Source organism: Leptosomus discolor, chromosome 9, assembly GCF_034619465.1.
Source record: "Leptosomus discolor isolate bLepDis1 chromosome 9, bLepDis1.hap2, whole genome shotgun sequence".
NCBI classification, from domain to species: domain Eukaryota; kingdom Metazoa; phylum Chordata; class Aves; order Leptosomiformes; family Leptosomidae; genus Leptosomus; species Leptosomus discolor.
The window spans coordinates 48,227,275-48,365,490 of record NC_141399.1 but is presented as its reverse complement, the minus strand read 5'-3'; the positions used below and the strand labels follow the sequence as shown (position 1 = coordinate 48,365,490).

General features: G+C 54.4%; 5 protein-coding genes across 5 annotated transcripts; 2 read left to right on the top strand and 3 right to left on the bottom strand.

Annotated features, from left to right (window-relative positions):
• Positions 1-24,913: 24,913 nt before the first annotated feature.
• Positions 24,914-31,733, top strand: LOC104350515 (endothelin receptor type B). The gene is made up of 7 exons (XM_009956371.2): positions 24,914-25,411; positions 27,507-27,619; positions 28,083-28,287; positions 28,969-29,118; positions 29,890-30,023; positions 30,676-30,784; positions 31,584-31,733. The coding sequence occupies exons 1-7, from the start codon at positions 24,962-24,964 to the stop codon at positions 31,731-31,733; spliced, it is 1,311 nt and encodes a 436-aa protein (XP_009954673.2). The 5' UTR covers positions 24,914-24,961.
• Positions 31,734-38,305: 6,572 nt separating this feature from the next.
• Positions 38,306-46,065, bottom strand: LOC104352467 (DNA-directed RNA polymerases I and III subunit RPAC2). Its single transcript, XM_086470108.1, has 5 exons — positions 46,027-46,065; positions 41,703-41,800; positions 39,958-40,034; positions 38,849-38,931; positions 38,306-38,509 (listed from the first exon to the last, which is right to left on the bottom strand). The coding sequence occupies exons 1-5, from the start codon at positions 46,063-46,065 to the stop codon at positions 38,462-38,464; spliced, it is 345 nt and encodes a 114-aa protein (XP_086326234.1). The 3' UTR covers positions 38,306-38,461.
• Positions 46,066-46,259: 194 nt separating this feature from the next.
• VAMP7 (vesicle associated membrane protein 7) lies at positions 46,260-67,367 on the top strand. Its single transcript, XM_086469952.1, has 8 exons — positions 46,260-46,292; positions 53,396-53,554; positions 57,047-57,104; positions 57,707-57,844; positions 60,588-60,678; positions 61,136-61,203; positions 66,530-66,622; positions 67,267-67,367. Exons 2-8 carry the CDS (start codon positions 53,409-53,411, stop codon positions 67,333-67,335), a joined length of 663 nt encoding a protein of 220 aa, XP_086326078.1. The 5' UTR covers positions 46,260-46,292; positions 53,396-53,408; the 3' UTR covers positions 67,336-67,367.
• A 5,020-nt stretch (positions 67,368-72,387) lies between these two features.
• Positions 72,388-96,631, bottom strand: LOC104341887 (SLAIN motif-containing protein-like). The gene is made up of 8 exons (XM_086470367.1): positions 95,922-96,631; positions 85,488-85,624; positions 82,686-82,835; positions 78,949-79,089; positions 76,703-77,020; positions 75,593-75,730; positions 74,030-74,336; positions 72,388-72,445 (listed from the first exon to the last, which is right to left on the bottom strand). Exons 1-8 carry the CDS (start codon positions 96,629-96,631, stop codon positions 72,388-72,390), a joined length of 1,959 nt encoding a protein of 652 aa, XP_086326493.1.
• Positions 96,632-103,504: 6,873 nt separating this feature from the next.
• ZNF185 (zinc finger protein 185 with LIM domain) lies at positions 103,505-133,574 on the bottom strand. The gene is made up of 30 exons (XM_086470370.1): positions 133,550-133,574; positions 130,930-131,068; positions 130,287-130,346; positions 128,430-128,468; positions 127,737-127,811; positions 126,828-126,902; positions 126,105-126,185; positions 124,951-125,034; positions 123,740-123,778; positions 123,020-123,103; positions 121,308-121,382; positions 120,586-120,666; positions 120,076-120,144; positions 118,499-118,582; positions 116,891-116,935; positions 116,395-116,481; positions 115,445-115,528; positions 114,838-114,936; positions 114,303-114,401; positions 113,538-113,651; positions 111,751-111,831; positions 111,448-111,549; positions 110,853-111,002; positions 109,430-109,543; positions 109,056-109,151; positions 107,752-107,853; positions 106,286-106,354; positions 104,641-104,715; positions 104,174-104,276; positions 103,505-103,603 (listed from the first exon to the last, which is right to left on the bottom strand). The coding sequence occupies exons 1-30, from the start codon at positions 133,572-133,574 to the stop codon at positions 103,505-103,507; spliced, it is 2,529 nt and encodes an 842-aa protein (XP_086326496.1).
• Between the last annotated feature and the right edge of the window lie 4,642 nt (positions 133,575-138,216).

Genomic DNA, 138,216 nt, shown 5'->3' with positions numbered 1-138,216 from the left:
GGATCTCCTCTCCTACTCGGACCAGACCTTTTGCCCTCGTGGGTCAGCTGTGCTGAGCATCCGCCATCCCCGGAGAAGCCTCTCGGTGCCTCCATCTCAGCCCACCCCTGACCCCATCCCTGGGGCACGCTCCGGTCCCGCGGGGACGCGAGGAAGATTTTCCTTGAGCCTTGGGGTTTAAGTCTGCGTCTGTGCAACCGATACGGGGGAGCTGAAACATTTCTGGATCATGAGAAACTCCTGTCCTCTCCCTCTATCCAGGGCTCTCTCCTTCCCTTCCCCACTAGCTTTCAATTATTTAATTTTCCCTCCCCACCCCCAGCATCTGAAAGCCAAGCGTCTTAAATACAAATCACCTCCAAATCATTACGTGCAGGACCTTTCAGCCCTCTTCAGAGCAATGGGCCGTGAGTAATGAGCTCTGCTGAGAGTTTGCTGGATTTCACATACAACGGATGTAAAAGATGGGGCTGGAGAAGGGGGAGGAAAGGGGGGAGCAAGGCAGATCCGGCTGGGGAGACGAAGTAGTTGCCACTCACCTTTTCCTTCATCTGCAGCAGGCGGAGGAGGTTCAGGTCCTCCTGTGATCTGGCTCCTGAGCTGGGACCGGGCAGACGAACGGGCAGGGCGCAGCTTCACATTTAAGCCCTGAGCCCTCCAGACGCTCGAGCATCCCGGCTGCATCCGTGCCACCCTTGCCACGCGCTTCGCGGGCGGGCGTTACTCCGTGCAGCACGTGTGCTACCACCCACAGCACCCCACAAACTCAGGGGGCAGGACGCCACGTGGCTCAGGGTCACCAAGGCCAAAAGAGACCTTGCACCCAGGCGTAGGGTGCTACAGGCTCAGGCCCTGAAGATATCAAATGGTGCATGGGGGCGGTTTCACCTCCATGCACCAGCACCCAGCTACCAGGACCACACAGGACAGCCAACGTGGACCCCCCTACCATGAAAGCAGCTGCCTCTGCACGGTGCCCTTCAGCTCCTGGGGGCTCTCAGCACACCAGCAGGACCAGAAGGGGTCCTGCTGTCCCCGTGGAGGTGGAGGAGTGCAGCTCTGCTGCCATCCCAGTCCCTCCACTGCCCCTTTTCCTCTCGGCACCCACACCCAGAGCACACGGTTTGCTCCCGCCCAGGGCTCTCCTGGTCCCTGCCACCAGCAACCACAGCTTTCCTCCTGCTCCAGCAGCACCAAGCACCAGCAAGATCACACACATGGAGCAGAACACCCTCCGTCTCAAGCAAGACTCCAGCTCCTGGCACCGGGAGAATCAGACCTGGCCAGGGCTCATCCTCTCCTTCCTGCCTGGGAAAAGGCAGGGATGGAGGGGATTGGGGGGGGGAAGGAGAAAACAAGAGCAAACCCCTTTCACCGCAGACTTCAAAGTCATCGTCAGCAGGAGCCTTCGGAACAGTTTAAGTACAAAATGAATTGTTTTAATATTTAATCAGTCTATAATAGGCCCAGGGATCCCAGTGGAGACAGTTTGCAGTTGAAAGGATGTCCAAACTCAGTATCCCCCCCCTCCAGAAGGGACAATGGTCCTGTAGGAGCCCCTGCCCCCGAGATACATGGAAGGAACATCTCTTCTCCACCAGCTCCCCCTGATGCAGAGCAGCACCCGGGACCAGCTCCCACCCACTCACCTGACACGTGCTGTGGCCTTTGAGAGCCATAACCATAAATCCTCATCCTGGAGGATAACGATTTAATCCTCTGATGAGCTCAGAATAAATTCCAGCCTGCTCCCCTCCCACCCCGTAACACCCTTCCAGAAGGGTCAGACCCCCTTCGCTCGCTGCGCTGCCTCTTCCCCGGGGGTTTGTGGGTGCACCCAGACTTTCGAAGGGCAGAGCCCCAACCGCTGGCATTGCTCAGGCCGGGAAGGAGCCCTTTGCCCTTCTGTGAACTGGGGTTCTCGGATGTGCAGGGAATAGAAACCAGATTTGATCCAGCTCAGCCTTTCACCTCCAGGATCAAGCCGTGGCCACCGCAGCAAGTCCAGATCACATAACTGGGGCTCAGCTCTGGTCCTGCTGCACGACTCCCAGTAGCCTCACCCGAAGGGAGGGATGCCAAGGGGCAGGCAACACTGGGAAGGTCCTTTCACTGCCAGCACAAGCACCCAGGCCGTGTACCGGTCCTCCTCTCCCTTGCTGGAGCTAGAGCAACACCTTCTGGCCCTAGAGATCAGAGCTCACCGTGCGTGGGATTGTGTTATCGCATGCAAAGCCTTTTGGGTGGTCCAGGAACAGAGCATCACTGCTCTGTTTTGCAGAGCTGGAGGCACAGAGCCCCAGAGCAACCTCTCCGAGGCCCTTCGGCAGATCTGAGCCCTGGTCCCAAGCACAGCCCTTCCTCGGTGATGTGCACAGAGGTCCCCAGGACACCGGGTGCTTCTACCACTTCAGCCGCCTCCTTTTTCCTTTGGGAAAGGGAAAAGTTCCTGTACCCACCAGGAGGCAGAAGGAACTCGCTCAGTGCCAAGTCCCTGACCCACCATCACACGCACAGATCGAGGCTCCTTCATTCCTGGTTAGCGTTTGAGCGTGATCCTAAAGCAGCTTCCTCCTGGCAGTGGGATTCAGCCACACGCTCCAGCAAACTGAAAGTCTCACACCTAACTTCCTGAAAAATCTCTTTTTTAAACTGCTCCAGCTTGGCAGAGCTGGAATAAGAGACCCAGCAGAGAAATCAGCTCCCGTGCAGCAGCTCTCAACACGCAGCAAGCTCTGCTTTTGACAGGGGCTGCTAGCTGGTCGTGTAAATACCACCAGCAGGCTAAGGATGTGACAGAGCAGCACGGTGCTCAGACTAAAGCTGAGCTCTGCTCATTGCTATGAATCTGTTTGGATCTCGCAAGGACTTTGGCAGCGAGAAACACGTCCCTTCTACAGCAGGGTTAAGGGCTGCGGGCTGGTGGCTGGCGGGGAAGTGCAGGAAAGACGCTGTTCTCAACCCAAGCCACTTTCAGGAGCCTCTCTCCCAACATCACCAGTATCATAGCGCAGTCCCTGCAGCCCTGCTGCCCCGCTGCTCGAGGCCATAGGGGGCTGCCACCACGTCAGGCTCCCGGCAAGCCCACGTAGGTGCATAGACGGGAGGAGGAAAGGAGCGTGCGCTGTGCCAGCCGGTGGCTTTACTGCCTCTTAACTTGGCAGAGGGGCAGGTGATCCCCCACAGCAGGGGCTGGGATCCCTGCAGGCACTGCTGGGAGAACTGGAGAGCAGCCACAGCACGAGCAGCAGCAACGGGAGGGACCCGGGACGCCAGGGCGGCTCCGCAGCCCGTTTGCGGAGGCGATTTGCCCCCAGAAGGGCAGTGCAGCACAGGCAGGCCCAAAGCTGCAGCTGAAAGAAACAATTCCTGCATTTTCACAGCCTTGTCCAGAGGGACACCTCCACCTCGAAAGAGACCTTCCCCAGGGTGGGGACCCTCCACACCCCTTGCTGCTTTTATTGCGGGGGGGAAATCCCCAGAGTTACCCCACTCTGGGGCAGCCTGGCTTGTCCCAACCATTCAGGAGGATGTTACGAGAAGGAACCTGGGGATAAATAAATAAGCCTAAAACCATTATCAATCAGGGTTATACTTCCATTAGTTGGCCAGAGAATCCTCTGCCCAGAAGCAGCCTTCGCCTCACAGGTTTCGAGTTCCTGCAGTTCGGCTCTCAGTAACCTGCTGGATGTAATAAATGACTCCGTGGACCCTGCGTGGTAGATCTGGGACCATTAAACATGCTGAGTTATTTTTGCAGTGTTTCTTATAGGAAGGAGAAGTGGGGAGGGAAAAAAAAAATTATAAATAAATCTAAACTCTCCTCTACTGGCAGAAGTGGAGTGGAGCAAGGTCCTTAATCACTTTCCTACCAGCACCATCTTCTGGCCAACACCAGCCCCTTGCCCTGAGGCTGGAGTGCAGGCAGCAGCCCACGGCCCTGCCAGACGCAGGCAGCTGAAGGCTCAGGCTGGAAGAGCTGCGTTGGCTCCCGGTGGTTTGGTAGCACAAAGGATCGCAGAGCTTCGCACTTCTGGGCTGGGGACCTGGGGCAGACAAAAGGGCAGATCACTGGAGGGGGGGAAATTCACCCACCACTCGAGGTGACTCTATTCTTTGAGGAGCAGCAGAGGCTGGAGATGAGCTGCCACCAGCCAGACTCCACACAAGGGCAGCATTCTCCACCACAGAGGGACCCTGGTCTGAAAGGTCAGTTATAAGACCAGGACAGAAAAGACCCTGGCCACACCAGCGCTGATGTGGAGCTTGGTGGGCTCTGCCCATTCAGATGTGGCTCCATATGCTTGGGGTTGTACATGTGACAAGCGTGGGCAGGAGGGCAAGAGCCAAGGAAGAGGCCGGTGGCAAAAATGAAGCTGCCTGACCTAATTTTTCCTCTCAAGAAATCCCACCGTGATGAGATAGACCTTTCCTCACCCCTCTACACCAGCAGGCTCTGGGGTTTCACCCTTCATCACACCCCTTTAAGCCCTGGTGCCACCCCAAGTAGATGAGCATCGCTTGAGGGCACCAGGAAGGCAACTAGCCCCTTCCTGAGCAAGCCCGAGGGCCAAGGCTTCAAGGGAGCCCCAGAAGGCCAAGTCCAGCCCATTTTCCCCAACCAAGGGACTGCAGTGGTCACCAGCAAGTGGGACTGCTCTCCTGCTGCCCTAATGCTTCACAGGGCAAGGACACCCTCTCTCCACCTCCTCCTGCCCATGTTCCCGGTCACCATGGCCCTGGGAAAAGCCAAGAAGCACCCAGCAATCTTTCTTGGGGCTCAGGAACACAAAGCCAAGTCTCCTTTTCCTCCTACATCATTTTTCCCTTCAGGAAGTCCATTCCTGGCAAGACCAAAAATAACTACCTGAGCGAGGTGACGACCAGAGCAGTCCAGTCAGGGCCAAAACAAGCAGCAGTTGTCTCAAATTAGCTCTGGCAGCACCCCGCTTCCTGAGGGGGAGGGAAGGGCTCCTCGTACAGCCATCACTCCAGTTCCCACCATGGCAATCTCAGAGCAGCTCTTCCAGCTTCATGGGAAAGGGAGAGGAGGAGTCTTCCCATGTGTTCCACTTTGGCTTGGTGCTTGACACTCCTGGCACAGCAGCTGGTCCCTCAGGGACCCCATGACACACCTCACACCCTCCAGACCTACTGTCCTTCAGCTTGAGACTGGGTCTAGAAGGCACCACCTTCAGCCCTGCGTCTTGGCATCGCTGTCCTGCCAAGGACACAGGTACAAAGGGTCTTTGCCAGCTCCTTGGTGGCCCCTCAGTGGAGGTGCCCAAGGTGGTGCCGCTGCCCAGACAACACCAGGGAAGAGCAGCAAACCTGTCTCGTCCTCTCACCATGCCCACACAGGGGACAACACGCCTGAACCAAGCGGCTCTGTCACTTCGGAGCAGCAGCCACTGCCTCATCCAGAGAGCACCTGAAGATGCCCTCACCCCTAGTCCCGGCTGCCACAAGCGATCGCAAAGTCTACAGGCACACGCAGCAACAGGCTGGTGCCAGGGGCTTTTTTCCCCAGCCCTGAGAAGTGGCATGGCCTGACCGATACAGCTAGACCACCTCCACAGCAAGGTCCGTACCTAAGCTGCATATTGAGAGCCTCCCCCCCTGGATCCCCACCAGCTCACAAAGCTCATCTGGTGATTGTTTGGATGCTGCTACTTGACCCAGGCTGAAACCAGGCCAAGGACCATTTCACCAACATAACAGGCCAAACGGTTGCCTTCTAGCACCTAAATATATCCATTAGTACCACGATTTGGTAGTATGGACTCCAGATTAGAAGTTCCGGAGCACAGAAAAGACCCTGGAGTCATCCCAGCATCTGAAGGATCTCTAAATTTTGAGTGGTCCAATAGCAAAGGGAGTTTGCACTCAGCAGTTTCAGTTTAGCTTTGTTTCTCCTGGAAACACAAACGCTGCAGCCCATCAGTTTGTTCATGGCAGGGGACAGGGCTGGGACTGGCTCTTCTCTTTGGAGACCCTGGCCAGCACCTGCTCTGGTTTTGGTGTAAAACCTGCAATATTTCTTTCCCCGCAGCCCTCTGGTCGTGCCTGGTCCTGGTTTGGAGTCTGAGGAACTCTGCACTCCAACAGAAACGAATGGAGTTCCACCTCCCTGAAAGACAAAGGCAGATGGCTGTTAGAAGCTCCTGCAGCCTCCTTGCTTGGCTAACACATACTGGTTTCAGAGGACAGACAAGCAGCTTTTGAGCCATATAAAGGCTACGGTTAGCCTTTGCAAAGCAGCTTTGAGAGGCGCCAGAGCTAAAGGATTTCAGCCCAGCATGGTGTCCACCAATAAGCCCTTACCAGGAGCCTCCAACCATCAGGTGGATGGGGTCCTCCATCCCCTCAAAGGCAGTCGTGGTAGGCAGCCCTCCGGTGAACCATCAGTTGCAGAGCTGAGAACAGGACTCCACCCTTTCCAGAGGATGTCCAGGCACAAAGGGCCACCCTGAGAACAGAGCAGTTCTTTACTGCTGTCACACCCCATTGCACCTGACACCGACTGGCACTCCCAGTACAGCACCTCCTGATGCTGTGGTAGCACATCCAGTAGTTAGAGACACACAAGCATGGGGGGAAAGGCCAAGCTGACTGGACAGGAAAGACAGCTTAAGCCATGTCAGGACACCAAAAAAGCATCATCAGAAACCATGCTGTCCTGCACACTCCTGCCAGTGCCCTCTCCTGCCACCAGAGTACACAGGAAGGAAGCAGGGGGTTATTTGGGGCTGGGACCCCACTAGCTCATGATCAGCACAGCGTGCTGGGACCCCTTTAGTGGGTTGCTCTCACCACCATCCCCCCACCCCAAGCAGTTGGCCCTGGGAGTCATTTTCTCACTGTTCAGCGACAATAGTCTCCAGGAAGGGAGAGAGAAGAAAGGCACGAGGAGTTGTTGCACCACCCTTCTCACGCACCCTGCGTGCGGGCTCTGTCCCAGTCCAACGGACACACGCACATGGACATACCATACCGACACCGGGATTTACAGCAGTCTGGGTCAGTCTAAGCCAATGACCCCGTATCTCTCCATACCAGACAGGCAGGATATGAGCAAACCGGCGGGTTGGAAAGACGTTAAACTCTGGGTAAGCATTCTAGGGAATTAATTCCAAAAAGTCCTTTCTTCTCTGCAGTTCATTGACACATCAAAAGAAGAGACTCATGTACTGCCAATAAAGCAGAGATAAGCCTTGCAGACCATTGCACTTTCCAGGAGGGCTTGGGGTGACATTATCTTACTGGAGTTCTGGCTTTTGCATTTTTCTCCCATCACATGGCTGTGGCTCACTGAGATGCTTCTGCTCCTGCTCATTCTCTCTCCATTGCCCACATTGTGCCCCAAAATTTCTGTGGTTGCCCAGCTGCTCCTAAAAGGAGAGTTAGTGTGAACAAAGGTGTTCAAGAGCCCTGCTGGAGACTACGGTCGCAGTGTTGTGTGCTCTCTGTCCATACTCAGCCCTCATTGACTTGTCCCAGGCTGGAACACCAAGAAAAAAACCCCATAATTCCTGTAACAAAAGCCAAAAAGACACAGACTGGTCTCAAGTTGTATTAATGGCCCATAAATTTCTGATTACAGGCTGGATGCTATTTGTGGGCACAGCTAATATCGTGCTACTGTCTGAAGAACTGACTGACAGTGATTCATTCTATGGAGCCTGCGAATTAGCTGAATTATACCCAAAACTGTTGTGGCTATAGGTTTGATGCCCAAAGGCATGAGCTGGATGAGAACCTGACAAACTGACGCTTGCAAACCCAGTGCCCAGCAGCAGGCATCAAGGAGGTGAAACCAAGGAGGCAGCCCTTGATTTTACCTGCAAGCAACGTTTGAGGTGAGAAGGGAAACAAAAGCTGATCCAGCAAAAGCAACGGGTAACATTTTTTGCTCCATTCACCAGGACAACCTGTTACTTTACAGGACAATCCCAGGCATCTGGAGTGATGGCTACTACCACTGCCAGCAGAGAAGGTCACTGCCAGGACTGCTCCTTCCCCCCGTGCCCACGGGTGCAACTCTCCAGGTCTCTGCCCTCCCTAGCCCATCTCTCAGACCCTCATCCAACCCGTACCCCTGGCACGACCATCCTTACCGGGAGAGACTGCTGTCCTGCCTGTTCCAGGTCCCTGCCTGGTGCCAGCTCTCTCCCTGGGAGCCACGCTTCTCCCATCAGGGGCGACAGGCACACTGTGCCCTTCAGCCAACACCACACTAGCTGCCACAAAGCCATCCTGACATAGAAGGACACCAACCACTGCCCCCCCTTCTCTGTTTAATGGGAACCATTTGGAAGCCATGCAGGGATTTGAGCCTGGCAGTGCTGGAGATGTCTCCTTTAACCCCGAGGCTGCTGGCAGAAAGGGTTCCTGGGCAGGGAGGTTCATTTTTAGAGTCTCTCTCTGTTTCGGGGCAGAAGGTTAATTAGGTAGCAGGGTAATGAGGAGTCATTAAATCTGCCTGCACCATGCTGTTAGCATAACAAGGGCAGACCAAGAAGGTTAAAGCTGGGATTCCTGTTTTCCCATTGCCTTCAATTAACCTTTCCATGTTTTTGCTACACTCTGGGCCTCAGAGATAGGTTCTGGGTGCATCTCAGCAGCTGTTAATTAGCAGAACACAGAAACAAACTTTTCTTTTAAGTAACTAGCGTGATCATTTTGGCTTTCAGCTTAAAATAAACAAGCAGGACCCAGCTTACCCTTTGAGCAACACCACTGTCCCATCAAAGTGGTGAATTAGGATCCCGGGGTTTATTTCAAATTGTTGTTCTACTCTTGTTTTCACTTCCTCAAGTGGAAAGTGCTGGGGGCTCATCTCAGCCCTCCACCAGCGACATCCCTTTACTCTGGATCCTGCAGCCCTGCATGCGCCAGGCACAGCTAAGGCAGCGTCCCCTAAAACTGGAGGGCAGGTGGGTTGTTGGGAGGAAGGGGCTCCCACCACCTTATTCTACACAGCTGGAACTGGTCCATCAGCCTTCAAGAGCCTGTGGGGTGTCCACAGGGCAATTCAGTGCCAGTAGATTCAGAGCCTCCGTCAATGAGCAAGCAGGGCTAGGATCTCAACTTGGGTACCTAAAAGTAGGTGATCTCAATGACAAATATCGCTGTGGGATGCGCACCAATAGCAGGCACATCCCAGGGAGTCAAAATACAAAAGCTCTCACTGATCCACCACCGGTGGAAGATTACTCAGTCAGTATTGAGACCACCTCCATGACTGGGACAACACGTTAGGAGTACTGAACTGCACAGGATGGGCAACGAGCACCTAGCTGCAGGATTCAGTTCCTCTACTGCTGACTTTTGCCTGGTCTTACGCAGAGAGTATCTGCCTCTGGGATCTTCAGAGACTTCATCCTGCCTCCACTGACTGGAAGCAGACTCTTACTCTGGGGGAAACTGCTCCAGGACAAATAAACCGTTTGCCTGAGTTTGGCAGGCTGCAGCCTACCATGGGAAAAATTTTGAATGAAAAGGCTCATGAAGCATTTGGATGCACCCTCTGGATGCCGGGACATCTTCAGCCCAGTGGGCTGTAAGATGGGCAGTGGGTTAGGTAGAGCTGATTGGGGGTGGAGGCAAGGTGATGGACTAGATGCTTTCTGGGATTTTCGTGTCGCATAAATTTCTTGCGCATGAAGAGCAGGTGATGAAGATCAGAGAAGACCGATGGTGATCTACAGAGAAGAGTCTGGAAAGGTCCAGGTACTTTTCTTACTGTGATAAAGCTCCTGGCTCAGTGCAGGGAGTGGTGGTTTCTCCTATAGCTTTTTACCATAGCACTAAGACCCCTTTCTTCTTTCTTTGACTTTCACTTCACCTCCTCTCTGCTGGTGCTCTTTCCTTCCCCCATCTTCAATCTGCTTACAGATGGGTGGTGAGACTCTCCAAATCAGGTCCTTCCTTCCACAGGTTGTCAACAGAGCACTCAGGGCTGTCTCACCTGCTAGCAAAGTGAGTGTTTTCAGGGTCCGTGGTGCATTCATTGGTAGAGAAACATCCTGGCATAAAGGAACCTCCCATCGTCATATGTTTAGCAGTTGAACAGAGGGCATCTGCTACTGCCCATATGCTGCTTCCCTATCTTAAATCCCAAAGGAGATCTGTGGGTGACAAATGAGAAGTGTCCACAAGGAAAGCCTTCTCCTCATCAATCCATAGCAGCAAGAACCACGTTGCACAGCTCCTGTGTGCAGGAGCCCACAAAGCTCCCCCAGAAAACAACATTTTAAAAGTCTAAGAAGGGACATTTGGAGCATCTTTAACATGCAGCCTTCAAAAAAAACAAACCACCAAGCTAAACCCAAACCATTTCCTTTCCTTCTTTAACTCTCCTGCTTGTGGGAGTTAATAGAGCAGGATGAGGCTTCCTGAGACAGGATGTCCCCCAACACGCTGTCCTTAACTCCACCATCAAGATGGATCAGCCATGGTGGGGCCCCACTCCAGGCTAAGAGTCTCCAGTCACATGCGCTGCTTGTGACCCAGCAGCTCTCCTGGGACGTGCAGCCCTCCACAGAGGACCAGTGTCTCCTCCACACAGAGGCACTATTGAGAAGCCTCACATGAATCCAGTCAGTCCTAACACGCATGACTGGGTTTTGTCTCCAGGCCATCCTTGATTTACAAGGCAACTCCATTTTTTGTACATTTTTTTCCTTCTCCCATTAGGGTTATTCCAGCTCCACTCCAGCAGGATGAAAACCTTCTCTGAGGCCCGCCATACGCCCATGTCACTTGACTCACCCTAGACTCCGGGGGCAAGTTTGACGTTGCCTCTCTCAGCACATCCCCTCTAGCGTGAAGCTAGCGAAGACAAGTTGGCCACTCTGGTCATAAACGTACTAAGTGGGACCTTTAGGACAGCTACCAGGGTTATCAAAGGGACCCGGAGGTTAGCAACATTAAGTTTGGGAACGGAACCGAGGGCTGCTATCTGCTGTTGGCATGAAGATGACCTTGGGCCATTTAAATGGGATGTTTACTTCTGTGGATGAACAGATCTTTAACTGACAGTTTACAAACCCAGCTTTGTTCCTGTGCACCAAATGCTTTTCCCACCTTTCAGGACCACCTTGCAGCAGCAACGTAATTACGAACAGGGGCGAGAAGGTTCATGCCAACTCTCTTCCTTCTCAAACTGTTTTGGGGACACTCATTTCATGTACCCAGTGCCCGGCCCAGAGAAGACTGTCACACACTGCGGTGCGGGGCTGCCTGCCTTCACAAAGCTCCCACCATCAGCTAGAGACATCCCGGTGGCCTCACAAGGCTCCAAACACATTTTCTCTTCTAGCAAGGTCCGGCGTCACAGGGTGAGTTCAAAGCCAGCACATGCTAGAACAGGCCAGTTGTGAGTTCGCCACCACCACGTTAAACTCTGGTTATTCACGGCTCATCCCTGAGCTGCCTGCCAAGGTGTTGAACATTATAAGCCATCAGCAAAGCCCAAAGTGAAGAAGGTCTTGGTCTCCTCGCTGTATCTTTGGCTTTTTCTCACTTTCCCCAGGGATAACAAAAGCACAGACTACAGGAAGAGAGTGTCCTCTATCAGATGTTAGGGGAGGCGATACACGCTTGTGTTTTCCTCTGCCTTCTCTTCCGCTCAATACATTTTTTTCCCCTGGCTATGAGGCATTTTGCACTTTACCCTTTCTAACTTTATCACTGGTAAGTGGCCAGCGAACACCGTTTGTCTGCAAGCTGTAGCGAGGGGAGTGGTACGGGTTGAATGTGGGGAAATCACATCAGCCTTGCTCTCCCCATAGTTTTGAAGTCTAAATTACATATTGTTTACTCAATCCCTCTCCCACTGCATTTCCTCATTCCCGTTTCCTGGAAAGGTCAACAGTACTTGAAGAAAATGAAGCCTGCATTGGTGTCTCTTCAAGAAGAGGCCATTAATCTTTACATAATTATCTGCAATTATTTCAGGAGCAATAACCCATTTGTCCAAACTTCTCAGACGCTTGTTAAGTGAAGTGAGGGAATGGAAGGTAGGAGAGGTCAGGAAATAGTCCAGAAGAGTTACCACTGATTTCTGGGTACTGCAGCTGTGGTTACTCCTGTTGGCCTTGTCCTGCTAAAGTCAACAGGGATTCATGCTAGCTGATCAGCCAGTCTCCAGTTCCCACACTGGCAAGACCACAGGAGGACCTGGTGATCTCCCCAGATTCTTTGTGGGCTTTACGTGAAGTGGCTGGATCTTCACCTGTACTGACAGTGCTAGGATTTACTTTAACTGACATTTAATACCCCAGGAAGATGTTCCTGAAGTAAAAGCACTCGCATCTTCCAGTTCTTGAGCTGAACTACTTAAATGAAACAGAACAAATTAATAAAGTTACCACAGAAACACACAAAGGATTATTTAAAGGCTATAGCAATTACACAGGGCAGGAGAGTTTGCTCAGCTCTGGGAAGCCCTGTGATATTGCAAGTTTTAAAGCCAATAAGATTTAGAATTCAGTCAAAGAGCTGGTAAAGGGAAACGAGTATAATGTTTACATCTGCTGCCACAGTAGCCCACCTTTGACGGGGTTTGTTAGCCAACAGCATCAGTGCTTCCAAGGGAGGGTCACACGAGATCTTCCCAAAACAGCTCAGGGAAATGCACCTTGTGACATACAAAATCCAGGCGAAAGAATGCTGGCAAAAGTAGCGTTTCTGTGTTAAGGCACTAAATTTCACTCTCTTTCCTGCACTTCGAAGTAAGATATTTGCAGCGAGTAAGCCAGGGCAACCTGGCAGGTGTAATTTGGCAGGATCCCCTCTGCTCACGGGCAAAACACCATTCTGTTGTTTCCTTGAATAAGGCATACAGGTCTGCAGGATACCCCAGCAGGAGATGCCTCCGAATCCATAGACCAGATCAATGCACAGTCAAACAGGCCTTTCCCACCCTCTTACTAGGATGTTTCCTCTTCATATGGGTAACTAAATCCGAACTCAAGTAGGGAGCCAGGCTCACCGCAGGAAGGTGCAAGGTCAAGCCCCCAGCCCAAGCTTGGCAGAGGACATGAAGCCGGGTGCTCTGCCTTCCAGCGATGTGCTGCAGGCACGAGGCAAACGGATTTGTTCTTGCTGCAGACGACAAATCCCAATGGGGACAAGAGGAGCACTGTCACCAGACCAGGAACACTTCCACAAAGGGTTCCAATTTTGATAAAAAACAAGAAGGGGTGAAGAAAATAAATCAGAAAACCCCAAATCTTCAAAAGGCTCTAAGATAAAATCCCTAGTCAATACAACACAGAGGGGATACAGTTCTCCCACAATTTCCTATCCAGTGCTTTACCACATCCCTCCCTATAGAGCTGCAAGGCTGGATACTTCTCAGCCCTTTGCATCTCGCCAACAATGCCAAGTTGGCTTGAACACCAGTTTCATGCCTGGTACATGCTTCCCCTCTGCCTCTGGAGAATCCTTAGGATTTGTGGCATTTCTGGAAAGACAAGTCCTGTTCCCATCAAGGTCAGGATCATCACACCGGCTGCAGCAACATCTTTGGCACACAGAGATGTCCACAGTTTCTGGGACTTCCTTAACGGCTCCCTCCACCCATGAGGACCACAGTTATCCTGATGGCTGCAGTCAGGGCTGCCTTCTAAGGCATCTGGAGACGACAAGAGTCTTCTGCTCATTGCAAGCCCCAACTCATCAAATGTCAAGCAGGAAGTCGCATACACACACGCACCCTCAGACTCGACAGTAGGGCATAATGGACAACCTTCAAAGAGAAGAAGCTGGCAAGCATCCCTTTCTACTGGTGGCTACTGTCACAAAGCTCCCCATGCCTCAGAAGTCAGAGCTGCAAATGCCCTGTCATCCCCAGCCAGCTTGACTTCGGTTGGCCCCAGCTGATAAGAAAGTTAGGAGCAGAAAAAAAAACATCAAGCACAGGGTCAGCGTGGGCTCGTGGGAACAGCAGCGATCTGGCTCTGCAGTGCAAAGACGCTTCCTGAGACATCCCCTCCTCCAACGGGAAGGAAAAGCCCTGGAACCCCCCTGTGTTTTAAAAAAGCCTGTTCCTCCATTCACCCATCCTGACCAGGGGGAAGGGATGTGGCTGCAAACGAACACGCACGCCCAGGCAGATGCAAGAACTCCCACAATTACCATTTTCTAGCGCTTCGCAAAGGAGCCCATCAGAAGAGTTTGGTGAGATCCAGCCCGGAATCGCTGGAGGTTTTGTAGTGTGGGGTCCACGCGAGGTTACCTGCGGTTCCTCTTGGGCCGGTACAGGTCAGGGGTGGGGATCGTTGGCAAAATTATGGGGGAAGTGGGGTTTTTCCATCCCACTGCTTCAAAGTTTTCCCAAGCCAATGGAGCATCCCTCCAAACTACCCATAAGAAAGGAAAATGAGTAGAGGGCAGGACGGGTGTTGGCACCATCATTTGCTGTCTGTACTGTCTGTTGCTACACTGGTCACACCAGGGGTTAAAAGTTGGGGATATCAGCCTGAGAGGGTAAACGACATGACAAAGTTCAGAGATCAGCAGCACCAGCGAGCTTGACAGGAATGAAAACATTTGCTGCAGAAAAGCACCCCTGGAAAGATGCCAGGGCTGTGCTCCAGGACTCCAGACTTCTCCAGCAAAAGCAGGGTAAAGTGAATGCTGGCAGCAAGATTTAAGTAGCACAACTAGAAACACAGGCATAACTTTTTTTTTTTTAAATAATGCCAGTCAGTTTCTGAGCTTTTGACATCAGCATTCCTAGCGCCCCAGAACTAAACCTAAACCTTCCTGGAGGATCAGCAAACAAAAAACAATGAGCATTTGCCCACTCGCTTCCCTGGAGAAGCATATTTCCAAAGGCTTTGTTCATGCAGGTCCCCAGCAGTCTCCTCTCCAGAATATTTTACCTGTTTGAATTCCTGAGGGACTGTCTCTTCATTTTCCTGACGAGGTCCTGGAGGACAGCCTGTACCTGATGTCTGCATAAACACCCTCTCCTCCCAGGCACCCCTGCTCTAGCGCGTGTTGCTTCCTACAGCACATCCCCTGCATTGGGGGGTAATGCAGACTCACACCCTGGGAGGTAATGGGGGGCAGAGGGAACCAGATACAGCCCCTGGCTAATTAGCAGGGTTAATTACAGTCAGGCTCAAAGTGCTGTTGACTGAATTATATTGCTTCCCACAAGCACCATCCCTTTTCATCCCATTGTGTTTCAGAGCATGGCAGAAGAGTCAAGACAGGAGGCAGAGAGGGAGGGCAGGATACGTGGGAGGGCACGTGGAGGCAAACAGGGCACTGCAGCGGGGTGGGATGGTAGAGGAAATGGGACAGAAAAGATGATGCAAAGGAGCTGGAACAGGCCACGAGATGGTCACCGTGGCAGATTCCCATCACTTCCTCAAGGGGAGCTCAGGAGGCCAACTTGGATGTAGCTTCTCCCCCCAGCCACAAAGTTAACCTCCCCATCCCTGCTCCTAGAAACGCACCTCTACCAGAAGGCACCGTCCCATCATCAGGTCACGACAAAAACCAGCAGCTCCCTCAAGGACAGGGAGCCAAGGCAATACCCCAGGAGCCGGGCAGAGCCTCTCTAACCAAGACCTGTCCCACAGTACCTGAGCCAGGCGAGCAGAGCAGGGCTGGAGAAAGCAGCCAGCTTCAACCAAGAGTTGTCATCGTTGGGTAAGCTCATGGTGACGAGGCAAGCTTCAAGATGGGTCAGGATACAGCTCAGCAGAGCACGGGTATAACGAGGACCAAGGTAGAGATGAGGGCTCCTATAGCTGAACTGAAATAGGGCTCCGGGGCCCATGGGTAGGGCTGGAGGTCTCAGGTGAGGCTGCTTAGGGCCATTAAGACCAATTAGTGCCCCAAGGCTCCTGACAGCCACTTCCAGCCCAGCCCTGAATACGTTTCAGGGTAAACAGCTGCACTCGTTTTGCAGGAGGGGGAAGAAGGGTGTGCGTGCCCGTTCGTTAGGGGGGTGTAGGATGAACCTCTTCAATGATTCTTCCACTTATTTCTCTGCTGTATGACCATACCTGCATTCCTCTCACATGATCACACACCAAAAAAAAACAGAGCACAACTGACTCTTTGTGGGACAGTTCCAAACATATTTATCTGCAGGTTAAATCCAGTGATTCAGGCTTGAAGCAGAAGCAATTATTTCTCTTTATCAATGCTTTAAGGACTGCTGTTCCAGTGGCTTTGACTAGAAAGCCATCAACATGTTCCCACAGTTGGCAGCTTTCAGGGACGGATGCCCTAATCTGTGCCTCTCTCCAGACCACAAAGATACGCTGATCACAGCACTAAGCTGATTTCTTGCTGTCACACAATATCATGGGACTTGGCTTTACTTCGGTGTTGCAGATTTAAAAAGTTAAAAGTTAGCTCCCAGGCAAAGCCATGCTCTGGGAGGCCTTACTCCAAGATGAGCAGGAGGGCTGCAGATCAAAGGCCAGCAACAAACCCCATTTTAGCTCAGAGCTCTGCAGAGCTACTTCCAACAGGTATCTCAAGCTGGGAACGCTGGACCTAAAGTCACTGGTCAAAGACAGTCCCAGAGTGAACAAATGGCCCCAAAGTTGGTTGCCATTCACTTCATCGTGGGCTGATCTCTTCCATCGTAGTAGCACTCTTTTGGTTACACTCACTCACAAGATCTTTGCTATGATCTAAGAAACTCATGCTGCCCAGGTTTTACCCGTTAGCCCTTTCTCTTGCGGTGTTAAGAGTATCATGTGGACAGGAATAGGTCAGGCAGGGATAGGAAAGGGCAGAAGGCTGTTGAGGTAGATGGCCACTAGCTGACCCAAAGCCTATGCTAAGAGGAACAAAGGGAGGTAAGAGGATGAGCCTTGGACAAATCAAAGAGATGAATCAGGCATACTCAGTGCAAAAATGTGATTTTCCCACAACTTAGCTTCTTGTGTAGAAAATAAACTGCAGAAGCCACGAAAGTTTAGCTGCAGAGGTGAGTTTTCAGAGCGCACCCTTCCAGCTGCTCACAAAGTTAAAGGCAAAAGCTACGTGTGCTCTTTCTTGGGATGTGACAAGGCTGCGCTATTTCATTTCGACACAGATCCGTCTCCTCAACAAATACGACTGAAGCATTAGCAGGAGACGCTGACAGCTGGGTGATGGCCTTTAGCAGGATCTCATCCAGACGCTCTCTCAAGGACTTGCGAGTATGACTGATTTCCAAACGAAATCTTAGCTCCAAGGCTGAAAATCAATCGACCGGGCTTGAAGGTAGCGTGAAGACACAAGTATCAGTCTCCTCCTCATCTAACGCATCAATGAGGAGTCGGTGTTTTTCTGAGATATGGCTCCTCTGAGCTTGCCACGCGCGGGACTAGCCAGTCTTGCCAAGCCACCCTCTGCGCTGCTTGCCTGGAAATCCATTAAGCACAAGCGGCAGCAGAAAGCCAAATTAATTACACTTGACACGTCACCTTTAAAACGGAAGGGCAGCCTGTGCAAAATGGATCCCACGAAGCTGTTGCTCGCCTGCACGATGCTGCATTGCTGGTTGCTGCTGGATTGTACCGGGGCTTCCTTCAGAAGTAGTTTCTGCGTTCTGGTAATTTAAGTGACCCTTAACATCAGCCTTGAGACTGGATTGTGTTTCAAGGACACTAGTCGACTGTACAAGAAGATTGCTCTTTTCCTGGGGGTCTCTGAAGGGGGCTGGAGCTGCCCTTCGTCTCCAGCAGAAGAGAAAGGCCCATTCATCGCTCTGTCACATGCAGGAATGTGACTGTCCCAGAATAGGGCTGCAGGATGGTGGGGCTGGGAGGAGAGGGCTGCAGGATACCTCCTCGGTGGGGCTGGGAGGAGAGGTGCTGCGTGGACTCTGTGAAGGGAGCCAAGGAGAAGCTGCAGCCTTCCAGACCGGCCAAAGGGTTGAAGGAGGCATCAACCTCCCTTAAAACAAGGGGGTACCAAACAAGGGGGTACCAGCCAGCTGCCTCTGAAGCAAGGCCAGAGATGGCTGCACCCAGCCAGCCCACCCTATTCGCTGGCATGACCCTACAGTTCCTTCCCCAGAGGCTCATGTGGCCTGCCACAGGCTGAGATGAGACGGGCAAGGAAGACTGAAGCTGGAGAAAAGAGATCAAAAAGTCTGAGTCTAATCACTACATGGCAATGTCAGCAAAGACAGTGAGAAACAGGACCCTCAGGCAGGTGCTGTGGGCAGTCTTCTCTCCCCCAAAAAAAGCATAAAGTGACAGCTACGAGTAAAACATTCAACTTAAAAATAAAAACAAAACAAGAAAGCCGGATCCCTCAACACCTGCCCATCACCTGTGTTGCTGCTGGCACCTGAGCTGGTTAGAGCACAGTGCTGCTGGGAACGTCTGTCCATGCGCAACCACATCTCTATCTGCAGAGCAGGCTTGTGCCATGACTGGAGAAGCCACGGAGAGCTGGGAGGGTGACACATCCCTAAGATGGACTCTCCAGTTTGGGATGCTTCGTAGGACGAAGAGAGAAAAGTCTGAATGGAGGTTTTGTTCCCCGCTCTTCTGAGCGAGGAGCTGTCTCGGATAAACAAGGGTGTGCAATAAAAACCATAACTTTTCGATTATCCACAGCTCTGATTCATCTAATCTTCACGGAATCATGAAATTACTTAGTGTAGATACACAGATAATTTGCTTTCACACAGAGAAGGAAGAAAGTTCCCAAACAACCAATACAGATTATCTCTACCCTATTTACAAGTCTTGACCACTGAGAAAAGCTCGGCTGGTCAAATTCTCGTTGGCATCTTTGGCCAGATCTCAAGACGAGAGGGAGTCTAATCCACTCTTCTTCTACGCAGCCAGCCCCAATCTCCCATCAGCCCACTTCTCCAGCCAGCTGGGGTCCCTCTGGACAGCAGGACATCCCTCTAGAGTATCAGAGAAACATGGTCTCCTTCCACTTGAGATGCCTTCAGTTTGGGAAGAAGTCTGAACCTATTCTTTCTCTCCTTGTTTTGGGGCTAAAAGGGCAAAGAGACTCCTGCATCAAAATGAAACTGCCTTGACTTAGTGTAGCAGCACTGTGCCAACTTTGAGCCATCAAGGACCCCAGAGCAAGGTGGTTTGGTATTTTTTTAAATAAACAGCCTGCCACATACCACATAATTCTCCCATTCCCGAGAACAGCCAGGTTCACAGCACGGTGAGGAAAGAAATTTTCCTCTCCAAGCAGATGGGCCAAGGAGGCTGGGAGAGGCCTTGTCCACAGGTGGAGAGACAGGCTGTGCAGCAGCACGGATCGTCTGCTGGTTCATATGGTTTGGAGGAAGACAGGAGGAGTCTCGTGAAAATGCTGTTCATGACCTTCTGTGCAAAGGCAGGTGGAGAGCGGAGGGGAGTCTTTGAGCTGGGACCATGTCCAGAGATCAGAGAGGACGTGTGGCTGATGGGGGATGCTGGCGTGACCCTAGGGCAGCACCGGCTGCTCAGCCATAGAGTCATTTTGGTTGGAAAAGACCTTTAAGGTCATCAGGTCCCACCATTATCCTAACATGACCAAGCCCACCACTAAAACCTGAGTGTTCTGCCGTGCATCTTGAGCAAGCGGACGCTGCTCTTCGGGCAGTTCAGGATGCTCAGAAACCACAGCAAAACAAAAACAGCGCTGAAAAGGTGCCAGTGCAACTTCTTGTAGATGGAAGCATGGTCTGAAACCTGCTCCCAGCCTGCTTTACCCAGACCAGGGCTCGGGGAGACCACGCCAAAGGGAAGAGCGAGGCTTGTCCTTCCCCAACACCTCAGTAAGGACTTCTTATACTAGAAGGGAAACTGCAGCTCCCCTCCGCCTTGCTTGCAGTATTCATCTTGCTCCTGAACATCTCCTCAAAAAGCTCCAGGTGGAGCAGCTGGCTTTACACACCCTGGGCAGAGAAGGCTTTGATGTCTCTTTTCCCTTCAAAGGTGGAGGGGAGCGCAGCTACCTTCACCAAAGCACAGCCACGGGGCTCCCCCAAGCCCGTCGCTGCAACGTGCCGAGCAGGCACGCCGCTCTGCGGTCAGCAGCCTTCCCCCAGCTCCCTCCTTCCCCCAGCTCCCTCCTTCCCCCTCCAGCTTTATTTGTTTATTATTTTCATCTCCTTTGCAGAGCTGTCCTACACTTCTCCCGCTTCGCCCTCCCCTGTCCCGCGCTTCGCCTATTGGTCGCAGGGGCTGCGCTCAGGGGGAGCCCTGCGATGTTCTATATAACCAACCGCTCCGTGCAGAGAGACCTCAGCAAGTCACGAGAGGGAAGAACCATTCCCCCGAGCACGAGCCCACCCACAAAAGCAAACTCCAGGATCTCCAACGCTGCCATTCTCCCAGCTCTGCAGGACTTGCCCAGCCGCCCGTGCAGTGGGAAGGAGCCGTGAGAGGGAAAGAAACAGATCCCAGGAGCATCCAAAGTTTGCGGTCGTGAGAAAGGTAACCTAACTCCGATGAAAAGCTTTGCTGTTCCGTGCACTAATCTGCAAACAAAACGTTTTCTTGCTTCAGGGTGAGTTTTTGCACGTTTTTCAGCCCCCCCCCCCACCCCGCCCTGACTCTGGGGGAGTCGTTGAAGGGAGCGCGGTGCCTGAGCAAGGTCCAACAAGGCGGGCAGGGAGAGGGTCCGCGAGAAGAAATCCAGCACACCCCTGGGGAGAAGGTCCTTCTGCTTATGGACCAGGTTGGGTTCAGGTCAGGGAAGCAGCTGGCGATGTGGTGCTGTCATCTGCCTTTCTCCTTCCTTTCCCCCACCCGTGGCTTTTCTGCTGCAAGAGCAGAAACGGTCCGGTTTGCTTTTGGTGAGGTTGGTGCGGCAGGAGGGAGCGAGCAGAGATGCTTTTGAAGGCAGCCTGCCCTGCTCCAGGCAGGACAGCAGGCAGCGCGCCGTGGCAGGAGAGGCTGGCTTGAGATGAGGACACTGCCGGGGATGTGGTGGGCTCTCCTGAGCTCCCAAGCCCACCGGTCCCCACGTGGCACTCTTCCAACAGGAGCAGGCTGTGCAGGGTTATGGCAAAGGTTTTCAGTCTCGGTTCCTCTCTGGGAATCATTCTCTGAGGTCCACGTCACGGCTCCAGCGGTTTCAGCTGCGATTTGGACCCAGCACAGCGTAAAAGGGCATTTCCACTTTCATGCACTTAAGGTATTTGCTGACAGAACAGCCCCAGCCGGGCAGGTGGGATGGGGATGGCCCCTTTGGGCAGCAGATGATCAGCAACATGAGCAAAGCTCAGAGGATTTTGGGTCAAGCAATGCTGGCTTTGGCTTCACACCCAACCATGACCATTCTGTGAGCTGCTGGGCACTGAACAAGCTTCTTGATGCTCCCATGCCTCAGTTTCCCCCTCGACTGAGAAAGGGTCATGATTTCAAGCACTCCGAGATGTGAAAGGTATCATGGAGGGCATGAAGAAAATGGGCTGTTGAACAGGAGGAAACAAGGCTTCTCTTTCACTAAAGTGCTGGATTTTAAGGCAGGACGGGGCAGAAGTGTGTTTTTTTGTCAGTGCTTTGCAGCTGCGCTGTGGAGGGGACGGGCAGGATCCAGCGAGCCGTGTCCTGTGACACTTGCTCACATGAGCTTTTCTGCCAAATACCCAGGGGCTGAATGGCCACACCAGGCTCTGGAGTCCTGCATCGGGGCGGGGGAGCAGATAAGGGCAGCCCGCTGCTGTGGAGGGCACGGGACACAACTCTCCAGGGATGCCCTGGTACCCCTGTGGCAGCTGCTGGCTCGAGGAGCCACCGTCTTTCTCCAAGCCCCCAGGCAGCCCTGAGTGGCAGGTGCTTCTCTGTGCCACCCAAAGCTGCTCCCTGTGAGCTGCGCAGACCCTCAAGGATCCCAGGCAGGAATTCCGAGCTGGGTCTGCCCTCTCCTATGAACTGCAATCCCGTGGGCACAGCGGGGAGGAGTGGAGGGCATCGGTCAGGGCACCCACGCACAAGAGAGCTGCCCGTGGTGTAGCCTGGGGCAGGACAGGGAGCTGAGGACCTTAGCAAGGGTATGGGCTGAAGTCCCTGCACCAAGTCAGAGCAGGGATCTGCACCCAGGTCTCCAAGGAGCCAGGCTTGTGCTCCTTCAGGTTATTTATCCATTCTCTCCCTTCCTTTCTTCCCCTCCTTCCCAACATAGCTGGATGCCCAGCACCTGAGCAGGAGTCACAGCCGAGAGCAACGTCAAAGCAGGTCAAAGCAAAGTCCACCCTGGTCAGTTGTCTCCAGGACAGCTGTTGGAGCAGATGCTCAGGTAAATATCAGGAAGAAAACGGTGCGGGAGAAGTTTCTCTGGTCACAAAGCTCCAGCTTTGGTGCTCTCAGCTGATTAGGGATGTGCTGAGACCAGGGAGGGTACCAGGACTTTCGTAGCCACCAAGGACTGAGATTGTTTGAGCAAGCAGATGGGAACATTCCTCTCCATGCACTGACTGGTGACAACTTCGTGAGTCCTCAGCTTTGACCAATGCACCTCCACAGGGTCTTTTGTGCAAGGAGGCTCCTCCTTGTCCGGGCTCCTCAAGAACCAGCTATTCTGGTGCACAGCTCAGTCCCTTCCCGGAGTATTTCATACTGGTTATCCGAGGTGACAAGCTGGCATCCCAACACACACTCTTACATGGGTTGTTTCCCATCATATGGAGACTCTTCTCTAAGTGCTCTCCAAGTCACGGAAAACTGCTCTTTTTTTTTTTTTCAGCCAGAGGCAGGCAGATAACTTTGTAGTGCCTGTTCTGGCTCACACCGATGCGGCTTCTCTGCAAGCTAAGTTTGCAAAGCTCGTTGAGTCTGCACGGAGAAGAGGCACGGGGAACACACAAGATTGCTAAGCACCAGGCATGAATATTTTAGCAGATAGAAGCATGCTTGTAGCGAGCTGAAAAGTGATGGGATCTTTAACTTTCCTGTGGTGAGACCATATCCAAGGTGCCGTTATAAGTATTCAAATTAGAAAAAAAAAGTCTTTAAAACGTGGTGGTTTTAACAGAACTGAAAACTTAACTCTAGTTCAGGAGGTTTAAACTGTGATCGAAGGGATTTGTCTATTTTATTGCCTATACTTGACACATAACTGGGAATTTTAGGCTGCTTGTTTGCAGTTTAAAATGCTAACGACCTGATCAAAGAGGATCAGGAAGGAGTAAGCCTGATTTAGATTTTCTGGCAAGAGCAGTGGGGTAAAACTGGGAGAAGGGTAGGTCTGTCTAGGCTGGTTTGTTGGGAAAGAGCCCAACTTCATGCCGATTATGCTTGGAGTCTTCCAAACAAGCAGAAAGGCACAGACATTTCTACCAAGCCTGGCCTGAGCCCATGACATGTGAGGAACGCACAACCATATCTAGAGGAGCTGTGGTTGTACCCTGAGGGACTCGTGGTTGCCTTGGCCATGCCTTCCCAGAGTGGGAACAGCATGCTCCCACCATATATGCATTGCTGGTCCTGGGGTCCCCCCGGTCCTGGGCAGTGGGAAACTGTGCTATAAGCCAGGAGTGCCTTGGCTGAGTGGTCCTGGGGAGCAGATCCCTGGGGTACAGCTGGTTTGGGCTCAGATCCCAACTCAGCCTGGTGGAGCCATCGTGGAGACTGAAGTCCCACCTCTAATCGCAGGCAGGTACCCCAGTCCTTGCCCAATTGCCTCCTCTGGAGAACAGCACATCCCAGGGAAACCCCAAAAGGCTCCTGTTTCCAGTCTAGGCACAGAAATTGTTCCTCCCCTTAAAGTTGTGAAGATTCGTAGTTTGAGAAAGACGTTCTTCACCCACTCCAGCCAGGAGACCCACGGGCTGGGGCACAGGCAATGCTGGGGCACAGACTGGCAGGGTGCTGACACCTTCCGCTCCCTCTCCGGGCTCACTTCCCACTGGTGGCCATACCTGGGTCAATCCAGAAACCCCTTCCACAAATTCACATCGTGCCAGGACAGCGCTGCAGCCACCCTCCGCTTTCTCGCGTGGTTGCGGAGCAGCAGCTTAGCTAGTCCTGCCTGAAAGCACTGTCTGAGGTTTGCAGAGCAGAACCCACTCTGGTGATATTTATGAGTATTGCTCCAGCCTTGGTGAGCTGAGGAGACCTTTTACTGTGCTCAGCAGTCAGCACTGCAAACAGCACGGGGAGATTTATAGCCCTGAGTATGGAGTTGAATGGGCACAGTGGATTTGGAAAGGAAGTGGTTCAATTAACGACGGCAAGGATGGGGAAGGAGGGGCTGTTCTGCTCGCAAATAAATTGGAATAAGATGTCAGGTATCAATACAGCATTTCTGGAAAAAACCCTTGCAGTATTTTCCCATCATGGTTCCCAGCAAGACTGCGCCGAGTCTTTTCCCTGTGCACCGAAAGGCGGCACACGGCAGCCCACGGGACCTGCTGCGGAGCGGGACGTTAGCGCGGCTCCGGTTTTCCCGTGGCACAAACTGGAAGAAAAGCTCTGCTGGTTCGGTGGACCCCGAGGCGGGTTTGGCAGAATCGCCCACCCGTGCAGGCGCCGACAGGGCAGGTGCCCCCAAACGGCTGCTTCAGTCAGGAACTACACGAGAAGCGTGGGGCGGGCGTACGAGAAACGTCAGGTTCACCACGTGAGCAGCAAGCTCAGAAGGTGCCATCGCTGGTTCAGTGCACCTCTGAGAAAAGGCAGGCGCCCTCATTTGCTGAAAAAGAGGCATAAGAGGCTGTTTGTTTTCCTTGGAGTTCGTTTTACAGAACAGGCGCGTTTAATTTTAGCAGCAAAGACTCCCGCCCGCAGGGGTCAGCCTCTTCGGCCAGACGGGATCTAATCTGGCGTTATTTCTGAGCGCTCTGATGACGGACTTTCTCCAGCAATTCCTTTCTTTCAGCCTTGTCTTGTCTTGTTCCTCCTTCCTCTGCCAACCAAGTTCTCTCCCATGTCCCCTTCTCCATCTGCAGACCCAACCAAGACCCAAGCGAGGACATCCCACAAGCATTACGAGGACTTCCACGGCCAGCTTTGCCCTTCGGTCCTCAATGGCGAGAATCCCAGCTCCCACCACTCTAGCCATTTTCCTGACTTGCCTTTTCTCCGGGGCACACGGCCAGACCCCAAGGGCTTTCCAGGAGAGCACCGTCCCCTTTGAGGTGTTCAGCCAGGAGCAGGCTTACAGCCTGGTCCAGCCAAGCCTGTTCCAGGATGCCAAGCTGTCGAACCACTCGGACCACCTCCCCAGGACCACCAGCTCCGAGCCACCCCTGCTGCCCGTGTGCGTGAAGCCTGCCGATATCAGGCACATCTTCAAGTACATCAACACCATCGTGTCCTGCACCATCTTCATAGTCGGGATCATCGGGAACTCCACGCTGCTGAGGATCATTTACAAGAACAAGTGCATGAGGAACGGGCCGAATGTCCTCATTGCTAGCCTGGCGCTCGGAGACCTTCTCTACATCCTCATTGCTCTGCCCATCAACGTGTATAAGGTAGGCTCCATGCGGCGTGGTGCCTGCTCCCACCTGCCTCGGTGCCCTGGGCAATATCTATCCTCCGCCCTTTATTGCAGGCTCCGTTTTGGCAAGGGAGAGGGGGAGGGTGTTTCTGGTCTCCAAAGGATGAGAAAAACATAAACAGACCGAAAGCTCGGAGAGCATTCCTGGGGAAGCAGAGGTGTTCTCAGCTGCAGCTGTGTTATGCACACACACACACACACACACACACACACACACAGAGGCACACAACCTTCCAGATCTTTTAAATCTCATCTAAAATCACAATCAAAGAATCGCTTGCAGTCTCCTGGCGTTACAACCCGGTGTTTATTTCAGCTGAGCAAAAACGACTGTTCTTGTGCACTGGGGACACTTCCTCCAGCACAGTTCAGGTAATCAGCCTCAAGCAAATACCTTTTTTATCCTGGCTAAATGTGAAGGCTCATCCAGGAATGAGAGAGCTGTATCATAAAACAGGAGCTTCTTTCAGAGGTGCTGCCCCTTAAACTAGAGAGAAGAGACACAACAAGTAGGAGAACGTGAGCTCTGCACCGTGCACTGGGGCAGGGAGGGCCAGGCAGATGCGGGCAGCAGACCCGAGGCCCCGGCGAAGGGCAGAAGGAGCGTTACGGCACCCGTGTGTTCGGGCTGTTGTGGCTCTTTCTCGCCCACTGCTTGAGGCACGTTTTGGTGGGCTGGAGCCAGAGGTTTCTTTGAAGGGTCGGAAGGGATGCTGTGGGGTGAAGGACTTGGAGCTCAGCCTGATTTGTTTGTCAAAGGGAAACTTGAGCCTGAAAAGTGGGAACCGAGTGCCAGAGGGGTCCTGGATTGATCGGGCTGGGTGGCAGGGGGAGAAGGCAGAGCAATTCGAAGTAGGAAGAAGGTGCGTATAATTGGACACTGAGAGCAACCAGATGTGGCCGGCAGAGGGTCTCAAACCACTGGGAATAGATACTCTTCAAGTAAAAATGGATTGAGAACTACAGGGGTTTTAGCTCAAAACAAACAGGCTCTCCACGAGCAGGACGATCCCCACCATTAACAAGAATACAGATCCAGGCAGAGGTTTTTTTGCTCGTGCAAGAAAACAGAGTCGCTTGGGGCCGGCAGCACTGCCCCAGGGGAAGGTTGTCCCCCCTTCACCCACAGGGTACAGCCCACCTCCGCCTTCACCCAACAGCCCCCTCTGCTTTGACTAAGGCACGATTTGTTCTGCCCAAGAGGGGGAGACGCAGCTGGAGAACGCCAGCAGCGCTCCTGGGGCTCACCTCTACCCTGAGCGCACTGCAGAGGTTGAGGAGGCAGCCCAACAAGCACGGTCATAGCTGAGCCCCTCAAAAACTTGAACAGCAAAGCCCCTCTGATATTTGTCCCCCGGTCAATACCAAAGCAGGGAAGAATTCCATTTTAATCCTGCCTAATCCAAAGAGCTCGCACGGGGGGCTGGCTCTGAGTAGGGGCAACCTTAGGATGGGCTCCAGGTGTCATGGTGATAGAAGGGTTGTGAATCCAGGCTCGCTTTCATCCTCATGAGCGAGTGGCCTGGATTTCTCCTGCCTTCAGGGCATCTTGTCCCCACCGATACTCTCTGCTTGCCCCAGCTGAGCCTGGGGCCACAGTGGATGTCTTCTATGAGGAATCTAAATGTGGTAGAGGGTCAGAGTATGGTCAGGGCTTAAGACCACACGGCTTTGAAAGCCACCTGAAAGAAGCTGTCCTTGCTGGGTTTTGGCTGTTTCAGAGATCGACACCCCTTTTCCCTCTGAAAGCAACCCAAAGCCCCCTGTGGCATTTAGGATTCAGATCCACCCAAAACCCACCCAGGGTACGGATTCAGAACCTGGTGTCTGGACCACCCTTCCCTCTACGTGACAATTCATCTCAGAACGAGCCCTCGGGGAAACGCACGGCTCCCAGTACAACACAAAACACCGGAGAGCGCGCGCCGTGTAATCCCAGCGGAGGTAACCTCGGAGTGCTTTCAGCTGCTCTTTGTGGGCTTCTCACACCTCGTGGGTAACCACCTCCTGTTAGGGGGAAGCTGGACAGGCTCCCGAAGCAGCCTGTTAACCCTGCGGTTCTTCCCCAGCTCCTGGCAAAGGACTGGCCCTTCGGCGTGCAGGTGTGCAAGCTGGTCCCCTTCATCCAGAAGGCCTCGGTGGGCATCACTGTCCTCAGCCTTTGTGCTCTCAGCATCGACAGGTAAGAAGCAGCTTCTGCCCAGCCTGACCCCTGTTTGACTGCAGCACGTCCCTTCATTGTCACCAAAAGGCAGACCGCAGGGCGGCTTGGTCCCAGGCTAAATTCGGAGATGGGGACGGGGGTGCTGCGATGTAGAGCTGAAATCCAACAGGAACGGAGTTTAAATCCTGCTGGAAAAGGTTGAGGGGAGGATTGTGATGTGCTGGAACGACTGCCGGGGTGGTGGGGAAGGGTGGCACCTCCCCAGTGGCAGGTAAACATTGGCCAAGGGTAGTTACTGTCACACTCATCCATTGAGCCCCTGTTTCTGATCTTTCCCATTCCACTGGAAGGGAAGGCTCAGGGGTGGAGGAGGAAGGCGTCAGGGAAAGGGCCTTTGGGGACAACTCTAATCTGCACCTTCTCAGCCGCTTCCTGACGGTCACTTTTCTCACTCCTTGTTTCGTTCCCGCACGTCGGGCAGGTACCGAGCAGTGGCGTCCTGGAGTCGGATCCAGGGGATAGGAATCCCCATGTGGAAGGCGGTGGAGGTGATGCTGATCTGGGTGGTGGCCATCGTGCTCGCAGTCCCCGAAGCTATAGCCTTTGACATGGTGGAGCTCAGCTACTGGGAACAACACCTGTGGGTGTGCATGCTCGCCTCCGAACAGAAATCCAGCTTCATGATGGTACGTGCTCTGCCCCACCCCAGCTGCAGCGCAAGGGAGAGGGAGACACGGGCAACCAGGGCATCCTCCCGCCTTGGTTGGAGGACTGGATGCTTCTGTAGATGGCTTCTTCTAGCCACAGGGAGAGCAGTATCGGACCGAGCATTTTAGTGACGTGGGGCAGACTTGCTTGGAACATGGGGCCAGAAAACAGGCAGCTGGTCCTTTAAGCTGTGTCGTGCCTTCACCGTCCACATCAGAAGGTCATGACGCATCTCGGGAAGCTTCAGGACCTGCTACACTGTCCCAGTAGGACAAAGAGCATCTCCACAACCAGTCTGTTTGAGTAACCTTTATCACAGGGTCAGCTAAGGGTGAGCAAGGGAATGAAGACCCTTACACAGCATCAGAACTTACCCCACCACCTCTACCAAACAGGCTCCTTGCAACTGTTCCCTGCACAAGAGCGCGAGGTTGGACTGGCAGCCAGGTGTAAACCAGGCTTCAGGTTAACCACGTGCACCAGCCTTGGGGGAAGATAATCCCACGTGCGCTTGGCACAGGAGCTGTTGCACTTACACACGTCAGGAGTGTCTGATACAGGCCAGCATCGGTGTCAGGGATGGGGTCAGTTCATTCCCCAGTTATCCCCCTGCCACCACTCTCTGCCCAGTTTCCAGTTGCTCTTTCTTTTGCCTGCAGTTCTACCGTGATGTGAAGGACTGGTGGCTTTTCGGCTTCTACTTCTGCCTCCCCTTGGTATGCACTGGCATCTTCTACACCCTCATGTCGTGCGAGATGTTGAGCAAGAGAAACGGCATGAGAATTGCTCTGAACGACCACATGAAACGGGTAAGAAAACCAGGAAAGCACAAACTCTGATACTGCCCACGCAGGAGGGAGCGCTGTCGAAGGGGAGGACACGTACCTGTCCCTGCAAAGGACACGTAGGAGCTGACAAAACCTCACAGTGCTCGACAGATATTGGCCCATGGATGCAGACGCATGGATTGAACCAGGGAGATGGGCCTTCAGCTCTACAATCTCCCGCCTCAGGGACAACCCAAACCACTAGCCTTACGTCCACGGACCAGCTTGATTTTCAGTTTCTTATGGCCATTTATCTCTGGCCGTGCTGTGCCAGCCCAGACCACACCGAACTGGACCAAATGCTGAATGAGCCATATTATAGGCAAGGGATGAAGGGAAAAGAATAGTTTACTGTCCCCTCCCACACTTTGCAGGATGATCCCTTGAGGCAGACCAGTTGGTTGTCACCACAACAGAGTGTGAAGGGTGGACGGATGAGGCCCCCCCCATGTGTATCACCCCAGCGAAGTCACCAGCAGCAACGGTGGGACGGGGCATCAAGGAGTCTGGTCCATATTGTGCTGCTTGCACCCTACCCCTTCCTGCAGCCCGGATCTCAGAGTCCTCCTCGTGACGCAGGAGTTGGGACCTGCAGGTCATGCTGTGGACTCCAAAGGGGTGCCCAGCCGTCACCAGCTTACAGAAATCACTTGGAGGGCCCTTGCTCAGCATGGGGAGACGGTGCTTTGCTCCACCCGCTCTCCAACGCTCAGCCAGGCCACCCCTTCTCTCCTGCCCACCTTCTCTTCGCAGCGCCGGGAGGTGGCCAAGACCGTGTTCTGCCTCGTGGTGATCTTCGCGCTCTGCTGGCTGCCGCTCCACCTCAGCCGCATCCTCAAAAAGACCATCTATGACCAGACGGACCCCAACAGATGTGAACTGCTCAGGTAGGGGCGTCAGCAGGGGGGGGCACCATGCTGGGAACCCCTGCAGGCACCAGCAGAGGCTCTGCTGGGCTCGTTGCAGGCTGGTGGAGTTGCCTGCCAAAACACCTTGTTGCAATAGCTCCTTTCTGGGTGGCATCGCTCCCCTGATAGGCACAGAGAAAGGGCATGGGGGACCGTAAGAAGAGAAGAAATTAAATTTTGAAATGTCCCTACAAAGCTATGGGTTAAAGGGGTCTCCTGGGCGGAGGAACATTCCCCGCAGCGCTAAGGGGACTGCAGCACATCTGAGGGTTGCGCACGCTTTCTGCCGCTTGGCCCGTCTTCCCCTCTCCTCCTTACCTATCACCCCAAAATCCAGTTCAGGCCAGGCTCCGCTACTGTGCTTGAGTTTGCGGACATCAGGGTCAGCGGGGGAAACCAGGTCTCACGCTCTTGGTTTCCTCAGGAAACGCTCCTCGCAAGAAAAGGCGTTGTGCCATTGCCCAGCTGCGGGAGGGCCTGCTTTGGGCTCACCTCTATGGTTACTGCTCACTGGCCCTCCACGGAAGCAGGTTTCCCAGGCCGGGCAGTTGGCAGGCGTTTTGGAGACCCTCCCTCAGCTCTCCCCGAGCTTCCAACACATCCAACCCTCTTCTCTTCCCTCCCGCCTCAGTTTCCTCCTAGTGATGGATTACTTCGGGATCAACATGGCCTCCCTCAACTCCTGCATCAACCCCGTGGCTCTCTACTTCGTCAGCCGAAAATTCAAGAACTGCTTCCAGGTAGGGTTGACCCCTCCAGAGCTCCTGGCTACGGTGACCATTCCCAGACACAAGCTCCTGCAGACCGGGCACGGTGCAGCCAGAGGCACCCGCACAGCAGTGGACATCTGTGCTTAGGAGATGAGGGGGAAGGTGGAGAGCAGTTTGGGCAACACGCCCAGCAAGCGGCCAGCAGCCCACAGGATTCCCTTGTTTGCTCACATACTGATCACATCTCTCCTCCCCAATTTTCCCTCTGCCAGGTGCCTCTTTTCTCAGCTTCAAGCACACTAGAGCTCGCTGCCCTGCTACGGGGAGGCCTTTGCCAGTGCAGGGCCTAGGACAAGCCCCAAAAGTCCCTGTTGTTCTGGGTCAGAAGCAGCCCCACAAACCATTAGACCAGGGACTGGGGCTGCTTTAAACTTCAAGCCTAAGGTATTCAGAGATAATTTTCAGGAGCAATGGAGTCCTCAGAATGGAAGGGGAAGGGATGGGAAGGGAAGGGACGGGAAGGGAGTCACCTCCCAGCTACTGTGGCAAAAAGAAGAGTCGAGCCCAGCTTAAGTATTACCCTTATTTTCTACCCCCAAGGATGAGAAAACACAACTGCAAAAGGTACCCAAGATTTCAGCATCTCCATTTCCAGTCCACACCAGCCCTGTCTTGGAAAACCTGATCCGTGGGACGGCCGGGCTCAGAAGCACAGGCTGCGATTCCCAGCCTGGCACTTGCCAACGGCAATAAGGGAGTGTTTCCTCCTCTTTTACCCCAGAGCCCGCGCTTGTAACCTCTTTCTCTCCACCCTTTTGTCTCCTCACAGTCCTGCCTGTGCTGCTGGTGCCAGAGACCGGCTCTGAGCATCACGCCGACGGACGAGAAGGGCTCTGTTGGGAAGTGGAAAGCCAACGGGCAGGAGCTCGGGCTGGACCGGAGCAGCTCCCGCTTGAGTAACAAGTACAGCTCTTCCTAAAGCCACGCCACCCGTGGGGCCGAGAGGAGAAGGCATCGTGCCAAGACAGCAGGACCCCTCCATTTCTCTCACACGGCCCTTTTCTGGCTGGGCCTGAACCGTTTTTGCCTTCGTGTTGTAACCCACCTGGAAGGAGCTGCAGCATTTCACGGACCCCTGGACACAACCTCTGAACCGCGCCGGTCCGCCCTCTGGTCCGAGTGGCCTCTGGACGAGGGGAAAGGGGATTCAGATCCTTATAGGATTTTTCATTTCCTCGCAGGAAAACCAAGTGACTTATGGCCATTTGCCTCGGGTGGAAATGTGGGGTGGGGAGATGTGTTGGAGAAGGGAAGGAAGGTTCAGATGTGGTCACTCCGAGACGGATGAGGAGGAGAGGGAGAGGACCGTGAGGGACAATTTCCAGCTGAAAAAGTCAAAGAAAAGCTTTGATAACATCCTTTATCATCTCCCTCTGTTGCTGGGATGGTTTGTCCCTGGGCAGAGAGCCGGGATAAGATCCAGGCACCACATGTGCCTGGTAGACCATCAAGGGCATGGAGCCTCCTCCTCTTCAAGGTAGGGAGAGATGGGCAGTAACTTGGCTTCATCGCGTGACCGGCCTGACCTGGGGAGCCCTAAAAGCCCCCCCTTCCTCTTCACCTTTTCCCGGGAAATCTGCCCCAGGCTCCCCACCCGGGGATGACGTTCACCCCACCGCTGTACGGCACAAGAAAGCGCTCGTGTGTGACCGCACGGCTTCAGGGCCCAGATATCCCTGGCAGCAGCTGGTGGCAGCATCCAGTCAAACCATCGCCTCCAGCTTCCCCCTCCCCAGGGAGAGGCGAGCTCCTGGCTAGCTGGGGACTGCTGCTGGCCCAAGGGGGCTGTCCCTCCAGGGAAGAATTCGTAAGCCTGGGAAAGGAAAGGCAGAGATGGCTCAAATCCGGATGAGGCTGGGACCGAGGAACCAGCCCTCACCCTTCCAACCCCCTGAGTAACCGGGAAGCACCTAATTCTCTGCCTGACGCGGGATGCAAAGGAGAGGATCCAGGAGATGTGTCCTTGCAAAAGAGCATCCAGCCTTCATCTGTGGTCTTCGGCAGCTGGAAAATCCACAGCCCCCTTCACCCACTGGGAGGGGGATCGCCTGCGAGCGCACAGCTCCGAAGGGGAAAAAAAGGGGTGTCCTGCATTTTGATGCCTGTAGTTTGTCTTTCCCCTGCCGAGAGGGCTGAGCTCCGACGGGGCAGCAGGGCCGGACCCCGGCGTGCCTTGGCCGCAGCACCACGACACCAAGGCTCGTGCCGTTTGGGAGGGGGACAGAGATGCTCATCCTCGTGGTCAGCCTACGGTGGAAAAGGCAACGGGAAGGTCTGATCTCAGCTGAAGGAGCCGCTGGAGCTCACCGAATTGTGGCAAAGAGCTTTCACCAATTTACTATTGGAAATAATCAATCCCCGAGTGCTTTTCCAGCATGTTTCGCTAAAAAAATCATGCTTGACAAAAATTTAAGAAAATCTACATAAGAAAGTTTTCTTTACCAAATTTTTTATTATTTTTCTGTTGTTTTTTTCTTCTCTCTTTTCTCTCTCTCTCTTCTTTCCCCTTTTCATCTTGTCATGGGGAAAAAAAAAAAAAAAAGAGAGAGAGGAAAAAGGGAAAAGAGAAAAGACCTGCAAATAAAGCAAAACATTTTCCAGGTGTTGGGGTTTATTTTAGCTTTGCTTTCACTGAAATGCAAACGTTTTACAAACAGATCCCATTTCTGAGAGACAAATGGGTTTCAGGGAAAACACGAAGACTGAGGAATATCTAGACCAGCACATTTTCTACGAACTTACCCACCCACTAGAGCAGATTTGTCTGCATCGATCCTGCAGCTCGGCTGCTGCGTCCTGCCCTAGACCCGGCTGCTCTTTGTGGTGGACAAATGGTCAACGGAGAAAACCGACAAAGACTGAAACGTTCCAGCACAGACATCTTACTAGAAGGATATTTTTTAACGATTGTGCTTATAAAAAAACCTGAATTCTGTGTATTTCTGCATTTGTCCACATTTACAGGCAAACGGACTCTGTGACTTCAACGCCTCATACCGCTCCCGGGACGCAGCAGTGGGGAAGCCAGTGGCACGTCAAGCCTCACGCCACGTCCCACTCGCGTTCTGCCTCACCCCAAATCGTGGCAAATCCCGTTCCAGATGGCCCAGCTCCTTGGCCGTCTCCTGCCAGGATGAGGCCGGCCCTCTCCTACGGCAAGCAGCCGCCATGGAGCGATTCCCTTCAGGCTAACGTCTCCACCACCGCATCTCCGTTGGTTCTCCCTAAAACTCATCCGCTCACCCAAGCGCTGGGTCTAAGGGTGCTCAGGAGGCGCCGGGGCAGTGCTGGTGGCTGGAAGGGAGGGTGGGAAGAGACGGCTGGGACGCGCTGACCTTTCTAGCTTGCTGCCACGTGCATCACCGAGGGTTTTCCGCTGCTTACAAACCTCTCACCTCTTCAAACAAGGGTCTGCTTGTCGGGCCACAGCACGGGGAGGCCCACGGAGGTGTCAGGTCGCTTTTCAGGGAGAGAGGTCCCGTAACAGGCAGTATTTAGGACGCTAGCAGCAAACTGGGAGGCTCCGACCCCGCGGCTGCCGTTTGCCTCCCGCTCACCTGAAACGGCCGGCGCTTTGGTCACAGGTTGAGCCGACATCGTTGTCTCTCGGGGGTCCTCGCTGCATTGCACAGGCCTGGAGCGTAGCCCTGGCTCGTGGGGACCCCACCGTGAGAGCCACAGCGGTGAGAAGCACCGTGTCAGCGGGGGACTTGCTTGCTGGGGACCGGTTTGGGTCAGTGCCCTCGTAGCCTGGATGGCCCGGGGAAGGCTGACCGCTCTAGTGAGCAGAGGATGCTGTGGGTCAGACCCGGGGGTCTCTGGGGTAAAGCTGGCAAGTCCGTGTCGCAGTAGGTAATTCAAGGGCAATAGATGCACTGAGCAGGGCCAGGCTCAGCCCCAAATTGGCCCTGGAGACAAGCAGAGGGTGAGCATGCACACATGCAAGGAATGGGGACGTCCCTTGTCCTGTCCACCTCTGCCCTCCCAGCACGGTCACTGCCCCTCTGCTCGCCCAGGGGCCAGTTTTCAGCTGGTTTGTTCCAACACGACCCTGAAACGCCAATCACGGGGCTGCCCTTAGTGAAAAAGAAATAACACCAAATGAACTGGAGTTGTCAGGAGACAGGGCCCCTTGGGCAGAGAGTCAGGAGAAGCAGCTTTCTCTAGAAATAAGGTCGTTCCAGACCCAGGAGGGACATGGACACCAGCTCGTTGTGCCAGGACGTGAGGGAGGGAGATACTGCTCTCTAGAGGGCCGAAATTCTTTGGGGGTACAGGAGAAAGCTACAATGCACTCAGCGCCTCAAAGAAGCAGGAAAGAGCACCAAGCTCTGCATGTCCCCCTGGCAGAGAAGCCACGAGCATCCAAAAGGGGAAAGAGCAGAGAAAGAAAGCAGCTGAGGCGTTTAAAGCTGCAGATTGGTTGTTGCCATCCTCCTTGCTGCAAAATAAAGTCGGTCCCAGCTGGTAAAAGTCACCCTTAGCACGTTAAACCGCGAGGAAAGCACGCAGCCATGCAGTTTAGTGCCCGCCCGCAGCTGAGCAAGGCTCGTTGTGTCTTTTACTCGCACACGGATTCGGGTGCAGAGCTCCCAGTCGCTTCTGTGGAGGTTGCAGCATCTCTCGACAGCTTCCCGGGAGCGACTGTTGGTAACGCCGCCCAGAAGCAGCGCCCCAGCGCCACGATCCTCTCCTGAGGCCGGGCACAACAGCCAGGACCTGCTAACGTTCCCCGAGACGGACACCGACTACAGGCGCGCAGGGGAATCCTTTTACCTCCCTTACCCTCCTGGGCCCCGAGCGGATAACGTCCCTCTTTGTGCTCCAAGAGCAGGTTTAACCACTCCTGCATTAGCAGCTACACTCGGATCAACATTTTAGCTGTAAATGGTTCAAAACGAGTCTCAGGTCTGCACGTTACTAACACTGCAGCAGACTGACACGAATTCAGCCCAGCTCTGGACACTGCCATCACTTGCTGCACGGCTGTTTAACAGTGACTGACTTCATCCTCCTTTGCTATAGCTTTCCCCTTGCGTCTTCCTCCCAGAACATCTTCTGTTAAAACCAATATCATAAAGTTTGCCCAAGTGTGAGAGAGGAGAGCTGCCAGCAGGGAACAGCACCCTTTTAAAGCTCTCCCTACGGCACTGGCAGCCGAAAGGCACTTTCCCATCCCTAAAAGGTCTCCCTTAGGCTACAACCAAAGCCAGGACCGGCAGGTTTCAGCTCAAAGGGAAAACAACGACCAGAAAAGGAGGGCGGGTGCAGCCTGGCGTTAGCTGCTCATGGAAACACAAAGCCAGCTCCCACTGCCCTTCGCAGGGGAGAACTCAGCGTGTCCTTCCCTCACCTCCCCGGGCAGAGGAGGCCCAGAAACAGAGGGGTCCTTGCAGCCCAGCCAGCAACCGGCCCTGGGCGCTGGAGGAAGCACCCAGCAGGTCCATGACCTTTTCCAGAAGCTGTTCTCCACGACACCCGGGCTGAGATGGAGCCCGGGTGCCTTAGCTCCTGGTTTATCCACCCCTTCAGCCTCTCCCTGCCTTGCCCTGGGGAAACTGCTGGGTTTTGCCTCCCCCTCGCTTGGGCTGGGGAATTCTCCAACCAGAAAGCCCCCCAGTCCCGTGCTTGCTCTCACTGCAGTGGGGTGAAACACTCACCAGCACCCACCAGGCCCCTGCTGCGTCCCAAACCACCCCTGGGTTTCAGCACCAAGAAACCAGGCGAGACAGGATTAGCCAAAAGCAAAGCCACAGCAGCTACCCGCTAGAGGCGTGGGATCGTGTTGGCAGGGGCAAGATGAATCCACCGGGGCAAACCCAGAGGCAAAGGATCCTTCTCGGGGAAGGCGAGGTCCAGCTGGCTCCTTGCGAACGCAAACCCATCGCCCGCCCGTCGGAGAGAGCGAGTCTGTCAGTTCCGATTGGAAAGAGCGATTTTTTTACAGAGAAAACCTGACATTTTACATCTTCCCTCTTATTCCTCTGCACGTGAACAAAACATGGTGGTGTTTGAAAGGAAAACCTCTGGGTGTCTGTCCTAGGTTACAGTGTAAAATGTGCCAAAAGGAAAAAAAAAGTATTCTATGACCATCTTCAGGAGCTGTTGAGACCAGGTGGGGCGGTGCTCCCCGCCTCCCCCCTCTGGACCATCTCCTGTCAATGGGCACAGCAATGCCTTATCGCCTGACCCATCGATAACTCGCTCCTGGGCTATCTCCTGTTCATGGCCCATCAAGGAACTGCCTCACGACTCCCCATCCCATGGTGAGATGCTCCGCCCGGGGGGAAGGAGCCAAGCAGTCCATGCCAAATAAAACCGGAGATCTCCAACACCCTAGCAGCCTTCTTCCACTGGATTCCCAGAGGAGCTTTTCCCCCCACTGGAGTTCCAGAGGACAAGAGCTACCTCCCTACCACTGGACCTTCAGAGGAAGACCAGACTCTTTTACCTGATTGCTGCTTCCACAGCACTACACCCATCGCTTCAGGAGGACTGCAGCCAGCATCTTATCGGGCTGCTACTGCCACCCTAACAGGGGGTCAGGTTGTATTCCTGACTCTGTCAGTGTAAACCAGGGGGTTGTTTGTTTTTCCCTGCCTTGTGTTATATATATATATATATATTAGTAAAGAACTGTTATTCCTATTCCCTGTATCTTTGCCTGAAGGCCCGTTAATTTCAAAATTACAATAATTTGGAGGGAAGGGGGTTGCACTTTCCATTTCAAGGGAGGCTCCTGCCTTCCTCCGCCGACACCTGTCTTTCAAACCAAGCCAGCGTCTCTTATTGAGCAGCAGGGGGTCTGCAAAGTCTGCTAAATACTTAATTGAGCGTCAGCAGATTCCTGTGGTAACTGCAGACCTCCGCTGAAGAGACAAGCGGTGTGTGTGTGTCCCCCCAGTGCACAGCAAACTGGGAAGGTTCACAGTCCTACGGCCGGCACGGAGCAGAACCCCCCCTGCCCCGTTACACTCAACAAAAGGCTTTCGCTCGGCTTGCTGCCAGCGGATCCGAACACGGCCGGGGGTTCAGCGCTGTACCCTTTAAACCCGCTCCCGAGGAGCGGTCCGGGCTTGCCTTTGCCTGGATTCTTCAGGGGCTTAAAAAAGGCAAGTGGTTTTTCACTCCTCTCGCCCCCTAAATGAGCAGAGTATCACTTCATCTGTTAGAGTCCCACGCAATCTGTTTGAAAAGGAAGGCTGGCCGTACCTGCCGAGGTCAACGGCGCTGGTGCCAGTGACAGAAAGGTTTCAATCAGAGGGTGCTGCCTCTCTCAAAGCTTGGTTTTACGCAGCACCGAAGCCCTTTGCTCCCTGCGGACTCTGGGGCAGACTAATTCCGCGCACCAGGCTACCCGCAAACGCTGCGGCCTGAAAATCCTGGCCAGGAAACAGCGACGACACTTGGAAGAGAAATCAGACGGAGGAGCGAAAGAGCTGCCTTCTGGCTATCGCTTTCCATGCTGAGCCGAACGCAGTGTCACCCCTGTGGCATCCAACTTCATAAACTTTATTGTCAGAGAAAATACAGGTTGGCATCAAAGCGCTCATAAACAAAACCACCCAAACCGGACAAAACCTCTTGACACAGGGGGTTCAACACCCAGACGTCACACACATCCACGGGGGCTGCCATCCCCAAACGCTACTGCATCTCTTCCTCCCTCTGGGCCCTGTATTCCTTCACGCTCCTCTGCAAACAAGAGCAAAGGACAGCGGTTAACAGCAGATCTCTCACCGACTCCTGCTCCACGGCGTCCTCACCCTGCCTGGGCTGTGACTTCTCAGCCCAGTGCCTGGAAAGGCTGAGGGACCTGAGCAGCTCTGACAGAGCTCCAGGTGCTTTCAGAAGTGACTGAGCTTCACAGTCACTCCAAGGGAGAGGAAGGCAGGCCACGCTGCAGGGAACGTCTGGAAAAACCGTCACGTTTTTCACGTCAAAAGGGCCTACCACACAGGTCTCAGCCCACTCCTGTCCCCTCTGAGACCCAGAGATAGAAAAGGCCCCTGAGCTCTTCAGGAATAGCCTCACCTCAAAGGTGTTGAGCACGTGTTGGCAAACACCCATCAGGTCATTCAGCCCTTTCCGGAACGGCTCGACAGCAGGAAGGGCCCCTTCGAGAAAGAAGATGCGTTCGTGAAACAGGAGGTGGCTTCCAAACGGGTCGGTAGCCCTCTCCCTCGCCAAGGGCCATCCCCGGGATAGGGAGAGGCTCTGACACCACGTATGTGCCCGCACCCTTCCCTCCTCCCGGCCCCCCATCAGGCTGAGCTCGGGGCGGTGGTCCAGGCACAGCGGGCACTTCCCCTGCAGCGAGTCCCAGGGGGAAGGGGTTCCCTCGGCAAGGCCAACAGCCCCAGCGCTCGTTATTTTCAGGAAATTAAAGAGTCAGCAAAGCTCAGACCAGACCCTGGCTTCCAGGAAGCGGCTTCTCCGTGTTTGCTGCTCGAGGGAAAACAGCCCCACGAGGAGGGGACGAAACACCACGGCCCCTCTAGGCAGCAGGCAAGGCTGCGGAGCTTGCGGGGCCCGGGCGGAGGGCGGCGGGCTGAGCTGAAGGGGTTGGTGCGCTGGGAGGGGCGAGCAAGAGGCTCAGGGTTGTCAGTGCTACCTACTATCAGGCCACAAAGGCCTCTCGGGGAGGCAAGGCGGAAGAGAACCCAGACTGACGAGGCTTTTCGAAAGAGCTTCGGGTCACAGCTCGCCGCCCGAAGAAGGAGAAGCACAAACACATTCTCTCCCGGCAGCTGGGTCCGTCAGCACACTTGGGCTCGGCTTTCCAGCCCCCACGCTGGCTTGGGGGCAGACGGAGCTCCCAGCAATCACCTCTTGACAGCGAGCAGTGGATCTGTTCTCCCCCAGCACCGCAGTTTGGAGCCTGCTGCCAGCCAAGCCAGATACCGGGGGACGCAGGCATGGCTGTGGGCTCCTCGGGCCTCAGCTGGCTCAGCCCTACAGCTTGGGGGCAGAAGAGCTGCAGCAGCCTCCCCAGCTGAGCAAGCAGCCGCAGGTGGCTGGCAGACAAGAGGGAGGAAGGTGCTCTTCTTTATTTAAAGGACTCATGGCAGAAACCTGCTGTGAGCAGGGGGAATTCCACCAAGGAAGGGCCCCGGACACGAAAGAAAGGCGCACGCCCATACCTCTGGTCTGGATTCGGAAGTTGATTTTGCTTTCAGAGGGGTGTGTGATGCAGTAGCCACAGAACTCCACGTCAGGGCTGCAGGAGGGGAGAGAGGAGAAGAGAGCAGTGAAAGCCAGGCCAACCCACAGCGAATCTCAGGAAAGCCAGAGGCTTGCCCCCCCCCCCAAAGCTGCTGGGGCGCAGGATGTTTCTAAAATGACCGAGGGTCTTATGGGAGGGATATGCTGAAGGGAAACTACCTGTGTAACCTTATTCACATGCCCCCATCTGTCTGAGCTGCAGCTGCAGCTTTGCAGGGGAAGGACATGGCTGGCACGGCCATAGGCATCATCCTGGCACCAGCAGCGGTCCACTGGCAGGCCAGCAGAGTTCAAACTGGGGATGCTGGACGCTTGGAAACCTCACTGTACCCAAACCTCTCGCAGTTCTGCTGGGCTGAGGGGTTGAGGGTACCGCAAGGATTTACTGAGAGACGGTTTGCAGGCTGCACGGCATCTGCCTCCACGAGCTGAGGCGGCTGGCAGAACGCTGGCGCGCCCAGCAGAAAGCAGAGCCCCTTGCAGGAAGCCTCCCGTTCTCATCACGGTGACTTATCAGAGGAATTCACGTGACACTGGCAGCGCGGCTGTCATCTGAGGCGCCGCACCGACCCTCCCGCTGTAATTCTGCTGAGGCTTACCAGCAGGCCTTCACAACCCCTCGGGGCTGCCCAGTGCCATGAAATCGGGCAGCCAGGGTGAACCCACTTGTCTGTTTTGATGGGGGCAGCAGGATAATTCCCAGCATCAACCCCTGCATCTCCACACAAGCAGGAAAGCTGATCAATTCGCTTAATATTGGCTGTCCCTGCTCTCTTCTCTGACAGGAGGAGACGCAGAGACAGCCTGAGCACGCGTACAGAGCTGTGCATCATCCTACCCGGGGCAGAATAAGACATCCAGAAGTCTTTTACGTGTCAGATGTTAAATTTCCTCCACAACTAACCATCAAGGACCAGCAAGGGCTGGCTGTTCCCTGAGGGGTGGGGAGCTGGGAGGCCCCAAATGCTCAGCCAGCCGACAGGGCCGCGGCCTCACTCGCTAGCCCTGTCCCACAGCACCCAAGCGAGGGAGCAGAGCGGGTGCAAAGGTGGTAGCCAGGGTCAGCTCAAGGGTCCAGCTCGTCAGGCAGGTTTGTGGGGCAGGAACGGGTCTGAGGTCAGGCCAGGCAGCCAGTCTGCAGGCCAGCGTCACGTCAGGGGAGGGTAACGAAGGTCAGATCCCCAAGGAGGTGCACAAGGACGGCAAGGGCTGATGCCAGGTCAGGAAGTCAGTGCGTGGGTCAGCGTCCAGGGGAATGGAGTCCAGAGCCCAGTACAGGCCGAGCTGGAGACCCACACTCCTACAGCCTAGCTCGAGAGGGGCTGAAAGCCCTGAGCTGAGCTTAAGGGGGGCTCCTGGGCCCATGGGCAGGGGGTGGGTGGAGGCCACAGGTACGGCTGGTCAGGCCCGTTAAGGCCTATTAGTGCTCTCAGGGCCCTGAACAGCACAAGGGAAAAGTGAATCCTGTGAAGAGCGGTGGTAGGTAAGGAGACTTCGGCACCACCTCTGACGGAAAAGACTCTAACAGGCGTGGCACAGAGGTAGTTTCTGGCCCTTTGCTTTGTTCCAGCAACAACTGAGATACAGATCGGGAAGGAGAAGGCCAGAGCAGGAGACAGAGGTACCCCCCAGCGGGGCAAGGCACCCCAGAGGCTCCACTTACTTCTTCATGACCATGTACCGGAGGGAGTTGCCCAGCGTGTGGTCCTCGTCATGCAACACGAACGTGACGCAGTTCCCGTCCGTCCCGTCCGCCTGGACCTGCCACAAAGCGGGAAAGAAGAGATGCTGTGAGGCTCTCGGAGGGAAGGAGCACCAGCCCTAGGGTGGAGAATGAACTGCTGCGCTCAGCTTCACCGGAGCAGCTGGGAGGCCTTGGAGGTCTGGCCGGGCCACCTCTGTGGCTCACGCCTCGGGTGCTGCAGGGTGACCAAGAGCACCTTCGCAGCGGAGGGAAAGCTGCAAAATCAGAGACCTCAGAGAAACCTCTCCCCGGTTATCAACGTGCCTCTGCATCCTTCCTCTTCCCAGGAGGGACAGAGGAGCCCGAAGCAAGCTGTGGCTTCAGGATCCTGGGTGGAAAGAAGCTGGGAGCGACTGTTCAAGCTTGGTGCGATCCCAGGTCCCACCACCAGCCCCTGGCTAGACAGGAAGGAGAGGGACAGTCCAAAAAAAAAAACCACCCCAAGGAGGAACGCTGCCTGCAGGGAAATCTTACCCCAGCTCGCCAACAAACCGAGCTGCAAGCCCAAATTCACGCCCGGGGAACCCACCGGCGAGCCTCAGGCTGCTGAGCTCCCCCTGCGGCACGAACCCCGCGACGCCGGCAGCCAGCCCCTCATCCTCCTGCTGCTTTTGGCTCAGGGGCCCGAAAGGAGCTTTTTACCAGCTGGACGCCTTCCTGAGGAGGCCGGTTTGGGATCTCCTCCAAACCCAACCAGTCACCGAATCAATCGCCTGGTTGTCCGAGCCCCCCCGACCTTTCCCCAGGGGCCCAGGCAGCCCCCAACCGCTTCCTCCCTCAGCAGCAGAGAGAGGTTTCGAGGTTAAGCACGGAGCCGGGCTAAGGTGAGCGCTGATCCCTTCGCATCCTGCCATAATCCTCGACCGCTCCAGGGGTTTTATGACCCCTCACGTTTCCCCTTGGGCAGTAACACTGCCCCCAGTAGCCCCGTTCCTCCTCCTGCAGCTACAGCCACCACGGGGGGAACAACCCAGCAGTTCAGGAGGGAAATGCAGGCGGATTTCTGCGGAGGAAGAGCTCGCCCAGCCCTGCAGCACGATTCAAGGGCGGGCTCCCCGCCCACCAGCTATTGCTGCAGGGTAGGGGCGATGCAACGACAGCTCATCCTCGGGGATGTTGGGCTGAGGGGGTCTCCCTCGCCTCCCAGCACCTCGAAATCCCCCACCGAAGCTCTAAAGTCTTGCTGGTGACTGACACAAGGCAGCGAGCGGCGAAAACACCTTCCCTCGGCATGGAACGAAAACGTGCGATGTGACGCGGGTCCCTCGCAGCTAGCGGCACGGATGAGACGCCCCGCCTGCTCTCCCGCTTGCTAGACCCAGCACCCTCTTCCCAGAAGCAGCTACTGGCCTCAGTCTCTCCTACTACGAGGCCTTGCAAGGAATATTTGCTAAAATGATCAGCACCAGCCACGCTCAAGAGCCCGTTTTTTTCCCAAAGACTACAGGCTCCAACAAGAGCAGCCTAACTCAGGAGGCACCCGCGTGCCGGGACGAGTCGCCTGGCCCCCAGTTTGCTCCCTGCATCCAGCCACGGGGTTAGAAGGGCGCCCAGGTGCCAAAATACCCGAGCAAGCCCCCTCGCCCCCACGAGACAGCTCCGTTCACTGGGACGGCAGCGCTCTTGCAACGGGGTCGCACGATGGGAGCGACACCTTAGCACGGGGAGGGGGGCAAAGAGATGCTTTTCCAGACAGAGCCCAAATATTTACAGCCCAGTTACAAACGTTGCATAAAAATGATCTGAAAAATAGGCTGAGCAGGAGCTTAGCACGCAGCACTGGGAGCCCCAGTGACTTCAGACTCCTTCCCAGAGCTGAAGGAACACAAGGGGGGAGGAAGGAAGGGCCAGAGGCCCCTCTGGCCAGCTTGTGGGGCTGCAGCAAGCGCCTCAGGGCAGCACCCCCAGGAAGGGCAGCTGCCCCTGCCTCCCCGGCACAGGGTAAGCACCCAGCGCACTCATCTGGCAGAGGGAAGCCGGAGCACGGCTCTGTCACGCAGCCCTGAGGAAACGCTGTGTGCTGAACCTGGCTGCTTCACCGAGACTCAACTTCTCTCTCCTCTTTCCTGCGGGGAGTCCTCGGGTCTCTCGGCAGGACCATAAGCTTTGCTGCTCCTCACCTGGTCGGGTATCTCGCCTCTGGCACAGATGCTGTCCGATACTTCCAAGGAAAACCATGTTCTCCTGAGGGGCAGATTCCTCCCCGGCCCCTGCAGCACCCGGCTCTGCGCCCTGGAGCTGAAGGCTGAGATTTCTCAGGGTGTTTCTGAGTCTTATCTAAGAGGTGCCCGGGTATCAAACTATTCATCCCAAGAAAACTTGTTCTCCCATGAGCCAACTTTGTAAGAAAAGCCCCGACGCCCTGGAGTAGGGAACTCGGATCATCCGGAGTTTTTCTGCCTCGCCAGCCTCTTTGCCAAATTGTCCTTGTTCTTGTACTGCGGTAGAGGCAGAAGGAAAAGCTGGTGAGATCTGGAGGCAGCTTCAGGATTGATCAAATCCACTTGGGCCCCTCGGAGACAACAGAGCTGGAAAAGCCTGCACGTCCCCCAGGAGGAGCTGGGGTACACCCTCCCAGCGAGGTCTGGGCACGGCCCCTGTGACCCAGCGCAGCACTGGACACCCTCCTCCAGCAGCTCCGCAAGCCTAAGGGCGGCGATCTCGCACCACCCCGCTTCGAGGGGCTGTGATTTACGACGATGAGCTATTTAATGTTGCATTTGGTGCCCAGGCAGTGCTGTGGCGGATGCGTCAGCGCGGCGCTGAGGCAGATGGGATCAGCCAGACGTGGAAGTGGGTGGGGAACAGTCCCACAGCTAGCTTGTTCCGACACTCGCGCAGAACTTGGCTTTTAGGGCAGAACGTGTCGTCCTTGGCTGGGCTTCAGGGGTCAGTATCGCTTTCTACACGTCCTCCTGTTTTCGGTACCGCAGTCCTCACGGGGCAATCTGCCGGTCTGTGGCCAAGGGCCTCTCTAGCAGCTCTTCAAAGATCACTTTCCTTCACCACATCAGACCTGCAGGATTAGGATTGGGCTTCCTGGTGCGGTTGTGGCTTTCAGCCTGGGGCCTGCGCAACCAGGGAGAAGAACACGGCTCTACAGCGCCTGGAAAAGGTGACTGGCAGCAGGCAGGCTACTGCTAAGGGACTCTAGGGTCTGCTGCCCCAGTAGGAAAAGTTTAGGGGCTGTAGATCGAAAAACTATAGAAAATCGTATCAAGCCTTCCCCAAAGGCAGGTTTTAAAACCAGGCAACTTACAGAGCCCACAGTAGGGCTGTCCTGGCGCTCAGCTCTCCCCGTTTCCTACCGGCAGGCAGGCAGACGGGCGCTCGGAGCACGCCAAGCTCCCGGGTCGGCACTCGGTGGCGTTGTCGCTCGGTGTCACTGCCAGCCGGGAGCCTGCAGCCCCGTTACGGCGAAGTGCAGTGCCATCTAGTGCCTTCTGCCGCCTGCCGTGGGTACCGGAGATGGGAAGAGGGTCCATAAAACTCCTGCCGCGGGGCTCGGTGACCTGAAAGGGGTGCAAGAGGGGGAGACCGGGCACAACGCCGGGGCTCAGGCAAAGCCATCCAAGGCCTGACGGTACGCAGCGCTGGGCCATTCAGCTTTAAACAGCAAGGCTTGTTTCAGAAAAGTTTTCAAACAGGTTAGCCCTGACCTCTAGCTTCAGTTCTCCATAGGGCAGCCTCCCTGAACTCCAAGGAACTCAACGGAAAGGCGCCTTCCTCTCCATCCCCCCCTATTTCGGGCAGCACCGCCCGCTTCCCTCAGCTTCTTCCTCCCTCTGCCGTTCGCAGACGCCGTAACGGAGCAGCTGCTCCAGGGTGGGTCAAAACCAGGCGGTTTTACGGGTTGAAAAGAGCCGGGCAGGGCCGGGGGGGGGGATGATGATTCGGGCTGGGGTGTGAGGGGAAAGGCCGTAAGGCGGGCGGGCCGCAGCACCGGGCCGCTTGCCAAAGGGCTCTTCCAAGCACAAGCCCCCGGGGCGACGTGCGGCGGCGGTTTTCCTTGGAATCCATCCTCATGGGACCCATCCTCACTGTCGCGATTTATCCCGACGCCAACGTTCCGCTCCCCTCGCCCCCAGCCCGCAGCGTGCCCGTGCAGAGGGCGGCCCCCGCCGCACCCGGGAAGCGCCGGGAAGGCCCCGCTTACCGCCGCCAGGGGAAAGCAGCGCTTCAGCGCCCGCTGACCGAGGAGAACCGACCCCCCGCCCCGTCCCCTTCAGCCGCCCTCACTCACCGTCTCCAGCGCGGCCTTCCTCTCCTCCTCCTCCGCCATGGCCGCCGGACTACAACTCCCAGCGGCCCGTGCGGCGGGGACTACGACTCCCGCCAGCCCCCGCGCGGCGGCTACGGCGCGACTACAGCTCCCAGCAGCCCCCGCGGCACTGCCTCCCGCCGGAAGCGCGTCGCGGCGGCCCGGTACCGGCGGCGGAGGAGGAAGGGGGGGGGGGCGTTAAGGAGCGCGGCGGGCGGCGGCCCCCTGCGACCGCTCCTTCCTGCCCGGTGAGTGGGGCGGCCGGGCCCTTCGGGAGGTGGTTGCGCGCCAGCGAGCGGTTCTGTCTCCGGTGTCCCCGTCGTCATCCACCCCCCCCCCTCCGGGGGGCGGCAGGCCGCAGCGGGCCCGGGCCGAAGCGACTGGGCCGGCGGGCGGTGGGGCTGGGCCCGCAAGGCCGGGAGCCGTTGCGGTGTGCGCGGCGGGGAAGCGGAGGTGGCTGGCTGGGCGGCCTCGGCCCGCGGGGGTGGGCCGCTCCTCGGGCCGGTGGTCAGAGGCCTCGGCCGGTATCAGCGGGGGGGGCGGGTTGGGAGCTTGGGAAGCGGGTCGGTGGGGTGCGTGGCGGGAGAAGGGCGGTGGTTGTGCTGCGGGGAACCCCGGGGCGGGGTGTTGCTGGTGTCACTCGGTGAGTTTGAAAGATGGGGGGGGGGGGGGGGGCGGTAAATAACGGCGGTTGTGCCTGGGGCGGGGAGGGGGGTGCCGTGAGGGAGCAGCTCCGGGTGTGCGCGTTGCCTCTAGACGGCTCTTAGTAGCCACCCCGTTCTGTTTCACTCCTCTTCTACCACACGTTACGCTGGCTTCCAGCGAGGGCGATGGGCCTGGAGAGAAACCGGATTGACGTGACCCAGCGATTCGCCGCCAGGGCGCTGGAGCAGCCGTACCCGCAGCGAGCTGGGCAGGCGGAGGGGAAGCCGAGCTTCTCCGAAGTCAGTGCACCAATGTTTTGCTCCTCAGGCTTCAAATGAGCTACAGGGCTTAACGCTGGACCGTCCTTGAAAGAAATCGTAACTTGCAGTTGCCCAGGAAGGGTTAAAGGGAATTCTGGGCCGCTTTCTGCTGAAGTCACCCTGCTTCAAACGATCTCCTTCTTGCAGCCAGGCAGTTTGCAGCTTGGCAGGGTTGCGACACCCGCGCTTGGTTCGTGGTTAAAGCCAGCAATAACGTGGTGCCCCTTGCTTTGGGGAGAGAGGGTTTCTGGAAATGCAGGCAGTCACCTCCTCCAGCGCTCGTCGGCAGCGGGGTGTGAACCTTCTGGTCAAGGAGGAGGACTGACGAGTCCCCCTCGGCTGGCAAGGGCCGTTCTGCTGGTAGAGGGTGGGTGCAGCTTTCTGGGTGCAGCTTTCTGGGTTCCCTTTTTGCCCCAGCGGTGCTCCCTGCCGCCCCATAGTTCATGCCAGGTCTTCAGTGAAGGCAGAGCAGCCAACAAGTTGTTTTGTGCCTCGCTGGGGAACGATAAATCATCCCTCCTGATGCCTTGAACATCACGTTGGGGAGTGAACCTGCGTTTCTGACGCCCTTCGAGGCGCTGCAGGTCTTTCTGTGCCCTTCTGTCACGTGCCGGGAGAGACCCCACAGGCAGCAGCGGCTCGCAGCGGGGCTCGCAACGAGGGAACGGTCGGTGCGATACCCGACTCACCGTCGGGCTTCCCCGCCCCCCCCCCCCCCGTTAGCTGCCAAGTGCTGCTGAAGGAGCTCCCTGGAGCCGTGGGGGTTTCTGGGTGGCTGAGGAACGCAGCCCCTTCCCCCTTGCCTTCCTGGTTCGGAGCCTTCCCCGCGCAAGGCCGACCTGGTGTCTCCGAGGGAGGCTTTTTTCTCTCAGGAAGGTTTGGTCTTGGCTACTTCCAGAAAGTGCAGTTACTTAGCAAAGTAAAATCACTGGGCAGAATTAGTTCTGGTTTAGCTCAAACCAGGACACCATTCAGTATTGTAAGTTTAGATAGAAAACAGTTGTGATCTCTACGTTTTACAAAGTTGATTTTAACAGATTTAATTCCTGACTCTCTTGTAACTCCTGAGGAGAGACGTTCTCTAGCAGTTTTAATAATTCGTGTTACTAACAAAAGTAATACAGGAGTTTTACGGAGCTGCTTATGGAGAGGAATATGCTCTTTGTTGATCTGTTTTACTTGGATTAATCCGTTCTGCTCGAAGCTGGGGGCAGGCGTCGCTGCAGCCTGCGGGGCTGAGGACGGTGAATTGGGCGAGTTGACTTCCCGGGACTGTGGGACCCTCCGGCGCCGGCGGGCGTCGCCTGTGGTACCTCTGAGCTCTCGCCTCCCTGACGTGAGTTCTGCAAACAGCCGGTATCAGAAGAACGGAGACTTCTAGGAGTTGCCTGAACTTGTAATCCTCGGTTGGAACCCGGAGTTGTCCTGCTCCGGGGAGCAAGGTGTCCGCGGGGAGCTCTGAGGGGAGCTGCTGCCTCGCAGGCTCCTGATCTCCCCCTGTGCGTGTGGCGGGGGGAGGGTTTGCGGATGGTTTTGCTTTTACAGCTGCTCCTTTATGTCGGTTCATCGAGCGGCTGCGACCTGAAGAGGTTGGTTTCTCGACACTCCGACAGTCACCTGATGGCTCAAGAGGCTTAGTGGTGTGCGTGTGCTCCTGGTGGGGCACCCCGCGCCGACAGCTCTGGCTCCGTTGCCGGACGGAGCCGAAACGCTGCGGACGAGCGGGTCTCGGTGGCCCTGAAGGGACGCGGCTGCGTAACGAACTCCTCTGGGCGTACTCAGCGGCGCTGCGGATCGGTGCGCTGCCGTAACCGTTCCCAAATTCCTTGACTTGCGCTGCTCAGCCGTTCCTCCTCGTGAGGCCAGCCGGGCTTGGCAGCACCTGGCCAGGGCAGGGGTTGAGCAGAAAACGGAACCCAGTGCGGGTTGTGTAGTCTGCGCCTTCTGGCTAAATCAGTCAAAGCTGAGGTGTAGGACGGGGGCTGAGCCCGAGCTTGTCGAGAATCGCTTGTGAAAGACTGGAGAGCGGAATATTTATTAATTTTTTTTAATTAAGGTATTACTTTTTTGCTGGGAAGCTCTTTGCGCTCTCTCCGTAGCCCTGGAGCGAGCTGCTGTCCCTTTAATCAGGAGAAACCGGGGACAGTGACGTGGTGGTTAATCATTTCTTTTTTACAAGGTCGGAATCAGCTGCCCTTGTCTCTGGCCCGGTAAGTGTTTAACTCCAGTTATCCAAGGTTTAGGTTTGCTTCACTTTTGTCTGTAAACACGTTGGGTCTGTGTTTTTGCTTGGCCTCTGCTTCAGCTTCTTCAGGTGGAGGTGGTGGCTCCTGCAGGAAGGTTCCAAGGAGTTACTCGTTGCTGTGTGGTGTAGCTCTGAGTAATCCCGACTTCTGCTCAATGCCATGTCCCCATACTCCTATTTTACGTGATGTTGTGAGCGTCAGGCGAAAGCTTTTGGCCTCTCCCGGTCCGTGGAGGGGGTACTTGTGGTTAGTAACTTGGGTTTCGCTAGAGGTGGGCGAGTCTTGGAGCGCAGGAGCCTCGCCGTGTGACCCGCAGGCTTGCGTCTGTGTGTAGCGCTGCGCTTTGAGGAGCCGACGGCCGCTTTTTAAGGTCAGAGGCAGCAAAATATCGCTGGAATCTGTGACTCCTTTTCCTGCTCAGATGCAATCAACATGTGGTTGATGCAGCAATTGAAGGCTTGCTTAAAAGATTAAAAAAAAAAAAAAAAAAAGCCAGTTCTGCTGGGTTGGCCGCGTCAGTCTGCTGTGGCAAGGTGTGAGAGGGCTCGGTGCTGGCAGCACCCCCAAGGGGTCTGGGGCAGGGGGGCTGCTCCTCCGAGGACATTTCGATTTTTTTCTGGAGCGGGGCAGCTCTCAAACTCTGAGCCAGCTGCGATCTGGCGGGCTGGTGCGGCGATGCTGGAGGGAGAAGGTTGCGGTCGGGCTTCGAAGAGGCTTTGCAAGCGGCTCGGCGCTCCGCTTGTCGCGTGGTGTTCCTGGCAGTTCAGGGGTTGCGAGAGATGATGGGATGCCTTGGAAGCGCGGCTGTCAACTCCAAGGCGTTTGCTCCAAACTGGGAGCGCTGGGAACTTGGTAGGGCTTTGTATAACAAAGTGGTGAGCAAGAGCAGCCCCACAGCTCAAGTACCGTGAGAGGCACAGCCTCGACGGGGCTGGGCCGTGGACCTGGCTTGGCAGAACTCCTGCTTTGCTGCTCGAAGGCATTACTTGCTCTTCATAGTTATTTCTCCCAGGAAAAAAAAAATTAAAAATCCTGAATTTCTGTGGAGTAAGCGATTCCCAGTATGGCTGTGTCGAGTCAGACCGAAGGTGGGTCTGGCTGTGCTGGGATGCCTGGGGAAGAGTGGGAGAACAGAAGAAACTCCCGATAAACTCTTGGGCTCCAGTGAGTGCCTTCAACCTAAACACTTTTTCCCCTCCATGAACTTACCAATTACTTTCTGAACTCCCGTGAGCTCTTTCGCGACGTGGGCACGTTGTGTGAAGAGCTGCTTCCTTCTGCTGGCACCTGTTCTTGAACTGTCTTTTCATCTTGCAGAGAGCGAGCAATCACGACTTTCTCCTCTGCTTTATAGCCTTTCTCCTTGGGTATCTTTGTGCTGAGGAGTTTCCTTAGGAAATGTGTGAGGGGAAGAACCGTTACCCTTGCTTTCCCGTATTCTGTAACTTCCATGATCATCTTTGCGTGGACATTGACGTTGCTTCATTGAGTGTAATAAGCACAACCTGTCCTTACCTTTAAAGACCGTCTCCTCTTTGATAGAAAAGAATTTGTGGTGTTTTTTTTTTTCCTGTAGTGCTGACAGGCCTGATGTTAGGGTGCAGTTGTGAGCCTGCAAGCCAGTGACTGCAGGAGGAAACAACCCCAACCCTGGCTGTTTGTCACCTCTTTGTACCGACGTCTTTGAATGAGCTGGAGCTTGGTTGCTCCAGCCTGAACGGGAAGGGGGCAAGGCAGGGGAACAGCTGTTTGCAAACCCCAGTTCCTTCCCTGGCAGTGAAAGGGGCTCTGCTGGTCTGGGCACCCTTCACCTCCTTTCTCCCTGCCAGGCTTTGTGCAAGCGTGGCAGCTGGATAGAAATCCTGTTGTTGAACCCCCTGAGCCGTGTCCGGGTGAGGTTGGCCCCCAGAAGCGGTGGGTGGGAAACGAGTGGTGAGTACTGGGACGCAGGCGGTGAGGATGAGGCAGAAGGGCGAAGGGCAGCAGGTGAATACCACACGTTGCCTTTGTTCTGAGAACAGGTCTGGCCCTGAGACAGGGAAAGAAGCGGCAGAGCGGCGCAGGGGGCTTCCCCCCGCCCTCGGCAGGGACGAAGGGGCACGTGTGCGGGTCGGAGGAGTGCCAGGAGGAAGCGAAAGCAGGTCGGGGAGAGCAGCGTTCGGGGGAGCTGCTGCTGAGTGCGCTGGTGCTGCCTCCCCCCTTCGGTTACGGGGGCCCTTCTGTGGTGCTCCCGGTCAGGAGGAGCAAAGGCGAGCAGCTCACCCGGCGTGAGGCTGAGCCTGGAGTGTTCTCCCGTCCCCGTTACTGGCACCATGGACCCGCTCAGGTTTTCTAGAGTGCACTTGGCCGCGTGCTTCGCTCCGAAGCAGCGTCCTTTGAGGCCTCTTCCTGCTCTGCTTCCCTCTCTGCTTGCCGTGGCCCCTTGTCAAACTCATCCTTTGCCCTCTGTGCCCTTCGGCAGTGCTGGCTCTGAACACCTCGGTGCTCCCCGGTGGCTGTGGCTTAGCCGTGGAGTCCATTCCCTGAATAAACCCACGAGTTTGTCCTTTTTTTCTGCCCCGGTGTTGAGCTCTCAGACCCGTGGCAGGTTTGGGGGATGACCTGACTGTTGCTGGCCGTGAATCTGTCAAGCTCCGCCTGACAAAGGAGCGGGGCAGGGGTTGGATCTCGCCTTCACGGCCTCGTTAACAGCTCTGTGTTCCTCCGCCGCTTCTTCCGCTGCTGCCGTGGTCGTCTGCGCGTCGGTTCGCGGGAAGGCGCCAGCTCTTCGGGGCAGATGGGTCTGCGCAGGGCTCGGTGGGACCGACCCCCGGTGGAGAAGAGATCGATGGGTCACTTCAGTCGGTGCCGGAGGGGTGGAAGGTCTGGCTGGGCATAGCCTGTGTCAAGTCTTTCTGCCTGTGGCCTTCGGATGCTGACGGTGAAGCACTGCTGCTCTGCCTCGGTACCTCTTTCTCAAGAGGTCTCCGAGCTCCGAGGGAGATGTGAGCTCTTTCCAGCCTGTCCTGGTTCGGGCTCAACCAGAACTGGTTCTGTTTTAGTGCTTTAACTTTTCAGTGAAGTCTCCTCTAACTAACGGCACTTTCTGAAGCAGCAAACGTTCGTAGACCCAGAACAAGGCAGACAACATGGGGGCAGTCAAGTGCAAAGTGAAAAATAAGATTTTGGGGGTTTGCAGGGTCAAAAGTCTTCCTAAGGCTTTCCTAAGCAGAAAAGAGGCTTATGGATGTACCGGATCAGCTGAGCAGCTGTCAGAGCTGTGGTCCGACATGTGGTTTCACATGTTAAATCTCGGGTCTGTCAGTAGATTAATGTAATGATACTTGAGCTGATTAAGTGTATCCCTTTATATGACAGCAGGCGTGTTTTTCCAGCGCCGGGAGACTTCACAGGAGTCTGGCCCTCCGACACTGGCACGCTGCAGCCTGTCCACTTTGCTACGTGTGCGAGAGCGTTGGCTCGTGGAAGGGGCGAGGATAATCGCTGCGCAAACGCGCCGCCTCGCTTCGAGAAGCGCAGGTCTCGTGCTTCTACAGCAGGCTTGGGGCCCTGCACGCTCAGTGAGGGTCTCCAGACCCTTGAGAGGAGACGTGTGGGGTGTGACTCGGAGCCGGCGGCAGCGTTTCTACCTCGGGGTGAGGGCAGTCGAAGCCGAGGCCTCACCCCGAACCAGTCATGTGTTGGGGACGGGGGGCCTGGTCTGTATAATGAGCTGCTGTGAACAGAGCTGCGAGGCAGTCACTTCCTTTCTGAGCTGGGGCTTGCTGCTCGCAGGCAGGGTTTGCGAGAACAGGCAAGAAAAAAACCTTAAGGGTCGGCTGAAGAGGGGAAAAAATAAAAGTGCTAACAGATGGAAATCTCGGTGGAACCACAGGAGGCAAAATGTGTGATGGGGTCAGTGACTGCAGGGCAGCGTGCAGGGAGAAAAACCTCCTAGAGGTTCTTGCAGTCGTGGTGTCGTTCTGAACAGACCCTGAAAGGGGAAATGAGAGCAGCTCGCTGATAAGTGTGTCCTGTCAGGGTGTTGAACGAGCTTGTGCCTCCCTCCCCTTGTGCTGAGGGCTGAGAATACCGTTAAGATTACGGCGCTCTCTCCGCCAGAGACCGCGAGTCTCAGCCTTGCGATGTTTTTCCTCCCAGGCAGGGTGAAGCCATGGCTATCCTCTTCGCTGTCGTGGCGAGGGGCACGACCATCCTCGCCAAACATGCCTGGTGCGGAGGGAACTTCCTGGAGGTGACGGAGCAGATCCTGGCGAAAATACCGTCTGAAAACAACAAACTGACCTATTCGCATGGGAGGTGAGTAGCGCTGCTCCTCTGGGCGAGGGAGGGGACGTGCAGGAGGGGAGGGGTGAAAGGAGGGCGGCCAAACCCCTGCTTGGGGGCGGCGGTAGCGCTGATTGAACGTGCGATCAGCTCAATAATGACTTTGTTCCCCAGAACGTCACCGCATAACCAGGAATTGAATTTAGCTTAAGCAAGAAGTACCAAGGCCCTTGATGGGAAATCAAGTTTTCTGTTTTTACACAACTCCAAAGTGAGCTGGAGGGTGCTCGGCTGTGGGTATCAAACCGTGTGGAGGCTCTTGGTTGGCCTGGGGGGGGCCTCTTGGTTGGCCTGGGGGGGGCCCCTTGGTTGGCCTGGTGGGGGCCCCTTGGTTGGCCTGGTGGGGGCCCCTTGGTTGGCCTGGTGGGGGCCCCTTGGTTGGCCTGGTGGGGGCCCCTTGGTTGGCCTGGTGGGGGCCCCTTGGTTGGCCTGGTGGGGGCCCCTTGGTTGGCCTGGTGGGGGCCCCTTGGTTGGCCTGGTGGGGGCCCCTTGGTTGGCCTGGTGGGGGCCCCTTGGTTGGCCTGGTGGGGGCCCCTTGGTTGGCCTGGTGGGGGCCCCTTGGTTGGCCTGGTGGGGGCCTCTTGGTTGGCCTGGTGGGGGCCTCTTGGTTGGCCTGGTGGGGGCCTCTTGGTTGGCCTGGTGGGGGCCCCTTGGTTGGCCTGGTGGGGGCCCCTTGGTTGGCCTGGTGGGGGCCCCTTGGTTGGCTTTCCTGAGGCTTGGAAGTGGCTTTAGGTAAAACCCTCGCCCTTCTCAGGCGGCTTGGGGAGCCGGGTGGCTTTAAGACAAGCCGTGCTGGCAGGTGTTGTAGAGTCCTCCTGAGCCACCACAACCCCAGCCTGGGGGACGGGAGGATTTTTATTTTTTCCCCAGGGTTGTACCAGCCTCTGAACAGCCCTCGGTGGTTGGTGGTAGAGCGGAGGGGTTGGGTGCTCTGTCGCCTGGGACTGTGCAGAGTTACTGCCCGTGTGGGGTAGGTCAGTCGGCGTGCTGGTGGGCCAACTGAAGAACAAACCGTGGGGAAAACGAGTTTGGAAGCGTTGGAGCCCGCTTCAGCTGGCGTTGGAGTTGGCACACGTGTGGCTGGGTGCTCGAGATCGCCCAAGCTGTCGTGTTAAAGCCGTTCTGAATTCTTAAGGGTTTATTTCCTTTTGTTTTAGCTTTGCCTCGAGTTCAACCAACTACAAAGCTGAGTTTTAGGAGTGCCGTAGTGCGTTTTTGTCGCTTGTGGCAGAGACTGGTTTGCTTTGTTGGGGAGCACTAAGAGACAGGTAACCAATGCATCCACCCTTGCAAGGCATGCTGTGCAGGGGACAATGTTTTGCTCGTTACTGACCGTTTCCTTAACGAGGCTTTAACAAACGTGGCAGGAGATGACTGCAGTTTGTCGTTGGTTTTGCATCGTGCTCTTCAAACACACACAGGTGCCCTTCTGCAGCTCTGGGCGCCGAGCTCTGCCCGTGTCTCCTCTGCTGGAGTTTGTCTCTTCTGACAAATCTCAGATTGGCTCTTTTTTATTGTGATTTGGGTCAGAATCTGCCAGCCCTGCCTTCCCTCTAGGGGAGGGGAAGGAAGAGTTCCCAGCCATCTGGTTGGAGGGGATTGAATGTTTTCACACACACACACGTGCTTGGAGCTGGCAGCTTCTTCCTCCAGCCGGCGAGCAAGGGTTGGGCTTTGCAGAGACACACAACAGCCTCTTTTTTTTTTTTTTTTTTTCTTTTTGCTTGACCATGGTAACTGGGCACAACATGAAAGCTGGGAAGCTGAGCGAGCCCAGGGGCCTGTTCTTTCTATCTGTAGGGCTTCAGGGATCCTTCTGTCCTGCCCATAGGCTAGAAAACTGCTCCGTTACCTCTCTGTCCAGGATCGTTTCTCTTCTGAAACGGGGCGGGGGGTGAAACTTGACATTTTCTTAACTTTGTTTGAACTTCTTGAGCTCGTTTAATGAGTTATTTTTGTTTTTAAGAAGAACTTGTGTGTTTCCTTCTGTAATCTCCAAGGAAAACCGGCCCTCTAGCAGCAGGGGTTCTTGGGGTTATTCTGTCTCTGCTGTTAAGATTCTTCTAGAAGTCACTGAGGAGCCCCCAAGGTAGTACCAGGCAAGCTTTACCTCCCTCCTGCCAGGGAAGAGGGGCAGTAGTTGCGGATATGCACGTCCTCTTCCCGTGTTTTGTTTGTTTTTTCGTAAGAACAGACCTTCAAGGCAGAAAACTATCCTTCTAGTCCACCCCTAAAGCTTCTTTCAGTGTCATCTTGTTAATCTAACACCGACCCCGAGTTTGAAAGCCGCTGGGCTGTGCCCTTCGAGCTGTGCCGGGCAACTGCCGTGCAGCGCCCGCGTTGACTTCTGTTCTGGAGCTCGTACGAGGGTCCACGGGGAAACTTTGGGGAAATCACAAATGTCAAAGTGAAAGGATACGTCGAGTTTTTAATTGGAGGGGGAAAAAAAAAAGGCATTCTGGTGACCTTTTTGCAGCTCTCTTCCCGTTTTGTCCTGCTGTGCTCCTCAGCAGAACGGAGCACCAAATGGGGCGGGGGGGGGGGGGGGGGCAATGTAATAAGAAGGCAGCAGCTAAAGCCAGACCTCGAACGCTCCCGTCGGTTCTGCTTTGGGTCTGGTTGTGTACGACCCAAGGTGGTTTGGTTTGTTCTGGTGGGCCTAAACCGGCAGCTTCATTTGATTTCGACAGGCAGACGCCGCTTGGAAGGGGTGTGCGCATTAAATGAAGTTTTTCAGGGTACTGAGGGCTGTGTTTCACGCCCATCTGTGCTCCCTCAGCACCCCCAAAGGCATCTTCACGTGACTGACCCAGCCCCGTCATGCCGGCTTGGTTTTTACCCTGGCGATTGTTCTGTCTCGCTCTCGCTTTCTGCCGTGGTTGCTTTGGTCTCTCAGCCTTTGCGACGAAACCCGAAGGCAGCGCAGGCCAGCGGCCGTGGAAACCAGGCTGAAGCAGGACGTCGCTGCACCGGCGCGCTTCCCTCGGCCGTTCCCTTTCTGGTCGCTCCGGTTAACCGCAGCTCTTGGACGCGTGGACTGGTGTGCGGGTGCTTGTGTGCACGTTGGTTGGGATTAGACCTAGGTCTTGCCCCTGGGTAACCTGTCACGGTTGTGTTTTTACGGGTGAGTAGCTGGAAGAACGTGGGACTGAAGCTGTGGGCAACTGAACGCCCCTCAGAGTTGTTGCCGAGCGTGGAGCGCTGTGAAGTACGTGGGGGGCAGTGATTCTTTACCGTGTCGGTGGTCCCTGATGCCGTGCAGCTTACAGGAGTGGAAGTGCTTCCCTGAACAAAGGTGCCTGGGGGATGCTGGCGTCTGTGTGAGCTCCTGCGGCCTAACTGGGATTTGCTCCTCTACTTGTGCAGCCTCTGAAGGCCCCGCCGGCAGTAGTGCCTTCTAGAAGGTTAGTCCTGTGGCAGCTCCAAATGACCTTTTTTTTCCTTTCCTTTTTTTCTTCTCTGCAGTTACCTGTTCCATTACATTTGCCAAGACAGGATTATATACCTCTGCATCACAGATGACGTAAGTATTTTGGCTGCAGCCCTGGCACGGACGGGCCCTTTGTGGGTTTTGGCTTTTTGTGTCTGGATGTCAGAGCAAATCAGTAGCGGGGGCTCATCTGAGGTGCCTTGTTCTCCCCCCGTGGGAGCTAGTGCTTGTGTTCCGAGTCACACCAGCTACAGCTCTGGAGTCCAAACCTGGGACTCGAACGCACGGGATCAGTTAGTTTTGAGGCCAAGTCCTGGGTTTTGCCTAGTTTCTCTCTTAGCAGCCCGAGTGCAGCGGGATCTGGGTGTAGAGGCTCGCCTTTGTCAGTGAAACGTGCATCATACTCCTCAGTTCTGGAAGTGATGAAGTAAAAAAAAAAAAACAAACCCCTCTCTCACTGGGAAAAGGTACCAGGCACAGAACTAGAACCCCAGGACAGTCTGCTGCCGGTGCCCAGGGAGCGGAGGCTGCAGCCTGGCTGCTGCTCCGACCCCCGAGAGCCGGTCCAGTCCCGCAGGGTTAGGTCCAGCACGCCTCTTAGGATCTGGTAATCGTGGTTTCTCTGCAGCTGGCTACGTGCCCCGTCCGTGTCGATATTCCTGACTTGTGGACGTGGTCTGCTCTCTTCCTTCCAGGACTTCGAACGATCCAGGGCCTTCAACTTCCTGAACGAAATCAAGAAGAGGTTTCAGACCACGTACGGCTCAAGAGCACAGACAGCCCTTCCCTACGCCATGAACAGCGAGTTCTCGAGTGTCTTAGCTGCGCAGCTGGTGAGAGCTGGTGCTAAAGGGGGGGGTTTCCCCAAACTTCTCCCCAGAATTTCTCCTTGCGTTGCCTCGCTCGGAACTGAAGCCCCGTGCTGAGTCCGGGTGAAGAGCCAGGGGAGTTGGCTGTTCTCCCCACGCTTACCCTGCCAGCTGGGCTGCTTCACCGCTTCGGTGGTAAAAAGGGGTCGGGGTTAGTAGTGATGCGTTAACTGTCTGTGCCAGGTCGCTGCGGTGGGGGTTAGATCTTGATGGTGACGCTCGAGGTGTCAGACGCGGCTGTCCCTGCAGTGCAAGCTGCCGTTGCTGTCGCCAGGAGCAAGACAGACACACGTTACTCTGGTTTTGTGAAACTAAACTTCAGAACTTTGAGTGCCTGGTCGTCCATGACTGCCTCTTGCTTCTCCTCTTCCTTCTTGGCAATCTCAGTGGCACGCCGCTGGAGCCTGACGGGCTGTTTGCTTGTGGTACCGCGTCCTTTTGGGGAGGGGGGGAAGAAAAGTGGGCTTGGACTCCAGTCGAGTGCTGGGTGGGGAACCCCAGTAGCTTGCACGGAGGCTCCGAGGGTTTCCATCCCCGGAGTTTCTGCTGGAGTTTGCGAACGGAGCTGCCGGTGCTGGCGCCCTCGGTGCGGAGCGGAGGGGACTGGGGGCAGGTAGAGTCGCCCGTGGTTGGTTGCGGAAGCTGTTCTTTGGCTTAGGCAGCAGGTAGAAAGCGGGGAATGATAGTAAGGCCAGCGTGGCCCCCAATGCATCGGGCATAATAATTAAGATTAACTTCCCAGTGAGGCAGGACTGGGTTTTTCTTCTCCACCGGGCGTTGGTATCTGGAGACTGAAACGCCGCGATGACTCGCGGAGCTGTGAGCTGTTCGTGGCTGGGATAAGCTTAATGAACCACCTTATCAGAAGAGCCAGGCAGCCGCGGGGGTCGATATTCCTCTAAAAATCCCAGCCTTTCCGTCCCTCTAAAGCACGACAGGAGCTGCCTGCCTTAGCTTATGGGTGGAAATCCAGGCACCGACTCTTGGCAGCGAAGCGACGGCAGGGAGCTTGTCCTCAGGCAGCTCCAAAACCTGCTGAGACGAGCCCCGCCGATGGAACGCCGCACCCAGTGCGGGAGCAGGGCTGGGACCTGCGTCATCCCTGTCACTTGAGGCGGGAGGTTGAGGGGAGGGGGAAGAAATCGTATGGCAGGTCGGAGATGGCGCTGCAACTCCAGCGTAGCTCCTGGGGATATTGAAAAGGGAGGCCACGCTGCCAGTAAAACCAGTGACCAGCTCGGATAGCGTGGCCAGGAGGAGGAGGAGGAGGCTCAGAGGAGCTCTCGCATCCAGCGCCGTGTCCGGTACGGCTCGGGTTAGAGACTCGCGCTTTCCGCGCCGTCAGAAGCGCTGCAGATCAAACGCTTCCTCGGACGAAAAGAGCCCCGTGGGGGGGAGGTGAAGCAGAGCAGTTGTGATCCAGTCCTGGCCTCTGGGGTGGGTCCCCTTTGGAGGGTCCCCTTTGGAGGGTCCCCTTTGGAGGGTCCCCTTTGGAGGGTCCCCTTTGGAGGGTCCCCTTTGGAGGGTCCCCTTTGGAGGGTCCCCTTTGGAGGGTCTCCTTTGGAGGGTCTCCTTTGGAGGGTCTCCTTTGGAGGGTCTCCTTTGGAGGGTCTCCTTTGGAGGGTCTCCTTTGGAGGGTCTCCTTTGGAGGGTCTCCTTTGGAGGGTCTCCTTTGGAGGGTCTCCTTTGGAGGGTCTCCTTTGGAGGGTCTCCTTTGGAGGGTCTCCTTTGGAGGTCTTGGAGGGGAGCGCGGTGGCCGCGGGTTTAGCGGAAAACAGCCGTTTGTCCGAGCTTTGCTGCACAGACCCGTTCCCCTGGGTGACGGTGACTTACGGGGGGAGGGACAAACCTGAGGAGCCGCCGCTGGGCCAAGTCCCTGTCCCCCCCCCCCCCGAAGGGAATTGAGGGCGAGGGGTGACGGGAGCGGCGCGCGGGTTGGCAACGCGGCGTGGCTTTTGGCGCTCTCCTGCGGGGGCGAGCCCGCTCCCTGCCGGCGCTGGGGACGCCTCGGGGGGGAAAGGGGGGTCTGGCGGGTCCCTTTCCCGCTCGCTGTAGAGCACCGGAGGGATTCGCCGTCGGCGAGCGGCGGGCTGTGGCGAGGAGGCGGCACGTGGAGCCCTCCCGGGCGGGTCTGACGGCGGGCCGGCCCCCGGCCGCTCGCAGCCTCTCTGCGGGGAGAGCAGTTGGGCAACGTGAGGCCACCTTCAGCGTCCCCCGGCGTGGCGTGGCCGGGTCACAGCCTCTCCTCGCCGCTGCTGGCACCCCCCGCTGGTGCTCACCCACCCTTCTCGTGGCGCAGAGAAGGTGACGAGAGCGCGTCGCCTTCGTGAGCAGCTCCGAAACGCCGCGTGGGAGCGGGACGAGCGGTAGCAGCCCAGGCGGTTGGCGAGCCGTGTCTCAGGGGCGCTAAACTTCCCTTCCTCGCTCAGACTTTGAAAGGGGGGGTGTTATTTCTGGGCGCTCTGGCAGTTGCAGGCACCTGGCAGTGCGGGAGCGGGTGGGCACGGGTGATGTGTAGGTGGCTGAGACAGATTTTTGGTCTACGACCCCCCCCTAAATGTCTCTGGTAACTCATCCTTGTGTCTGTGCTGCTCCGTAGTGACCAGGAGTTTCTCTTTTCTTTTTTTTTTCTTTTTTTTTTTTGTCTTAAGGAACCCAAGTGCACCCTTGAGGGTCCCTGCTCTCACTGACTGTTCCTTTGTTACAGAAATACCACTCGGAGAGCAAGGGCACCGACCAGGTGGCGGAGACGCAAGCTCAGATCGATGAACTTAAAGGAATCATGGTCCGAAACATAGGTAGGGCGCGCGCCGAGCCCCTCTGGGCCCCGACGGGAACCCCCCGGGGGGGTTGGCGAGAGCGAAGCTGACGGTGGGGCGGCCTCTCCTGACGGGTTGGGTCTGTGCCTGGCGCCCCTGCAGCTGCTGGGAGGGAAACGCTCCTCGGTCGCTTCCGTCTCTTGTGCGTGTCAGGCTCTGGTTTGGGTTTTGACAAGCCTGACCGCCTCAAACGGAGGGTTAGAACTGGAACTGACCCGAGTGGAGTCGGGTCAGTCCCGAAACGTAGCCTGTGCGGTGCGAGACTGTCCCTTCAGCTGCCTGGCCGCCTCTGAAAGGCTCGGAAGTCCTTGCTGTCCAACAGGCCGCGAGCTCCTGGCTCGCAGCTGGGCTCGGGTGTCGGAAGCAGCTTTTTGCGCTGGGGTTCAACCTCCGGATGTGGATTATTTCTTTGGTTGGGTTTTGTCTCTTTCTCCAGACCTCGTGGCGCAAAGAGGAGAGAAGCTGGAGTTGCTGATCGATAAAACGGAGAATCTTGTGGATTCGGTAAGTCTGGGGAAGAGCTTAGAAACGGGGCAATAGCGTGGCTGCATCGGTTGGGCTCGTCAGGGAGCGGCGGGGGGCGAAGACCTGCGTCTAAAGCCAATCTGGAACACGTGCTGAAGCACCGAGATCTACAGGGAACCCTTCCCGGTGTCAGACACACACACACCCCCCCCCCCTTACAGCTGTTTCACCCCCCTTACAGCTGTTTCACCCCCCTTACAGCTGTTTCACCCCCCTTATAGCTGTTTCAGCCCCCCTTATAGCTGTTTCAGCCCCCCTTATAGCTGTTTCAGCCCCCCTTATAGCTGTTTCAGCCCCCCTTATAGCTGTTTCAGCCCCCCTTATAGCTGTTTCAGCCCCCCTTATAGCTGTTTCAGCCCCCCTTATAGCTGTTTCAGCCCCCCTTATAGCTGTTTCAGCCCCCCTTATAGCTGTTTCAGCCCCCCTTATAGCTGTTTCAGCCCCCCTTATAGCTGTTTCAGCCCCCCTTATAGCTGTTTCAGCCCCCTTATAGCTGTTTCAGCCCCCTTATAGCTGTTTCAGCCCCCTTATAGCTGTTTCAGCCCCCTTATAGCTGTTTCAGCCCCCTTATAGCTGTTTCAGCCCCCTTATAGCTGTTTCAGCCCCCTTATAGCTGTTTCAGCCCCCTTATAGCTGTTTCAGCCCCCTTATAGCTGTTTCAGCCCCCTTATAGCTGTTTCAGCCCCCTTATAGCTGTTTCAGCCCCCTTATAGCTGTTTCAGCCCCCTTATAGCTGTTTCAGCCCCCTTATAGCTGTTTCAGCCCCCTTATAGCTGTTTCAGCCCCCTTATAGCTGTTTCAGCCCCCTTATAGCTGTTTCAGCCCCCTTATAGCTGTTTCAGCCCCCTTATAGCTGTTTCAGCCCCCTTATAGCTGTTTCAGCCCCCTTATAGCTGTTTCAGCCCCCTTATAGCTGTTTCAGCCCCCTTATAGCTGTTTCAGCCCCCTTATAGCTGTTTCAGCCCCCTTATAGCTGTTTCAGCCCCCTTATAGCTGTTTCAGCCCCCTTATAGCTGTTTCAGCCCCCTTATAGCTGTTTCAGCCCCCTTATAGCTGTTTCAGCCCCCTTATAGCTGTTTCAGCCCCCTTATAGCTGTTTCAGCCCCCTTATAGCTGTTTCAGCCCCCTTATAGCTGTTTCAGCCCCCTTATAGCTGTTTCAGCCCCCTTATAGCTGTTTCAGCCCCCTTATAGCTGTTTCAGCCCCCTTATAGCTGTTTCAGCCCCCTTATAGCTGTTTCAGCCCCCTTATAGCTGTTTTAGCCCCCTTATAGCTGTTTCAGCCCCCTTATAGCTGTTTCAGCCCCCTTATAGCTGTTTCAGCCCCCTTATAGCTGTTTCAGCCCCCTTATAGCTGTTTCAGCCCCCTTATAGCTGTTTCAGCCCCCTTATAGCTGTTTCAGCCCCCTTATAGCTGTTTCAGCCCCCTTATAGCTGTTTCAGCCCCCTTATAGCTGTTTCAGCCCCCTTATAGCTGTTTCAGCCCCCTTATAGCTGTTTCAGCCCCCTTATAGCTGTTTCAGCCCCCTTATAGCTGTTTCAGCCCCCTTATAGCTGTTTCAGCCCCCTTATAGCTGTTTCAGCCCCCTTATAGCTGTTTCAGCCCCCTTATAGCTGTTTCAGCCCCCTTATAGCTGTTTCAGCCCCCTTATAGCTGTTTCAGCCCCCTTATAGCTGTTTCAGCCCCCTTATAGCTGTTTCAGCCCCCTTATAGCTGTTTCAGCCCCCTTATAGCTGTTTCAGCCCCCTTATAGCTGTTTCAGCCCCCTTATAGCTGTTTCAGCCCCCTTATAGCTGTTTCAGCCCCCTTATAGCTGTTTCAGCCCCCTTATAGCTGTTTCAGCCCCCTTATAGCTGTTTCAGCCCCCTTATAGCTGTTTCAGCCCCCTTATAGCTGTTTCAGCCCCCTTATAGCTGTTTCAGCCCCCTTATAGCTGTTTCAGCCCCCTTATAGCTGTTTCAGCCCCCTTATAGCTGTTTCAGCCCCCTTATAGCTGTTTCAGCCCCCTTATAGCTGTTTCAGCCCCCTTATAGCTGTTTCAGCCCCCTTATAGCTGTTTCAGCCCCCTTATAGCTGTTTCAGCCCCCTTATAGCTGTTTCAGCCCCCTTATAGCTGTTTCAGCCCCCTTATAGCTGTTTCAGCCCCCTTATAGCTGTTTCAGCCCCCTTATAGCTGTTTCAGCCCCCTTATAGCTGTTTCAGCCCCCTTATAGCTGTTTCAGCCCCCTTATAGCTGTTTCAGCCCCCTTATAGCTGTTTCAGCCCCCTTATAGCTGTTTCAGCCCCCTTATAGCTGTTTCAGCCCCCTTATAGCTGTTTCAGCCCCCTTATAGCTGTTTCAGCCCCCTTATAGCTGTTTCAGCCCCCTTATAGCTGTTTCAGCCCCCTTATAGCTGTTTCAGCCCCCTTATAGCTGTTTCAGCCCCCTTATAGCTGTTTCAGCCCCCTTATAGCTGTTTCAGCCCCCTTATAGCTGTTTCAGCCCCCTTATAGCTGTTTCAGCCCCCTTATAGCTGTTTCAGCCCCCTTATAGCTGTTTCAGCCCCCTTATAGCTGTTTCAGCCCCCTTATAGCTGTTTCAGCCCCCTTATAGCTGTTTCAGCCCCCTTATAGCTGTTTCAGCCCCCTTATAGCTGTTTCAGCCCCCTTATAGCTGTTTCAGCCCCCTTATAGCTGTTTCAGCCCCCTTATAGCTGTTTCAGCCCCCTTATAGCTGTTTCAGCCCCCTTATAGCTGTTTCAGCCCCCTTATAGCTGTTTCAGCCCCCTTATAGCTGTTTCAGCCCCCTTATAGCTGTTTCAGCCCCCTTATAGCTGTTTCAGCCCCCTTATAGCTGTTTCAGCCCCCTTATAGCTGTTTCAGCCCCCTTATAGCTGTTTCAGCCCCCTTATAGCTGTTTCAGCCCCCTTATAGCTGTTTCAGCCCCCTTATAGCTGTTTCAGCCCCCTTATAGCTGTTTCAGCCCCCTTATAGCTGTTTCAGCCCCCTTATAGCTGTTTCAGCCCCCTTATAGCTGTTTCAGCCCCCTTATAGCTGTTTCAGCCCCCTTATAGCTGTTTCAGCCCCCTTATAGCTGTTTCAGCCCCCTTATAGCTGTTTCAGCCCCCTTATAGCTGTTTCAGCCCCCTTATAGCTGTTTCAGCCCCCTTATAGCTGTTTCAGCCCCCTTATAGCTGTTTCAGCCCCCTTATAGCTGTTTCAGCCCCCTTATAGCTGTTTCAGCCCCCTTATAGCTGTTTCAGCCCCCTTATAGCTGTTTCAGCCCCCTTATAGCTGTTTCAGCCCCCTTATAGCTGTTTCAGCCCCCTTATAGCTGTTTCAGCCCCCTTATAGCTGTTTCAGCCCCCTTATAGCTGTTTCAGCCCCCTTACAGCTGTTTCAGCCCCCTTACAGCTGTTTCAGCCCCCGCATCCCAGCCCCGCAGCTCCTTGCGGAGCACAACGGTATCCCAAGCATCTCTTCTGTATCCAGCCAGTGCTGGTGGGATTTGTGGGTGGCTGCTGAATCCGAGGCTGCTCGGCCCCCCGGGACCAGCTGCCTGCTGCCCCGTCCTGTTAAAGACCCACCTTCAACTTGCTCCGGTTCGCCGCAACCGGTGCGCGGGCTGCCAGCACCAGCGGTGGTGTTTCTGGTCCTCATCTCTTGTGCCCGAGGCCCGGGAAACCCCCTCGTGCCCTGGAGCGATGGGAAATCCCAACATCTCAAAGCTGCCAACCAGGGAGGGGGCAGAGGTGCTTGGAGCTTGCCCAGGAGGGAATATTGTCCTCCAGCTCTTGGGTGTTTTGAACCTTGCTGCTTCCTCGGGTGGTGGCAAGAAGTCGTCTAAGGTCAGGTAATGCCTTAGGCAAGGGGGCTGGGGTTCCTTGAGCAGCGGGGCTGGGGTTCCTTGAGCAGCGGGGCTGGGGTTCCTTGAGCAGCGGGGCTGGGGTTCCTTGAGCAGCGGGGCTGGGGTTCCTTGAGCAGCGGGGCTGGGGTTCCTTGAGCAGCGGGGCTGGGGTTCCTTGAGCAGCGGGGCTGGGGTTCCTTGAGCAGCGGGGCTGGGGTTCCTTGAGCAGCGGGGCTGGGGTTCCTTGAGCAGCGGGGCTGGGGTTCCTTGAGCAGCGGGGCTGGGGTTCCTTGAGCAGCGGGGCTGGGGTTCCTTGAGCAGCGGGGCTGGGGTTCCTTGAGCAGCGGGGCTGGGGTTCCTTGAGCAGCGGGGCTGGGGTTCCTTCAGCAGCGGGGCTGGGGAATTCCTGGGCAAGCTCTTCCAGGGAGCGCTGGTTCTGGGAAATGGTGCAGAAAATGAAGGAATGGGCCACACCTCTAGTGTGAGCGTCTTACAGCCCGATGGCGAGTGCCCGAGGAGGGCTGGGGCTGAAGTTCTCAGCCTTCGGAGTGATGGACTGTGGTCTATCGCTCCCGTGTGAGCCTCGACCACCAGGATGTTGTACTGAACCAAACGTGTCAGAACCCTCCTAGCGAGAGCAGCGAGGGCCCCTTTTTGGGAGGGGGGGTCTGCAGAAGATGATGGTCAGAGTAGGCCTGTCCTCTCCGGGCCGAGGTGAGGCGTGTTGGTGTCCAGCAGCCTGCTGCCACGCGTCGGGACCGCGCAGGCGAGCGAGAGGAGCGCTCCCCGAGTTCGGCTGGTGGCTGAGCGCGGGAATCGAGTCAAAATGGGGGGTTCGTAGGGAGGCAGCTCTGCCTGGGTTGAGGGGTGGTTTGTGGAGAAAACCCGGGAATCACCAGCAGAGTGTGCTGCCGAGTTGGCTGCTGCCGGGTGCTGCCGCCTTCCGCCGGGCAGGAGCATCCTTGCAGGAGCCGTTCAGGGGGGAAAAGTGTGAAAACAGTTGTGCCGATGCAGCCTGGTGGGTGTTGGAGGTCATTTGGTGACCAAAACCTGGGTGGAAGTGTGGGATACGGAGGAGATTTGGAACAGGACAACCACAAACTTTCCATAAAAGGCAGCAACCGGGTCCCAAAGGGTTGGAAGCCAAGCGAGAACCCAGCCAGAAGTGCTCCAAGGTCAGCTGCTCCCTGCAGGCCTGGTGATGTTCCGTGCTTAACTCTCCCGAGCTGGTTCTGGGCTTGCTCTCACGCGTTGTCTTGCCCCTGCAGGAGCGTGGGAGAGTTTGTTTTTTCCTCTTGCTGCCTTTGGTGCAGTTTGGTATCGGTGTGACTGCGGGAGCGGAGCAGCTCTGGAGGGGGTAACCGCAGTGGTTTGGGTCATGAGGGAGGGCGCAGCTGGGAAAAGCCTCGTTGTTCTGGGGGTGCAGCTTCCTTCGCAGCGGGTTCGGGAATTAACGAGCCGATTTACTTTCCCTTGTAGTCAGTCACGTTCAAAACTACCAGCAGGAACCTTGCCAGAGCCATGTGTATGAAGAACCTCAAGCTTACCATCGTCATCATCATCGTAGCAATTGTGAGTACGGAGCACAATAACCTTGAGCTCTTGGGTCGGCCTTCGCCCCTGGAAAATGCCAGCAGCCCATTCCTGTCGTGAGACCCCCCCCCCGCTGTGCTCAGCTCTGTGCCCGGGAGGGTCTTGGCTGCAAAACGAGTGGCTCGGTGGTCTTGAGGCGAGGGGAGAGGCGCGTCGTGCCGTCCGTGTGTGCCGCTGGGTGGAGGCAACAGGAGACGCTTTCTGGACCACCCTGTCTGGCTTCGACGTGCCTGTCACGGGCAGCGCTCGCGGCGGCGGAAGCTGAGGGACCGAGCTGGTGGCCGCTCTATCTGCGGGGGCTTCTCGGGCCCCAGGCCTGTCGGTACCTTGTCGCTTCACTCCGAAGCGGCTTGTGTCGGGCCGTACCTCCAGCCGGTCGTCAACGCCAGCAGCTCGCGCGAGGGCGCAACGGCAGGTTCGGTGGGAGGAGGAGTTTGGCACCGCGGGGCCCTCGGCGGTGGCTCGCTGGAGGACGGGCCCCATCCCCGCGGCGCCGTTGCCCAAGTTCGCGAGGGTTTCGCCAACCTGGGGTTGCCAAGCTTGTGTCTTGGGGGGCCCCGCGGCGCTCTGAACGGTGGTGGCGTTGCAGTTCTCTGCTGAAGTGGCCGTTCCCTCTCCCCCAGGTCATCATCTACATCATCCTGTCGGCTGCCTGCGGCGGGCTGGCGTGGCCAAGCTGTGTGCAGAAGTAAGCGGAGGCAGCTGGTGCCGGTCGCTTGGAGATGAGAATCCCAGGAGTGTGAAGAAGCAACCTACAGCATAACTCTTCATCTGTCACTACTGACACCTTCTCGTTCTTCCATCCCTCCAGGACTGCAGACTTTTTTTGCCTTATTCACCCCAAACGGGCCCAGCTGGTCACTGCTTCGGTGCAGCTGTAACCTCGAGAATGGGCCGGTTTAAATTACTTGAAGGGATTTTTTTGTTTTGTTTTGTTTCTTTTTCTGTCCCAACTACAACCTTCTCAGCTGGGGGGTGGCACGTCCAGCTCGGGGGGGTTCCGTGCACGCTCGCCCGTGTGGCTTCGCGCTTCCGTGGGAGCGTAGAACGGTGCTGCCAGCAGCCCCCTGCCCGCGATGGGGGGCGGAGGGCGGTTTGGGGGGGGGGGGGGGCAGCGGCTGAGCCAAACTAACCGGGGAGGGACAAGATGGGTGTGATGGGAATTTCCACTTCCTACAACTCTCGGGGATGCAGGTGCCTCTCGCCACGCGCCGGCCTGGCGCGGTTCTGTTCAGCACCTGGAGGCTGCGGGCGGATGCCGGTAGGAACCAAAAGCCCGGCCTTGGCGCTGGGGCTTGACGCGCTGTCAGGGGTAGGTGCTGCCTCGGGACGAAGCCTCCCTGTTCCTGGAGGTCTCTGCAGGGGGTAGGGGAGGGCGTTGGGTCACCTCAGCGTTTTGAAATGGCTGCCTCTTCATCCTCGCTTCTTCCTCATCTCCCCCTCCTTAATTTTGTGGCTAAACCGATACAGTAAAGGAGACGGTTGCAAATAGTTAAGGTTGCAGTAACGTAGCTGCTTTCTCACACGTTATTTCTCCTGTTCTTCTTTTGAGGGTGGACTAAAATGAATCCTAATGTTTTATCACTTGCTAAGGTGAAATTGGGGGCCAAGGGCTTGATCTGGCTCGGTAAGGTGTCGGGAACCTGCTGCTTGCGCTTCTGCTCCGAAGGTGTGTGGAAAAACTGAGGACAGAGGCGGGACAGAAGGTTGGAGCCGCGGGACGGTCACTTCATGGTCTGAAGAGAGAAAAAGGCTCTTTGGGAGGATGCAGCAACATCTCCTCCTCTGACAAGGACAAAGAACCAAACCAAACCCAAGGCTAAGAACCAAATGTAGGGTCAGGCACGCTGCTGCCAGGGGACAGGGGCGGCTCTCCCTGCTCTGGGGAGCTGCGAACGCTCCGTTTCTGTCCCACCCGGACACCCGAGTCGTCAGGCCCATCCTGACCGGAGCCGGGGCTGGAGCGGGGGGTGTGGGGGCTGCTGTCCTCTACCTTCCGGGCTGGTTTCCGAGAGAAACGACCGAAATCTCATCCAAGGTTGATCTACGGAGGAAGTTGCACCTTTTTGGCCTGGGGAAGTGGCTTCTAGCGGTGGGTGGAGGCTGTTGGGGTACGGGAAGGGGAGGCTCGACTTGGTGACCGAGCTCGAGCCCCTGGTCGGTGCCCTGGGTTCCCTGCGGACACCCCGCGGGCAGGGAACCTGCTGCTCCTTCGCCTGCGCTTCGTGGGGTGCGTTATGTCGCCCGCGGGGCTTTCCAGCGGGTGCCAGATAGAAGATCTCTCGGAGTTGCCTTCTAGGCTGAAGTTTAGCGAAGGGGATGGGCGCTCGCTCACCAGAAAGCGTCGGTGGTGGCTCTGATCAGCACCACGGGCTTCTGGTTCTGCTGGTGTTGCTGGAATGTAAAGCTGGGAGAACGGTTTCCTTCCTCTTCCCTCCGCCTCGTACAGCCACCCGCCGGTCAGTGTGCAACTGTGCATGTTCTAGGGATTGTTGATGTTGCTGTGTTCATTTCTATGATTTCTCGTCTTTATGTACAAATGCTTTTTAAAGAGAATATTTCCTTTTAAAGGATGCACTGAGGCATTAGTGTAAAAACAAAGTTAACTTGATTTAAATAAAACGACTGTACAGAAAGCAGCTTCCCTGAGTTCTGTGGAAGGCGGGGCTGGTGCTAGAGGTGGGAGCTGTGTGAAACCAGCGTGTACCTGGGGGAGGGGGGGTGGGTCCCCCTCCCTGTCACCCTGTGGCTCCAGGCTTGGTGTCACCCTGGAGAGGTCGCACAGGGAAGCGCTGCTGGTTTCGGTGACAACTGGGTGAAACCCCCCGGGGTTGGAAGGATTTTGGTTCAGTTCTGGTGCGAGAGCCCATCCTGCCTCGGACGGGGGCGTGTTTCTGGTGGTGGAAGGGATCTGCTGCAGCCTGGTGTGACCTCTGGGAGTGAGAAGGGGACACTGGGGGACATGGGGGGCGAGATGCTCACTGGGTGGGGAGAGATGAAAGGAAGAGCGATGCCAGAGGCAGCGGAGTGGTGTTATTACTTGGGCGCTCAGTGAAAGGCGGTGTGACAACTTTCTTGGGGCCATTTTCAAGGCCCCCTGTCCCGAGGGACCTCCCTAGCAGTGGATGCTTTCCCCCTTCACTAGTCATAGCCCCAAGAACCCACATTTTCTAGAAGAGTTTGTCCCCCGTCCTGCTGTCCTGCTCGCTGCCTGGCCCTGTAGCCCCCCCGAGACCTCCGTAGCCCTTCATCTGCCTCGGGAAGGTTCGCTGCTGCTGCAGCGTTGGGTTCTGCAAGGAGGCTCGTGCATCGGCGCGGGGGAGCTGGGTTTGCTCTTCCACTTGCAGAAACTCTTTTGAGTTTGGTGAATTGTTACCTCGGTTTGAGGCAAAGCTGCATCGGAGCGACCCCTGCTTGGGCTGGGGCTGATGGAGAACAGGAGCAGCTGAAGGAAGGTCACGTGGTGTGAGATCAGCTTAGAACAGTGAATGGATAAAACTGAAATTAACTCCTCATTAGTGCGATGGTTCTTTCAGAGCTGGGTTTTGGGCTTCATGTTCCTGACCTGGGGCCCAAAAGCAAAGCGCTGGCCCTCTCCTGAGGCGGGACAGCCCACCCATCCCCGCAGCCACAACCCTCGGGATAAGGCCCCGCTTCCCTGTTTTGCTTCCTCCTCCTTTTACCCTCGGGTCTGCCCAGAAATGAGCATCCGAAGGGGTGTCACTGTCGCCACCCCTTCCCCAGGCCATCACACAAAGAGGGTCACAGGCCTGATGAACAAATACAACCTTAAACCATGGAAACGTTTTACTTTTACAGAAAGTTTTTGTTCTTTCCTGCGCGTGAAGTGTCTGTGGGGTATCCCCTGACTGGCAGCAGCTCCCTCGGCTTAGGAGGCTGCGGAGAAATGTGCACCCTTGGGCTCCAGCCCCCAGGAAAGGCAGGAGAACTCAAACACTAGAGGAAAAGAACCTTTTCCACCAAGGAAAAGCCTCCCAGGACAGAGGGACAGGCCAGGCCCCTGCAGAGCTTTATCAGCCTGTATTTGGAGAAGGAGCAGTAGCTCCAGCTCAGTGGAGCTCGCAGCAAGAACCGTCCCTGCTGCCCTCTCAGCAAGGGGGAGCTGGCTCTGAGCTACCTGGAGCTGCGCTGAGGCAGAAAAGGGTCAGTTCAGCTCCAGGAGAACCCCGGGGGGAGGCAGCTGGAGCTGCAGAGGGTCGTAGCAAAGCCCTGCTGCTCCATCCGACTGAGCCAAAGGAGCAGGAGGAGGAAACCCTTGATGCCCTTCAGGCACCAGCTGCCTTGAGGGAGAGGGGACAGACCCAGCCTGGGGCCCAAGGGGCTGGTGACATGGGGCCGTGGACATGAGCGGCTCTGAAACAGCACCTTGAGACCAAGGGGCTCCCTCTCTCTTTTTTTTTTTTTTTTCCTTCCCAAAGCAAACTTGCTGCAAGGCGCCCTGTGCTCCCTCTGGTTTGCTCTGCTTCAGCCCCTTGTGGATGTTCTCCTAGGAAAGCCACGAACCCAGTGCTGTGAATTAAGTTTTTCCCACCTCATCCTGACAAAATCCAAGGAGACCAAAGGTGAATATCAAACCTTGCATCATAAAAGGCGTCCCCTGGAGCCCTGCCGGCCCAGGCAGGAGCAGACTGTCCCGAAAAGCCTCACCCCTAGCACAACCACCCCCCTCAAAAGTCAGGCTCACGCCGAAGGAAGCAGATCTACTTCAGCACCATAACATTTTATTAAACTACACTATCAAAAATCACATTGATGGCAGGGAGAACGTTGCTGTCAGTGCACGTTTTCTGTACTAAGACTGCAGTCGTAGCACCCAGCCCTCGCTGAGGACAAGGACGCTGAACCAGAATCCTTCATAGCCAAAGAGACGGTAGAAAATGCTTCTACAAAAATCAGGGCAGCCGGGGGCTCGCCGAGGGCTCGAAGGGAAACGCTTCAAGTCAGCTCAGTCCGGGGGGGGGGAGGGAGGTGTGTGTGTTTGTAAAAAGTTTGCTTTTACCTGGTGTTTGTGAACTCCTTCCTCCGCGGGGGGAAGACGCTGAGCAACAGCAGCCCCCGGCCCTGCGACGGCCCCTTCACAACTCCACACAAATATTGTGTACTGCTCCTTCACTTGGGCGCGGTGACGGTGGGATACAACCCCTTGAAGTGCGCTACAGTTATAAAAACCTGCTCCATCGTCTAGAACCAACAGTAAAAAGTAGCAGAAATACATTCTATACAGAAGTAAAAAAAAAAAAAAAAAATAAACCAAACAAAACAAAACAAAAAAAGACCCAAACCAAACCGAACAGTTGAGTTTCTGACCAATATTGGAGTTTTAAAAGCCTGACTTCTAACACCTATGAAACTAGTTCTAGTCTCCCCAAGCCGCCGCTACGCACCAGCTCGAAGCTGCTTTCTGGGACAGCCGGCGTCCTCGGGAGCAGGGCCCGCCCGGAGCTGGTTTGGGACAAACCCTCCCGAGGGCTGCGAGCAGAGGCTGAGATGAAATAAGGCTTTTTTTTTTTTTTTTTCCCCCCAGTCTTCGCTCGAAGACTCATCTGCCAGCCCCGTTTTCACGGGGGAACCACGGCAGCGGTTGGCTGTTCCACCCCGGCGAGGTCAGAGGCGCGTGGCGGGGGGCGAGGAGGGGCTGCCTTCGGGAGGAGGGGGGGTATGTACAGCCGGGGGGTAACGCGCTCAGGCCCAGCCAGCTGGGGTCCTGCGGTGGGGGGGGGGGGTCAGTAACACCCCTCCTTCCAGGAGTCGTCCTCCGGGGGCTGCGCCGACTGGAGGAACCTGCGGGAGAGACGGGACAAGGTCACCAACGGCCCCGGTGACCCACGGATGCAGGGCTGGGCGTCAGCCCCCGCGCCAGGGAGCCAGCGGGGGGACGCAGCAGCCGCCGTTTGGGGCGGTTTGAAGCGATTCCGTGACTATTACTGGGTGCTTAAACAGGGATGTATTTATCCTGCTCAGTTATTAGCAGTTGTGGGGTTTTTTCCCCCCCATGACTGCGTCCAAAACAGTCTCCCCTGCACATACGAAAGGTGTTCTTCCCTAAACACACAAACACCCACCCGCCTGGCTGCGGAGCACTGCTGCAAATCAAAAATTCCCTTTTGAATATTTTTTTTTTTTTTTAAAGTAGCTACAGCTCAGTTTAAGGCTACAACAGGATAGTGAAAAGGCACAAGTCCTTATTGCTTATCAGTCCGACACCGAATCGGCTTCCCTCACCCATCAGAGGTTACGCTACAGTTGTGCTGCAAAAAGCTGTAAAAACCAGCAGCTTTTGGCAATTTGGTAGTGGGTTTGCCTCACGTGGCTCAAACAGCCCGGGGCAGCGCGGGTGGGCGGCTGTTGGAAGCATCTCAGAGGCCTTATTCTTGGAGGAGTTTGAGGATGCTCTGACCAAACAGAACATCTACCAACTTCAGCCAGCCGCTGTCTAAATATTTAGGGAGCTAACCCTAAAAGCTGGAAACAAATGTTAAAAAAAAGCCCAACCCTCCCTTGCACCTTCCTGGATGAAGACGTGGCTCCTAAATCAGTTCAGACCAGCACAACAAGAACAAAAAAGCTAAGTTTTTGTTGACCCTGTTGTGGGACGTTACTGCAACGATACAGCCTCGTGCTTCAGCCAAGCCTTGTTCACTTGTCCTACTTTTCAAACCCCTCTGGAAACTCCTCAGGCCTTGGCTGATGCCCACCCACAGCCCAAACGAGAGGCTAAGGAAGAAAAAAAATACAAACCACCCAACTTATTTTACCAGCAGCAAAGTGACAGGGACACCAAAGGAGGTCGTGTGGGGAGATGATCACGTTATCAGTGAGGAAAATTTATTGGTCGTTTGGAAAGGGACGTCCCCGTCCCACAACCAGACGTCTGCGCCCAAAAAGGATGTGCCATCATGTTCATCGACAGAAATAAGCCTGAGCCTCCGCCTCTTTGTTCTCCTGGATGATTTGGCTTAAAAAAAGCACTTCTCTCTTAAAACAGATGGAACACTGAAGTGTTGAAGGGTTTGGTCACGGGTTACACAGCGCAAGGGGGTCGCTCTCGCTCACCCCGAAGCTGCCGAGGCCCAGCCGGTCAGTTCAGATCCACCTTCACAGCGCTTCTTTTTAGGGGGATTTCAGGGAACTGCCCTCTCCTTGGCTGGGGGGAAAGTACTTCAAGTCCGTGTATCTTCCAGCTGAGTCCTCTCCTCTCTATGGGCTCCCCGACCGCCGCCCTACACCCCAGGTCAGGCGGTAGCTCTGGCCCAACCCCGCACCCGTGTCACCCTTTAGAATGAACGCCACAAAAAAAAAAGGCATTTCCACTCTGGGACGTACAGGCAGGCCCGGGAGTCGGTGAGGCTCGAGCCTCCCACTTACCTCTTGGACGGAGGGGTCGGCTTGCTCTTGGGCACCGAGATTCCTCCCACGGACGCACGTGCCTTCAGGGGGGGATTTTTTGCCACAGTGACCACGTTGCTGCTTCTGGCAGCGCAGCTGCTACTGGAGGAGCCCGTACTCAGCGGTTTCCGCACGCCGCTGGCGGGACTGGTGTAACTACAGGCTTTTACCGGCTGCCGGGGCGTCAGCAGAGAGTTTGTGCACGACGCGGCTTTCATGGGCTGCCGCACGGTCAGGGGAGACTGCCCAGCCCCGGAGGAGTACCTGAGCTTACTGGGAGCCAGACCTAGGAGAAGAACACCAAGAAAGAATGACCCAGTTGGCAACAGGATTTGAAGAACCTTTCAGGACACTGGGCCTTCCGAGGGCCTCGGGTTTAGTCGGGTCGGTTGAACAGACCGAAGGAGATGGGCTACGGCGGCGCGGCGGTGTAATGGGTTTGTGGGGCAGGGGTTTGGCAGCGGGGGGGGGTTACAGGGGTGGCTTCTGTGAGAAGCTGCTGGAAGCTTCCCCCGTGTCTGACACAGCCAGTGCCAGCCGGCCCCAAGACGGACCCGCCGCTGGCCGAGGCCGAGCCCATCAGCGACGGCGGCAGCGCCTTGGGGAGAACGGGTAAAAGAGGGAAAAAAGTTACGGGGCAGCAGGAATTGCAGCGAGAGGAGTGAGAATATGGGAGAGGAACATCCTGCAGGCACCCCGGGCAGGGCAGAAGGAGGGGGAGGAGATGCTCCAGGTGCCGGAGCAGCTATTCCCCTGCAGCCTGTGGTGAAGACCACAGTGAGGCAGGCTGTGCCCCTGCAGCCCATGGGCGGTGGAGCAGATGACTGCCTACACCCCGGGGAGGGCCCCCACGCTGGAGTAGGTGGATCCCTGAAGGAAGCTGTGACCCCGTGGGAAGCCTGTACCGGAGCAGGCTCCTGGCAGGACCTGTGGCCCATGCGGAGAGAGAGCAGCCCCCGCTGGAGCAGGTTGGCTGCTGGTGACCCCGTGAGGGGGCTCACGTTGGAGCAGTTCATGGAGAACTGCAGCCCTTGGAAGGACTCACGCTGGAGAAGTCATGGAAGACTTTCTCCCATGAGAGGGACCCCACATTGGAGCAGGGGAAGCGTGTGAGGAGCCCCCCCCCCTGAGAAGGAAGGAGCGGCAGCAAACAACAGGGTGATGAGCTGACCCCAACCCCCATTCCCTGTCCCCTGCGCCGCTCGGGGAGGAGGAGGGAGAGAAATCGGGATCAAAGTTAAGCCCGGGAAAGAAGGGAGGGGTGGGGGGGAAGGTGCTTTAAGGTTTGGTTTTATTTCTCATTACTCCTCTCTGAGTTAATTGGTAATAAATGACATTGTTCTCCCAAGTCAGGCCTGTTTTGCCCGTGACGGTACAGGCTGAGCGACCTCCCTCCCTGTCCTGACCTCGACCCACAAGCCTGTTGTTCTATTTTTCCTCTCCCCTGTCCTGTCGAGGAGGGGGAGCGACCGAGGGGCTTTGGTGGGCACGTGGCACCCAGCCAGGGTCAGAGCCCCCCAGCGGGGCAGGCGCCGCGCTGACCTGCTGACCGCTGCTGAGTCCTGGGAATGCGGCTGTTGGGCACCTGCAGGTCCGACTCCAAGCTCCGGCTGCTGCGTACAGACTCCAGCGCTCGGAGGCTCGTCCTGGCCAGGTTGGGCATGCTGTGGCGCATCTCCTCTGAAAAGCAAGAGCAAATTCTCTCTTGGTGGCTTCTGGTAGCAGGGGAGGTACAGAGAGGTTTAGACCAGCTCTTGAAAAAAAAAAAATCCGCGCTTATTCAAGGGTGGGAAGGGACCTGGAAAGATCAACCGGTCCAACCCCCCCTGCCAGAGCAGGACCACCCAGAGCAGGTCACACAGGAACACGTGCAGGTGGGTTTTGAACGTCTCCAGAGAAGGAGACCTCTCTGGGCAGCCTGTGCCAGGGCTCTGTCACCCTTAAAGAAGTTCTTCCTCACGTTCAGGTGGAACCTCCTGTGCTCCAGCTTGCACCCGTTGCCCCGTCATTGCCCATCACCGAAAAGAACCCGGCTCCATCCTCCTGACACTCGCCCTTCATGTATTGATAACCATTGAGGAGGTCACCCCTCAGTCTCCTCCAAGCTCAAGAGACCCAGCTCCCTCAGCCTTTCCTCAGGAGGGAGATGTTCCACCGCCTTCATCCCCTTTGTGGCTCTGCTCTGGACTCTTCCCAGCAGTTCCCCATCCTTCTGGAACTGAGGGACCCAGCACTGGACACACTGTTCCAGATGGGGTCTCATCAGGGCAGAGCAGAGGGGGAGGAGAACCTCTCTCCACCTACTGACCACAGCCCTTCTCATACCCCCCCGGATGCCATTGGCCTTCTTGGCCACCAGGGCACATTGGTGGCTCATGGGCACCCTGCTGTCCACCGGGACGCCCAGGTCCCTTTCCCCTACGCTGCTCTCCAACAGCTCCATCCCCAACCCCTACTGGTCCACGGGGTTGTTCCCTCCCAGACGCAAGACTCAACGCTCGCCCTTGTGGGAGTTCATTCGATGTCTCCCCGCCCGGCTCTCCAGCCCACCCAGGTCTCGCCGGGTGGCAACACCGCCCCGCGGGGGCGTCAGCCACCCCTCCCGCTTGCACGTCACCGCCGGGTACGTTTGTGCACTCACAAGCAGCTCACCTTCGCTGTTGGCGTACTTGAGCCGGTCCTGCATGGGACTTTGCACCGACCTCCTCGGGGGACGGATGCGGGAAGTCGAAGACCTGCCGTAATCGGCGCTGGAAGACGGGGACTGGCAGCGGGGCGAGCTGAGCGGAGACGGCGAGTACCTGTGAGCGCTGCGGTAGGACAGGGAGCAGTCGTAATCGTCCTCGTCCTCCAGGCTGTACGTGTCGAACTCCTGGTCGCTGTAGGTCCCTCTCCGCAGGGAGTGAAGGGAGGCACTGGAACTGCGGCGCGACACCGAAGCGGAGCTGGAGGCACAGTCCTGACGGAGGCCTGGAGACAGCGGGCAACACGGCTCAAAGTCACATCAAAAAATGAAAAAAGAGAAATTCCTTATCCGTTCGCTACACAAATTCAGAAGCAAGGCCTTCAGCGGTGACCCGTTTCACCTTGGAAGGAGAATCCAGTTAATAACTCCTCACTGAAGACTGGGTGGATTCTCTAAACTGGAACAGTGTCACCCATATTTAATTAGAGCAAAGAGTTAATGTTCGAATCGGCCTGAATTACTCCGTAGGTCACATACACGGGCGGCTGCGGGCTATATATTGCCACACAAGCTCCGCTGGGTTAACTAGGCACAGGAGTCTCATTTACAGCACGAGGTTTTTTTAGTTCATTTAATTGTGCACCCACCAGCATTTCAACAGGGTGAAACAAAGATCTGGACTTCTGCCTCCAAGGGAAACCCGCCCCCTTTCATTGACACCTACAGCCTGGTTTCTTTACGGGTCCTCCCCCAACGTTGGCCTTTCTCTAAGTCTTCTTGCCTGACCACAAGGAACTCCTTACCAGGAGCTAACAGCAAACTGGTTGAAGGGACTTTTGAGAAAGACGTCAGGTAAAGTTCTGGAAAACCCTCTTCTCAGTGCAGTCCCTTCACTGCAGGGATTAAAACCCCCAAGCGTTCCCTGCCCTTCTCCCCTCACAACGCAGGTACGAAAAGCTCCCATCGTTCTGAGGATGAAGCGCTTTTCGTATTTCACTGGAAACTGTGTAATGGGACGGGATTTCCTTGGCTTTTTTTTTTTTTTAAATGCTCACAAAGCATATGAAAATATTCAAGTTTAGAAAGAAAAAGGCCGTTACTCGCTGTATTCTCTTCAATACAACCGTGCTCGGGTGTCAAAGCGATCACAAGATCTCACGTTTTTTGCTCTGTTTGGTCTCCTATTCCAGTTCCTATTCTTCCAACTTATAAAAGGCCCAGAACTAAAAGTTAAGTGTTCTCCAGAAGAAAACCAGAGAACTTCATTCTCGGTTTCCTGCAAATCAAATTAACGATTAATTCGCCCCGACCAACAGACCCAACCACTTTGCTCCACCTCCATCTTCCATCAGGACCTCGTCCAACCCACACCCAAGTCCACAGACAGTTCACTGACGCTTTAATGGGAACTGGACCAGGGCCCGAAATCCCCCCCGTGGGGAGGCAGACACGCTGTACGCTGACGTCCCATTTCCAGAGCTGTCTCCGAGCTCTTTCCCAGAGCAACACTTAAATTGTCATTTCAGCTCCTGCAGCTTTAGCACCCTTGAGCTCGGATTTACTCAACGCAGCAGCGAAATGCTACTTGCACCTTCCGTGAAACAAAGGACTTGTAAAATCCAGCCCTCCAGACAGCTCCCAACGGGATCTCAGGCTGCAGTTAGGCAGCCTGCTCCGAAAAAACACAAATTTACAAGCCAAAAAATTTTGCTGGGTTATTTTTTTTTTTTTGGCAGCTGGATGCGTTCCCCCAAACCAACAGGCGCTGCAGGACGCAGCAGCTCGCGTTGGCTCGAGGGAGGGGGCAGCAGCCAGACGGGCAACTGCGAGCTGCTGCTGTTCAAACTGCCACGATTTCCGACACAACGACGCAGGAAACGTCACCTGTACTTCAGAGGTGACCTGGGACGGGGTATTTTTGAGTATCAAAGGGCGCGGACGTATTTAACAAGGGCTTGGGGCAATCCTGTCAAGACTATCCCCTGCTTGAAGAGGTGTAACCTTGAGAACGCTGCACAGCCGCCAAGCTGACGTGGCAGCTGGGGTCTGCAGATGTTCAAAGGAAGCCCCTGCAAATCACCAACATCTCAAACGATCCATTCCCTCCTCTTTTTTTTTCTTTTGGTGGGGAAAAAGGGAAGCACAGGTGGAATCTCCCTACATTCCTCTACAATCCCACAGCCGTAACCCAAAGGGGATGGCCGTCACGTACTTTCTTCCTGAAGGCGCGCCATAACCTGGACATCAGTCAGGTCCTGCAGCTTGTAGCCCATCGAGATGGAGTCGTCCGACGTGCTCAGCTCGCTGTCCACAGACGACTGGGAGCTCAGCGCCGAATGCATGCTCAGGTAGCCTGGGGGGAGGAACGGAAAAAGCCTTCAGCCAGCCGCGGACAAAAGCAGAACGAGCGACAGAGAATTTATTCCCGTACTAAAGCCAGCGCGGTTGCGAACAGAAACAGAACTAATTAAGTTAGAAATGACTCGAGAACTCAACGCTCCGCGTTTTAACCTGCGCTTTGCAGGAGGCAGAGTGTCTTTGTGCAGGGCAAAAAAAACGCAGGCTTCTCTCCAGAAGGTGCCAAAGGGACGCTGGGTCATTTTGAGCACTGTTATTTCTGCCTCTTTGGAGAAAGGGGCAACTATTGAGCTCCACGTGAAGCAGCAGAGCGGCACAAAGGGCTTGCTAGGGCGTTGGTGAGCAGTCGCAGGAGTCAAAGGATCCAAATGGCTTGCAGACCGCCGCACCTCCAAAATCTGCCAGGCGAGCCTGCTCACGCAAGGCAGAGTTTACACTGGGGTGCCTCCTCCCTGCTCCTGAGGTTTATCTGGTTTTTCCCCCCATCATCATAAAGCAAACTCCCTCGTTACAGGGAAGGACGTCGCTCGTTCACACAGCGGGTCGTGAAAAAGAACCTGGGAGGATCTTCCCACCAGGGCAGTTTTTCCATAAGTCAGGGAGTAGGAAGAGGAACGAGGAATTTTCCTTTTGAAGAAGAATAATAAAAATTTCACCACAACCATCGTTCAGCGCAAACTTTCACCTGTTCGTACTTGTTCTTAAGCAAGTCAGTATTTTCCCTGGCACAGGAGTACCGCTGCTTGCTCCCGAAGCCACGGAGCTTCGGGGTTACGCTGGTCCTTGCCCTGCAGAGGCGGGAGGCTTGTACGTGGCGCTGTGGTATCACCACCGCCTTGGCCTTCCTCAGGCCCTACTCCTCCTCCCTGCGGGAAGGCTACGCACCAGCTCAGCCCAGCTCCATCTGCAGAGGGCGGGCAGATGCAGGCAGCGAGGGGAGAACCTCGCTACCATCCCACCAACTTTCACTTTGGCTCGGGGTAGTGCCTTTGAGAGAGAGCACGCACCGCTGAGCGTGCCTCCATCTTCTCTCCCTGTTTTATAACTACCATCCTATAAAAAATAGTGAAAAAATCCCCACAGAACAATAAAAAAAACCCCTCCAAACAACAACAAACAGTGCTAGAAAAATTTTTGGAAAGACAGAAGGATTAGTGAATGTGAAACCTGGCAAAGGTGCTTATCTGTGCTACGTGTTAGGAACTACCCTGACACGCTCCTGGCATAACTAGCCCTCCAACACGGACACACAAGACTGTATAACTTGCACAGCCGTGTCAGGAGAGAGCACATCATTGCCTTCAAGTAATTCCAAGACAAGGCTGCAATTAGTACCGTGGAGATTTAGACCCTCCAAAAAAAAGAGAAAAAAACCCTCATAAAAAACCTCATTAAACCCCACGATCTGACAAAAGATCAGCTAAAGCCGGTGGGTACCCAAGAGCACTTGACATCACCTTCAGCTAGAGCAGGCCTGAGAAATACAGAGCCTGCCCCAGCAGGGAGCCCAGATCATCACCTGAACAGCAGCGACAGGCGGGCTGTGGTGCGCCAGGGACAACCCAGGAATGTCAGTCAGCCTCCCGAGCGCCCGCCGGGTAGCAGGGACCACCGACTGCTGCTTGAGCGCGCGCAGTTCTGCCCAAAGTCCTGGAGGCAGCGCGCCTCCTCGTTCTCAAGGACACGAGAAAGAAACGGTTTGTCTGTTCTCAGGAAAACATCTAAAAATCCATCGCTGAGCCTGTCAAACAACGGCTGATTCCAGGCAGGCAGAGAGGAAAACCAAAAAAAAAAGCAGCAAGTTCCCAGTGTTACCTCTTCAACCAGTTCTGAGGCGCAGGGACCGCTGCCAGGGAAAACGCACGTTTGGAGTAAAACAAGTGTCTTACGTGGACGTTGAGCAAAGAGCTCTGGAGCAGGAAGCCACAATTCCTCATCGGAGCAGACAAAGTTTTTCCAGTTTCAAGATGCTTCTGGAACAGTGACAGAAGCGTGACCGCGGTGCAAGGGGGGCGTCTGCGCGGGTGCGTGTGACACAGGGAGGCCACCCCAGCCCCGAGGCAGCACGGCGGTGTGACAACCCCAGGAAAAGCCACGGCAAGCAGCTGGAGTAAAGCCAACGTGAGAGCAGGGCCTGCGCCTGCAGGGCACGGTGCAGCGAGCAGGCATGGCTTCCCTGCTGTGACTGACACCTTTTGCCCTAAAAGCTGCATTTTCACTGCAGCTGTGCGTCAAACGCAGCTTTTGAACAAGCAAAGTTCCCCACTCAGCTCGGCTGCTGCGTTTCAAACTGCAGGTCTATTTAAGGACAGTCAGGGAGGGGAAGAAAAACATCCACATTCTTTCATCAGGAAAAACTTGTGGCTTGGGACGAACCGATTATGGTTTTTGTTACAGCAACTTCACAATACGCCACCTCTGGATTTTTTAACAGGTTTTCAGCGGATTTGCAGAGGGAAGGAAGAGGTCTGGAGGCTGCACGGGCACTTCGGCTTCACCCATCAGCAACCGCGGCTGTGCGAAAGGTGGTTTGGCATCTAGACCGCCCCGCAACCTCACGTGAAAAACTAGAAACTGATTTAGGGGTTTGTCCCTGCAGAACTCAGCGGGCAAACCCAAGCATCCCTTTGTTTGCGAAGCAGAGCTAAGTGTTCATTCCTCTTTGCAGCAGGAACCCCGCAGATCTCACAAGCACACCTGCAGCTGTGACAACACCCAGCCGCCCTCCTTTTTCTTGGAAAAGAAAAAAAGGTTCACACAACATCAGGTTTCAAGCCAGATAAACATGCTTTGTGTTTTTAAGCGTGCAAATCGGGATACAGCCGTTTCCACAAAACCCAAACGAACCAAGGGAGACTCCTTGGCTAACAAAGCCCGGAGGCAAAGCACTGGCACTGGGAAACAGCACCCATGCATCGAGGGTAAACGAAGCTCCTGAAAGACCCTACACGGACCCTCGGGCAGCAGCTTAAATGCAAAGGCAGAGTGGAGGCCAAGCCATTTAGGAGAAGCTTCATTACAAGCTACCTACAAACACGGGCTTCGAACGAGAACTTTGTGGCCTCTAAGGGAGGAAATCTCACTCCAAACACAACCGAGCCCGACGGAAAGCTTTCCTTGTTTTGTGTTTAGGCCCATTTAAAGGCTTATCCTGGCGACCACGCCTCGTATCTTAAAGCACGGGGCTTCTTTCTGTCGCCTGAGTTACTATTTTCAAAGGAAACTTCGCAAACTTCAAGCCAGAAAACGGACTCCAACACAAAGTTAACACCTACATACGGTAACATCATTCAAAAGCAGTATTTTCTTTGCCCCGACAGCTGTTTTCTATTTTAAGTCACTTTAAATTAGTACAACTTATAAATACAAAGTTATAAAAACAAAAACATGAAATAACTACACGACATTTAGAATGCAAGGAAGTTTTCTGCCACGTAATAGAGGAAACCCAGGTCACTCAGCGAGCAAATTAACCGAAGAAACCCCCACGGGTGGGCTTGCATCTCCGGACAACTTTTCCCCGTGTCCCTCGGTAATACTCCTTGCATTTTAAACGCTGCAGGTTTGCGCCGCTCTACTGACATGCCATACCTGAGCTGCCACAGGTTAGTAGTGCTTTGTTAGTCGATTTGAGATGCCCGGGAGAGTTTAGTGCATTGCTACAGGAGCCTGCCTCTGTATTCAAATTATGTGCGCTTGGCGACGCCAGTGGGCTGCAATACAGGTTTTTCCATCTACTGGCTAGAAGGAAAAATACAAAAAAGCCATAAAGGTTATCAATTTTTTTTTAAAAAAAAAGCATAAGATACAGAAAGGCATCAGATCAAACAGGATTAACTGCTGTAACAGACGTACTTCAAATCAGACATCTCGCTGGTGCCGGTTACGGGATGCAGGCAGCAAAGCGGCGCCTGCTCCCTCGCTCGCTCTCCCCTTTAACTCGTTTTTGTCACCTCTGAAGAATCCCAAGAATAACTACTGACAAACTTGGCTTTAAAGAAACCACACATTTCTGAATGTCCCAGTGCTGGTCTTCAAAGGCGGCTGTTTTCAGAAATACGGTCACTTCTACGCCCCACCTCCACTTTAAGGAGCTCCACTGGACAGGTGTTATTTTGAATTTTTGAATGATGGCATCAAAACAGCATCAGGCCACAAAAACCATGCCTTTAGACTTAAAAGGAGAGCAAATTAATATGAAAAACGACTATTCCGAAATCCTTACTCAGCACACAGACTCGCATAGGAGTTAGTGAAACAATCAACAAGCAGCCAGGCAGCCAAACCCGGTGCATCCCTGCGTCCCTGAAGCTGGAAATAAGCAGCGACAACGCTAAGGAAGTGACAATCTGTGTACATTCAAGGGGCTGCCGAGCTGCTCACCGCATCCTTACCACTGAGAGAATATTGGCTATGAAAATAATGAAGATTCACTATACAAATAGCTTGCTTGCTTGATTTCCCCCACAAATACAAGGTCAGGCTGTTTTCATTAACAAGGAGGGACAGAGTACAAATGAAGCCTGACACACCTCAGACGGAGAGCAAAGTTCATCCAACGAACCTTCATTTGCCTTTTTAAGCACAGATGGTTTATAAAAGTAAACGAAGTTTGCTCTCAAACGACATTCAGTTATCTCAAATCAGGAATTTCAAGGCTAAACTCAAAATAAGACTGATTACAGGCCGCGCCAAAACACTGTTAGTATGTAAAGTTTAAAAAAAAAAAACCCCAAACAAAGAAAAACCAACCACAAAACCGACACCAAACCCAAGCAGGGGCCTCTCGGACTTCCCAGCACTGAGGTCAGATTGCTGGTCAAACTGAAATCAGGATTCCTGCATTCAGCCAGCAGACAAAGCCAGCCCGCTCAAAACGCAGGCAGACAACGGCTTTTGTACCCAGCTGGGGGTTGTGTTTTCAGCAGTCAAGGACGTCCCCGCGCTTCCAAACACCCCTCCGCTCAGAAACGTCCCTTTTTTTCAAACGCTGCTGACCGCAGCCGTCGGGCTGAGGTGTTCACGAGTCAGACCAGAGAGACGAGGCTGCCGCACGCCCCGCTCCGCCGCGCTTTTCAGCCACGAGCCGTTAGGGGAAAATAACGGAACCCATGACCCCTCCAGCTGCAGGGTACGGCCCAGCACAGCCACACGACACAGAAAGCTGCGGTACAGGGCGCAGAAGGCTGGCTGGCGGCCCTCCCTGCCTCGGCTGTCAGCAGGGCAGCGCGGGACTCGCGCGTTCTACACGCAAACCCGGCGCGCGCGCGCGCGCTCGAGGAGACAAAGGCAGGATCTCCACCGGGTGGATGGCGGGGGATGTACTACCGAGGTGGAGAAACAGAGCTAACTCCTTGGTTTGGCGATGAAACAAACTGCTCATCTATTCTAACAGCTCCGCCGTCAGCGTCAGGCTGACACGGAGCGACCCTCCCGGGCTCTGGAAAGGGAAAAGCGAAGACCCAAACCCACAGCCCCAGAGCAGCGACCGTGCCGGTGGTGGGCGGCACGACCCTCAACACCCCGACCCTGAACACCCCGTAGCGCCCTCGGTTCCGGCAGGTGCAGGAGGGGATCTTTCCCCCCCCACCGTGGTGAAGTTGCACAGCTGACAGTCACCACCGAGTGCTTTTAGGGGAGGATAAACCTGGAGGAAAAACTCGGTTTCCAAGTGACAGCACTTCAAGTCACAGATTTTAATGTTTCCTTAGTGCCAGCTTTGAGCATCAGCCAACTATTTTACCCAGGCAACAATACTAATGGTAAGACACAGTGAGAACAATCACTGTTAGAAACAATCAACCACACTAGAAGTCTTTATACAGAAAAAACCTGCAATAACAGTTTCATGGGATGCTCTCCCCACTCGCCGGAGGCACATTTTTTCCTCTACACATTTTTACATCAAAGATGTTGAAATATTTTTTCAAAAAAACCCCCAAGAACCTGAAAACACTAACATGTATTTTAGTGTTCAGGCTCTGAACACACTAAAAAAAAACCTGCAGAAAGCAAGGTGGTCCATTTAGCAATTAATCTGAAACGCCTCTACTTGTGTCTTAAAAAGCACATGGAGGCAAAACACCAGAGCTGGGTTTGTTGTGGCTATTCCCTGTGATCAGCCGAGCTTTCTTGACGTTTACAGCGTGATCTCCCACCTTCCCCAGCTGAGGCGTGACCGAGGTAACCCAAAAGCAGGCAGGTTTTTAACGCAGCGGCAAACGCAGAACCCGCACCGAGAGCACCCCCCCCCCCAAGCGCCACCCCTGCAGCTGTTCTCTCCGCTGCAGCCACCGCAAACTTCACGTCTCCTTCGCTTTACTGCTTCTCAGTAAGGTCCAGTCCCCCTTGAAGTGGAAATAAAAGGCAGAGCAGCGCCGATCACTCACGTACCTTGGTCGAGCCTGTTGATGAGGGTTCGGCAGGCCGCCTCCGTCTCGGGGCTGGGATTATCCAGCACCTGCCGGCACCACTTTAAAGGCGAGTCCGTTTTCTGATCTGCGGTAGATTTTCTCGGGGACACGTAGAGCCTTGGCGAGGATTGAAAGGAGACAGTAAAACACGCTCGTTAGCTCGAAGCACGCAGCCAAAGCAGCACTTACTGAAGCACACCCAACGGTAGGCAACAGAGGAGCTACCCAGATTAAAGCTGGGGGGGGAAAATTAAAGTTTAAACTGTACACTACGATTCAGAAACAAAACTTAGTACTGCAATAGCAAAACTCACTTACAGATGGCTTCACAGAGGAAGCACACAGCCTCCATGAGGCCAGGCTCGAGCCCGGGCTGCTGGAACGCTGCTGGAAGCTGTTGGCGTGTCACCATCACCCGCCGCCCCAGCTTCTCCCTTCACTCCCCGCCTCTCCCCCCCAAACCCAAACACCCCGTGAGCAAACAGGACGGGCGAGGAGGTGGTTCTAACCTGAGATTCAAGGTGATCTGCTTTCAGAAGCCTAACTTTGTGTTAAAAAACCCCAGGGCTCTGGATATTCCACCTGTATCGCACTGCAGGCAAGAGGTGCCTCCCGACTTCCCACCGCAGCTCTCTGAGACACTGAGTGAATAGTAAGAATTCTACTCACAGATTTCAGGGATAAACCATTTCACTGGAAGATTTAGAAGTTTTCAGACAGTTGGGAAGCATGGCTGTAGGCTACCTTTCCTTTTTTTTTATTGGAATGTTAGGTAAGTTCCCCTAAAGCCGAAGTCTTTGACAGGTCTAATACACCTGGCATTGTTTTGCTTATACATACAGGATTAGCCTTACGTAGAGATAGATTTCGTCACCTTCCAGTCTTGGCTCATTTACAACTGATCATGTGTAAAGTAACATCCGAACCATATTTCATGAGTAGAAAATTCCCTCAAGAAAGGTCAAAGGGTAGAGGAGCCGGACTGAAAAGCAACTCAAGTAGTTAACTTATCCCACATTCGCATTTTTGAAGTAAAGAAATCCCAACCGGAAAAAAACCAACCCAACTCACCCTATATTTTAAAGTTTTTGCTATTTAGCAACTCACTTAAAACATTTGTGAAAGGGGAAAAAAAATATAAAAAAATCAGTGTTGCGTACATCTAGAATTAAACAGATGTATTTTAATTCTTGCACGTAAACACCCTCAAGTAGAGGGCATCGAGATCCCAAACAATCAAGAGCGTGAGAGAGGCAGGAACAAAACAAGAAGTGCTGTCACTAACAGAATCTGCCCACGGAGATGATGAATTTCCTGCGTATAATCACACCCCCCCTTACTTCCACACTAGGCTTCCAGCTACGTACTCTTAATGCGCTGAAGTCCTTCAAAGGATCACAGAAGGGTTCGAAGGCAGGAGGGCCAGCTCTGCGATGACGACCTTACGGACCTGCATCTGCACAACTCCTGGCAGAGCCTGCCAGGTGATGACCCCTGAACTCCACAAAAAAGCAGAGAGGAGATTTCCGAGAGCAGAAACTTTTTTTGATCGTGCTAACAAGGCCACAAGGTTCATCAGCTCGAGTTTCTGACTACTGAATTTGTCCACAATGCCATTTCTTAGACTTCAGTGTACCAGAAGAAGAAGAAACCTTCCAGGTCTTTGAAGCTGTGCAGCGATTGAACACCGCTCTAGGAGGGATATGGTTTGAGACTAAATTTTGGGGGATGAATACACAGGAACTAGGTGGGAAGCTCAGGTGCCACCTGCAGACACGAAGTCTAGCTCTTGGGTCCATCTTTCTCCGTAGGCTCTGACGAGCTGTCCGCGTGGCCCTCAGCCAGCACAGCTCCCACCTCTCTGCTTCACGTAAACGGGCTTCAGGGTTCATAATCTCCTGTGAGAGCAAGAGAGTTCTGCCATGCACACAATCACACAACTGCTGCTTCTTCCACCACTACCTTCCTCTCAAGCACCAGTCCGGTGCTCCTTCACCTAGTGAACTGCTTGGAGGCGACAAAGAACCCTCGTGGTCACCACACACCAGCTACAGCCACACTGGGTGATTCACACTGCTCCCAACAGCTGTCCTCACACTGACGTATGCATAACATTTCACCTTCATCAGTGCAAAATCCAGTATTTGGGCATAAAACGATGATGAGGGTGGTTTTAAGGTTTCAAGGAACGTCTGCACGCCCTTCAGCTGCCTCCTACTCTCTCCCCTAGCAATAACTTTCGACACTCCTGCAGCAAGATACATCAAGTCTTTCTGCTCCAGTTACTAATTCCCGCACAGACATCAACTCAGAAAGTACTCCTTTCCCCAACAAAACTAATACAAACCATCAGATAGTTTAGTCATTATCCCATCAACTTCTGATAACCCCTCAGTGTTTAAAAGATACAGAAACGTACTACGGGTGCCTCAGTCGTCAGGTGTCCTATCCACGAGAGCACAGTTTGGCCAAGATAAACCACACGAACAACTGGGGTATGTAAAACACCGTACTGGCAGCAAAACGTCCGTCTGACCCATTACCTGTCTCCTGTCCTGCGCCCAGGTAAGGATAAGCACGGAAACAGCCAAGCCAAAAGCTGGCCTGATGCACAAAGCTGTCCCAGAGCCCCACAGTTCGGGGCCACGGGATGGAGCACCTCCGTACGCAACAGCTCTCTCCAGAGGGGGTTTTCCAGCGAAGCGATCTAATCCCTCCCTCCGTGCCCCTCTGCTGCAGCACCCCCAGCGCCCCGCGGGGCCAAGCACCACCTCCGTCCACTCGTGACAACGTCACCTGCTATTTGCTCGTGATGCTGGCTGGCTCTTGGGGGACAGGAGGCGGAGGGAAGGCAATTCTCCTCTCCTGCCTCTTGACGTGCCACTCATGACTTCACAGACCTTAATAACATCCCTGCCCCTGGCCAGACCCATCTCCTTCAGGGAGCAGAGACTCAAATCTCTTCAGTCACGTCTCATACAGCAGGTTTTTCACACCAAGCTTTACACAAGACCACGTGCAAATGAAAAAAAAAAATCCCAAAGCTGATTTGCTCCTGACAAACTAAATGCCGAGCACCAGGAACACAAACGTTCCTGCACGTGCACCGTTACCTTTCCCGAAAGGCCTCACAAGCGCGTCTCGCTGCAGGGGCAGGGGAGCGTTCCAGCCACTCGGCTCCGACAAACCGGCGGAAGCGAAGCGCGCTCTCTCTGGATTTATCTCACAGTTCAGAAGAAAAAAAGCAGCAATAAAACCATCACGCAAAAAAGAGGCCAACAGCCTCCTCAGGGCAGGTCACGCTGTTCTTCACATATTTGAGGTTAAGGGAGAAAACCCTGCTCTACTTTAGGAAGTAGTTGTTCTACCCAGTTCCCGCCGAGCTTCTCATCAGGCTTCTCCCCAGGGCTGAAAACGGGAATGCCTGTTTGATTGCCAGAACGGTTTCCCCACAAAGCGGAGCTACGGCTCCCCCAGTGTCCCAGTCCCCTGGACTCTGCCAGAGGACTCCCACTTTTCAGCTGACAAGCCACGGTCTCACTTGTCGTTTCACTAAGCTCCGTTAACTAAGCACAACTCAGTTTTTCAGAGCACTGACACGTAGCTTACAGAAGAGAGGAATTCTGGCTTGCTCTCTCAGCACGAGGTTTACTGGTTTCCTTTTTAAGTCGCGCTGGGGACGGGTCCAACAGACCCCGCAAGCTAACCGCTCCAAATACGCTGGCACAGCTTATTCTCCTGCAGCACCGCACACCACCAGCCGGTAAACTAAACACCTCGCCCCGCAGAGAGAAGCGAGCATTTTGCTGGACACAGTTGTTATGACCCAAAAGTCCCCTTTCACTAGAGGCTCCCTCCAGCCAGCGTCACCCTCCGGCAGCCACCGTGGCACAACTGCGGCCGGGTTAAAGAATTCACAGTTGCAGCTGAACCAAACCAGGATTTCTTCCGAAAGAGGTTTTTGTGACCAGCTAAACCCACTTGCTCTGTTTAAAAAGATGCAGAATCTTATTTCTGGTAGTTTTATCCTCTAAGGCTGTTTCATTTGTCAACTTAATCCAATCAGCACTGGACAAACCGAACCGAGGCATGCCATGGAGCATGCAGACGGACAGTTTACGCGTCAGCCAAAGGCCTGGGGTTTAACAAGCACCCGGTTACTGAGTGAGCTGTACCCGGCGCTTCGCTCCTACAGCTCGGCAGTCGGGGCGTGAAGCACCGTCTGTTTGAACAGCAAAAGGTTGCGCTTGGAGTATTTCCTTTTCCCAAATTGCAAATGATAATTAAGAAGTTATTTAGAGAGTTACAAGGCCTCATAGAAAATTCAGAAAGTAAATATTTGGGCATATATTCTCAATGCGATATATTGGGGTTTTGCTGTATAACTTATTAAATATGAATGAGATTTTCTTCAGCTTCGGTGAGGAAATCCTTAGCTAAAGCAGCTGTAGGTTCTGCTACCCAGTGCATGTGCTTCCCTTTCCCACACAAAGTATTTCATGACATGCACCAAGAGCCAAGACCTTTTCCTCGTGCAGCAAGCACAAGGGATTTTTCTTCCACGAAGAATGTAGGACTCGAAAACAGATTGGTGAGATTCTTTGCACTTTATCCTGACACACTCCAACGTACTCAAAGCAGAGCATCTTCTAGAGATGCTATTTTTATTTCGGGGTCAACGTCACGGGAGGATTTCTGGGAGTTAACGGCCACGATTGTTTGGTTTTGAAAATATTGCTTTAAATAAAAACCCCCAAGAATCCAGGAAACACGACAGCTTTCTCCAGCTGCACACTGCACTGAAAAAAGGCATCTTCACAATTTACTAAGGAATCAGATCAATTCTAGGAGCACGGGCCAGTATTGCACGAGCATTTAAGATCCTCATCCCGCAGAACATTTGTGGTTGTAAATCTACAGGCCGTAAGAAGAGAATTCAGGCTGCAGAAAGCTCTGTAACCAGCGTGTCAGGAAATTAAACTGAAAGTAAAATGCACCTCCGTTTTTCAGACACGTGCCTGATTTATTACACGACTTCCCCAGCACTTGGCACCAGCCGCTACGGCGGTACCAAAAATGGCAGGGATGACACTGACCTTCAAACCTTGGAGTTATATACACCAACGCAAGGAAAAAGAAACCTGAGGAAGCTAAATACGTTTAGAACAATTTAGGTTTATAAGATACACCTCCATAAAGGGCTAAGGCAGCAGCTAAATTCTTCTATAAAGTGTGTATTTCAAACAGATAACGTATTCATTTCCCCTTCCTTTGTGTATCAGCCTTCAGAGTTGATTTTCAGATGTGCTTACGCTGTTCTAATCTCAAATCTGAATGCTACTGTTGATCAGAAATACCAACACCGGCGACAGAGCGTTGTGGAAAGCAATGGTGAAACGATGCTGGCCAGGTCTTGAAATGATAGAAACTCAAAAGGGAAAAAAAACGAGGAGAATCCGGTGGAAAACACGCCACACAAAAACATCGTGTCAGCCCAAGTGGAGGTTTGAGCCTTTATTCCCAAGAAAGAGAAATGAGAAAGAGAGAAAAAAAATTACACTGCAAAGCCCAGGAGAGGCACCACTTTTTCATGTCTACCTAGTGACGAATCCTGCTGAACAATCCAGCCACTAAGACACAGAAGCTCCAAAGGTCACGTCAGCTTAATCTCACGACCCAGTCCACAGTGCGAGACGATCGAAAGGCTCCTCGTGGGACAACCGAGGAGTCACGACCCTGTGCCCACCCCGCACCTCACCGAACGAGCCGTCGGCCAGCACCTCCAGCGTCTCGGGAAGGCCTCAGTCCTTTTGAACCTCCGCCACCAAAAGCAATTTCACCTGAAAGGCCGTATTTTGCAGCCAAGCGTCAGCCCAGCGGGTGGGTTCTTCCTGTCAGATTCCTCTACTCCGGCCCGGCAGTCGCCGGCGAGGCAGAGAGCTGACGGCAACGCGGCGCAGAGGGCTCTGCAGGAGATCACCTGCCCAGAGACCACCAGGCACAGCACAGACCATCCTAAGGGCCAGCCCAAGCGGGTAACGCGCTGCCCAGAGGAGCCAGTCAAGCAGGAGGCGTTTGTGGTAAGTCACCTGTGCCTCCTGGAACGCACCACGGCTAACTTAAAAATACAGGGGGTTGTAAGGTGACCAGTCTGAGAAACCAAGACCTTGCTAATTACTGTTTCTAAGTCACGTCAAATCTTGTCAGCAAGGGAAACTTCTACATGTCCTGCGGAAACGTAAGGGACTGATTCTATAGACAGCAGGGTGGTAAAGTTCTCCCCCAAATTAGAGGCACGAATGCCGTATTTTTCACGATGCTGTATAATACCTGACTTTCGTGCAGAACCACATCCTCATTTGGTGAAAGTTCTCCAGAAAACGTGCTCCCACCTCTGATGGCACGAGCGGCAAACGACAGGGGCGTCCTGCAGTACGCCGAATTAATAAACTCCCTAAGACATCACTATAGAAGGCCACTGGGCATGGAGCCACGGCTGAAAATGTACACTCCCAGGAAACTCCTAAATAGTCATTTATTTGAGCAAACCACGCTCCTTCTTCCTACACAGGCTGTTTCAGGGGCACCCTGCTTGTGCCGAACTCTTGGCTTCAAGCAGGAGACAACACAGCACTAAGGGGAAGGCAGCACAACCCGTTCTCAGTTGAAACATGGGCTTTTTGGGAAAGGAAACGGTGCAAAGCACGGATGTAGCACCAACACCTGAGTGACACGGATTCCTTCTGCTCCTCACCCCACAAAAACCAGGCCCACGTTAGGCTGAGCAGACCTGGACATCCGCGTACGCACCCATCGTATTTTCCATCGCCTTCTGAAAGGAACTTAGAAATTGAAAAGAAACATAAAGAAAAGGTTCTGTTCAATGGATTGGATTGATTGTTACGGTTTGGGGAGGGTGGTTGTGTTGGGTTTTTTTTCCAAAGCAAGCTGTAGAACACACATAAAAGCTTCTCTGAAGCCCCGTGTGAAGCTGCTGGCAGTTTTGCCCCTGGGATCAAGATCAGTAGCAATACTGAGGAGACACGTACAAGGGTCTCTCCTTCCATCAAGGAGAAAACCTAAAGCTGTCCAAGGTGAGGCACAGACAAAGAGTTTGGAACTCCTTCCATCAAAGGAGCTGGAGCAAAAATAGCCTAAATCCAGTAAAAAGGAGAAAGCGCATTAAAAAGTTTGAGGCTTTTCTCTCCTGCCATTTCTCTCCCTCTCTTTTTCATCCAATAGCACATTTGTAAGAACACTTTCCAGTTCAGAGGGGGTGGGAATTTGCATCATTTCATCATAACTCCAAGTCCAAATTCTCTCTCCCAAGTCTTACACGGAAAAATAACTGACAACTGGCAAAACACCAAGCAAGCAGCGCGGGAATGCACCACAAAATGCTCAACACAAACCACCGCCCGCAGAACAACAAACTGAATGCGGAGAAAACCACAGGGTAACTCCATGTCCGGGGAGCACCTCAGAGTGAGGACACTAAGGAAGACAACGAAGGTAACGCCACTGCAGGCGTGTCTTGTCCGTTCCCTTCTGTACGGGTAACAGCCTCTCTACAAACTGCTGGGGAGCAGCACAAGGCACGAACTGGTAACCAGTACCGAGCACGCAGCGCTGACGTCTAAGTGAAGCCTCGTGCTGAACTCAACAGCCCAGAAAGGCGGCCTTCACCCGGGCCTGAGGGAGATTTACAATTTTGAGTAGCTATTCGAGAAAGCAAGGCAAGGGACCGGCAGCGAAGGAGTACCGAGTTACAGCCACCGCAGGCGACGCGGTACCTCAGGTTTCAGGGAGCGCAGTCATTGCAAAGTGGTTTTCAAAAACCAAACGCTAGACCACGCAAATCCAGCTGAAGCCAAGGGAAGCTGCACAGAAACGCTTGCAAGTTTGATCCAAAAAAGCCAAATAATTTCAAAACGGCGGAGAAACAGAGTCTGCACCCGCAGAGGAGTCTCACAAACCCTCTGACCCACTCCTTCATGCGTCCGCCTTCGCCCTCCCAGGGCGACGGGTTCTGCTGTCACCACTTCAGCCCCAGGGGCAAAAATCCCCGGGGCAGGCTGAACTAGAGATTTCAAACCTACCGTGAAGTCACGGCGCACGAGCACAGTACCACGACAGAAATTACCCTGAAGTTCGGACCCCTTCTCAAAACTAGAGTGACACGAAGATATAAGCACTGAAAGCTCTCTTTTTGAAAGCTTCCCATGCCCCACCCCCTGTTTTAAACACTTCAGACACAAAGCGAGTTCTCAGTATTCTTTAAGGCGTAAAGCACCATCCCCTCTACTAGATGGAATGAAGGAAAAGTCAGCAAACCAAAAGGACTGGGCTGTTAAAATTTATCAAGTCAGCAGCGACAGGAAAAAACCACAAAGCCACTGTGAATTTCTCAGAAATTGCCAGAAATCCTAAGCATCAAAGTACACACGATGTGTTCCAACAGTAGCTACCGTTTTTTTTTCCTAATGTATAATATTAAAACCAGGACTGCAAGTCTAACAACACAGGAAGCTCTTTGCTTTGACCAACACCCTGCCCACACATTTAGGTATTACCTCCAGCCAGGCAGCACAAAATCACCCCCAAAGCCACCTTATTAAACCCCGAGACGTTTACGATCCTGAACCATACAGCATTAAGGGGTTTTGTTGGGTTTTTTTGTTTGTTTTTTAAAGAAGCCCCCCAGCCGCTGTTTTCTGGTTAGTGCTGACAGCGAGTATCCGCTCGGCAGCACGTGAGACGTCCTCACGAAGGGAATTTAGGATATTTGGCAAAAGCACAGCCAGGCCCTACTGTTACTGTACACACACCTCAGGTGAGGAGCTCTAAACAAGGAGCCACCGTAGAAACAGCTTCTTGTCTCACCAGGTTTGACAAGAGGAGGACAAACCAGACGGAAGCAACGCAGCGTGATCAAAGGTGATTCACGGTAACGGAACTCACGCAAGTGCTCCGTGACACCGCCGTTATTTAAGCTCCTCGGGGCGCCTCTCTTTCATCTGTTAGTCTGTATTAACCAAATCTGACGAGAAAAGAGGTATCAAAACCACGGAGATCTGCAGGGTCTAGTGAGCAGGGCACCTGCTCACGAAGAACCACCTCATTAGCCACCACCTCCAGGGGAGGTTCATAAACCGAGCCTCTGGGTGCAGGATCTCTCGTGACGCATCGGACAGCAGCCTCTGCCCGTGGGCAGCTCGGACCCCGTCTGGTTTCTTTGCCAAGTCAATATAGTTTGAAGAATCTCTCAGGTCACGGCCTATACAAACGTGAATATAAAACCTGCCGTTTTCATTAATGTGGAGATAATGAAGCCTGTCTCCCAAACTCAATTTGTTAAATATATTCCCTTATCTATTTTTTTAATTCTTACTCTCTTTTTTTTTTTTAAGAAACCCGCTCACAGTGCTGTTGAGGTATGCTAAAGAGTTCCAGCGATCAAGTTAAAAGCGGTATTTGGGTTTTAAAAGAAAACTTGCACAGAAAAAAAAACCCCAAACAATTATGGTTTTAACGTAACCTTGAATTCAGACTTGAGCTGACGTCACTACGTGACTGAGCTCCATCCCACGAACAGCCACAAGTTTACCTTCCCTTGTCAGGGCTAATGAACTGCGAGAGTTTAAGATTTGTTTTGTATTCAGCAACCCTTCTGCAACGCCGCCTTTGCCGCCAGATTAATCTCTAGCCCCACCACTTTGAAACACCCTGTGCAGGTCCCAGAGGCTGCCCTAGAGAGCCTTAAGATTAAGTCAGTGAAATCTCAAGTCACAGCTATCGCATGAGCCGGAATTAGCCTCAAACTTTAACCAGCGGTGGAAGGGCAAGGGAAATTAATCTGCTGATTTATAAACCAAGTCCGAAACAAGGCTGCTGGCGGGGAGGCCCACAAGTAAGGTCAGTGAAGGATTACACCCCTGATCCGTTCAGTCCGTGTCTCTACACAAAAGGAACAGGTTAACTGCAGAGCAGCACTATTGAGGAAGTGGAACTGATTTGTCCTCTTAGATACTAACAAAAGCCCCAAATTCCAGACAGTCTAAGGTCTCTGTGCTTTACAAAACTCTTATCTAAATACAGTATTTGACAGTTAGGTACAAAGTTTAAAACCTCCATTATTCATTCACCCGTGTGCGCTATATGTAAGCAAACAGCCAGGGAAAGGAAGTTTCTTGGGCTTGCTGCAGCAGCACCAGGAGGAAGGGGGAAAGCCCTACAGTTAAACTGACCTTTTTTTAAAAAAAAAATCCCGCTCTGGCACAACGGTCTTAATGTGACCCGCACTCTTGCTGCTAAACTGTACAGAAAGCGCTTTGCACCCTGCTTGCCTCAACACAGAACCTCTGACCGGCAGCAGCGCGGGCTCCGCGCGCCAGCGAAGCGTCGAGGTACGTACCAGCTGTCCTCCTCTTCGGGGCAGTTTTCAAGTTCTAACACTTTCACTTCATCCAGATCCGCGCCGTTCGACAGGCTTTCTACATCTCCACAGTCTTCGTCCGGATTTTGTTCGTTCGCTTTAACGGAGGCATCGAGACCTGCGCCGACCACGCTCCCCCCGAGCTCCGTGCCGTCCCTCGCGCCCACACGCGAGACACACCTGAGGTTACTGGCGGCCGTCGCTTCCGCCTCAGGCACGCGGGCAGGGCGCTCCTCGGCGGCGCTGTGGCAGTTACGTTGCGTTTGGGCACCCACACCTTTTTTTAAGCAGTTGTTCTCCCCTTCCTCTTTCCTCATTTTGCTGAGCTGGCTGCGCAGATCCGCCACGAGCTGCAATTCTTGCTTCTCAGTGATCGCGTTGATGCTGTTCTGAATTTCCAGCCCGTTCAGGCCCGAGTCATGGTTAGCCACACCAGTACGGATCTCGCTCGGCCTGTTCGGCCCAAGAACACTCCTGCCACTCTTCGTTCTCGGGTGTTGGTTCTCGATCTCCAGTCTCCTCACCAGCTCCCGCAGCTTTCGCACCTCCTCCAGCTCCGGGCCGACCTCCTCGGGCGCCGGCTCCGTGTCAGGGCCCATGGCAGAGTTCTCCGTTGAGTGTCGTCCTAAGTCCGGCTCCAGAGCATGATCCTGCTGGATGACGGGGGCGCTTCCAGGCACTACCATCATCCAAACCGCACAGTTTCACTGCAACACATGAAAAACGTATAAAAGCTCCACAAAGTTGCGCGATATTTTAAGCAAAATGGAATTAAATGCCAATAATTCCGACTTTTATAAGCATAAACGCATTACATTAGGGTACGAGGTGACTGAATTTAACCAAAACCTACTGAAAAAGACCAACTGAAATCAGCATGAAACATTTCATCAAACACAAAGTACTCGTTCTAATCAGCTAGGACGTGCAGCTGCTGTGCCACAAATCAGACTCTATAAAGGGAAGCGGATTTAATCACGCACAATAGTTTAGTTTCCACCTGTTTACCAACAAAATGCGTGAGAAAAGCAGTGACCGAGCAAAGTCAGGAAACGTAATTAGCAAGGTGCTGACGTCAGACAATGACAGCATTGAGAAAATGGTAAAAACATCCTTTGTTCATTACCAGGTTTATCCTAGAAAAGCAGGAAAAAAAAGAAAACAACTCGAAAACATTTCTGTATCAAGTCATAGCAAAGACTAACAACAAGGAGCAAGGACAGGATCCGCAGTTACTGCGCTACATGAAAGTAAGCATAACTAAAGCCTTTCCTGGTGTATTTTCCTTACGGAAAAATAAGCAAACACCGATTTTCCCCTTCACTAGTGATTTACGTGAGTTTCCAGTTTCAATGTGCACACTCATTTCAGAACCAACTTTTCACTGAAAAGCCCGTAATACGCAACTGATGTTCCACAGAGCAAGAAAAATGGATTCCCCTAAAAAAAAAAGAGAAATCCTTGCTGCTCTGCAGGAGGAGGGCAGACGGACAGGCCGACAGAAGGAGCTGGACGCCGCAGCCAGTTGGAAGTTTAAAACGATTCGATGTGGGCACTACAGCTGCACTGGAACCCTGGTTTGTGGTGGCTGTAGATGTTCTTCCCCCCTTCCCTTTGCTGTCTGAAGATTTCTCCTGGTTTCAAGGCCTAACAGCCAGCAGGTAGTGGAAACCATGAAAATTAAGTGTCACAAAAGGCAAGAAAGGCTAAAACCACAGGCAACCCCCAGGCACGCCGTAGCATCTCCCTATTACCTAGTTACTTGTAACAGCAGTAGCTGAGTACGTTTCCTAAAAAATAGTTTTCTTCTCTGGTTTTTTTACTTGACAGATTTTTTTTTTTTTTTTTTACTTTGGTCCTCTACATGAAGATGAAAATTTTAGGCTTACGTTTGAATTAATAACGAACACGAACAGCACTTTGGGTGAGCTGTGAGCGAGCGGAGCCGACTGCAGCGCGCTTCAAACACAGCTTTCAAAATCCTGCCTGCGAGAAGCGTTGCTGAAGTCATTTTGACTCCGGGAGAAGAAATTTAACGTGTCGTTACCGAGCAATCCAATTCCCACTGCAAAAATCTCCCCGCACGCGTTCTGGCTCCTATGAAATCACTCAGTCTCTGGATGAGTAACGGAACTGTTCTCCTTCCCAAAGCCATCTCCAAGCTGTGGCTGAGGATGCACCAGCGGGGAGTTTGAGAGTTCTGCTGTCAAAGCAAAACACAGCGACCCAAGGAGGGCAGGGACGGGGGGGGCGGGGGGAAGCAATGAGATCTGTCACCTGAAAAATTAGTTCCCCTCCAAGGCTGAGGTGCAGCAAAAACTGCATTTTCCTTCACAGGAGGGGGGGAACAAACAGATTCGAACCCTTCAGCCTTTTCTCACGACCGGTTAAGTCTAAAAACCACACAAATAAAGCAACGAGGATATGGGGGGAGTGGGAAGGGGATATAAATCTGCAAAATTTAATTTCACTGTAGAATGGGCTGCCCTAAAAAACGGAGAAAGAAGAACGAAGCCGCATTTCAAGCCTGACTCTGCCGGAGACAATAATTCGGACTTTTTCAAAAAAAGACATCCGGGTTTTTACCGGCAGGTTAACGGGTTCTCCTCCCCACGGCGGCCCAGCTGCCGTCAAGGGGGGCGACCGACCGCCCCCTCCCCCCCCCCCCCCCCCATCTGCCCCCCGCCCCGGCCGGGGCTCCCGCCGCCCCTCCACCCGCCAGGCTGCGGCCCCCGACGGCCCCACGCCGCCCCCGGCCCCGCTCCCCCGGGGAGGAGGTTTCCCGCCCGGGGAGTCCCGGAGCCTGGACAGCTCCCGGTGCGCGGGCAGGGGCTGAGGGAGGAACCGGGAGGAGGAGGAGGAGGAGGGGGAGGGCGGGGAGAGGGTCGCAGCCGGTACCGGGTGCTGTGGGGAGAGGAGGAGGAGGCTGCGGCCCGGGTGGAGAGGGATGGGGGTGGGAGGGTGCCCTGCGGGAGGAGCGGGGTGGGGAGGGCGCCCGGGGTGCGTGAGGGAGCGGAGCGGGGGCGAGGGGAGGAAAGCGCGACCCTCACGGGGCGCTGCGGGGGGCTCGGGCGCGGCCGGTTCGCGCCGAGCGGAGCCGAGGATCTCCGGCCGCCCTCCCCCCACCCCTTCCCCTCACACGGTACCTGCCGCGGCCGCCGATGGAGGAGGGGGGGGGTGGGGTGGGGATGGGGGGGGACGGACGGGGGGGGTGACCGCCCGCCCCGCCGCCGCCGCCGCCGCCGCCTTTCTCCGGCGACGCCTGGAGCCCCGTCCGCAAACGGCGGGAGGGAACCGCCGCCGCCGCCGCCGCCGCCGCCGCGCGCGCATTCGGGCCCCGCCCCCTCCCTCCCTCGCAACGTCGCCGCCTCGCGCGCGCGCGCCCGTTGGGGAGGGAAGGGGGGGGGGGGGGTGAGGATGCGTTTTGCGCCTGCGCAGCGAGGAGCTGAGCCTGAGGCGGCGGCGGCGGCGGCGGGTCCCGGGGGAAGCGATGGCGGCCGCGGCGCCCTCAGGGCTGAGCCCCGGCCCTGCGCCGCTCCCGGCACCGCCAAGGGGGTTTCGAGCCGCTCGTCTTCCCCCGGGCAAAGGGCTCAGGGCGCGGCGGGCAGCGGGCATTTAGGCCGCGCCCCCCCCGCGGGGCTGTGGTGCTTCGCTGGGGTCTGCTGAGGGTTTGCTCTGGGGTGGGGGGAGAGCCCCGGCTGGCAGGGGTTGGCGAGGGAGGCGGGAAAAGGGGTCGCTCCTTGTGCATACGGTGCAGAAAACACTAAAACACAGATTAGCCGGCGTCTCCCAATCTACGATGGGTGTAGTGTCTCCTCGGGACACGGTTTCAGCGGGTGACAATAAAGAGATCGTCATTCTTTTCACACCCTCCTCCAAAATGTGTATGTTGGACCCAAATACACCCTCTGGCAACTTTGGGTAAGCGTTAGATGTTCTCTTGCTGTCATCAAGGACAAGTGCTATGAGCAAAGCCCTTTTTTTTTTTTTCCCTTAGGAGTTGGCCTGAACGCCGAGCGTCGCGCTCGTTGTTCTGGGAAGGTTGAGCCGGCGCAGAAGATGGGGTCTCCAAAAAGCCCGGGGCTCTGGGGCACCGCTTCAGCACGGGGATGGGGCCGCCCGTGGTCACCGGCATCGCATCTTGTCGCCTTTACACACGTTTGTGTGATTTCCCATGAAATAATCACGGTTTGTCCCCAGGAGCAGCAGGGTCTCTAGCGAGATAAGATCTGGTTTGTTTCTGTGGGGAATACGTGACCTCATCTGTCACGTAGGAGAAACCTGCGTGCCAATGACCCTTTCCCCACAAAATTCCAGGAAAAAGATTCACATCTTTAAATAATTCATTTGTTTTTTGTTGTGGGAGGGCGGAGCAGGGAGGGGCAGGTCAGCAATTCTTCAAAATTCAGGCCAAACCCATTTAAACCACAGGATTTTTAGAATGGCTGCAGGTTCCTTTTGGGCAGTAATGGGGCTTGGGGGGGGGGGGGCAAAAATGCCATCGAACCCTTTGTGATGACGCTGCGCAGAGGTGGCAGCAGGACGGGCCTTCTCCTCAGCCCAATCCTAGGAAACACGTGAAGAAGGGACGGGCAGGACCTCCAAGAGCAGAATCCCAGACTCCCCCCGTTCTGGACACGGGGGTGATTTTTCAGGTTGGGACCCCCCGGCACGCTTAGGAGGGCACCCTGTGAGCCCAGGCGCCCTTTTCCCCAGGTCACAGCAGGTTTTTAGAGCAGACTTCAACGTCAGTTCGCTGCAACCCCCCCCCCCCCTTCCTCTGAGAACACCCCTTCTCGTTGGGACCCCGTCTTCTCTCTCATGTTGCCCCATCCTCCAACGAAGCACCCGGCGCCTTCACTGACGGGCCGTGCCCGCAGGCCGCGGAGGAGCGAACAAAACCACGGCCACAGCCCCTCGGAGCAGGGGGCAGAGGCAGGAGCCGCCCGTGAGCTTTGGCTGTTTATTAGAGCTGCGGGACAATCGCGACAGGGACCCGCGGCGCTGAGCGAGGCGGTGCCCAACACCCCAGGGACAAATCCTGCTCCCCGTAAGGCCACGGACCCCCCTCAGGAGCGTGATTTCTGCGGCCCACCCGTATCTGAAAACAATCCCCCTTTGCCCACGGCATAACGAGACAGGTAACAGCTGCTGGACCAGGCAGTCCAGTACCAGTCCTCCCAGTAAGGACGCGGTGGCCGTGGCCTTCAGAAATGAGCGATTTGGGGAGACGAGCGGCTTTGCGACCCTCTTCTGGTCAGAAAGTAGCGCCTCTCTACCCTCTTGGTCACGTGGGGATGGGGGCAGCTAAAAGCAGGGTCATTTTTGGAAAATCACGCCTTTGTGCCTGCGGGGGTTGGGGTGGGGGGGAGGGGGCTGGTGGTCCCTTGGTTGTGCCACACACGCTCCAAACGGCGCTGCCCCCCCCCTCCCCATCACAGGCACAGCTTTAACTCTGCCAGCAGCGGCGTTACCGCCTTCAGTTGGGCTCATTTCCGAGGCCGTGCCTGTAGTTCGGTTCAAAAACTGGTACAACGGCCTAAAAAAAAAAAAGAGCAAAGCAGCCCCGGTGCTGTAAAACCTGCCCTTGCTGAGCTGCTGCCTGCGGGCCAGCTCCCACCGCCTGGAGAGCTCCCCGGCTCAGGGTAGGCCGCGGCAGAGCTTTGGCCCTCGCTTAGTTCCACCCAAGAGCTACGTGGGGCGCTTTGCGGACGCCCCTGGCGCTTTCAAAGAGGACACGGGCGCATTCAGAGCTGTGCTTTTAGGGGCTGGCTTTCAGGTTTCGGTATTCAGCTTTCTCAGCCTCTCAGCCTCTGAATTAAGGGCTAAAATGACGCGATTCGGGCTTTGAGGCGGTACCACATCTGCTGGAAGTTCAGTTTTGTGAGGGAGCGTTTGTGAGGTTAAATAATTTACAGCAAGAGGCGGCATCTCGGTGAGGGGGGGGGGAATTCAGATTTCAGTCAAGCCGTGCCAAGAGGCAATTGAGATCCCTCTTCTCCGGCACGTTGTGCACGGCCCGGAGACACCTACCCTCAGAGGCCACGTTAAACTACCAGGTGAAAGCGAGCGTTATCTTCCCAAACAGACAGCGGGCGCACACGCTGCTGCAGCCACCGGCCCTCGAGGGAGCAGGCAGGAAAGGGAAATTAAAGCTGACACACAATTAGAGCAAAGTGAGTCTGCGAGTGCTCCTGAAAGTCCGCGGGAGGCGAATGGAAATCAGGCAGAAGCTATTTCTAGGCAGAACTTGGGGGTGAGCGAAGCAGAAATAGGCTTTTGCTAAGAACTAAATTCAAACCCTCCCAAGAATCCAAATTTAGGGTTTAGCGCTTCTCGTATCTGCTTGCTCCGTGCCAGCTCACACACGCTAAGCTGCAGCCTGGTTGCAGAAATGGAAGGAAAAAAAGGAAAAAATAGATCAGAAAAGGTTTCTCGCAATTAGCTTAGAGAGACCCAAGGAGCTCTGCCTGATTTCCAACGCAGGGAGCACTCTGGAATCCTAATGAAGTTAAAAGACAGGCGGAGGGGCTCAGCACCTTTGGCACATCAGCCCACTTATCTCTGGGGATGCCACTGCCTCATCCTGTCACCGCTGGCACTTGGCTCGTACGCAGCTGACAGCACGAACCAGCGGATGCTCAACTCGCTCGTCGTGATGAGGCAGCGAGAGGGGAAATAACTTGAGGAAAGGAGGGAGGAGCAGGAATTCTGCTATCTTAGCCAGTCAGGAACATCTAGGTGGGTTCTGCTGCTGAGGCCTTTCCACGGGCTGCCTTCTCCGGCTTTGCAAGACCCTGCAAGGAAATAAGGAGAAGGTGAGCACCACCCATATCGGGGTGTTCCAGAGGTCAGTGGAGCGGGAGAGCGTGCAGGGACGGGATGGGAAAGGCTGGCCAGTCACATCGCATCAAGGGGAGAACGGAGCAGCCGGGTACGCGGCGAGGCAGGTGCCCCTTCCCCTCCTCCTCTCCACCGGGAGGCCGAGGGAGGAAAGGAGGCGTCTCTGCAGGATCCCAGAGTTTCTGGCTGCCCCTGTGGCGACTCCTGCCCCATCCAGCGAACCAGACAAAGCAAAACCACCTCCCGCCTCCTTCCTTGTCGGCACAACAGACAACTCCCTCGCTTTCCCAGCGCTTCGCAGCTCGAAGGATCTCTGCGTAAAGCTGCGACCGCAGCCGCTGCCGTGCAGCCCCCTGCAGCGGGTGGGCCCAGGGGGCAAGGAGGAACCCTCTCATCGCCTTTGGAGAGGACTCTCGACCTCTGAGGGACGTCGCTGTCACCACTCAAGCCAGCCCTCTGCCCGTCTGCCCCACGTGAAGCGAACACAGCCTGTTTATCACGTTATGGCCAGGGGTTCTGGCTCTAACCGAGACCCCTGGGGCCAGCTCGAGCGTGTTCCTAGCTAATTCCGCAACAAGGGTCGCTGCCTCCCACTGAAATGCCAAAGAAAACCCCTCCGTGGGTCACTCTAAACGTGAGGGTTAAAGGCTCTTTATTCAGTAAACTCGGTGAGCTCCCTCACCCAGCCATTTACGCCGACACTGGACAGGGGCACTCACCTAGAAGAGTTTCTCGTAGCACTTGTCACAGTGGACAATGTCCCGGTGGATGAATATTTTATCCAGAAAGTCTCCCATCGCTTTGTGGCAAATTCCACACTGCCAAAGGGAAAACACGGGGGTTGGACGGTAACCAAAGCACCATGCAGCAGCGGCGGCAGCGTGGAGGGGGTGGGGAAACGGTCTCTGTAGCATTTTATAAAGGTGTGAGGAGGCCAAAGCGGTGACCTTTGGGGCTAAACTTCTCCACAACAGGCAAATGCCACCGCAGGCTTCCTCCTCCCACACCCACCAATTCCCACAGCCTCGACTTGTGAACCTGGCAAGGTTTGAGGGATTCGGCAAGACCCGCACTGGGGCCACAAAGGCCACAAAAGCAGCGAGTCTGCCACAAGGACAGGGAAAAGAGGGTGCTGCTCTTCTGTCAGTAAAGAATTCTCATTGTCCTAATAGGCATTTATTTGAGGAGCTGAAAAGCTTTTGGGGACAGAACCACCACCCGTGACTGCGTGGCTTTTTTGGTCCCGCTGTGGACACCAGCGTTTGGTGCGCACTGCAGACTCTGGAAGCCCGAGGAGAGAAATTTGCACCAAGATTCCTCCTCCCACCACCCCGTTTCCCAGCAGCACCCAGGAGGCGGTCAGTAGTGAAGGGTTTGGGGTTTTTTACCCTGAAACAGTACTCGTGGCAGCAGATGTTAAGGTGCTCTACGATGATCTTAGGGCAGTCTCGGATCTCACGGCTGCAGTAACTGCAAACAGGCTCACTGGACCTGTGAAGGAACAGGAGAGTGAATTCCTCTGTAGCACAGACTGGTTCCAGTCGCAGTGCTGGTTCCAGAGGGTTCTTACCCAACGCCAGCACTGCTCTCCACGAGCTACCTGCTTCTACTACGTCTGGCCATGCCAAGTGACAGCACGGAGGGACGTGTGTTAACCTCGGCGTGCAGAGACCACTACAGCAGGGCAGGGCGCATCCTAAAGTCAGTGTCACTGTATTTTCCCAAGACCCTTCACGCTTCGCGCTGCTACTTCACCAAACACATACCAATATTCTAAAAAAGCAGAACCTGAAAGTCCTTTCTGTTGAACAGTTTGCTGGAACCGCCCCCGCAAGGCAACCCCGAAGTGCCCTACCTCTGCAGGGGAGCGCTGGGCAGGTAGCTGTGGTGGCTGTAGGCTGCTCGCTCCACATCGGTCAAATCCACAAGGCTGCCGCTGGAGACAGAAGGGAAGAGCAGCACTTGACAGCGACACGTGGGGAAAAGCATCTCAGACAGAAACATTAATCATTAACCCGAGTCCGAACTGCAACGTCCCAGCTGCCTGGTGCTTGCAGAGAAGGTTGGTCCTTCCTAACCAGCTCTGAAAAGGGGGTTCCCTACCAGAGAGGGGCTGCCAGCAGCAGCACCTCCAGCTGTGCTGGATTCACGCTGCGGGTTCACCACAGCGGTGGCAGTATCCCCATTCCCTGCCAGGAAGCCCGTGCTGTTAATCCCACGCGAGGGTCTGCCAGATAGCGCTCAGGAGAAGGCTGAGAAGACCCAACAACCTTGCCAAGCTGGGAAGGAGGGCTAAAAATAGGGGGAGCAGGAGAGGAGGAAGGGGAAACAAGGGCTCCCCTGTCAGCGAGAGCCTTGGCTCCGCTGCCCGCGGGCCCACAGCACGCCGTCCGGCACGTCTGGAGCTGGGACACGCCTGGGCTGGGACCCAGCCGACGGGGACCAACGTGTTTTCCACTGGCTGCTACGTGGGATTGGCAAAACCCCGCGCTGCTGCTGGACAGGCAACCTGCGAGATCCTGCCTCCGGTGCACTCATCGCTGAGACTCGTCTGGCCTCACTGCTGTTTACACACGGACCCTATAAATAGGAGCTGTTCTCACTGCGTACTCGCCCCAAATCCTGAGCTATTACGCAGGGAAAGGCACAGAGCACCTCCTTAGTCCCACCTAGCTGAGCGTTCCCTCCCGGCCTTCGGGTTGCCCGTGGTTTTTAGAGGCTGGGGCAACAGGCTTATCTTTGGTTGCTGCCATCTGCTCTGCTGACCTCCCGGAAAAGCTGGAGATTTGTGGGGCCTGTAATCAGCTAGCGCAGCCACGCCAGCACAGCGCTGAGGGAGGATAAACGCCAGCAGGGAGGCATCAAACTGGGTGTTAACTGGCTGCCACATCCCTGTAAGCACGAGGTACGTCGGGCTAAATTCTGCTCTCAGTCACATTGGTGTCAATCTGAAGCAGCTTTACGTAGTTACCTTCGAGCAGAACGCAAAAAGCTGAAGATTTAAGCTTGGAAATGGCATCTTTTAACTTTTTCTGACTCACAATTCACTTTTTCTTTTTTTTTTTTTTTGAGAACCCCCAACCTCCACATTTTTCTCACCGATTCCAGTCCTTTGTTTATGTGTGCAAAAGCACAGCGAAGCCTGACAGCACCAAGTACGCAGCCTAAAAAACTGCAGCGTCGTGTCTGCGTCCCATCACCCGCCTTAGAGACCAGCCCACTCGGACGGGGAGCTCACCCCTCCTCTAGGAGCTGCGGGACAGAGGTCCTTCTGGGACCAGACAGCCCAGTGCCCGAGACATCCCTGGGGTCCCCAGAGCAGCACTGCTGCCTTAGCAAAACAGCCCACCCGATGCAATAATCCCCCCGGGGCGAACGGCTCGGGCACAAGGGCGTGCTGACGCAGCGCTGACCGCTCCAGGGGCTGGCCCAGCCATCCTGCCGCCGCTCTGCCCACCTCTGGAGACACACACACGACCGGCTCTGGGCGCCCCTCGTACCTGCCGTAGCGCGGGGAGGCCGACAGCTCGCTGCTGTTCACGTACTCCTTCACGAAGAGGACCCCTTTTCTAGGGAGGGAGGGAAGCAGAACGAGAAGGATTTGCGTTAGAAAAGGCCGGAGCTAAGGAGAGGCAGCGCCAGGGACCACAGCGGTGCACTCTGTGCCACCTGCACGAGAAGGCACAGAGCGAGACGCTGCTGTTCTTGAATAAATACTCAATATCAAGCACTGTGGCTAAATAGCAACTACTACACCCCTCTAATTAACCCACCAAAACAAATCGAGGTAATTAAAAAGAATGGGGTGGATAATATAACTCTTTCATCCCGTTATCCCCTGTTTTGCAAGGCTAAGTCTTTTTCAAATCGTGTCAGGATTAGGCACACAATAAGCATTGAGAGAGCTTGTGGTTCTGCCCGTTAGCGTTAACACCCGGCTGGCACAGCCCTGCTCACCGCCCCGGTTGGTGGCTGGACTGTCTCCAGCGTTTCCATCCCTTATAAATCGCTGCTGGTTGGGTCTGGGGATGTTTTTGCTTACGGCGCTGACCTTTCTCGCCTATTCCTCCCTCTTTAAAATTCCGGTTTCAAAATTACACGCCCCCCATCTGTCCGTCTGTCCGCAGCTCCGTCACAGATCGAGGGGAGCCACGTGCCCACCGGCTCTTTCCAGAGCCATAAAAGGAACTAATCAAGCTCTTTCTCCACGGTGCATTTTCGTCGCTGCCTATAAGCTACGATTAATCCTCTCTCCTCACAGGAGCAAACCAAGCCGTGTCACAGCTAAGGGAAGAAAAGCAAAGCTTTCTTTTAACTTGGCCGAGACACTTCCCCTGTCAAGTGTTTCAGCTGAGAGTCTCCTGCTTGGACAGGGGTTGTGATAAGCAGGCAGGAGCAAGGCCAGGAGGACCCAAATCTTACCTAGCAAAGCCTGTGCTGACCCCTCACCGCTTTGAAACCCCTCTCTAAATTGTGCAGAACTGGGCAGCAGCTTTCACTGCAGGTGGAGCCTGTGGAAACCACAAATCCCAGACTCCAGCTCGGAGCTGACAGCCACACGGGATGCTGTCCTCAGTCATAGGTGACAGGGTCCTGGCTCCAGCCCCAGTTCATAACAGACAGCAAGGCAAAGAGTCTCCCAAGAGCCCCACACGTGTGAGGAGCGTGTACGGCACGAGGAGCTCCATCGTGTCCCTCCAGCTGCGGTGTCTTACGGAGGAGTCATGATTTTGCCGCGCTAAACAGAAAAGACACGACTCCTACAGGGAGCTACATCCCGGTGTCTATAAAAGGGCACCCGGAGCAAAGCCCCCCAGCCCATCTCTGCCTTCTGGGTGGCTCTGGCCACCACGGCAATGCCTGTGCTCCGAGCCAGAAGCGGCTGAGAAGCGTCCCCGTGGGCCACACGCCAGGCAGCATAGCCTGGATTGCAGCAGGAGGGGCGCGACCCCCCGTCGCTCTTTACCCGGCAGCGCTGGAATCGGGCTGGTAGCCAGAGGCCACTGGGCTGTGGGGCGGCAAGGTGGGCACCGGGCTGCAGATCCTCTCGCTCGAACTCGAGAGAAGCCTGGTGAGAGAGAGAGAGAGAGAAAAGTCTCGTGGCGCTGGACACAGGAGCCATGACGTGATCTGGTGGCCAAGAAAAGGCCTAGCCCTGCTGCTAGGAGGGCCGTTTGGGAGGCTGCAATATTAAGGCCCTTAACCATACGGATTAATTCATCTTTATCACAGACCAAAAAGGTTCCTTTCTCTTTTTATATCAGCCACGGAACAGTACTACTTCCCTGGAGAAGTGATTTGGAAAAAAAAAAAGTCTCATTTATAGGGCCATGAGAGAAAAGATCAAACAAGCTCTTCAAATAACTCCAGACCTTAAATCAATCCTGCAGCCTGAGCGGGAGCAGCTATGGAGGGAAACAGCACACACCACACTGCAGGAGAGGAGGAGACGGGGACGTACTGGCCAAAGCCCACCATAACTACCCCCAGCAGAACTGTCCCCAACTTAATCATTTCAAGAGCCGCAGAAGGGAGAAGGTGGCAAAGCTTTGGCTCCTAAAATGCCTTTGGAAAACAGCCTTGCCCATCCACTCGGCAATGGGACCTGCTACGTTTGCTTTGCAGGGGTGAAGCTGACCCCGCCTGGAGCCAGTCCTGGGCTACCCAGGGATGTTGTGCCCCCTGTTCACACCCACAGCACGCTCCCCTTTACCAATCCACCGCTCAGACCTACGCTGGTGCCTCCGTACAGTGCCAGACCACGTGTGGATGGACTGACGGTGCGACGAAGGACTGCGGAAAGCCCAGGGTCACGGTATTCCATATTGGGCACCTCCTCCTACCCTTTCCAACAGCCTCGTTCTGGGGCCAGTTCAGTCATCTAATCATTGACGTTCTGGAGATCGCGACCCTCTCTCTGGCCCCTCTTGTTGCTTTTAGCTCTTTTTTTTTTTTTTCCTGTAGCCTCTGCAAAGGCCCATTTCTGGTCAAGGGAGGGTAGCCAGGAACCAACCCTTCATTCCCCTGTCACTCCGTTGTGGCACCCCACATGGTGAAAAAGCTACAGAGACCAGAGGTGGATGTAGCACAGCCCCTGTGCTGGGTGGCTTTTGCTAGGAAAGGTTTAAGGGTAGTTCTGTGCCTCTAGATCACACATCTGCTCCCTGGAAACCATTTGTGTCTCTCTCAGCTCTTGGTTTGCTTCCTGGCTTCTCTTCCCCAACACTTGCACGGAGGTTTTCCTCACAACCACCGAGTCCACCCATTTACCTGGTGCTGTTATAGTTCAAGCTGTCCATGTAGAACGGCACCCTGTGGCTTCTCTGGGGAACGGACAGGGTGGTATCCCTGGGGAGGGAGTCGTGGCTGCCAAAGGAAGCGACAAGAGTCTCAAGCACTGACCCTGTGCACACGAGGGATTCTCACAAGTGGGGAGAATCTTGGCCAAACGTCTCCCCCGCTGAGCGCCAAAATCCCCCGCGCCCCACAGCCCTCCTCGCAAGCAGCACCTCGCTGCACACGCTTAGATCCAGGGGATTAGTAAAAAGCGGGTCAGGACACTCCAGATACTGAGTAAGTGTAGCAGCGGGGTGTTCTTTGGGTTAACAAGTCTGGATTCCCTCCCCCCATCTTGGACTCCTTACCGTCCAGCTGTGGGGCTAAATTCACAGTGCCCCCTGGCACTGGGACTGTCATATCTGCTGCTCCTAGGGCTGCCTCTCCCCTCATAAACTCTCCCTTCGTAATCCGGGGTAGGCCTGGCAAGGAAGCACAAAGCCCCGATCACATCGTACCAGGCGTCACTGGAGTCCCCACAGGGGTAACCAGTATTTTGTCTCAGCAGTTGCTGTCACGACATTCCCCCTTTGCCCCGGCTCTGCAGCTGCAGCCTGCCCAGCAAGCTCTGAGGGAGGAAAGCAGACTCCAAGCCTAACGCTCGAGAGCAAAGCCGAAGCAGCTCAGAAGTGGATAAATCTTGTTGCCTTCCCCAGCACCCACCAAAGCCACCGCTGCACCATCTGCACGTGTGACCTGCGGACCAGCTGGCCCATCGGGGTGCCAGGCCTGCCCGTTTTCCCTTGTCCAAGGCAGAGCCCATTATTGGAATGGCTGGAACCTGCGGGCAGGGCTCAGGCTCTTTATTTCAATAGAGAAAACGAGCTTACGGCTTACGGGCATTCTTTTCTTGCAAGTGCCCTGGGGCACAGATGATGTTTATATTGTATATCAGCACTTTGATCCTGATTAAAGCTTCAGGCAGCCGTACAACTTCACGTTAAACAACGCTGCAAAACACTGCAAAACAATGCTGCACTGAAGAGAGAAAGAGGGAGAGGCTAAGCTCATCCCAGAAGATGAGAAAAACCCTGCTCTGGGCAAGACAGGCATTTGGTCTGTGATAGCAACCCAAGGGCAGGAATGAAGCGTGAGTTTCGTGCACTGCAGAGACCCGTCAGCACCGCGCAGCGCCGGGGCGTGAGGACAGCCATCAAGTACAACAAAGGTCTGTCCCGTTTTTTCTGGTCCTAGTCCTCAAATGCCTCCAAAAGTAAATGGGAGCTTTGTGCCACCAGCCTTCGGAAAAGTGCTAAGGGAGGTGAAGGCTACACTCAGATCACATGACTGCAGAGACATACACATGTAAAAATAGTAGTTATGAGTGTACAACTTGTCTGTTACATCATCAAGGGTCGTGAGAAATAAAACCCAGACTGCTCCTGGATCACCATCTCTGCAGCTACAGAGGAGAAGCAGATGTGGTCTCCACATCTGCCGGGTTTCCAGGCACCGTGTAGGTGGTCTGGATACAGCCTGCCAAGAACTCTTCCAGTGTTACAGAGCAATTATCAGCTCAGATCTCCTGAACCCCTTTCTTCAGCCCTTCAGGTCCAAAAATGACCTTGCTCCACGTGTGGCGAGACCTGGCAATACGGTTGCTCCCTCTGGGAACAAAATCCTGTTCTCACTTCTCGACGCAGCGATCGCACAACCTGGGCCAGAGTTTGTGTCACGTATTTCTGCGCCAGCAGCTTTCCCTCTCTCCGTATCCCATCCCCAAACCCTCACCTTCTGGTGCTGAACACCTGGCTGTCCACATAGGATGGTATCCTGTGGCTGGGGGCTGGCACACTGGCGTTAAAAGGCTGGCGGTCCACGTACAGTGGCATGGGATGCTGGGTCTCCTGGGCGCTCTCTTGTGAGCTGAAGTGAGCCCTGCTAAAGAATTCGAGCCAATCTGACCATCAAGCCAACAGCTCACCCAAGTGTTCAGAATCTGCCGAGGCTGGATCACGCCTCTTTCCACTGGCAAGGAGGAAAACCTGGGCCACCGTGCTCTTGGGAGGTTCTTAAGGGCAGGGGGAATGGCAGAGGTCTGTGCTGCTTCCCTCACCGCCTTGAGCTGAGTTCCCAGCACAACGAAACGCTGCAAGGCTCAGCAGTTGAGGTTAATTTGTGAACTGGGATGAAATACGAACAGCCACACGTGGATGGAAACCCAAACCTAATATTCCTTTCGCCAGCGTCACTCGATTACCGTACGCTGGGCAGATTTACAGCGGCCCAGGGCTTCAGCCCGGTGTGCATCGAGAAGCGGGAATGGCAAAGGATGAGGAACTGAGAGCCCTTGACGGGGAGGAACAAAGGGAAGGTCCCACTGCACCTGGCTGCCATGGGGTTCGGCTCCTGGTGTCTCCAGTCTCCTGGGCTCTCGTGGTGCCTCTCTGTGGTGGGACGGGTTTGTTCTTCATAAGCTGGAGTGATCCTGGTCAGGGAGGAAAAAGCCTGTTATAGCAGCTTTAGCACTTGGCTCTAAACCCATCCACGGTGTGAGCAAAGGATGAAGTTGGTTTCAGACTTCAGCAGCCAAGAGATGAGCGTTTGTGATGCCTTCCCACAGGGCAACAGGGAGAAGGCAAGGTGTGCAAGACAGCAGTAAAGCACCTCCGGGCCCCTGGCTCCGTACCTTTCCCGGCATGGGTCAGGCTCCTGTGCCCAGTGGGTCTCTGGAGCAGCGCCGCTGCTTTCTCTAGGCAGAGAGCTGGACCTGCCAAGACAGAAGACCATTATAGACCATTATAGACCATTATAGACCGCAGAAGTGCCACTGCGCAGAGCATTGCTGTGGGATGTAGATGCAAGCCCTGGTGAACCTCCTGCCTCAAGAAGAGTACGATATCCCTGCACGGGAATATGCCAGGTAATCCAGAGAGACGTGACAAAAAACCTGAGGGCTTCCCTTCACCAGCACGAATTCAATCCCTGCAGGTTCGCTAAGGGGGTGAGCCAGGAAACGACTGGGACTGTCCCCCAAGTGAAAGCAAGATCAATTTCTTTGGGTTCCTTTCCAACCAAGGGAGATACCTTGAATTCTTACTTCAGGCAAAACACTAATGTTCATTGACTACAGATTCCCACTTGGGTTGGGATGTTCCAAGTGCCTCAAGAGGACGCGTTTGTCAAGGAGCTCAGACTCAAAATCAATTTACTGCAAAGAGCAGGAATTTCTTGGTGGACCGATGCTGCAGCAGCATTCCTGACTGCTCCCTTGGTAAGTCTGACCCAAAGGCGCTGCGCCTGGAAGCACCAAGACTCTCAGAGCGGGGCTCTGCATTCCTCTTGGTAGCTTGGTAAGCTTGAGGGCTTATCCAAAGTGAAGTCTGTGGACTCGGGGAGGCATGGAGTGGGCAACAGATGGGGTTTTCTCCATCTTGGTCACTTTGCTGGGGGGTACTGAAGAGAATGGGCAAGTTTTCTCTCTGTAACTTCTTTCTTCAGCAGTCTAACTTCTGCTTGCGTTGCTGGGAACACCTCCTTCAGCCTCCCTGCGTGATGAAGAACTACAGCTTGGAGTATTTGTGGTGTATCCAGGGTAACTCCTCTCATCAGAAGGACCCAGGAGGACAGGACACTGACACCATTGCTCTCTCCCTGCTGCTTTTCCCAGCTCCCCCTCCTGAGCTCGCTCCTCGCTAACCACACGCTCTGCTGTCCCACCATGCACTCCTAAAGAAAGCCCAGCTTGGTGACTCCTAACCCCAAACACAGCTTCCCCAGTCCCTTCTCCACAACCACCTGCAGTAAAGTCCCCATGTTCTCTCATCAGAAAAAGCAAGCCCGTTATTTCTCTTGCCTTCTCGAAGTGACTTCTTCACCCTGCACACAGGGCAATATCCCCTTGTTAACGTCCGTGCTCCCGCTAGTGCTGTCCTTGGAGCATGGCATGGACCTGGGGGAGAAGAGAAGTCTGGTTTACAAGTTGCTTTGAAGATGGGTTGCTCACTGAAACACGTGTGAGGAAGCCCAAGTTGATCAAGAGCCTCAACTCTTCAAATTTAGGGGGAAAATACAAAGCAATCAGGCCATGAAGTCCTTCCACTTGGACATTTAGCCCTGCACCGTTCTGCACGAGGCAGACTGAAGGCACCCAGGCAGCCACCGCAAACCCAGTGGAGTCACGGGTCAGTGGGAAGGAGCAGGGAATCCCTGCTCCCAGACGTAAGGGCGAGGCAGCAGCCCTTGGCAGTCCAGCTGGACTGCGTTTGACACCTCCACCTCAGGAGGATGTTTTCTCCCAGGCTTTCACGTAAAACCATAGTGAAAGGTTCACTCAGTAGAGGCAGCGCTAGAGTCAGGCACAGAAGGGGAGCCCGGGAGAAGATTTTACCATCATAGGTACGTGGGGGAAGACACACGAGGAATTAACCCTCATCCTACAGGAAAAGGCGGGGGGGTGAATACCCGATTCCTCACCTAGTCATGCTGGGTTCATGTTCAGTGTGTTCCTTCGACCGGGGAGGCTCTGGGTGGACGTCATGGTCAGGAGGGTCTTGCCCCTTCTCACTGTGGTGGTTTGAGTCTGAAAACCTAAAATAAAGATCTGTGCTTAAGGCAGTGGAGAAGAAATGTGCTGGGGTGGGTAGACATCCATTCCCTAGACAGGAGCCACCAGGCAGGGAGCAGGAGACGTGGCTCGGCCAGAGCTATTCCGAAGTGCTCCGGTACCACATTGGGTGGGAGTCACGTGTAGGAACGCCCTTCTAGCTTGTAGGATCGCAGCTAAAGGCCTTTCATCCACCATTGTCACAGGAGAAGAATGTTAGGCACAGGAAAAAGCACTCGTGTCAGAATTCCTCGGACTGACAGATGCTTCCAACACCTCAGGACACGTGTCCGATTTTGCAGCATTCATAACCGCTTAGGGAGCACTTGCTGAGATCTCTGGGCAGCAGAAGCCGCTGCCTGCCACGCAGTGCCGAGGGAGCCACGCTGATGCCCAACGTCACACGCTGCCAGTGCAGAAACGGTCTCTTGGACTTCCCGCACTGGGTGAGTCTCTCCCATCCAACCGGCTTTTCCCACCAGTACGGGTGGGATTGCCTGCTGTAAAGTCCCCACTCCTGGGTGCAAAGCAGAGGAGCTGCTCTGTGGCCTCAGGTACATTGGGGACAGGGGATGACATGAAGAATTAGGAATGAAGGGAGCAGATACCACGGGTGAGTCCTACTGACCACTTACCCGTCTGGGATCAGCTCTGGTTTGTAGCCAGCTGAGGCCTGCGTGCTCTCGTGCCCCCCTTCTCTAGGGGTGTTCCCCTCTTTGAAATCTTGGGAAGCCCTGGCAAAGGAAAAGCAACCTCACTTGTGCTGCCACAAACACCTGAAAGCTCAGGTCAAGGCACACTGAGAAGAAAGAAAGTCACAAGGCTTTGGTGGAGGGAATTCCAGCAGCACGATGAAGCACTGACTTCAGCACGGCACAAAGCGCTGCTTAACTGCTCGGAATCCAAAGGACGGGTCAAACGGCAACATTTCCACCGCCAAAATGAGCTCTTAAAAGTGCCAGCCCAAACCATGTTTTCTCTAGACAAACATGCTGCTTTCTAGCATGAAAGCAGACCTGCAGGGTGTCAGGGTATTTACTGCCCTCCATCAGGATGTGTATCACCCGATCGGTTGTGCTCAGTATTTTCTGAGCAATCAGTATTTCCAGGGCTTTCCGTAATGAGAAAGAAAATGTCAGTAAATACGGGGTTAGCACCCCAGGTCCTTACGTCGCTTCGTTCCAGTAAGGCTTGCTGCATGCTGGGCCCTCGGGACTCGTGTATCTGTTCTCTTGGGTGCTGCTGCTCTCCTCGTAGCCCAGGACAGACCTGATCACCAAAGAAAGGCCCGTGACATCTTTAATAACTGGCACACGAACCCTTGCACTGGTAAATACTATCTACTCACCAGGCAAGGCTGGTGTCCATCTCTACCACTCCCTATCCTGCACCAGGGTTTTTCTCTAGGGACCACAGACTGCAGGTCTGTTTCAGCACGTTTCAGCGGCCTTTCAGCTCCCTTGCTGCCACTCCAGCAGCACTGTAGCACCTCACTGGATCAGCAGTGAAGGAGAAAGCAGCGACTGAACCCCACCGAGCACACAAGGGAGGAGAAAAAAAAAAAGCTGGGGTGCTCGGCTGACATCGAAGGCGGCGGAGGAGGGATACAACGCAAACATCTCGGTTTCTTTTGCAAGCTGCGCTTTAAACCTCAGCACAGTCGCCTTCATCCTGGGGACAAAAGCCGGGAAAAGAAGCCTCTTTCTGTGCCTGCCCATTCCATGTCCCTTAATCCTCAGTATTACTCATACACGCACTAAATTTACCCGACTCTTACCCTTCAAAGGGATATTCTGTGTCCTGTAGGTGCACAAGGGCGCTCTCAGTAGGAGGAGAAGGGACAGCAGCCTGCAAGCTAGACCTGTCAATAAAAGGAAGGAATCTACAGCTGGATAGCTTGCCAAAGGCTTCGGGGGGCACTTGTGTGAAATAACAACGCTGCACTTTATATGAGACCAGGAAACAGAAAGTAATTTTCTCATAGAACCGATTTTCCTTCAGAAAAAAAAACATTTTCACTCTCTCCAATCAAGAAGAATAGAGGCTGTTAGTGGAACTAATGCGGGAACTTGACCTCAATTCACACACGGCGCGGCAGGATACATGACTTCTCTGGCCTGTCACAGGATCACGCACCTGGGACAAAGCATCATGTGAATAACTTTGGGGCAGGCATTCCTACGTGACTAGCAGCAGCTCTAGCTCTTGGGTTTTACACCATCCTCCTGGGAACCTTGGGATCCTCCTCACCTCAGCTGGGAGGTCGAAGACATCATTTTCTCACCTCAAGTCCTTTGGTAAGCCAATACATGGAGTCAAGTCCCAAAATAATGGGCTAAATTAAGCGAAGAAAGCAGCTTCAGGGAGATTAGAGTGTTTGCTGTCAACAGCAGCAATTCTTTCCCGACTCTGCACCTCTGACACTGTCGGGGGGGGGGAAGCACACGCTAAAAAGCACGTGCAAGGGAGATGCTTTTGAGATCAATGCTAAAAGCAGCGGCAAAGCTGCTGTATTTGCTCCTGGGCTGCTTCTGTAGAAGGCAGTTGGGGTGTAACAGCGAACAGAAAGCATGCTGTTCCCACCAGTTGGCTGCCTATGGTTTCCTGGCTCCGCTTGCTTTGTTGCCCAGTTTGGATTCTGCTTCCCACTCAGGACCAGTTACTTACTCTGCCCCCCACATCTGCGCTCTGCGAGCGGCACTGGGAGCACCAGCACCAGGCCCTGACCTTGCAGGTTCAGCCTTTGCATCCTCCAGGTAGCGAGAGGTCTCGTACCGACGGGGCGGCTCGTCTGCAGCAGCTGCAGGTCCATCCCTGCAACCAGAGTGGGACTGGGTAAGGGAGGGACTCCCCTGGGTCACGGAGGGAAGCTTAGCAAGGTGGGGGACAGAGCAAGCACCAAAACCATCACACATGAGATTTTCCTGCCTCAAACACAACATTTTTTCCTCCTTCCCGCTTAGCTCAGTAAATTTCCCGCCGCAGACCCGAAGGGCAGAGACGTAAATCCAACCAGCTCACGCGAGTGCAAGGGAAGAAGCTGAAAGAGCTCAGCCCCTTTCGAGCTGGTGGATCAGGTCCACCCCCCCCCCCCCCCCCCCCTTTGCAAGTGCTGCTCCCAGAAGACGTTTGTTAGGGCAGTACTAGGTCAGGAAAAGACCCCGCTCACTCTAAAATCGAGGAGGAAAAGTGAGGTTTACACTGTTAATAGGTTTACACTTACTTTGGTGGGTAAAACCCATTGCTGGCTTCTGTGTGTTCAGGATAACTGAAAAGGAGAGAAAAGGGCTTTAGAAAGTGCCTTTGGTTTGGCCTGGGTAATGTTCTACAATTATTTTCTTAAGCATTTAATAAAAGAGAGAGGAGGAAATCCCTAAAACTTCCTAGAGATGTTCCTCAGTATGTTTCTACAGGTAAAATGGCAAGAAACTTTGGGAAAATTCGGCGTGTACGAAGCACAAAGGAGCATTTAGTAACGTCATCAAGGTACGACGGATGCCAGCGGCCTGGAAATTCAAGCCAGGACTCTTCCAAAACCAGTGGGGTGTCCTACGGCCCCCAGCTGCCAACACAGGCACCTCCAGCTGCACGCACAGGAGGGGAGGAGCAGCCTGGACATCCTCTGGCTTGTCTCAGGAGTGCTGACAAAACAGGGAACTTGATGGGTCTTGATCCAAAATCGTACGTTTCTGTTTTCTTGTTTCCAGGCTGTGGGCAGCGAGCAGCTCTCACTGAACTTCTCCTCTTCTTCTGCCACAGGGGCAATGCCTTTCCGCCCTCCCTTCCACGTCCTCGGGCAGGAGGGAGGCACAGCCACGGCTCTTCGCAGCCTGCACCCCTTTCTGGATTCGGGGATCTCTAAATGTTTCCCAGGGAGGGCGCAGACTCCCTGGAAAAGCTGTGAGAGGGGCTGCCGTGGAGCAGGCAGGTTAGTCGCCTTCGGTGGATGGCTGAGCAGTACCCCCAGGCTCACCGGGGTCTCTGGATCGAAGGAAACCAGTGTTTTCCAGAGAGAGGGAGGGGTGCCTCCAGCAAGGGCCAGTGAAGAGAAGCGCAGTGGGGAGCCCGAGCGAAGGAGATCCAGTGGCTCCCAGCTTGGTTGCACGCCCGAAACTCCGCTGGTGCCCACCGGAGGGGCAGGATCCTGCCCAGGACAGGTCCTGGCGGGCGGGGGGCAGGTGACTCTCATACACCCAAAGGACGAGCAGAGCCGGGATGGTGGGTTTCGTTTGGGCGTTTGGAGACAAGCAGCAGCTCAGCTACACTGTGCTGCCTGGGATTCTGGGATCTGTAACTCCTTTCCCCAATACCTGAGAGCCAGGACACACCTTTCCTCGTCACTGAACCTTTTGGTTTCCCAGACAGTTTACAGGATGGGCAGTTTCCTTTTGGGGGTTGGGTTGGGGGTTTTCTAGGGGGTCTTTTGTTGCAAAAGTAAATACGTGGTTGGAGGCCTAGAGAGACCTTGAGTGTGAACCTCTCTATACTGTAAAAAAAAAAAGAAATTACATTCCAGACTCGGCTTACATTTGGGAATAAACCCAGAAAATGCAGAAATGACCTACAAAAGTGATTATTTTTTTTGGTATCACAGAAACTAAAGAAAAAAGCTGGAACAAAATACCAAACAATTTCATTTTGGTGGTGTTTTCTCCTGCCCCCTCCTCCCCTTCTTAAAAAAAAAAAACCTGCTGCAGTTGTGCAAAGCACAGACTGAATTGTGGTTTTCCATCAGTACATCTCCATTTCAGAGTTCCCCGACGGCTCAAGAGCAGCAGTTTGTGATTGGCACAACGCTCGAGTCAATACAAGCTCTTCACACCAACTCTACCTTCCATTCGTGGAAACCACGGTTGCTCTGGGGGCCGGTTCATCCCCTGGGAACGGCTCAGACTTCTCCTCCGGAGCTCTGTCACTAGCAAGAGGAAAACACCAGTGAGTTATGACCCGAGAGCCCTTGTATTGTGCCATCCTACCACCGCTGAGGCAGGAGGAGCACAAAGTGGGGCTGGCTCAGCACGAGGAGGGCCAGCCTCCCGAGAGCAGTGGGCCTGACTGCAGCTCGTGGGACACCCGGAGACGTGTTGCTCCCTGCAGCGAGCTGCTGCTAACCCCTTCGCTGGGGTGAGCGAGAGCACCCTGCAGCCGTTGTTCTCTCTCTGCTCACGGGCCACAAAAGCTTTCCTACGGGTCCACCAGCTGGACCCTCCACCCACCTTGCACTCTCCCAGAGCTGTCAAGCTGCGTGTCTGTCTCCTTCCTTCCCTCCCAATTACTCTCTCTCGAGTTTTAGGTGGCTTAAGTAATGAGGCACCCTCTCGTTTCTCTGGGAGGCTGGCTCACAATTAGGAGCAGCTACGTGACCCAAATGACCCCAAGCACAATGAGCGCGTTGTCCCCAGGCTGTCCCTGCGGTGACACACAAGGATGTATTTATGGGCCTCCGCTGAACGACCAGGACAACAGCCCAGGCTCTACCTTTTCACAAGCACTCTAGACTTTCCTTCAGCCCCAGACAGCGGTTTGGGAACATGGCTAGCTTTATCTTCGCTGATGGAGGCGGGGAGCGGGTTGCCACGAACTGTATGTGCTACAGAAACTCCGCAGCAGCTGCCGGAGCACAGCAGAGCGAGAGGGGAGGCCACCTGTACAGCCCTGCCTGCTTCAGTCTCGGCCCAGCCAAAGATCACTGAGAACAAAAAGAGCCCTGCTAACACGGGGTGTATTTTAAAATAAACGTGAAACGCTCCCGTGTACAGCTCAGAGGCTGAAGACCACTGGAGAGAAGTGAGCAGTGTACAAGGGGGGGAGCGATCCCTCTCAGGAGGGCCAGGAGCTTTCCTGCCCTCCGCTGCACGTGCCCTGTCTCACCTGTACGGCTCCACAGTGTCGGAGCTCTGCCCCTTCACATGTCCAGCACCTGCACCCAAGCCTGTTCCCAATCAGTTCCTTCTTTCTTCCGTTTTCCTCCGTACAACAGAGCTCTTTACACTTTCCCGTGGCTCAGCCACCCCTTCAGGCTTTCTACAGGGTGCAGAGCACCAGAACCAACGTTAGCAGGAGCCACCAGCAACTGAGGTTCACCACATCCCTTGTGGGTGGAAAGAGCTCCCCAGGGAACGGCAGCGGGAGGGCAACTGGAGCAGTAAAATAAATAAAAATGCCTAAAGTAGGCTCCTGAGGGACTGAGCCAGAGAGGAGAATCCTTGAGGGAGGTGAAGGAAGAGCAGAGAAAACTGACAAGTTGCAGCTTAGCCAGCAGATGATGCTCTTGGAGTGCAGCCCAGGGCCGCGACTGGAGAGATCCCATCTGTTTGAGACCACCAGCAGGTACGTACTATCTCTGAGCAAAAAGCAGGGCTATGCCTTATGTTCTGCCGCACAGAGCGGCCTTTTTCAACTCCTTACCCCTCCCCACGCTGTGACACAGTTTCAGATGAGGGTTTCCCATTAAGGGCCGGTCTGTTTTCACCGTTTCTGGAAGGAAAGCAGCAAAACCCTGAGGTAGGGAGAGGAGGGGACACAAGGCGAGGCAGAGGAACTGTACGGCAAGGTGCTTGCTGGAAGTGTGCTACGTACAGTGCAGGGGCGGGATCCAAATGGAAGCCTGATCAGTTTAAAAGATGGAAAGGGCTGCAGATTTCGGGCTCGTGCTCTTATCATAAAGAACTGGGGAATGTTCAAGCTATGGGAGGCCCACGGCTTCCATCTGGGTATGTTTCCTCCCAGACTGGTAATGCTTTTGTAAAATGCTGTTTTCTTAGATTCCCTGGGCTGTAATATTTATTGTCCCGTGACTGCACTGTGTCCAGAACAATCCTGGGGAAATATCACGTAGCAGAGCCAGACTCTCCTGGGCAGCGTGCCCCTTGCTGTCCTCAGCGGAGCCTCGGGATGATGCAGGGCCAACAGACCTACCTGATTTCAGCAGAAGAGGAGATTCTCTCTGAGGTTGCACCCCAGGACGTGGTTGGTTGGCTCTTGCTGCCTGGTTTAGGGCTGTGAGAGAAGGTAAAGAAAAAAAGCTGTCATTCCTGAACAAACCAGCTCCCCACTGCAGCTGGCCAAAGTTTTCCTGCATTGAAGTGTTCCTTTCTGTGAATAAATAAAATGGAAAACAAGCACCGCCGTTTTCAATACCTTCACTTACAAAGTCACCTTATCAGAAGCAATTTTTAAATTAAAAAGGCTGATATTGCTGGGTATCTACCTCCTGCCAACGATACACCAGGAATAAAAGGAACAGAACAAGGTCAGTAACGAAAGCGCTGTTTGCAGGGCTGTGGAAAACCATTTCGACACGTTTTATACTACAGTCATGAATTCAATCAAGCAGGCAAAGTTGAAGGCAACTGAAGATTATTCCCCCACACATATTTGGAGAGAAAGAGTTCAGCATGTTTGGGTTTTTTTGCCTTGCAGGTTTTGAGCACTTGTATCGGGACATTGTCAGATCCTTGCATGACATACCATGGATTTCAGACAGAAAACCTTTTATAAAAAAGCTGCCTGCATCTAAAAAAAAAGTCTCCCATGACCCATTTGCTTCCTTTCCCCTCCCAGAGGTGACTCTCTGACCTACAGCGACACGTGGGCTGACACAGATGCCCAAGACATCCTGGCCGTGCTCTAACACTCACCTGGAGGGAGACACGGCTGTTGTCCTTGGCTCATTCCAGGACGACCCAGCGGTGGTTTTTCTTAGCCCATTAGCACTGACAAAAAAAAAAACCAACCACCCAACAAGTAGCAAAGCGTTAAAGACAGAAGATTTTGTAGGTGCCTCCTCCCGTGGCCCGCTTTCTGGCCCACAGCTCCTGTGTCTGCTTCCTGGGCAGGGAGGCCAAGCCCCGCTGCGCAAGGGGCTCACGGGGTTGTCCCTAAGCGCTGTCACACCGGTGTGACTGGTACCTGCCTTTCTGCTGGAATACTGCGTCTTCAGAAAGTGGCTTTTCCTATTTAACACAGCTGGAGCTGTTTCTAGCCCCAATGTCGGAGTTTGCACTAAAAACCAGCTTCCCCACATGTATGGATTAAAGCTCAGTGCATTCCCGCAACGTGCAGGTGGGCAATATGTGAGGAAAGCAGGGTAACTGCTTCCCAGCCTCAAACCTGCACCACAAACGGCAGAAAATTGCTACCAAAATTCATGAGGCAGCTCCTCCATCCTGAAAATAAAGCACCATGGGCTGAAAGGCCCCATTTATTGGGCTCCCTGCTGGGCCCACTGCAGACCAGAGTGGCAGAGAAGCTAATAATGCTGCTGCCTGGCATCGAGCCACCCCTCGGAGCAGGAAGAGAGCGCTGAATCCCAAATTAAATGAATCTGCTTGAAAACAGAGAGGGATTCTCTCTCCTAGGGTAAACATGTCCGTTGCAGCCAAATGTTTTCTGCAGGCTGGTCTCACCACACGCCAGCTGTCCCTGACCAGTGTGCACTAAGGGAGGGTGTCACTGCTGCCCCTTGACACCAGAGACAGCCTGTCCCCAGGGCTCACAGACCACGGCAAGAGCGCTCCTGTCACGGCTCGGCGTGTCCTTGGGCTTCCCAGTAGCCTGTGAAATGGACTGGGGGCTTGAAAAGAGGCCAACATCTCCCAGTAAAGCAAAGATCAATTTAAAGATAACGAACCTCTCGAACCTCTGCGGTCACACCTATCTGTGGCCATCACAGGAGAAGAATTAAATCTAAAGTCTAACGAGAGCAGAGCGCTGGCTCAGGGGATGGGAAATAACGAGATCCTGAGTATTTCACGTCTAGGTGATGGGGGCTGTTCACGCAGCCCAGTTTGCTGCTGGAAGAAAATCCTTACTCCCTGATGGCTGCTTGAGGGCTGCTCTGACGCCCCCTGCGAGCTGTCTTTCCACCAGTGCCACCAGGCTCGTTCCTGCGGCGCCCCAGCACCTTGTGAAGACGGGCCTGGTGGGGAGTGCGATCAGGAGAGGGGCACAGCGGCAGGTGTGCGCCGTACAGCTCACACTACTAGAGCTGGCCTGTAGTTAAATGCAGTTTGTCACACCCCCACACCCCCCTCCAGGGCTGCCAGTCGGGTACTTTGTGGCACTCTGGCCCTGTCCCCGCGCCTGCCCGTTTGTTTCACCGTTAGGGGGTGTCGGTTTTCGGTTTGGATCTTTCCCTTTTTGCAAAAAAAAAAAAAAAAAAAAAAAAAAAAAGAAAAGAAAAGGGGCAATCAGGATTTTCGGAGAAGTCTCTCTTGAAAAACCTCCATCTCTAGTTGCGTTCAGGTAGCTGGTACCTTGCAGATAAATGCAGTTGCCTGCAAAGATGGCAAATCAGGGCGCTCTAAAAATCAGAGAGTCAACACGCTCTACTCCAGGATGAGGCAAATACCTGTTGTCATCTAGTGTAAACCTGCATGAGCCAGACACAGTTGGACTCCTCCTCTGCTGGCCTTCCTCTTCTTCTATCTCAATTCTTTCAAAAGGCAAAAAGAGAGACAAATATCACCTCGTTTCCTACTCCCCACTGCTAGCTAATGGGGGGCAGCTTATTCTGGTTTTCCCTTAAGCTGTGTTCTCCCTGTTTCCCCTAGAGGCAGGTTTTTCCTGCTCCTCTTGCTCCCTGCGCTCGGCTACGGGTGAGCATCTCAACTGGCTGAAGGAAGCGAGACCTTCAGCCCGAACCAGTGGCATTTTGCTGTCACAGTCGCTTTACCAGTAGCACCAGCTGAATGCTTAAGCTCCAGCGAGCACCCTGGGCATCATCTCCCTATCACACCGGCTGCTTTAGAAGTTAACTGCCTGAAGGGTAGTCACCTGCTGGTTGGAGCCAGCCTCCCCTGGAAGAAGAAAGCCAGTGAATGAGCCTCTCCTTGTCCAGGTTGCCCCTAACCCGAAGCATCATCAGTTCTGTATTCTCAGTGTTTACCACACTGTGGGCTCACCCCAGCCAGCGTGATTCAGCCCAGAGCATCCTTTTTTTAAAGGGAAGTGTCCCTCCCCTGCTTTGAAACCCCTGGGGATCTCCTCTCCCAGCATTTATCAGCAGCAGCCCTGGGACAGCAGGAGGCCACACAAGCCCAGCAGGGCTTCCAGAGGGTCAGTGACCTACCTCTTGGCGAACAAGGGTGGAAATTCTTGCGTTGGGCTGCTGTAAAGGAAGCGTAAAGGCAACGGTTAGAAGCGTGGAGGTAAAGACACACCTTGGGCAGGGGCAGCTCCCACAGGGCTCCACAGCTGACCCCCACGGCGCAAGGCATTAAGGGGCCACGTAACACCGTTTGGGCAGAGCTGGCAGCGAGCGGGTGCGTTAAACCTGCGCCAATTGCGGAGCAGGGGAAGCAAAACTAGGAAGAGCGGCTGGTTTCGACATGCGAGGTAAAGCAGCTTCCCCAGGGGCTTCTTTTTTTTTCATTTTATACCTTCCTGACGGCTGTTTTTCTTCCTGCATACAAACCTGCCTCCCCCCATGCCCCACGACACGCAGGGCACCAGGGGAACACCACCCCTGACGTCCTCACAAACCCTGCCCGAGCACTTCTGCCCTACCGGGCACAGCTGAGCGCTGCTGGCACATCCCCTCCCTGCCTCCTCCCGCACCAGCAACCTCCCGATGCCTCATTGTGTCACCCTGAGTTACAGCAAGAGGAAAAGGATTTATAGTGAAAGCGAGTGGCACAGAAGTCACTACCATGGCTCCTGGGGGAGCAGAGACTTTGGAAATTTGCCTTTTTTTTTTTTTCCCCTCCCAGGAAAAACATGGACAACAGAGCCTTGAACACCAGTAGCTCCCATCCATCCCTCACATTCCTGTTACCCGTCCACACGTTACCGTTGGGTTCTTTCCCCCCACAGAACTATTTTGAAGCTGCAACTAAGATCACGATCTCGTAAACCTAGCTGCTGTTCAAACCCAAGGGAAAGGCAAGCTGTCCCAAAAAGCTGATCCATATCGGGTGCAGTTTATATTTGTTCTGATTTTCCCCTTCCGTGAAACAAAACTGGAGACAGCAGCATTAAGAACGGAGTCTGAAGATTGAAGTATGGATGGTGGGCCTCAGGGAATTAGGGATTATCACGGTTTTCCTCCTCCTGAAATTTCATCCCTCTCAGTAAGGAAGACTTCCCAAGACTCTTGGAGGAGTGGAGAAACCTGCAGAGATCCTTGGCGCTTCTAGAGAGACGCCAGCTACGTCTTCTCCGCTCCTTGGAAAGGTACCCCTCGCCTTCAGAGAGCCTGGGGTCAGGCCCCCCTCCCCGCGAGACCACCTTCAAGAGCCTCTTCCCCGGCTCCTGCCCCACGCTCGCACGCTGAACACTCACCCGTTGCTCTTCTTGGCCGCCGAGAGGACGTAAGCACGTTCCCTGCTGGCGGTGCGCCTCAGGACGCTGTTGGCCGCCTCTGTCCTGGAAGGGAGGGAGGGAGGGAGGGGGTCACATTCTGCTCACGCTGTTAGGGGCTGCGGGGTGGAGCCTCGACGAGGCAATAGGTGAAGCACCCAGCGGAGGTTTGTGCTAAGCCTGACAGAGCTCCCGTGCCCTGGGGAGCAGAAATCCAGCCAGAGCTAAGAGGAGTAACGACGTCTTATCTCTTTCTTTAGTATCATTTGCGCCGGGCCACAGCCCTTTGACATGGAGGTGAAGCATCAGGAATAAAAAAAAAAAAACAACCCAACCAAAATACTTCCTCTTCCAGGAGGGCAGAGGGAATCCCCCTTCTCCAGATCTGTCCCGTTGCAATATTGCACACCGCGGGACAAACAAAGGGGACACAGGCTTCGTGGCTGACGTGGCTGCTACGCGGGCTGCACCTGTCTGTACAGACACCAGTACCACCACGTGTCCCAAGGGAGAAGCGCAGACCTCAAAGGGACTTTTACTGGTTCGTTCCCAGTGGGCAAATTACCAAGTTTGCATTTGTAAAAGTCTTATATCTGAGGAAAAAATATCTTCAGAAACTCGACTGAAGGCAACCAGGGCACTGGCTGCACCAGACCAGCGGATCTACGACCCGGACCACGCACGCTCTACTCCTGGTACCACAACGAGAGACCCGGATCTGGACTGAGACGCGAGTCCCCAAGTGGCCCGGGCTCAGAGGCGCGCAGGGGGCTCTGGGAGGTGGGCTCCTCCTTTTCCCGCCAGGCCACTCGTACGTCTCTCTCTCTCTCCTCACAGAGACGCTCCGCAGCTGATGGGTTCCACAACCCATTTCCAGCTGCCCAATTAATTGGGGTGTGCTGTCAGGCTGCATCACGTCAGGCTCTTAATTATATTTTGTTGGGAGCGCGGTCGCCTGCGGGCAGAGATGCGCTCTGTGTAGAAATATCTGCTTATTCTTATTTTATTGCAACCAGCCCTAATGGCTCAGCTGTAACCACCATCGAACCGACCCTCCCAGTAACGAACAGCTAAACTGAAGTGAGTCCACTCGTCGTTGCCCCTGCGAGGAAAAGGTGGCCACCCGGAGGGCATACCTCTTTTTGTGCTCAGCTGGAGTAAAAGGCACATCCTCCTCATCCGAGTCCACCGATTTTTGCTTGACGTTATAGGGAGCTCTGAAAGAGAAAGGGAAGGGAGAGCCAGGGTCAGGGAACCCCCTCTGCAGACTGCTGCAGAGGCAGCACGAGCAAAAACCAAGGTAAATCCAAGGGCAGGGCACGTGGAGACAAGCTCAGCCCCTAGAAGCGTTGCACACGAGCGTGGGGAGACACTTGTGTTTTTCACGCACGTTGAGGCGCACGTGTCCCCGTAGGATTTTGGTTCCTTAGTGTAGGGGTTAGGCCTAGGGGCTGGTTCATAATAAATCCTCAGCTGCATTTCAGAGCAGAGCCGCAGCCTTCGACAGCAAAAGCTGCGCAGGAGATGTGAGCAGGGCTGTTCTGCCACACGGCCCCTCCTCTCTCCTGGCTTCAGAAGGGCCACCAACGCTGCCAACCAAGTCCCCAGGCTGCAGCCTCCACTTTCTGCCTTCATTTCTACCCAGTAACCAAATTCGTCCCGTACCAAGGCCACCACCAGTTCAAGGAACACCTCATGGCCCACACGGGTAGCACGGGGAACTGCTGTGGTTCCTAGCGAGAGCTCGGCCAGGCTGTCCTGAACACGGGCACCCTCACGCAGGTGGCTTCACCCCTGAGGCTCGGGTGCTGCCGAGCCTGCACGCGGGTAGAAAACGCTGCTCCGCTTTGCACACTCACAGCTTCTTGTAGTCCTCAGTGGTCATCCTGTAGCCAGAGGAAGAACGGCGCAGGCCGTGTCCCTTCGCGGCAGCGCTGCGGACGGCACAAACCACGTCGGTTAACGGGACCCTCCTCAGCTCTCACCCACCCTCTCCCCCAGGGCAGCTCACGCTCCACAAGATGGGAGAAAACTTGGGATCCCAAATATCCACTCCCTGAGTTCAGGGAACACTATTTAACTGAAGGGCAGTATTTGCCCTCTTTTCGCAGCCTTGGATGAGGATTTGAGGTCTGCTTTGCCTCCCAGGGCCACTGTGAGTTGTCAGAACCGGTATGGGCATACCCTTCCGTGGGATGGTGCTACTCCATCCCAGGTTCAGCCAGTGAGAAGGAAGACGACACCTTGTGGCATCATCCTTCTCCCCAGATGAATCAAAACAGGGGGAAAAATGGGGTTTCAAAAGGTTTCACTTGAGATGCAACAAAGCATCTGCTTAGATCAGAGCCATACCCAGATCTTACTGGAATTAAACTTCAGTGCCTTTTACAAGACAGGTTTCAAAAAAAAAAAAAAAAAAAAACCAAACCCAAAACCCAAACAAAAAACCACCAAACCACATGAAAAACATCAAAATGAGGAGTTACAGCTTTGCAAGGATTCCTCATGGTGTGTCACCCAAATCCACGAGCCCTTTCACGGCCAGCTGCCATCCCACGCTCTGGTGAGGAAAGCAGGGAGTTTGAAGCCTTGTGTTTTTCCCTTGTCTGCTAAGTGGGGCTGTTAAATGAACAGCTGCATCTTCCAGCACCCAGAAGGGATTTAGTGGAGCTCAGCGGAAGCCCACAAGCACTGGCCAAAGTAAAAGGATGATTAGAAATATATACAATATTTAAAAGCTCATTTTCACGAGGAAGATGCACACGCACCTTTTTTGTGCTTCATTCGAAGACGAAGAATCTGGCACGGAAGGGGTCTTATCGATGGTCTTTGTGAACACCCCTCTGGGGAGAAAAGAGACACGTTAAATTTTTTGCAGACCAGAGTTTGGAACTCAAATCAAGAGGCTTGCAGCCCCTCTTTGGCCTCATGTTGTCCGTGTGTCCTGCCGGCTCAGGACACCAGGAATTAGGAGGTGCTTCCTTGGGAGAGTCATCCTGAGAAAAATCCCATCTTCCTACTCCCTGCCCTTAGACAACACGGTAAAATCAGCTCACGCAGAGGGTTGGGTTTGGTGCCACAGGGCTGCCAACCTCGTTAGGGTCACGGTGGCACCGGAGTCTCCGTGGGCAACGGCCCATGTGTCGGAGGAAGCCGAAGCACAAAGCCCCGTCACTGGTGCCACGCTGATCGCAAGGACGGTGAAACATTTTCACAGAACAATAACTCTTCCGTGTGTAATGTTGCTCATGCCGAGGAGATCTGGTTTTCTGTTACCATCACCACCAAACTACCTGTTAAACAAAATGCTGGGGACTATCTCTTCACCAAGGCACTCCCTGAGCATTGCAATGCTCCTAACTAACAGGAGAACCCAAGAGACAGTCGTATGGGTCACGCTTGTTGCTCCTGATCTAGTTTCTCCTTCCCCTACAGCCAAAATTATGCCACTCCGTACCAACCTGATGAGGTAACCGGACTGAGGCTTGGAGGTGGAAGACCTGTGCAAAGAACAGACAGGAGTGAATTAAGAAACATGAGGAAAAACAACAACAGCAGCAGCAGCAGCACGAGCATTAAAGGGAAATGTTCACACGGCTGTCGAGCCAAAAGTCTGGCTAAACCAGCCTTGAGCGATACCTCAACCGCTGCACCAGAGTTAACCTTGGAAGGATTCTTTAAAAATGAATAATCATCAGAACAAACTCGATAAAAGGTTTTTATGAGAAAAGTGAATTTTAGAGTTAGCCAATTAAAATCAGCCACGCCGACAGTGTTTTCTGGCTCAAAATTAAGTCTCCAGATTGATGGCACAGAGGAAATTGGTGGAGATCCTGGTGGTTTTCTCACAGGAAAACCCCATCTTCACAGTAACGTCTCTGGGGGTCTGTTCTCAGGAAGGGAGTGTGGCACAGCTCCCCTGGAGGGAAAGGAAAGGGACACCTTCCGGTGGGGATGTGGCCCCTTGCACCAGGGCAGGAGGAAGCATCCCTGAAACACGCTTCAAGCTGTCCTGGAGGCATCCTCCCGAGAGCAAGGTGGGGCCCAGGATGGGCCTCAAGGCCCTGGTTCCCATCCAATGAGCTCAGACAGGCTCCCTCCAGCCCTGCCCAGGCACCACCCCCTCTTCTCCTGTCTGTCCAGGCGCCCTTAGGGTCACAAGATAATTCAGCCAGAAAGCCCAGCAGGTCTCTCTCCAAGCAGGGTGAGCCGCCAGCTCAAGGCTCAGCAGGAAGGCAGGTTTACACCGGCCACCGCCCCCACGCCCGAGGTGGCTGCCAAGCTCAAGCGTATCCCGTCGCCTTCCCAGAAGTGCAACCTGGCTGCAGGCTTGGCCGAGCTCTGGAGCACTCCCGCTGGGATGAGCTGGAGGACGAGCGCTGAGCGCAGCCCCAAGCTCTGGATCCCGGAGTGCCCTCAGAGCGGGCCCCGGCAGGGTGCAGCCCATCGCAGCCCCGCGGCCTCGCTGTTCCCTGAGCTTTCAACGGGAGCTGCAGGGAGGCGGAGAAGTTGCCCGGCTTGGTGTGGGAATGCCTGTCCTCACTCTGAAGTATAAGCGGATCCTGAGCATCCAGGACTCCCTGTCACTTCAGATGCCACATTTCCAACGTCACAAACATCCCTGGTTTTACGTATCCTGTACCTGATAAAGCGCTATGTGCAGGAGGAGGCAGAAGGAGGTAGGGCCTGGCAGGGAAATCATCCTAATTGCAACAAGAAGCAACAAGAGCTGGCACAGAAAAAGAGAGAGGAAGAAGGAAACCGCTCAAGGGAGAGGGCAATGCTCCCCCAACAATGGCACTGCAGCTACCAGAGCTCTCACGTACGATTAAGCCTTTTCCAACGGTTTTATGTTTTAGGACACTAGTCCTACAAGCTCCTGGGTTCCCGAAGAGCCCCCGTGCTCTGGCCCTGAAGCAAATCCAGCTCCCAGAGGGCTACACTTGCTCTGAGGAGCCCCCATGCTTAGAGCATCCAGTTATTGCACCAGCATGGGAGCTGATGCGCACCAGTAACCTTGTGGGATCGCGGGCTTGAAGGCATCCCTTTCACCGGCATTAAAGACATCAATCCATCCGTTCATCCACCTGGACTTTGCAGCAGACAAGCCGTGCTCTCTCCGAGGGGACGGTTTGTAAGATGTTATACTGACCAACGCAGGCTCCCCTCAAGGACTGTTTTCTCCGACACCATCGCAGCAGTGAGCGGGCACGAGGGGGCGAAGAAAGAGCGGACGTTTGTGAAGCACCAGTGAAAGCACACACCGACCCCACGAGGTAAGACAGAAGGGAAGCGGCAGGACGGGTCCCCAGAATTACCTGTTGCTCTGCGGAGCCGTAGGTGTTGAGGCTGGGGATCCCCCACCGGCCCGTCCAGACCTGAGTCAAGAGAAAACACAACGACATAATGAGCTTCTGATCGTGCTGAGCTGCCTCGTGCTGGACACGGCCGTGACGGTTGCAGAGCGAGCTGCTGAGAGGAGACTGATTTGGGCTTGGTTTTGTTTCTGATTAAGAGAAGCTGGTGCAGAGTGTGGTGTACACCCTGGTGCAGGGGTGGCTGCGTGACACAGCCCCATGAGCTGCAGGAGGAGGTGTAGACCTGGCCATTTTATCACGTAAGCTCCCCCTCATCAAGGTCTGCCCCTTCATTTGTCACTCCGGAGAGACTGAAAGACAATCCGGCTTCAAAAAAACTTGGAAGTTCTCCCGAGACTTCAGATCTGCCTGTGCTGCTGGATTCTCAGGCCATTCCTCAGAGCTTCTCCCCAGCCTGCGTTTATCAAAAGTAAACAGGAGGACCCCTTCCCTTTGGGAGCGTCCTTTCCTGGCATCATGGGGACCCCAAAACATGCTAGCACCACCTCTGCTTCTTCTGCAGGCCAGAGAACAGGGTGCTCACGGGAGGCTGGCGAGGGGAAGGGAAGGGAGAAGCGGAGCGTTCCTCGGTGGCCGTACGTACAGCTGGCTGCTGCTCTTCTCATCCTCAGAGTCCGAGTTATGGTGGTGGATCCAGCTCTTATCTCCTTTCAGGGTGGTGCGAACCTTCATCTGCTTAATGATCCTCCTGCGGTCTTCATCCGTGGGGGGAATGGCCCGTCCTAGGAGAGGCAGGAGAGAGGGGAAGGGTTGCTGAGAAAGGGCAAGAATTCGCAGTAGCAGCAGGTGAGCCGGGGTAAATCTCAGAGCAGGGAGCACAGCTCTCCTTTCAGAGACTCAAACACTGAACAAGCCTTTTGCCACTTCCGATGAAAGATGGGAACAAGCTGTCATCCCCACTTCAGGATCCATTTACCCTCGTGCATCACCTCCTCTACACAGATTCACACAGGTCTTGCTCTCCTTTCAGAGGACTGTTTACCCTTAATGAGTCCTTTTTCTCTCAGGAAGACCAAAGACATTCAGTGGGTGGTCTAATCACATATCTACAAAGCAGTGAGTTTCCTCGGGCATTTCCCACCCCATCAGCTCTAGCAAAAGGCTTTTTTTTGGTTTCTGGGAGAGGATGATGTGTCTGGGGCACAAAGCTGAGCCAAGACTTGGGGGTTAGAGGTAAGCCACAAGATGCAAACACCCAGCGCCAGCTTTCTCTGGTGGCCTGTCAGAGTTGGAGGAGACCCGTCCTTTGGTTCCTCGTTTCCATTACAAAGTTTGGCTTCAAAAACATATTCTCGAACACGTCTCCCTAATGGTGTGGTTCTGGCCCAAATCTGGAAACGTCCTACCCTGCATGGTCTCTCTTTTGCTGTCCAACAGCAACTCTGCCACCATCCTTGTCTCTGTCCAGGCAACGAACCACAACTACATTCTCTGGGTGAGAAAGTCAGCAATGGCAATTAAAATATGACATTAAAACGTAGGACATTGCAGAAGGTCATGGATTAGGAGGTGCTAAGTCCTCCCAGGGGGAAAAAGATTGGGTGAAAAAAGCTCAGGTTAGTGGGGAGGAGTATTGAAGGCAAAAACTTTGGGAGCAGGCAAGGAAGGAGACAGGAGGCTGGCGAAGGGGGAATGATCTCTCACAAGGGAAGGAAGTGTCCAGGTGACAGATGTGGAGGATTCCAGTCACCCTTGAGTGCCAAAGTCCTGCTAGACCAAATTCATTGCAGCTGGATACTATTTAAAAAATAATTTAAAAATGGCTTTTTAACTGGGAAATTCCCCATCCAGCATTTTCTTCTGAGGAAACAGCTGTTTTCCCATGGAGAAATTGTAAGATTCAGACCAGATAAGGAAATCTCCTTTTCGATGTATTTACCCCTGACTGTCTTCCATCTTTGGCCATTTTGGAAACGGCTGGTGAAGGCTGAAAACATCAAGCCTGCTCCTCACGTCACACTTGGACCAATGCAGCTCAGGGGTTTAGAAACACCGAGAAGTTACCGCGGCTTTACAACTTCTTACCACCCAAGCCAGGGAAGCTGCCGGCCTGCCTGCACACCCTTAGCCTGTGGCAAACATGAAATAGCCCAATTTAGCTGCCAGGAACGGAGGGTCAGCGAAGTCTCCATATCTGGTGCTCGTGGTGGGCTAGAAGGCTGCCCAGAAACAGTTATCACCGAGCAGCTGCCGGGCAGTAAAGGGATTAATCTCTGACACACAGTCACGGGCTTCACATATAGTAGGGGTTTTATTTTTGTTTTAAACAACTGGTCCCACTGGATCGTCTCCGAGGAAAACACAGCTGTGGCAACGAAGCGAACGTCCTTCCTCCCGTGGAATGAGCGGTTAAAAGGCAGAGTTAGGCAGGGCCACATCGACGTCGGGGTGCAGTTTAGGGACCAGCAGCAGCCCTCCTCACGGGGAGCACCGGGAAAGGGAAGGGCTGCTTTTCGTAGCACTGAAATGGCAAATTAAATCTATTGCCTCATTTCCACTCTTCTCCGTATTACTGTTTCAGGTCACCTGTGGATTTGGAAGCACCAACCCATCTAGTCACACCTAAGCATCTGTTGCTTAAAAATTAAATCTCAGGGTCTGCCACCGAATTTACAGCTTGGGCATGTTCCTGGGACAACTCAGAGCAGCTTGAAGCCCCCAAATGACTTTTTTCACACTCATTTGATAATAAGACGTTATTAGGAGTTGATTGCTAATAAAGGCAGTCTTCTCATTACTGTATGGATACCGCACGCTGCACAAGGGTGGCCTCCAGCCCACAGACTTTTGGGTTTTGTCTCTAGAAAAGACAAGAGGGTCTGGGTAGACTGAGATACAGGGAAGCCATCCTGGTCAGCTGCTGCACTGCCTGCTGGACTGTCAGTGGGCATTTCAGAGGCAGAGAATTTTAAGGAGGGTCTTGAAAAGAGAATAATACGAGAATTTATTTGCTCATCTCAAAACCTCAGCCAGGCCATAAGCTCTCCAGACCTTCATGGATACTTAAGTTCCAGCCAAACACACATAACTTTGGAGCTGCAGGTTGGAGCAGGTCCCGGACAAAGAAGAGGTGTCCGCTACCCTTGGACACAGTGAGGGAGCTGAGCAGAGATGTGACAGCAGACACAGCTGGGCAAAGGCGGCAGAGGAAAGCCATGACAGTGGACAGATCCCCAACAGCTTAGGATGGGAAAAGGCGTTACCTTTACTGACACCCAGGGACATCATGGTTCTCAGAAGTGCCTTCTGCTTCAGTTACTGTTTGAAGACAACAAGCCCCTGGAAGAAATGATGAAGAAAAAGCAGAATCATAGTTCTGATACAAAAAATTTTGACGTTATGTGGAAGGGAGAGCACCACAGCAGTGTCACAGCCACAGATCCTGGAGGATGGGGACACTGTGGCATATAAACCAGAGGTGGGATTTCTCCCCCTGCCATGTACCTCCAGCAGCAAGGGTAGGAGAAATCAAAAGGGTGCGTTCTCCACACCAGTAAGTCTTCAGGTTGGCCATGACAGATGTGTCCTTCTGGGTCTGGGAGGAAAGTGGTGCAGGAGACCTTAGGAAAAGTGCCCCGAGCCACTCAGGTGGGACAGACCTTCTGGAGTCTATAGAACTCAGGGCAGCTGAGGCTGCTTGGGTGAACCTGGGTATTTTTGACAAGTGGGAGTATAACATAAGGGCTCTCGACAAATTTCGGTTGGCAGAGATAGCTGTTATTCCCCCAAGATACAACAGAGAGAACGTCCTGCTGCCTGGCTCGGAAGCAAGAGTCAGTTCTTGCTTCTGATGGCAGCAGGGTCCCTCCTTCAGAGGCCCACAGGAAAGCAGCAAGGAGAAACTCCTGGATGCACCACCTCAGAGGTGCTCTCAGATGAGGAATTTGCAGAGCACTGATTGTTTAGTGCTGTAGTTGAATCAAAAACAACCACAAACTAAAAGTCAGGGAAAAAAATTGGTTGTTTCAGATTCAAGAGATTTTTTTTTTTTTTTTTAATTTGTAAACAAACGAACCAACGAACAAAAGCAAAACCCCTCAAAATGGACCCAGAGATTAGGAGAGCTCAGGTTAACTCAGCACCTGATTACGTGTTCATCAGAAATGTTTCTCCTCTTTTTTCACTCTCTGAAGTTTTTCATGTAAGCTGTGGGATGAGCCCTTGTTTCAGAGGAGAAAAATCAAAGGCAACTTCCAGCTTTTACAACCCTCCGTTCTCTCCTTGCCAAATCTGCTGAACCTGGATTCTTCAGTGACTATGCCACTCATTAATAAAACTGCCCAACCCCATTCAGGAGTCTGTGAATCTAAAATTAGGTTGTTATTATCTGCTGGTGGGCTTGTCCCTGCAATATTGCTGTGAAGCCACACGCCCAGGGCTGCCGAGCGCTGATCTCACGGCATTGCTTCTTGGCAAAGCCTACTCCTTTGGCTTGTCTCAGCCCAAGATCTACCTCCTGCGTATCCACTCCTCATCCCGTTTGCACTGAGACGGTGAACAAGCTCTCTGCTATTACCCCAAGGCTCCCTCTCCCTTTTGCAAACACTCCCAAACATTAATTCAGCTTTCACCATGAGCAGCCAGCCCACCTCTTTTCTTATCCTTCCCAGATCCCCCCTTCCCACCCAAATTTAATCGACTCTGCTATTTAGAGAGGAACGAAAACCGTAGCATTGTCATTGATATCCATGAAGAGCCTCTGAACACTTGAGTATCTTTGTGCTAAAGGTGGGAGACATGGCTACAGCTGACAGACCTGTAATCCAGCGAGGGTTAAAAAGAAATTGCAGCATCTTGGACCTGCACATGGAGAAGCCGTGGGGCTTCGCTACCTACAGTACCCGAAGGAGGCCCATTCAGACCACAGCTACCTTGCTAGCTCCGAGTCCGAGGTGCATTTGGTGCTGTCTTCTACATACTAAATTCTTTCCTATTCCAGGACAAAACAAAGCTGAAGCAAGTGGAGGAGGAGAAGCGATGGAAGAGAGCTATCCCAAGAGTTCAATACAGCCCTGATGCAGGGCGAATCAGGGGCAGAAGCAGCGACAGGCTACCTGCTGCCTATAGCAGAGCTGTTTGGAAGCTGGAGAGCTGCTGCTGCTACCAATCTAGCAGTGTAACTGAGAGGTGATTAGCCCCCCACCACTCTTTTAGAGGAAAAAGCAGCGGTTTAGGAACACGTAGGAGATTGTCAGGAAGGTCTGGAGCGAGGACTGGGGCTCACTGCGCTCCCAGTCACGCCCCGCAGCTCCGCCTGGTACGTACCGCGGGCACCGCGCGCCAGCCCTGCGAGAGGCAACGTCGCCGTTTATTGCTTAAACAGAAACTTTGCTTCTTACTCACACAGTTCCCCCAACAAATACACCCAAAAGGAAGGGAAGCCACGAAGGGTGGCACTCAGCTTGCGTATAAAAGTGTGCCAGAAACTACACGCTGGCCAAGCCTTTTCCTCTGGCGCTGCCTTCCCTCGTCCTGGCTCGCATCGCCCTGGGAGGGACCACAGCAAGCACCATCTTACCCCACTGACATTTCTGGCTTGGCAAACAGGCGTTGGAACACGTCGGTGGTGCTCACCAGGCTTGGCTTTGGGGGACTGGCAACTGGTTTTGGCCAGCCTGCTTTTTCCAGCTGTGAATCAGGCGGCGGCGGCAGCCCGGCCCGCTGCAGCGCTGGATGGTGTCACCTGCACGGCCTGGCCCATCGGGATGTCGCTGCTGCTCGGCTGGCAGGAACTCTGGCCTCAGAGCCGCCTGCCCTCTGGCCCCCCACCGCCACAAGGAGTCCAGAACGAAGCTTTCAGCAAATCCCCTGGGGCAGATGCAGAGGGGTGCAGAGGTCGTTCTGTGAGAGATGGAGAGGAGTCCGCTCTTTGCTCCCCTGTAACATCGTTTTCTCTCTTTCATTAACGAAGGCTATCAAGTGGTTGTTTTTACCTTTCAGCTGAGGATCGAGGCAATACAGCCTAAAGAAGATCACCAGAAGCTGAGCGTGTTCAGCAAGAAAAGAGCAATTCAAGCACCCTAGTTCTTGCCCGTGTTTTTCAACCACCTGCTGTCGGCTCCTGTTGGACAGGGACCCTGGGCTTGGTGAAGTTTTGGGCTGGCTGATCTAATGTGTGCTCTAGCGCCTGTCTTAAAAGACAAATCAATCCAGGTTATACCACGACTCCTGCAGTGAGAATAACTCAGCATTTCTCGGATGAGGAACGAAAAGCTCATGTTCTTGTTCTGATGCGAGCTGGCAGGGATACCTGGCAGATAAACTGACACCTATGGATGCCAAGACAGTAGTTGTTATGAAGAAACAAGAGAGGTACGTGGGACCCACTAACCCAAACCAAAGACAGAGAGGCAAACTACAATCAAGAAAAATGCTCACATCTCCCTCATAACTGTGTTTGTCCATGTTTTGATAGTCCAGCAGTTGGTGGTCGGAATAAGAAACAGCAGACACAGGTTCTCCGGCTGCCGCAGGCGGCAGCGGGACCACATCTCAGCCCATCTGCTCCAACTACACCGCTGTGCAGAAAGCAGCGCAGGATTTACGGGGCCAGAGGGGATTAGCAAGAGGGCGTCTGGCTCTAGAGCACCGATACAACACTCCTGAGGAAGACAGTGCTTCTCACTGCTCCAAGAACAGCTTGGAATCTGAAACAGCTTCACCGCTCCGGCAAAATTTGAGTTTAGGCTTCAACACGCACTACAGCACCTCAGAACACGTTTCGAAGCATTTTTGCCTTTATTTTCGAATTCTTGTGCATCTGCAGTGGAATAAATCTCAAAGACCTCTTTTGAGGTCCCTTCCAACCCCTAACATTCTGTGATTCAGCTGTTAACACTTCCCTGCCATTATTCCCCTGAGAAGTCGCCAAGCCAACATGGAGCACATCCGAAATCTTCCTTACCCAAATGCTGCAAGGGAATGGGTTTCTTCAAAAATATGCTTTTATGCTACTGGAACCTCCACGTGTGATGTTAAGTTACAAGTGGTTTTGTTGGTAGAGCTTAGTTGGGAATTATTAGCTACAGCCACAGGATACAACAATTTCCTCTGTTGGTACAAACGCATTTGCCCAGTGCTGGAACAGACTGTAGCTGATCCCAACAGCTCCACTTCCCACCTGGAGAAAAAGAACCTTATCTGTCACTTGAAGAAACCCCTTCCTCTGTGCCAGATGCCAGTTCCCTGGCCTCCTCTGGCCAACCCAACTCAAACATTAGCCCAGCACGCGGCACTTGTGGCAAAATGAATGATAAAAGGAAAAAACCCCACAATTCAGATGACTCGCCATGGCCCAAAAATGCTGCTTCAGGGCAGGAAACATGGATCCCTCTGTATTTTGGGCACTCCAGGTTCCTCTGCACGCACAGGAACTCCCAGACCTGCAGCGCCACAGAAAGGCCCGTAGCCCTGGAGAGGAGCACAACAGCAAAGCACTCGCTAAGGTGGCTGTCCCCTGAAAACCTCTGGGGTCCTGATCTCCAGTCAGCCACAAGCACGGCTCAGATTTGGAGGCCGTGGATGAAAGACAAGCAGATACAGCTGAAGAGTTTGCAACCTTTCCCACCCCTGTCCCCCACACAGCCCTCAACCATCTCTGTCCTTCGTTGTCCCAGTCCTCTCTCCATCTCTCCACCACCGCAGAATCCCACTTTTGCCCTTTTTTTTTCTAAACCCTATCCACACAGAATTCCTCACCTCTGTGATCACCTGCTTCCAAACACACAGCACCAAACTCCTGTCACCATGCTTACAAAACGTGGACATCTCCACCTCTCACGGAGGCCAAAACCTCTTCTGCCTCAGACTAGAGCTATCCCTTCCCTCTTGCCTTCGAGTGAGAAAACAAGCTCTGCCAGGCCGGACACAC

Excerpts from the sequence above, each read along its gene's own strand:
- LOC104350515 (XM_009956371.2), top strand. The coding sequence starts at position 24,962 with ATGGCGAGAATCCCAGCTCCCACCACTCTAGCCATTTTCCTGACTTGC. Across the intron at positions 28,288-28,968 it reads AGAAATCCAGCTTCATGATG|TTCTACCGTGATGTGAAGGA; the intron begins GTACGTGCTCTG and ends TTTTGCCTGCAG. Across the intron at positions 30,785-31,583 it reads AATTCAAGAACTGCTTCCAG|TCCTGCCTGTGCTGCTGGTG; the intron begins GTAGGGTTGACC and ends GTCTCCTCACAG.
- LOC104352467 (XM_086470108.1), bottom strand. The coding sequence starts at position 46,065 with ATGGCGGAGGAGGAGGAGAGGAAGGCCGCGCTGGAGACG. Across the intron at positions 40,035-41,702 it reads CGGTACATGGTCATGAAGAA|CCCTGACGTGGAGTTCTGTG; the intron begins GTAAGTGGAGCC and ends CCCCTCCTGCAG. Across the intron at positions 38,932-39,957 it reads CTTCCGAATCCAGACCAGAG|GGGCCCTTCCTGCTGTCGAG; the intron begins GTATGGGCGTGC and ends TCTTTCTCGAAG.
- VAMP7 (XM_086469952.1), top strand. The coding sequence starts at position 53,409 with ATGGCTATCCTCTTCGCTGTCGTGGCGAGGGGCACGACCATCCTCGCC. Across the intron at positions 57,845-60,587 it reads GTGTCTTAGCTGCGCAGCTG|AAATACCACTCGGAGAGCAA; the intron begins GTGAGAGCTGGT and ends CCTTTGTTACAG. Across the intron at positions 61,204-66,529 it reads CGGAGAATCTTGTGGATTCG|TCAGTCACGTTCAAAACTAC; the intron begins GTAAGTCTGGGG and ends TTTCCCTTGTAG.
- LOC104341887 (XM_086470367.1), bottom strand. The coding sequence starts at position 96,631 with ATGATGGTAGTGCCTGGAAGCGCCCCCGTCATCCAGCAGGATCATGCT. Across the intron at positions 85,625-95,921 it reads CCCGAAGAGGAGGACAGCTG|GCTCTACGTGTCCCCGAGAA; the intron begins GTACGTACCTCG and ends ATCCTCGCCAAG. Across the intron at positions 82,836-85,487 it reads CATCAACAGGCTCGACCAAG|CCAGTAGATGGAAAAACCTG; the intron begins GTACGTGAGTGA and ends TTTTCCTTCTAG.
- ZNF185 (XM_086470370.1), bottom strand. The coding sequence starts at position 133,574 with ATGATGTCCCTGGGTGTCAGTAAAG. Across the intron at positions 128,469-130,286 it reads ACGGCTCCGCAGAGCAACAG|GTCTTCCACCTCCAAGCCTC; the intron begins GTAATTCTGGGG and ends TTCTTTGCACAG. Across the intron at positions 116,482-116,890 it reads AATGGGTTTTACCCACCAAA|GGATGGACCTGCAGCTGCTG; the intron begins GTAAGTGTAAAC and ends CTCTGGTTGCAG.